General features: G+C 38.5%; 2 protein-coding genes across 4 annotated transcripts; both read right to left on the bottom strand.

Moving 5' to 3' along the window:
* Positions 1–72,093: 72,093 nt before the first annotated feature.
* Positions 72,094–126,183, bottom strand: gapvd1 (GTPase activating protein and VPS9 domains 1). 3 transcript variants are annotated; one of them, XM_038283444.1, is made up of 28 exons: positions 126,034–126,183; positions 113,904–114,123; positions 111,871–112,138; positions 111,223–111,795; positions 111,051–111,134; positions 109,662–109,796; positions 108,318–108,510; positions 107,732–107,812; positions 102,770–102,924; positions 102,295–102,424; positions 101,975–102,100; positions 101,664–101,837; positions 98,266–98,403; positions 96,786–96,920; positions 96,041–96,160; positions 94,561–94,638; positions 93,270–93,616; positions 88,793–88,880; positions 80,663–80,734; positions 80,431–80,559; positions 80,219–80,345; positions 80,003–80,115; positions 77,091–77,250; positions 75,959–76,146; positions 75,446–75,659; positions 75,274–75,346; positions 74,486–74,683; positions 72,094–74,206 (listed from the first exon to the last, which is right to left on the bottom strand). In XM_038283444.1, the coding sequence occupies exons 2-28, from the start codon at positions 114,086–114,088 to the stop codon at positions 74,066–74,068; spliced, it is 4,425 nt and encodes a 1,474-aa protein (XP_038139372.1). In that variant the 5' UTR covers positions 114,089–114,123; positions 126,034–126,183; the 3' UTR covers positions 72,094–74,065. The 3 variants fall into 3 exon arrangements, with proteins under 3 accessions (XP_038139372.1, XP_038139380.1, XP_038139390.1); XM_038283452.1 differs by lacking the exon at positions 107,732–107,812 and having other exon boundaries at positions 102,770–102,927; XM_038283462.1 differs by lacking the exons at positions 107,732–107,812; positions 126,034–126,183 and having other exon boundaries at positions 74,066–74,206; positions 113,904–114,088.
* A 4,055-nt stretch (positions 126,184–130,238) lies between these two features.
* Positions 130,239–137,983, bottom strand: unm_hu7912 (un-named hu7912). Its single transcript, XM_038283474.1, has 2 exons — positions 137,766–137,983; positions 130,239–133,641 (listed from the first exon to the last, which is right to left on the bottom strand). Exon 2 carries the CDS (start codon positions 133,587–133,589, stop codon positions 130,386–130,388), a length of 3,204 nt encoding a protein of 1,067 aa, XP_038139402.1. The 5' UTR covers positions 133,590–133,641; positions 137,766–137,983; the 3' UTR covers positions 130,239–130,385.
* Between the last annotated feature and the right edge of the window lie 2,354 nt (positions 137,984–140,337).

The following is a 140,337-nucleotide window of genomic DNA, read 5'->3' as shown; positions in this document are numbered from 1 at the left end:
ATGTATGGTTTGGCTGTGCAGCTTTTAAGATGAGTTTCTTTCTGCCATTTTAGTGCCAAATAATTCTACCCTACAAAAATCTTCAGATGATTCAATTGTTTTCTGCAGTTTGAAGTTTCTGATGACTTCCTATCACATTTTCACGTTCTGCAGTTAATTTCAGCTTTTTTCATTCAGCAAAAGCATTCCCACTTGCTGTTTCTCCGAAACAGCTTTTTCTAGTTATTATTATTATACTTTCCGTACGTTTTTCCGTCTCTAACTCGTTCCCCATACTTCATCCGATTTCAACAAATTTGGTATCAAAACGTTCAGCTTATTCTGGTCCATCCTGCTATGACTTTTGGTAACTTCAGCTATTATACTTTTTTAAATATTTAGCTTTTTATGACTTTTTTTAGCCCATTGAAATACATGTAAAACTTCAAAAATTCCACTAAATCTTCAGCTACTTTGCCCTTTAACTACTTCAGCATACTTTCAGCTAGAAACACCATTCAACTTTTAAAATGTTTCCGTATCTTTCTGCTATTACTGTTTAACTTGGCTTTCAGCTAACTTTTACGGTTTTGCTTCAGTGAAGCTTCAAACTTTTAAAGAATTTTTAAAGATTTTCAGATTTGTAATGGAAGTCTATGGACGGAATGTTCAGCTGCTAGAGTGTGCCACTCTAGCGTTTTCAAACATTTCACTCATGCCGAACAGCTTCAACTCACTCGCTCATTTTTTACTCTATCTGGATAAATTTTACATCAAAACGTGGGGATTTTTGTCAGGATTCAGGAAATGTAACCCTCATTTGTGTGGCATTTACGGTTTTCTGACAGTTTGGCCCAGACCACGAAGAAGTCCACACTTCCCCAATAGAAATCCAATGAGAGCTCTCTGAAAATCCGAAGTGAAAATAAAAAAAAACAGATTTTTTCGTATCGCTCCCATTCGGGAACCGTTTGACGTAGCAACATGAGCCTTGGTGAAGTTGTTCCTCAGACCTTCCTAGCACTCACATTGAAGGAAGTGTGTCGATATCTTTTATCGTTTAGCTAGGAACAAGGTTTGTTCGGGGGTAACAAATCTGTCCGAACCCCAAAATCAAGATTTTGACAATTATACACTTTTTTACATCGTCACCACGCCTAGACGAAATATTGTAGAAATATGAAAGTTACACCAGTTGTAGTCCAAAGATGGCTGACGCTCACGGTGAAATAATCTTTTGAATACCTAATACGGTTTTGGCTCACCGCTCGTTTGTTCGGAGGGAAAGTTTTGCTTTTGAGAGTTCTGCTCTACCATTGTGCTGCATGTTAATCAATGAGACCAGCAGGATTTCTCAAACCTTTTTATTCCTCCTTCCCATTAAGGTTGTGAATGAGCTACAGCCATGAAAGTTACCCCAATTGGAGACAAAGGATAGCTCTCGCTTAGACTGAAAGAATTTTTTAGATACCATTTACGGTTTGTCTTCAGCACTCGTTTGTTCGGAGCTGCTATTCCCATTCAAAAAAGCCTGAGAGGAAAGGAACGAAAGTGAAGCGCATGTCTCTCTGTCACTGACAGGCTCGTTAAGCGTTGTCAAGGTAACCGTGCTTCAAAGGATTTTACCTCCACCACTTTATACAGCACATTTTAATCTAATGGAGGGAGACAACACTGATTTAACATTAGGAATTGGATACAATATGACTACTGGCCATGACCCTTCCCTTCACACGCAACCCTGATAGACTTTCAAAATAAGACTCCGGGGACCCTTCAAAATAAAAGCCCCTAAATTAAACTCATATTTTTTTCCCAGCATATGGCTCAACATTATGACCCAAACTCAACCACTTTTTTAAAAATGAGACTCTAGGGGGTTTTCAAAACACACCCCATGGAAAATTTCAAAATAAAAGCCTCCCATTGCCACTTTATCTACTGCCCTAATAACAAGGGAAAAGAGTAATTTAATGATTGGAAAGTCATCAAGTATTACTTCTGGGTTTGACCCTTTTCTCAACACACAACCCTGCTAGACTTTCAAAATAAGACTCCAGTGACCCTACAAAATAAAAGCCTCTATATAATAATAATAATAATGAATTTTATTTATCATGCACTTTACATTTGATTTCAAATCTCAAAGTGCTACAAAACAAGTTTAAAAGACCATAACATTAAAAACAGAGTAAAAAGACAGTCATTAAAATCAATACATTAAAAGGCATACGTAGCCTATTAAAAAAAATCTAAAATCAACAATTGTAGGAATTTCTAAAAAGGAAAGTTTTTAGTCCTTTCTTAAAACAATCCACCATCTGTGGGGCCCTAAGGTGGTCTGGGAGGGCATTCCACAGACGGGGAGCTGCAGCTTCGAAGGCCCTGTCGCCCATTGTTTTTAGCCGTGTCCTGGGTGGGGCCAGACGGTGCTGTTGGCCTGACCGGGTCCGGGAAGAGGTGTGTGGTGTGAGCAGTTCAGTGAGATACATGGGGGCCGCACCGTGCACACAGTGATGGGTGTGCAGAAGAATCTTGTACTCTATACGGGCGTGAATGGGCAGCCAGTGTAAAGTGTGAAGGATGGGAGTGATGTGCTGGTGTTTCCTCACCCTCATCAGGACCCTGGCAGCGCTGTTCTGTACATACTGGAGCTTCTGAAGGCTCCTGCCAGAGATCCCGACGAGGAGAGCGTTGCAGTAATCCAGCCTGGAGGAGACGAAGGCGTGGACGAGCTTCTCTGCAGCAGGGAGGGATAGGGAGGGACGGAGTTTAGAGATATTACGGAGGTGAAAGAAGGACATTTTGCAGATGGAGGTGACATGATTGTCAAAGGAGAGGTGGGGGTCAAGCTTGACCCCAAGGCTTGTAACAGAGGGAGAGAGGGGAATGGTATGACCACAGAATGAAACAGAGGTGAGAGGAGAGGAACGGAGTTGATGAGGAGTACCAGTTTGGATGGCCTCTGTTTTTGAGGCATTAAGCTGCAGGAAGTTTTGATTCATCCACGCCTTTATATCCTCCAGGCAGGAGCTGAGGCGGGTGACAGAGTTGGCGGGGGAGCTGGGAGGAGTCATTTTAATGTAAAGTTGTGTGTCGTCAGCATAGCAATGGAAGTTGACCCCATGCCTGCCGACGACACAACTAAGGGGGAGCATGTAGATGGTGAACAGGGTAGGGCCGAGCACGGAGCCCTGGGGGACCCCACGGGTTACAGTGTGAGGTCTGGATTTTGCCTCCCCCAGGGCCACGTACTCGGTCCTGTCAGTGAGGTAGGAGTGAAACCAGTGGAGGGCAGTGCCAGAGAGACCAATGAAATGCTGGAGGCGGTGGAGGAGGATGTGGTGATCTACTGTGTCAAACGCAGCAGACAGGTCAAGAAGAATGAGGAGGGACGTGAAACCGGAATCAGAGGCCATCAGCAGATCGCTGGTGACTCTGATGAGAGCTGTTTCTGTGCTGTGGGAGGGGCGAAAACCAGATTGGAATTTTTCATACAGATTATTGCATTTAAGGTGGTTGTGGAGCTGGGTGGAAACAACTTTTTCTAGGAGTTTGGAGATGAATGGGAGGTTTGAAATGGGTCTGTAGTTTGACACTGAGGTTCAGGGTCCAAGGTGGGTTTTTTTAGGAGGGGTTTAATGACGGCAGTTTTAAGGGTAGATGGGACGGTACCCGTTTCCAGGGAACTGGCTATTATTTTGGTTATGAGATGACTAATGGATTGATGGTGAGTTTTGAGCAGAGGGGATGGGAGGGGATCTAAAGAGCAGGTGGATGATTTAGATTTGCGGATGATGTTCTCGACCTCCTGCTGCGTTGGCAGAGAGAAGTGTGATAGGAGTTGTGTGGGAGATGTCTCAGGGGTATCAATAGTGGTGCTGTTTGAAGGTGAAAGTGAAGAGCGGATGCTGTCTATTTTTGATATGAAGAAGTCCAGAAACCGGTTGCAGTTTATATCTGTGTGGTTGTAGAATGAGGAGACCTGTGGTTTGAGAATATGGCTGATTGTGGAAAAGAGTTTTCTGGAATTACCTGGGTTATTGTTGATGAGCGAGGAGTAGTAATTGGACCTGGCCTTGGAGAGGGCTGTTGCATAATTTCTGCGATGTTCCCGGTAGGCCAATTTATGCACCGTCAGGCCAGATGTTTTATATGCCCGCTCCAGGACACGGCCAGACCTCTTCATTTGCCTTAGCTCTTTGGTGAACCAAGGAGCGGAACGTGTGAATGTGACAGTCCGGGTTATTACAGGAGCATGAGTATCCAGGATGGAGTTGAGGCTTGTGTTGTAGAAGTCCATTAAGTCACTGGCTGATGAGAGTGGAGAGGGGGAAAGATGCTGAAGATGTGAGCTGAGGGATGAGGAATCAATGTTTTTGATGTTTCTGAAAGTGATATGGCGTTTTGGTTTGGTGAAAAAGGTTATTGGGAGTCTAAATGTTACTGCCAGGTGATCTGAGACACCAACATCGTATATGTTGATGCTGGTGAGTGGAAGGGAGTCAGTTATAACAAGGTCCAGAGTATGCCCTTTGCTGTGGGTGGGGCCATCTGTCAGCTGTTGAAGATTTAGACAGTCCAAAACCTGTTTGAATTCGGCAGCTAGACGGGAAGTGTGTGAGTCCATGTGTATATTGAGATCACCAATTACAAAAATATTTGAGTGTGCTGTGCAGAGAGAGATTAGGAACTGATGAATGTCAGAAATGAAAGTTGGTTGTGGTTTAGGGGGGCGATATATGACAGCTACTGTAGCAGAGAAAGGATTATTGCATTTAAAAACAAGGCTTTCAAAGGAGGAAGCACCAGGTACAGACAGGAGGGACACTGCAAAGTAGCTGCGAAATAAAACAGCAAGGCCCCCACCCCGCCCAGTTGTGCGGGCTTTGTCCAGGTATGAGTACCCTTGTGGGCAGGCCTCATTCAGGGTGCTGTAGACACCGGGCTGTTGCCAAGTCTCTGTGAGGCAGAGAATGTCTATTTCTTTGTCCAGAATGTGATCGTGGATGAATCCGGATTTCTTTGACAGTGACTGCACATTAAGCTGTTCCATTGTGATGTGGGAATTTGAGTCCAGTTTATGCAGAGAGCGGAGAACGCTGAAATCCACTCCAGGTCTTCCAGTTCGCCGGTCCAACTCAGCCATATCTGAGGTAGGCATAGCGGCGCTCAGATGACGCAGATGGTGACGTACCTGTTGCGCGACAGGACGTGATGCCGACCAGAAGGATGCGATGGAGCTGTGGTCACCGCGTTTGGACATTACAAGGCGGCGCCCGGATCCCCGGTGGATGTAACGGGGTCGACGTGGAAGATCCAATGGAGCTCTGTTGATGTTGAGAATCCGAAGTGGTTGTATCGTGGTGTCGATGGGCAACAAGTGGCGTGATGGTGTGCCGGTGCTAACAGTTAGCCAGGATCCAGGTGAGCAGCGGTGGAAAAAAGCCATACCCAGAAGGATGATCCACAGCTTCAACAGAGGTGGTGTTCCATTCACAGACCTCCGCTGGAAGGCGGAGGCACTGGAAGATTTATGAAGACTGATGGTGCTGATAGGACTCTGTAAACAGAAGAGTTGCTCCGGCTAACTCTGTTAGCGTAGCCAACCCAAACAAGTTGCCACGGGCTAACAGGCCGACGTGCAGAGATAATCCAGGCAGGGCATGAAGCACTTAGACATCTCCGTAGGAATAATCCAGTTTGATGGAAACAAAAGGAAGCAGCAGGATTGGGGGATTTGAAGCCCAGTATATTATACTCGCCTATTAATTGATGCAAATGGCTCAGCATTATGACCCAAACTCTACCAGCTTGTTTCTATTAGACTCTATGGACCTTTTCAAAACATACCCAGGAGCAAATTTCACAATAAAAGTCTCCCATTTACGCTCTAATACAGCATCTATTCACCCAATAACATGGAAAACCAGTGATTTCATATTTGGAAATGGATTCTATATCACTGCTGGGCATGACCCTTCCCTTGACACACATCCATGATAGACTTTCAAAATAAGACTAAAGGGAACCTACAAAATAAAAGCCTCTTCCTTACATACACTCATTCATTGTGCCAAATGGCTTGTACCTATGACCCAAACTCAACCAATTTCTTCAAATTACACCACCAAGGCCTGATGACCACACACCTCAGTGCATATTTCTTATCAGGTTCTAAGAACTAAATTAAATAAAGCATCTGCTAACCTTGTAACATGCAGCCTAAGCCTGCCAACGATGCTTTCATCACCACAGTGGCTCGTAACATGCAGGTTAGTTTTTTTGATAAATTCGGCTCCTTAAGTGGTATTAGCTCTCTTTCTATAAGCTTCTCTCTCTGTCCTTCCTCTGCTTCTAATGGCCAGTCTTGCACATAGGTTTGTAGATTTTCAATCCTCCAAGGATGACGCTGTTTTCTTTAAGCTGATCAACCAACACATTTTAAATCATTTCAAATTGTTTTGCAAAGTCTTGACATTTCCACAATTTCTAAATTTGGATACTTATTCAATACCATCTTCCTCAACATTTTACTTCCCATCCTTGAGCTACTCATTTTTTCTTCAACCAGATAAGATTCAAGTTTTTCTTTGTAATTTATTTTCTTATTCAGCTAATTTAATACTTTTCAGCCTATGCTGAGAACTTTGGCTTCATTCTGCTCTCTTTCTGGACAGGAATTAAGCTTTTCTGTTTGCTGCTAATTCATAACAAGCCTAACATGTTTCTGGAAAGTAGGTAAACCCCCCTTCAAAATTTCTTTATTCGTTTTTCTAGAAACTTGGGAGACATTATATTAAGACCCTTCTAGTGCCCACATTCAAGACATTTTTTGATATCATGTAAGGTTTGGCTGTGCAGCTTTTAAGATGAGTTTGTTTCTGCCATTTTACTGCCAAATAATTCTACCCTACAAAATCTTCAGATGATTCAATTGTTTTCTGCAGTTTGAACTTTCTGATGACTTCCTATCACATTTTCTTATGTTCTGCAGTTAATTTCAACTTTTTTCATTCAGCAAGAGCATTCCCACTTGCTGTTTCTCCGAAACAGCTTTTTCTAGTTTAATTTTTATATATATATATATATATATATATATATATATATATATATATATATATATATATATATATATATATATATATATATAATATATATATATATATATATATAATATCTTAAAAAACAAACAAAAAAATATAAAAAAATATAAAAACAAAAACAAACAGTTATATAAGGATAGAGAGAGAGAGAGATAAAGACAGACAGACAGACAGATTAACAGACAGACAGGTAGATGGGTTTCCTGATGTTCGTTTTCTTCTTCAGTAGTAACCTAATTTCTTAATGATTTTATTAGTATATTGTTCTGCGCTTTCAGGATTGTAAGTTTCTTTCAGGGGTAGCTTTGACTCCAACACTAAACTCATCATCCCCTTTGTTGTATTTCTCATAGATGTGGATAAACCCATTGTGCCAAATATCCTTTTCACATTCTTTACTTGCAATTGTTACATTTTCATCTTCAGCCCTAAATACCAACTGTCCACACATCAGGTATGTGTAATAGTGGAAAGTCTGAGAGCTTGGGCGTTGCCGGCAAATGACAGAAGACAGACGGTACAACTGGGTTCCATTTACTAGAGGAATGTAAATTTTTCTGCTGGGAATTACAGTTGAGTGTCCCTGACTGGTTGACCGTGGTACATAAAAGGCTATCACATCAGTGTGGTTAAGGAATTTTTTTTTTCTACAGACAGAATGGCACATTTCACATTCCCACTGGGCAGACTCATAAAGCCAATGGTAAAACATATTGATGATAGTGTCATTATCTTTTGCAACTGGTAGGTAGACTAGTGGACCGAGAAACTCGGGCAAACTTGCAGTCAGCCGACATCTTTCACATGCCACAGCTGTGTGCAACACACAGCAAGTGTTAAAACCCTCTGAATCATTCAAAAAGGTAAAAAAACTCCTAAAAAAGCATTCTATAAGACTGGTCTCATCAGGAGATACATAGAGATACATGTTGATAAAGACGACATTGTGTGTAAGTGACTTGTTTTAATGTTTTCTCCTTCCTTGTTACTGTAAGGTGACCAGATTTCTGAAATCAAATCTGGGGACATTTCTTGCTCGTGGATAAAAATCAATACATCTTATCGAGATGAAATTAGGAAACGGGGACAGTAATGGTTTCATATATTTTTACATATTTATTAATATTTAAACAACAAAAATAAAGTGTAAAAGCCAGGAATGTGCCTTTCCAAACGTTTAGTGTATCCTAAGATTAATAACATGAATAGTGTTATTAGTAGAAAACTAGAACTGTGTCTCTGGGTTGGGTCAAAGTGGTGGGGGTGGGAGCGGAGGGGTCAAGGGTCATTAGCAGGGCTTTCCAATTTTGTTGGGCTCAAAGAGCTCTGCCGCCTCCTAAGGGGAGAGTGACATGAGGAAAAGAAATTTAGAAAAGTAAATACAAATATTTATTCTATGCCTGTGGCTGTCTGTTGAGACAGAGTTCCCCCACCTCTTCAAAAAAGTGCAACAAATACTTATTCTGTTTACATCTACTGTACATACCTATAAGAAATATTTTTTTTTCTTCATTAACATAAAAAAAAACAAGTAGTAGTCAAGCCTGCAGGTAAAGGTTCATATATGTTTCTTACTGTCACCTAGCCACATCAGGGGCCTGTGTGTCTCAAAGTAGCAGGTTCATTTTTCCTACTAACCTGAGTATACAGCCACTCTGTGTTCCACAGCATACTTTGCACACTACATCACTCAATATGTTAGTTTATCACTCAAATCATGTCAACGCTTTATCACTTGAACTTTATTAATACATATTATACATTTTAAATGTTTGAAACAGAAATATTAACTGAACAGGGTCTGAGGCAGTGGCCCTGGTAATTTGGGTAAAATAATATAAGAGAAGACATAGCAAGTAAAAAGCAAAATAACCTTTTTAAATGTCTTAAACAAGTTTAACCATTGAACAGCAGAATAGGCTTAACATCAACACAATGTATATAATCCAAGAATAGTCCATATTTATAAACTGCAATAACATATACATATATAATTTCCCAATGGAAATTCTGATTATAATTTCTCCGTAAAATGACACTTCCTCTTCTTTGAAAGAGCCATCTGGTCATTCAGTCTTGTCTGTTTTCTTCCCTCTCCACCTTCACTTTTGTTTCTAGCCCTCTTCTGACTTCTGCCTGCTCTCTGCTTTACTCCTCAAAGTAAATTTTTCTCCCTTCTTGTCAACCGTTTTTTCTATCAGAGTTCCTAGTTTCCTCCTCTCTCATTCAATCTCCTTTCTGTCTTTCTATCTTCTTCCTCACTCCTCCAGCATCAATCTTACATTATTCTAAAACAGAGACATTATATAATCAAAATCACCTCCAAAAAAAATTAGGATGTGCAACATGAAAACTTATTATTATTAATATCTCATCTAAATACTAAAAATGCTAATTACCACAATATTAGGAGCTACAAGCAAAAACCACATAATAAATGAACATTAAACAGGTGGTTATCTCTTCCTCCATCATTCTCAGATCATGTAGATCTTGTCTTATTCAGTTCTCCTGTTACTGACTCCTATTTTTTCTCAAGGAACTTTCATATATATCCAAACTGAGCAGTAAAAAAGCACACCAAAAACTGGAAGTCTATGCTCATAAATCACAACCATAAATCATCAAAACAAATTGAAATAACTCTACTTATAATAACTATCTGAAATATAAACTAAAGGTCACCTATCCATTCTAAAACATCTTTATACAAACCAAGGGCGTAGGTTTGATTTTAACTTTGGTAGGGACACGATTGGTCGGGTGTCATTGGTGCTATGCAATATGCACGCCCTTTTTTATGCTCGATGTGAGCATCCGTACTGATAAGAGGAATTCAATGTTAAAAGAGAAAAGCATAATTTTGCTACATTAATAAAAATTAAATAAAAAAAACACTACACTCATTAGATGCTGTTTATCAATGTTTGAAGCATTAATTGATTATTTCAATAATCGTCAACTAATTTAATAATTGATTCATCATTAACTGGAGTATAAAGACTCTAAAACATAATATAAATGTAAAATGTGTCTTTTTCCAACAGAGCAACCCACTTAGATCAGTAATTATACCAAAATTGTAAAACTACAATACATATATATAATCAAAATTCTCCATCCAGAACTCCTCATGTGGAAATATTTTAGTTTCACCTGGTTTATTTAGACGTCACCTGAAGCACTGAATGGCAGCTGCTTCACCTACAAGCTGCCCTGCACCATTATTACTGGATATCTGTGTTTCCTATAATCATATAATGTATAAGTGCATTTTTAATAGTAAAGGATTAAATGTAACACAACCTTTTATCATTGTCCTATATTGCTACTGTCTGACTGTATAAATAGCTCCTTATGTATATTTTCTTTTTAGTGGCATCATCTACAAACACAACACTGAGAATGAGCCTAAGTTTATTAAAATATAAAATCACATTTAACAATTATAAAAGACAATATAACACTATCTTATCTGTAATTTAATAATATCCAAAATAAACAGTCAGATTCCAGCATTTTTACCAGACATTAATGTTTGTACTAATTTACTTATAGACTGTGTGGAAATCTATGTAAGATAAAATCAATGTTAATATTCTTCATCTGTTTGTTCTTCTCTTTATCCTATTTCTAGAAGTATAAATAGTCAATTAAATTATTATTATTATTTGGAACCCTAATTATGCTTTTTAAACGATAAACAGCAGATGTTTAGCCGCCATTTCTTGTTGTTTTCCTCTATAAGAGAAATAACACCTGCTAATAATTATACCTGAACTTCCTCAGAGTCATCAAAAAATGAAACCAGTAACAGCAACTAAATATTGGTAAAAAGGAAACCGTCACATTTTCTTTTTTAGGTGGCTGTGGCTAAGAATCAGAAATGTTGATGGCTTACAGCCTTTATTTGCCCATTTTGTGTCTTCAGAACTCCTGGCTGACTCAGAATATTTCGTTTTATAAAAGAAAAAAAAAGGTTTTTGTTTTTTAGTGTACATGATATTCATTTTTTTTATTGGGACTAGTTTCATAGTCTAATATTAATTGTAGTAACCGCTGCATTCTAGTGTGAATAAATTTTCAATGTTGTGCTCCAAGCACAGCGGACTAGAAAACAGCCAATCAGAAAGAGAGAAGGCGGGACCTAAGGCAGAACAGCCAATGAGAGTGGAGTTAAACAGCGCAGCACAGTTCAATGCGCTGCTAGGTGAAAGGGACAGGAGAGACCAGGCAGAGGAGCTGCGAGAGGAAAAGAGCCACTGCTGTAAATTATAAACATGTTGCTCACATCCAATTATTGGTCGGGACAATTAGGACGGTTCAAAACTTTGGTAGGGACATGTCCCTATGGTCCCTATGCAAACCTACGCCCATTGTTGATCCCTGGAGAACCAGCGTACCAGATTAGCGCCTTACAAGGAGTTTTCAATCATTTTGCTACATTTTAACCCAGCGTCTTTTACTCATGCTCAACTCGTGGTCTTGTCTTACTTTTTATTATTGTTTTAACCTGGACACAAACCAAACATTTATCACAAGATCAGCCCGATCAGAATAAAATAAATTGATTAACACACTTACCATCACTCAGCGTAGCTCCCCATCAGTTGCCACAGGTTGTAAAAAACGAACTTCCACTTCTTCTTCTTCTTCTGTTTTAAAAGTGATGCGCTCTTCTTCTTTTTTGTGTTTTAATGGCAGCTAACATCCAAAAGGATAATTTACCGCCCTTCTAGTGGTGCGCTCTGTTCCTTATCTTTATGTTATCAGCAGCGCAACCAGCTACCGTAATACCTATTTTTGCGCGCAACAGCTCTACCGTAATAACAGTCTACACGCAACATTTTTCGCCTCGGTAAAATCGGGGACATTTCCGGGGACAGCTTTAGCCGGGGACAGGTGGTCCAAAACGGGGACAGTCCCCGGAAATCGGGGACGTCTGGTCACCCTATGTTACTGTGACTTGCGTTTGATTTTTTATTCATACCACTCTCATTTAATTGTTTTCCAGCTGCCTGTAAGACGTATTTTCAGACGGTATGCAGGAGCTTCAGATATACGCAGCCAGCCAACACGTTGCCTGCCAAGCAATCTGCTCGGAGTCGGGCCAGAAGAAAGAGGGTAAGACTTTATTTGGTGACTATTTTTCAGGTGCATTGATAGATGTGTTGTGTCCATACGCAGTGCGCTGATTCATTGTTTTTTTTTTTCAGCTGCTGAAAGCGAGGCAGAGTGTGCTAGCAGATGAGGAAGTGGAACTCTGGAAGTCCGCCACCGTCGGCCTCATGTCCGACGGCGGTGTCTCTGGATGGATTGTACGGTCGCCGCCATTTCGTAGGCCGGATCTCACTGAACTCTGTGTTAAGCTGCAGTCCCGGTTAGAAGCGATGCCGAAGTACAGGGCCACGCACAGTAGGCGTCTGCACATCGGACCTGCCTCGGAGGGAATGCTGCCAGTTACCTCCAACCCTGAGGAAGCAAACGGACCGTTCACGGAGTTGTAATTTTTAGATAAGCATGTGTTTGGATACGCGTTGTATATAGTTGTGTGTGTTTTAATAAAGCTCTTTCTTTGCATAAACAGCTTCCTGGCAAATGTTCATTTCCTGTATAAATTCATTCATGTCCTTGATGGTAGCCTAATAATTGTGTAGTAGTGTAGGATAACATAAATACACAGCATATGAATGAATAAATATATGAATGAATAAATATATGAATGAATAAATATATATATGTAAATGTATATGTAAATATATATATATATATATATATATATATATATATATATATATATATATATATGCCAACCAATCATGAGCGACTTTACTTGTTTAAAAAGAAGCGGTTCCGTCCAATACTCAGTAAGAAAATTAAAGCCTGGCGTGGCCACGTGTGGTTTTGCTGCCAATCACAAGCGATTTTACTTGTTTGAGAATAGTGGTTTCAGCCAATACTGAGTAGGTTATTCAAGCCAGACCTGCCCAGCCGCGCGGGTTTGCTGCATTAATATGCTAATTAGGGCCATTAGTACAGCTGATCGCTCTCCACATACGTCAGAGTCCGTTTCCGACAATTTGTGGCACGACAAACGCGGACAAGCACGGGTTGCAAATTGTCGGAAACTGACGAAAATCAGGGAGATCTGCGGGAGTTTACGGGAGTTTACGGGGACGAAAATCTCACTTTTCATGCAGTGGTAGGAATCCCTTCATCAGCAGCCTCTGGCCGGGTCGCTTCCTTGCGGTTCACCGCGGTAGCTGGTAGGTGTTTTTCATCTAAATAATTCAAACTGCAGGCAGCAGGATAATAAAAGCCAACATATTCTGCCGGCAGATTTCTGCATTTTAAGTTAATTTAGGCGTCAATAAACTGTTTAAGAGGAGTGATCATAGCGCTCTGATCATCAGTGCTGTGTCTCTCTCCCTGCCAGCTCCCAGATCAGCTTCTCTGATTGGTTGACGCGGCGCGTCGAGCAGCAAAAATTCAATTTTTCCATCTCGAGCAGCAGCGCGTTTGCGGCGCGTCACGCGCGCCAGATGCTTAAACGCGCCCGACGCGCTGCTTCAGCTGCTCAGACGCACTGCGCCTGCTGCTCAAAATGCCGCGGGACCTTTTGCTGCGCCTTAACGCGCGTCAACCATTGACTTTGAATGTAAACTCGCTGCTTCTGTCGCGCCAGCTGCGTCCGGTGTGAACGTAGCATTAGATAGAAAACTTTTAATCAATTTGGCTGAATGATCTGGTTGAATTGTGAAGTGTCTTGAGATGACATGTATTGTGATTTTGTGCTAAATAAAGTAAATAAACTTAGTTGAATTGAATTAATGTTCACTGAGCCTGCCTGAAAAAAATCTGTGATGTGCTGTTCTATGTTTAATTTTTCCTTTGTCCGAAGAGTCAGGGTGCCTTCGTTGAATTGACTAGCATTGTCAGCACCAAGCTGTCTCTTTATGGTTTGTGAATATGGAGGCAGCTATTTTGTGAGTTTTACGACCGTTTGTTCTTAGCTCGAGTCTGCATCATAGCCTGGCTTGCAGGTGCCCTCTGAGCTCCACTGCTGCTATATTTGAATGCATTTCTGAGTCATTGTTCATTTTTCACTAAAACCGAATGAAGCTTCACTGTTTAGTTTGCATTTCAGATCTCTGCATCAGTTATTATTTACATTTATCTGCTGCTATTTTAAAGGACACCCTTGGAAATATTAACCCACAAAACCTTAAAACTTAAAACATTCCTAATGATTTTTTTTCATACAGTTTCAGCCTTATCGTGCATCCTGTGTCGTGTAGTATACAGGGGGTAACAAGGGGTGATCAGCCTCTCACAACCACCTCCTGATCAGGAATCGTAAGGTTGTGAGAATATCAAACATGTATGACATTCAGTCAGTTGATGAACAAATTCTGCTTTTAAAGCGGAGCTAGGAGCGTCTACGAGCCAATTTACCAGGACCTTGCGCACTGCGCATGAGTTCTTCTTCCTGATTATTGAGCCCGACTAGCGCCATCTCTCTGCGGTCATTCCAACGTGTGGTTTTTAGGTGCAGTGTGAGCAGATAGATCGCATTAGGGCTTTGGGCAGCACAGTATGAGAACATGCATCATGAGCTGTGAACATTTAATCCCTGCGGTTTCGTCGTACAGTTTGAGTTGTAGCTGCGTGCAACAATTAAAAATATTGCACAGTGTATGTCCGGCTTTAGAGAGTCTTTGAAGGGACTGTTACACCCCCTATTTTCCCCTTTTATTAGCTTTTTATTTATCATGTGTTTCAGTCGTGTGTGGTATTTGCATAGTTCTTAGATGTGATAGGGATTATTTGCCAATAAAGGTAGCAATTAAATGTTTTAATCTGTGGTAGTCTTTTTGGCTAACGCTTGAAGAAACACAGACATTTTCCTTTGGTTGGTGGTTAAAAACTCTGCTGACCATTGTCTAAATTACTAAATTGATGAAAGAAAACTGGATTTTAAACAGCTGTTCAAGAAGTCCAACCCTAAGTAAAAGAATAAAGAACTTGGTGAGTAAGCATAAATCAAATATAATCATTTAACTAATACAATTTTTTTTATTTTACCCTTGATTTGAATGACCTATTGATTAACTTTAACTTCCAGTTCTAGTTATTTAATATATTTATTATCTAAAATTGCAAAACAATGTAGGAAATTGAAACCTTAGTTTCTCATGTGAAAATTAAATCCTGTAATAGCTTGCATGTATATAGACAGAGCATACAAAAAAGTGTTTATTCCATAAGACATATTTTATAAAGAATCTCAGCCATGAATAATCACACAATTTCTCAGTTTAAGACCTGCCATTCTAGAACATCTTTATATAAATTTGACATTGATTGGATTGATTAGAGCCACAAAATAAAAGTTTTGATTTATTGTGCTTCAGTTCAGCTGTGAAAAAAACACAAATTATGTTGAAAGACACTAGATTCTCAGATGGGTCATAACCAACAAAATAAGCGTTTTTGTACGTTTGCTTCTTGATATATTTCACAACAAACATATCAGTTAAATGTTTGGAGGGTTTTACGCTGATCATGACACAACAGTTGGACTACAGTGGTATTTCTATAGATAACTGTATGAATCTGATATTGACAGAGATTAGACAATATTGACGAATAATTTTGCAATGTATAATGTGCAATTACAAATTGATACCCTGTGCAATAACATGTTTCTCTATATTTGACACCCAATGCAATAACTATATATATAGTATAAAATATATATATAAATATCCATCTATATAAATATCCATGAAAACACCCTGTGTAATAACACAGGGTATAATAATCGTATGACAATCTTACATTTATTTTTTAAAATAAAAATTTTAAAATGTGGACTGTAATGTATATACTGTCTATATCCCATACACATTTTTCTTCTTTTGGCACCTTCTTCTCCTTTGACTTTTTCAGCTGATGTAACAAGTACGTTTCTCCACTGTGAGATCAATAAATTAAATAAATCAATCAGACCTAAATGCTCCTTTCATTTCATCAAACATCTTGCATTTTAATTTTGAGATGTAAGGCAGGTTACTATTAAGTTATGGTGACTGTTTTGCTGACATGAGTCTCTTTAGTTTGTTTCCAGAATTTAAAAATATAACAAAAATAAAAAGAGGATCTTCGTTAACAAGACACAGACCAGATGATGCAAAATTTACGAGCCATGGGCGAATGGACATCAAGAAATGTAAGTGTTTATAATTAATTTCTAATTTGTAATTATTAATATACGTATTTCTTGAACTTCATAGAAGATTATGCGTTGTTGCCCTGTTTGTCCCGACCTAGCGTCTGTCCCACAGTGCCTCACGCCGCTCAATCTGCAGTAGCACATGGCTTATACCCCTAGATCAATTTCGCAATCATTGCTTGGGCACGAATACCTGTGTACGGTTTGTTGGAGGAGCTGCGCGAAAAGAACGCCTGGATGTATGAAGCCATTTCGTTTATAACGCGAAGGACAACACCGGAGGTAGGACACCACTAAAGAATCTGCAGCTTCAAAATGGAAGGGAGGAATACAGCGACATCTGAGGTGCCAACATGCTGCCATATGGAAAAACGTAAGGAACGAGTGTGCCTGTAGTAGTAGGAACGGATGTGTGTGTGTGTGTGTGTGTGTGTGTGTGTGTGTGTGTGTGTGTGTGTGTGTGTGTGTGTGTGTGTGTGTGTGTGTGTGTGTGTGTGTTTGGTGCCTTACAGGTCAAACACACAGCTCGAGAGCCGCTCTTCCTCCTCTGTTATTAACAGATGATTGACAGCTGTCATGTCTTTCTCAGTGCAAAGTGATATTTGTCAGAAGCCATTCCTCTGACAGAGGATCTGAGGGCCTCCTCGGCCCCTGAGATGGCTCTTTGCTTCAGTGCTCTGCAATGCTGCACCTACTGGAGAGAGAGAGAGAGAGAGAGAGAGATGCCTGTAATAAGCACGAACAGAGGAAATTATATCTGTGTTAATTTATATTGTGTTAAGTCATAACAAAGAGCAATACACCTTGGGTTTATTGTTTTTATTACTGAGTATTGTTCTTTATGATATCATTTGAGAGAGTTTTATTACAGCAAAAGCAGTGCAGCATGAAGACACCTGGATTTACAGTAATGATTATTAAGTTCAACTTTATTATTCACAAGAAAGACAATATACATACCTGCAATCTGTTCATGCGTCAAGCTGCTGTCTGGTTTTCATCGTTGCATACTTTATAATTTATTTAAAAGTCTATCCTTCACCGCTCGGGTGCGTTGAGTGTTTATCATCATTTATCATCTGCATCAATCTGCTCTCGGCTATAAAGAACTACACTGAGAGAATGAGTCTCCGCTGTAAACTGTTGCTTTGTAACCGCCGCCTTAACAACCCAATCAGCTGGCCTCACTCTCACTCCCCTCATCAATGCGGGCTCCGTAATGTATGATACAAGCTGTGATTTATAATCTGCGCTCAAAATTAAACAGCATAAATTACTCTTATTTACTCTGCAGGTGATAAAGATCCCGTCAAATAATGTCACTTGAGCATAATTTTTATAGAACAAATGAAATTTGTTATCAGGGAAAAGCGGGTCAAGTTCATCAATTAAAAGTCGGCTCCTTTTTTTTCTCCTCTTCCCTCCCTTCCTTTGCTGTAAATGGTTCAGAGCTATTTAAAATGATTGATTTTATTATTTCTTCATTTATTAAAGTACTATGTGAGGCTGTGGCATGAGCAATCAGGAAACAGAAACTGACTCAGCACCAAAGGCTTAAATTCCCGTTTCAGCAGTTCTGTGTTCCGATTGGATCCTGAAGGAGCCAACAAACAGAGTTTTGTAGATAGAATTTTAGAAAAAAAGGTTGATATTGTGTTTGGGAGTGCTTTATTTAAAGAAACCTTTTAAGCAAAGCACAGACGTTAAGTGCTTTTCTGCGTGTGTTAGCCCTGTGGGAAATGACTTTGTGAATAATATATACAGCCGAGGGAAGCGGAAGGATTTTAACAAATGTCTTGTCACCGAGTCCAGCCGTCCTGTAATTGAGAGGAATCCATTTTTATTGAACTCGTTTTAGACTTTCCTTCTGTCGTACCTCCATATAGAAGAGTGCGACCTAAAACCTGGTATAGGGTTAAAACCTGTGCTACTCGGAGCGTGTCCCTCCCGCCACCCCCACATCTCCAACATAAAGGAATGAGGTCCCCGGGAATGTTTTACAGATAAAATAAAAAGAATCAGGAGGAGAATGAGGAGAAAGAAGCGAAGTTGAATATATATTTTATGTGATAAGAGAAAGATGAAGCGAGAGAAAAAAGATTCCATTACAGCTGCGACAGTTACAAAACTGCTGCTGTGTAGAGTAGCCTCTGCTGAAAAGATTGATGCAATAAGGACTGACCTTGGCTTGGAGCAGGAGTCGGTGATGTATGTATGAGCATCTCCCTGCTAAATGGACCCAGATTTGTAGCACTAATATACATGGAAGCCCAGTACCAAACTTGCCGTGGCTATAAATCAACAGCCACTTTGGATGTCATTTCTGGTTTATATTCTACTATTGTTCTGTGCTTTTAATTCGTGTCACTGCCATCTGTTCATTTGATGCAGTTTCATACTGTATGATTTGGCTGCAGATATCCTGAGCAGAAAATGCCTGTTAGAGCATCAGAGTCGATTAACTACACTGATAAATTCCACTCACAGCAGAACCCATATGAAATCTAGATGAAATCTTTGGCTGTAAAATGTGAAACTCCACGTAAAAACTTTTATGAGTTGTCAAGTTTTTTGTATTGGTTTATTTGCTCTCCACATTTTATTTTTAGATATTTTGAGAAATTAGAAATGTTTTCAGCCCAGAAGACAAAAGCAATGAAGGTAGCTTGCCCTGATGGCTTCAGCACCAGAAGTGCAAACCAGCTCTATGATGTAGTGCTGAACATCCTCAACCTGAGCATGAGCCAGAAGAAGGTACCGGTCCATGGAAAATCTTCAAAGGCCTCACACTGGAGACAGAATAACCACTTTAGGCCAGTTTCCTGGACCTCCAGAGAGGTGAAGTCCCAAAAGATGCTTGTGCCAACCCATCTTAGGATCTTTGCACCAGCAGCCTGTATGTTCAAAGGTTACAGACAAGAAATGTTGTTTGTTGTGCTTTTATCAGTATTCAACCATTAAAAGGGAAGCTGTGCTGCTGTTGACATCAGCTGTCAACATGACCATTGACTACTTTACCAGCAGACCATAATCTGTGTGAACTCAGTCATATGTCTAATGTGATATTATGCAAGCACTGTGTGCCTCCTGGGAATAACTCTCCTTTTTTTACACTTCTGACTTAATAAACAAGCCGATTTTTGCCTTGCATTGGAGGAGAGTTAACTTGTTACCTGGTAAAGTTAAAAAGCTTCACATCAAGAGCATCAAGAAAAGCAATGGTAAGTCACTTCTGCGAAAAGTTCACATCCAAGGCGTCGATATAAAGAGTCTGCAGGAGTCCAAGTACTTGTTTTTTTGGTTTTTTATTTCAATTCAGTTATTTTTTTATAGTGCCAAATCACAACACATGTCATCTCAAGGCACTTTGCAAAGATGATAAAGTCACATGGCTTAAACGTTTTTATCAAGGTAAACCAGCTGATTGCATCGAGTCGTTGACTTGTAAGACACGCTCCTTCTAAATGAACTTCTGACAACAATATTTGATGGCATTTCGTCATTGACCTTCCAGCAATCCCTTACACCAAGCATGCATGTAGTGACAGTGGAAAGGAAAACTCCCTTTTAGAACCATGATCAGTGTGAGCAGCCATATGCAGAACCCAACTGCGGTTCAAAGAGTCAGAAGCATACCTACAGAAAGAAGCAGAGATACAAAAGGCAATTAATTATCAATCAGCTTCACAGACGGCCCCGTCCAGGAAAGATGCACTCATGCAGAAGAGCTCTGAGCCAGGTTCCATGTCAAAGGATGAAAGAGTTAATCACAGTCAGAGAAACAGGACCACACTGAAAAAAAGGTCATGCTCCAACATCTATAAACAAAGGTGTTGATGGCAGCAACACAGCTGATATTTCTCTCCAGGAATGAACATTCAAACAGGCACAGACCACATGAAGCTACTAGGACCAGCAAAAACAGAGAGAACATAAAATTATGGATGGATCTAATAAATACTGCAGAATGGGAGAATAGAGATATTTAATTTTAACAACAAACTGGAAAGTTCCATGAAAACCAACAACCTGCATAAGAAGCTCCAAAGTGGCCTCAGTCTACTGAACATGCAGGACAACCTTTCTATGACACCATGAAGGCATCTGCAGTGGTCTAATGGGCGTGTGAAAGCCAGCTCTGTGTGGGAGCTTTAGACTTCATTGACGAGTTAAGGATGAGATCTATGACAAACCAAACCTCTTCTTCTCTGTGCCGCTCTTCAGCAGCAGGTTACAGCTGCCTCTATAAGCAGGACTGAGCATTTCCAAATCCCCTCTGCCATCAATAAGACAAACATTAATTTAATGAAACATTATCTCCCTATTATAGTCTTATTTTTTTCTGGGAAAACTATCTTTGTGATTTATTTTTACTCTGGTAAATCCAAAGGACATGGAACACAGGTAACAGCCAAAAACTACTGTGGTTCTTGTAAAACATTCTTTTATCTGAAATGTGCCAAAAATCTGCAACAATCACATTTTACAGACCTATATGAGATTAAAAAAGAAACTAAAAACTTTACTTTTAAACACTAAACATTCCTTTAGATATTATAGAGTAGGCTACAGTACTTTACAAAGTTTATTATTTTTCACAACTTGGTTTCCTTCTCTTATCAGGTGATGACACCTTGTCCTCCCATTTCTGCCCAGTGGAATTCAATTGATGGGGACCTTAAAGGCCGTGTTTGTTTCCTCTCTTAGCGGTGTTGCAGGACATTTTGTCTTAAACAGCATACATCACCCTACACCTAAAAATCATTCCCCTCTGCCTTTAATAACCACCTCCCACCCGATAAGTCCCCTTTCATCATGCGGCCGCCTGGATTTTAGCGAGGCCCTGAAGTTATTTAATCAGCGTAGCAGTGTCCCATTCACAGTGTATTACCAATTCTGTCTGCGATCTTTATCAGTGCAGTGATGTATGTATGAGGCAGATGTTCGAGAAGGCAGAGGAAACACAGGCCATGAATGAATGAATTATTGGACTCATGAAAAGGAGCTATAGATATAGAATTTTGAGCCCTGTAATATGTTTGCTTTCTTTCTCTTATCTCGCCAGACAAAAACATAGCTTATCTCAGCCTGCCGGGGTCTGCGTGAACGTGGAGCCTCTCCAGATCGTCTTCCTGTTTGGTTTCTTTGTGTTGCATCCAGATCGGCTGGTGTTTGTTGGGTCTCTTATTTTACTTTGCCGTTGTGTCACTGCTCTCCTCGTCAAGGATTGTGTGGATTCGCTTCGTGTCTTAGTGAGGGCCAGGAGAAGGGGCGGGGAAGCTTCTTTTGATTCTGAATGTTCTTGAGTTTAGACAAGAGGAACATGATCACCGATACAAACATCACACCACCTACAATACCACACCATTCCCATACATAACGTGTCCTCCTCTGTCCCGATGTAAGGATAACAAACAGTAGAGGTGCCAACTGTTTTTCCCCATGTTTTACTGTTTTGAAATTTTGCAGTAAGCATCAGAGAGAATGGAAGGCATGCACTCACTCACTCACGCACACACACACCCACTCACACACTCGCCGGCATGCACAGAGCTGCGAGCCAGAAATACACTTGGCTGCAAGATAATGAGGGTGGACAGGGCGGAATTATCACTTCACATCACAATAATATTATCCTTCTCACAACTCCCGCAGCATCTTCCATGACGGTGTGACATTTCCATTTTACTTGAGTTTAATCTTGGTCCTCTAAATAAAACCATAGCCTACAGGCTCTTCCCAAACTGACCCAGTCCTATTTTAATCACATGGAATTAAATAACTGCAGTTTAACACTGCACTTGTTCTGACAGCAGTCATGACAAGTGGTTTTGCACAGCGAACCTCCCCTCTGGTCAAATACAGAATAAAAACAAAAGTAAATGGGGCCTAGACTGATAAGAGTGACACTTCTGGGAAATGTGGTGGAAAGGAGCTGTTTTTTATTCATTCGTGGGTTTTAATTAGCTTTTTAGTTGGTTTCTTTATCAAATATGCTTCATAAAGTATCTTTCATTTTTTCAAATTATGGATTTGACCCCATAATACATGCTAAGATTAATTAAGAGAAGAGTTGAATGTGTTAATGTGAAACTTTCTCCAAATACATTTACAAGAGAGAATTTCTTTTGCGCAGTTTTAACACTGCTATGTTACCTCACTACTTTCTATGTATTTATATATGAAGTCATGATTTTAACGCACCAATTCATCAAAGTTATGTTAAAAAATTATAACATGCTAAATTATGCTTTAATTATGATTATTCCTTTTTCTAAACAAGGGTTTCAGTTGTAAATGCTAACTGGTTTTACCCTGTAAAAAAAATGTTGGTGGTGTATTAGAATTGGATTGTTTTGTCTTAACATCAGTTACAAGTTTTGCATATTTTACCTAAAATCTAGGCTGCAACAAATCAGATGCCCTGTGTTCATCTTTGCGTGGTTTTTCTCTATTATGTCCACACCTGATATAGATATTAGTTATCAGACGCTAAGGCTCAGGGAAATTAGAAGAAACCCTCTCATGAGAGATCAAAGTAGAAGTCAGAGAAAAATTATGGTTAATGAAAAATCAATATGCTCATTATAATGTTCACTAGCAATATTGTAAATTGTTGTTGTTGTTTTTTATGTCATGACTCTCCAAAAGGAATTCATTCTGAATTATGTTATCTCATTTTTTCACCATTATGTTTGTCTAGCTGATAAGACCTTGTTTATTTGTATAAACAGTTAAAATCCTAAAAAGTATATACCATTTTAGATTTCTTAATGTAATGCTATATCCAAAAAAAAAAAACTGTCTGAGAATTAGAAAAAGTGAAGCAGCTTGCTTTATTTAACTGTTTTATGGTCAGATTATTACTGAGAATTATGTTTTCATGTTGAACGTAAGCAGGTTAGATCATATTTAAACAAGAAGAAATGACTAAAGATAAGGAATTTATTTTAAAAGGAATTCTGTCACGTAATTTAATAGGTGTAAATGCTAATAACTATTGTCCACAGTTGATCCACCATAAAGAAATAAAATAAGGACATTGCTTGTTTTAATTTTACTGTTTTACTGTCACATTAATAATCACAATTACTTTGGCAGACATAGTTTCCTTCTGTTTAAACAGCAAAAAGAAATTTTATTTCAATTAAAGATAACCAAACTAATTCAACATAATCCTTCCATTTAATCATAATTCAGGGAAATTAATATTCCTTATAGTATTTAATGGGAGTGGACTCACTGATACTTCCCAGAATGCTTAGCTGTACATTTTTTGTATTTTCTGTGGCATCATGAGTAAAATAGGAGGGTTTTAAACTGTTTTCAAACTTTAGCATTATAATTGGATAGACTGTACTGTTCTTACATTTTACCTTTTAATAAAACTGAACTGGTTATATTTGCTTAATTTTATATGAGGCTTAAAAAAAATAAAAATATTGCAGTTCATTAACTCTGTTATGTATGACTGGTGCGGGAGCACCATTAGGGACATTTCTTTAAATATTGTAATAAATACTTTATATAGTTGAAGTATTGAAAAGGTCTACACCAGCTGTATGTTAACTATCACTCATTTTAGACCAAAATTTACAATGATTAGATTTCTAGAGTTTGTACAATCAGCAGTGCTACCATTGTCATTTAAAGCTAGAGGGAGGGTTAAGGCTTTTATTGTAAAGGTTAAGGCTTTTATTGTGAAGGTTAAAGCTTTTGTTTTGAATGTCTGCCGTGAAATGAATCTCAGCTCAATTAATGGATTTAGCCTTTTAAGAAATAAGGCTTGCATATTCTTTACTTCCTTTCAGTGCTAAAAGTCCAAGATATTTTACAAGCTGGCAAAAACTTAAACAAACTAATAAGGTCATTCTAAAGGCTGCATGCATCATAAAAGCTAGCTTTCTTGGCATCAGCTGTTCAGCTTTTGTTTCATACAGTTTGGAGGTAGTACAAAAACATCCTCAAAAAAATCATTTGCTTAAACATAATAGCCAAATTCATCAATGTTATTGTTGGTTGTGAAATATTATGCTTATTTCAAACTAACGTTAGGTTTCAGGAATGTGTCATTGTACCCTCTAAAACCACTAATCACCTCATTCCTTGAAATTGCAGGTTTATTTGGCAGAGCGAGATTTTTTTCTTCATAATCTTCTTTTTCTTCCATCTCCATCTAAAATGTGAAAGTCAGACTACCCTGTTGGCTGTAATGTTTCCTGAGAAGGAAGGACATAAATATACACTTGCACAATATTTTTATTGGCCCCTCTGAGTTTTTCTCCAGCCCAAGTGGCATAGCAGGAACTTCCATTCTGCATCACTTGTCAATTCAAATGCTGTGCATCTCTCCTTGTGAGCCAGCTCTCTTTCTCCATCTCATTCCTTTGTTGCACTGGGGCTGAACACTATGTTAACCTAGTAATTGGCACTGGGCCTTCCCCATTATACGGCTTTCTATTGAGCCGTTCTACATGACTAGTTAAAGAAGATGGCATGAAGATTAATGAAGTCCAGCTAATACAGGGGGTGGGGGGGGGGTTACCTCTCCAATGCTTCCACCGAGGAGATAGCACAGACCAAGAACAGTCTGCCCTCAGTTCTGCCGTTTCACTGCACCTTTTTTTTATATTGCCTGTTTTAACTTGTGATCCCTGGACCTTCCGCTTGTAAAGCAAAGCCACCGCTGCGTCCTGGTGAGATTGATGTCACTACAGCAGTCACTTTTCCCTTTGAATTTAAAGTCACAGCTCTCTGAAATAGATTTTCCAGCAGAATTCACGCTGGCTGCCACCAGATGGACTAGCAGGGATGCCATTTATGCAGTTTCATTTCAAACCAAAAAGTAGCTCACATGGTGATACAGTTTCACAAATGTGCTCTTTGGATACAGTTTCTGGTCCTCAGCCTCGTTTGGTCTAAGAAGATTTATTCTGATATTGTTGACAATGCTTGATTTATTGGTTTTATCCATGGTTCAATGATGAAAAAAACGTGTTATATTAAATGAGAACTGATTGCCTTTGTTAGAGTTTTCTTTGCCAATTTCATCAGAGACATTTTATAGCTGTTAGCAAACTGCTCACATAATTCTGGATGAATAGTTGCTCACTTTTTTTTTCAGGATTAGGTTAGGGTTTCATGCCACTCACAGCTTTTAGGAACAGTCCATAAATGTTCAATCAAGTCGAGGTTGTGATCGTTTTGATTTTCATTCATTATAAGACCAGTTTGCAGGTGTGTTTAAGATCAGACTCCTGATTTAACATCCTTTGGACTAAAAAGGTGGGGGAAAAAACATGCCAAACCAACAGCTTGTGGAGGATTTTAAAAGTCTTGATGGAAGAATTCAGTCTATAGGATATTTTTGTATATCGTTTCATTCTCCTATTGGAAGCATTCAAGATATGTTTTTTTTCTAGTTAGGGAGGTGTCTGACTAAAAGCATTTGTTTAGGTTTAACAATAAAGTTAAAGAAACACCTAAAAGACAGCCTCCAACCTCCAAATTACACAAAGATGTTTATTTTTTTCACTTTAATAGGTACATTTCTGCCACAGACTTTTTTTTTCGTCCAAGAGGAGAAAGAGTTGAATACTTGTCAGTAATGATCAGAAGCATCTTTAAATTAATTGACTGGATTTTTAAAATCTATTAACATTGTATCTGTTGGAAGCATCATACTGATGGTCTTTTTTGCAGCCTGCAGTATTAACAAATAAAATAATGTAAACAGATGAACATCTTTTAGGTTATTTAACTTAATCTCAAGTCAAAAGTGAGGCACAATTGAATCTTCCAGGAAGATGATCCCAAACTCATATCTAAACACACGTGCCACCCCACTCATTTGGGAAATGAAAGCTTCTAGTTCCCCTGCAGTTTACTACTGCAGATTTATCAAGATAATAGGAGTTACATTTTTCTTTGTCCCTATGATTTTAGAATATATTTTTAATAACTTAAAGCTGTGCAATAGTTCTAGTTTTAAACAAACATTAAAGGTGAACTTTGGGCCTGAAGATGTATAAGAGTCTAACAACTGACTGGTTGGCTGCAGTGACTGTCTAATTTTTGTGAAATGGGAGATGCTTAAATCTTTATCACAGCACCAGATTTATTGGTTATGCAAGGTAGGCATTTAGAGAAATGTTTCAGTGTATTTGCAAAAAAAACTTGCAACTTCCAACTAAAACATGGAAGAAATGTTGACTCCAGTTTGTTCTTTGGATGCACTTGTAATCAGATAGATTAACCAAGGCTATCAAAAGATTGCAATAACACTCAGCACGGCTATAAAGCTAAGAGCTGCTACTGTGGCGGGAGCTTTATGACACACGTCACTACAGTATGCTGATTTATTCGCTCGACCCTGTCCTATCGATCTTTCGTTCTGATGCCTAACTCTGCCTCTCACGAGGGACCTTTCAGGCCAGGTTCTCTCCAGGAACCATCAACAATTAACTCCAAAGCACCAGCATATCGAGTGAGGGTGTGGTTGCTACTTTATGACCCCTAACGTGTGACAGTTGCCATTTTTTCTTTCTGTTTGCATGCATGCGTTCCTTCTGCTGTTTGTGTAACATTAGAACATTGGAAAGAACGCTGCTAATGAAATTAAATAGAAAGCATGTGTGGGTAGCAAAGTGACCCGTATCCCGTTTGTGCATGTAATCAATATTATAGCTTGGCCTCTCTCAGTTGTTACTTTAATCAAGAACAAGCTCTACCTCTCCTAATCGCTCGCTCCCAAGATGAATGTTCTACAAATGCTGCACAACATATGCTTTGATATATATGCACCTGATTGGTGCGAGTAATATATGGAACCCTCTTTTTTTTCCAATTGGTTCCAAGAAACTGTATAACCTGGATGGAGAATTTCATTAATTGTTTCTTATCCACAGCCAGCTTTTAGAAATTCACCCATTTTTACCATCGATGCACCATTTTTTTTCTCTTTTAATCATAAATGAAAAGTACGAAACAAAAGGGCACCCAATCATATAGCGCGTCTTGCCTCATCCTTTTAACAAATATGTTTCACAGCCCTATTAAAAGGGGTCTTCATCTGTCCTGTCAAAAGGCAGTCTAGCAAGGTTTTTTAGTTTAATTACACTATCCAATTAAAAAGAAAAAAAAAAACACTGAGCCGCATTCTGATCCGCCTCTCCTTGGGTTTGAGTGGATATGACATTTACAAGGCTCGCCTTTCAAGCAGACAATGGCATGATTGATGAGGTGCAGACGCTATGAAGGAGGCGATCGCCATGTGGAAGCAGTGCTTAGCGCGCTTTGATTTATTTATCATCTGTTTCTAAAGCCGGGCTGCAGGAAAACTGCTAGGTGCTCTCATAGGTGGACTGCAGCCATAATGTGTGTTCTGAGTGCAACTCAACCCAAGAGGTAATCCTGTTAGACCCAAAGTTGCAGCATCTTTAAGCCCAGCAGAGCCCTGAATTGTTTTCCTTGTTGTTTGTTGGGTTTGAGTCCACTAAACATTGCTGCTATTGACACTGACACGCTGCGGTCAGCCAGCAGGGGCCTCTTGTTAGCTGACTCTTGCTGTTTTGTGTGTTTAGATAATGATTAATTCATTCAGTTGAGGAATTGCTGGGATAAGTCCACAGACGGATGCTGACGGGTAAAAAATATAAGCTCAGGGCGCATGTGTTTGCATAGCCCTTCGTGTCAAAAGCCTTTGATGTAAGGCTATAAAAGAGATCCTGCTTTTTGTTTGTTGTGAATGGATTGCTTTGGAATTTTATAATTACACCCAAGAGGACAGCTAGACTAAAAAAAAACAGATCTCATTAAGTTGAAAGGAATTTTTATGGAACCAAATCATTCTGAAAGCTTTTGTCCCAAACCCCATTATTGCACTTTTTTTTTTCTTTTCTTTTTTTTTCTTTTTTTTAGCACAAAGTCAAAGTGCTTTATCAAGTTTCAAAACTCACTTTTCCATAGGAGACGGTAACGTCTTGATTGGAGCGTCTTGAAAAGGCGTAGCTGCATTGAAACTCAGTGAGGCGTGCTGGCTTTCTGCGGCGGCGAGCACCAACCTCATCAGAATCCACTGATGAACTTAGCCTCTGACATCTCTCTTGTCTGCTCACTTGTACAGCGATGGGAGTCAGAATAATTCAAAGCAGTTTTTTCAAGTTAGGCACATATACCGCCACTCGGGTTAACGGATACTTAAACCACTGATCCTGGAGAGTAATTAGAAAAAGTCACACTACTCGAGAAATTGTAATGTCCTTGACCCAGAAAATACATTTTGTTTGTTATCCAAGCTTCCATGAAATCAATAAAAAAGAATAAATGAGACTTTATTTGGGTAGTGCCCGAACTGAGGGAAGAATGATTTCAGAGAGAAACCTTCTATATCCTCAGCTAATCTCTTCCATCCAACCAAGCAGAAATAGGTGACACTGTTAACTCAGCATGATGATGGTCAGTCCCTTTGGGAGGCAGCGAGGGTGAGCCACCTTTGTTGTTTATGTTCTGCCTGCACCCCCCACTCCCCCCACAATGCAGAGACTGAAAGGAGAGGAGTCAGGAGACAGATGCTTAACGACTCCCTCAAGGCCAAGGCTCTGGCCCTTATCTCATCCCCAGTTTGTGCAGGTTGCCATAGTAACTGACCTGAACGCTTGAAAGGATGAGTAACATTATGGTGTATATTTGCCCACAAGCCAATGGAAAAATTTATTGAACATGTATGCAGCACCAATAAAAGCCTGACGTAATGTTGAGTTAATTTGTTCATGGTGTTCACTGTGCTGGAATGCTGTTAGAATAATTATGAATTGACTTTTTCTTTCTTTTTCCTGAAACTTCCTTTACATTTATATTAATTTCTGTGAAAGAAAATTTACCCCTTGTAGACTTTTTTGTTCATGCTTTTTGTTGACTGTAAAAGGGAAGGGATCATAATTTTAAGTGAATAGCAAATAACTGCCATGTAAAATGCAGTATTTCATCTCTTATTTCAAGCGCTATCTATGTGACCTCTAGCAAGCTTAAAGGTAAAGGAAGATGTTCTTTTTCTGGGTGGGTCATTAAAATAAGTGGTCCTATGATTATAGTCAATCATTCTAGTAATATGTTTACATAAGGCCATCCTTATGCTTGTCCACATTTTGACTTACTGGGGGTGAGTCTCGCTTAGTGGAATAATTGTAAATCTTCTTTTGGAAAGTAAGCTTGTATGAGTGATGCAAACAGCAACTTTTAAACAGAGTATGCACAAGGAGAAATGCTCTCGTGCAAGCTCTCGCACGCGTTTAATAGGTGTTCCCTCTTGGGAGCAGGTACAGGATAGAGCATGTGCAGTTTTTCATTTTTTTTTTCTAAAATTTGCGAAAATCCATCACTATACCTTTAAAGCAGGGGTCTCAAACTAGTTCCAGAAAGGGCCGTGTGGCTGCAGGTTTTCTTTCCAACGAAGCAATAGCACACCTGACTCCAGTCATCTCATCAGTCATCATGTAAAGACTGGACTCACTTGATGAGATGAGTGTGCTTTGTTGGAAAGAAAACCTGCATCCACACAGTTCTTTCTGGAATTAGTTAGAGATCCCTGCTTTAAAGCTTGGTTTATGCTTGGCGTATCTGCAGGGATTCCATACAGACAGAATTCCGACATGGAGCACCTAGGAAAATTTGTAACTACCCAGAAGGATCCGCTTGAAAAACATTGGCGACCAAGCAGCAGCTCCTGCTGGCAGGGGTTTACAAATGTAAACATCTAGAGACATTCTGTGATTTAGCTCAGAAATATCACAGTGCAAGCCAGAACAGGGGTAAAGCCACACAGAGTAAAAATGCTGCAGACACCGTGATGAGCGGCACATTTTCCGTGCAGAATGTCCGTCAGTAAAGAGGGAACAAAAATTAGGGATCCATAAATAACGGCAAGTTATCAAGGTTCTAGAGCAGCAACGGAAATGGGGCCTGTTTACACAGTTGTAGTCTTTTCGCTTCACTCTGTGTACTCCGACGTTGAGAATCAAGAATCCACCTTTCGTATTCCATTTTCAGAGTTTTTTAAAGTGTTTAACAGAGACGTTAGCACCTTGACGTCGGAGTACACAGAGTGAAGCGAAAAGACTACAACTGTGTAAACAGGCCCCATTTCCATTTCCGGTGGCAGCGGAATATTGACTATTCCTACAGAACTCAATGGGATTTACAAAATGCTAAATAAAACACTACAGGAACGTTTTTTCTTTACGAAACTTTTTTTGGAACGTCATTGAACAGCGCTGACGACCCGGTGAGTAGCATATTTTAAAAAAAGAACGTTTAAGGTTGTTTTAAGGACATTATCGGACATGCACTAGGGAAGCCATTCTGAAGCAGCCAGGGGTGGATTCTAAATGAGCCAAAAAGCAGAGACAGGACCAATTGTCAAAATTTTGGTGTCGATCATTCGATTTCATCCTGGACACTACAGAAAATGGGCTAAAAGTGTTAAAAACCGGAATTCTCCTTTAAAGGTGCTGTAGGAGATCTTGGAAAAATTTTTCCAGCAAGATATATTTTTGAACAGACACAAGCATGCCTCTCCCTTCAGACCACCCCTCGAAAACCATCCCTTCAAAACACATGAACGCACATGCGCGTCATTGATCTCAGAGCTGGCAGGGAGACGGGCAGCACTGATGATGCAGAGCACTATGATCACTTCTCTGAAAGAGTTTTTTAACGCCTAAAATAACTTAAAATGCCGAAATCTGCCAGCAAAAGATGTTCGCTTTTATTATCCTGGTGCCTGCAGTTTGGATTCCAGCCATGGCGTCCTGCACGAGCATTGGGTGGTCGATTCATTCATGTGTCAGGGTACGCACACAGGGGGGAGGGACAAGTAAACAACCATGATTGACGTGTCAGGAACCAATCGTGTACAGCGGACCGTCTTTTGTGATTGGTTGGGGTTATTCATTGATTTCTCACTGTTGCGGGGACCATTTATTTTAGTTTCACTTCAAGTGAAAAAAGCAATCATACTACTGCACCTTTAAGGTTGTGGTCAAATTCTTTAATTTGCTTTAATACTTGCTTTTATCGTGTTTTTATGTTTTTTTGCTATACAAAAACACTTGCCTTGCCTTGTGGAGTATGTAATTTCTATTGTCACAGTGACACATACCCCACCTAAAGTAAACAACCACTTTTTATGTACTGGTAAAATTTATTGCACTACATTTCTGTGTTGTATTTTGATAGCACGTGCTAATTTAACACCTTTTAGTCTAAATAAACTATGCCAGAGTTAGTTCTTTCATAGAGTCAGTGTTAATCCACAGAGTAAAAATCAATCCCCCCTTTATGTGGCAGCCTGGTTTCTGTTAGTTTGCAGAGGGCAGTTGTTGCTACAATAAATGGGTTAATGTTAAACACTAGTGTTTGGTGTTAACGTTTTGTTAGTATACGCTTACGTTAGACAAATTCAAGTTCTAACTTTGTCACAATGTTAACTACTCAACGCTTTCAATAGTATTATTTCAACTCAATTTGTTTAGACCTACATAGACTTTTAGCCGAATTAAATTTGAATTTAATGACAGTTCCATTTTTTGTGTGTACTTAGAGGAGAGTTACCAAATAAAACTCAAAAGTAAACACATGAGTTAATGAATTGAATGTCTATTCATTTCCTCATGATCAATGCGTGAATGGGTGAATGTAGTGTAAAACCTTTGGAGTCCTCTGACCTGAAAAGGCACTCTATAATTACATCTAATTAACCATTTACCATCAGACTTACCTAACATAAACATTTTCAATCCATTCATCCATTTTCCACAACGCTTATCTCCAGTCCATTGCAGGGTACACATTTTCAATATGCCGACATATTCCACAGTACATAGAAATATAACATATAGTGATGAAAATTTAATAAAAAAGGCAAGAAATACATGTAAAAGTGCAAGCTCTGCAATACAAGCAAACATAGTTTCTGTGAAAATAGTAGAAAATAGTAAAATAGTTCATAAAATAGTAAAAATAGTAAAAGTAGTAAAAAAAAAAATAGTAGAAAATAGTAAAATAGTTCAGAAAATAGTAAAAATAGTAATAGTAGTAAAAAAAAAAAGAAAATATCTTTATTTATTTTAATCTGTAATATTTAATATTTATTTTATTGTCATTTTTATAGCTAGTATTCACAACTGTATATCTGTACTGTATATACTGGCTATAAGAACAGATCAGCACTAGATGAGCATATGGCTGCCTTTGTATTTGCGAACAGCAATGCTGGAAAAATTCTCCACAGGGTCTTTGTCAGCAGAGGTGTCCATTGTGTACTGTAGTCGCACACTGGTCCTTGAAGAGCAAGCTAAACTAACAAGGACTGTTTGCACAGGTACTAGTTGCACCAGCATGTGCACCATGGTGATCAGACAGGTGTTTTGACATCTCCCTCTCTCCTCTCACAGAAACATCTGGCATGGCTGCCAGGCTTAATTGTAACAATATTTTGCAGGCTGTCAGTAACCTGGACACTAACAAGCAAAACAAAATTAGAATAATGATGCAAGTAAAGCCTTTTACTGTTGGTTTGCACAGAATGTTTCTGGGAGCTATAAAATGCACTTCACTTGTAATTATTTATTGCTTGTTTGGACTTCTCAAAGCATCTTGAATTATCTATGTAAAAGGTGATTATTGCAGGTACTCCTGAACCACAGGTATCTTGAATTTTGTTTGTTTTTCTTTTCACTTCTACATTAAATCAGCAGCATCTCTGGTGGTCTGTGATAACATCTAACATGCTCTGTTCCTCAGAGACACTGAGAGAGAAATAACTTATTTTATCTCTTATACAACTTTTGCACTTTAGTACATTGGAGCCAGTCATTGCTGGATTGGTTTGAAAGTGATGCTGATGGGGGGTTTAAATGCTCTTTGTAGAAATAGGTACGGTAAATAATTGAGAATGGGCGGAATAAACATCTACGGTCTCATCAGTATCTCAAGAACCAACGGTCATAAACCTTTATACAGTGATTTCCTAAAGTAATTATATCATTTCAAATGTTCCATATTTTGTCATGCTGTAATCCTAACTTTATGATATTTCATTAAGTTTTTCTGTATCATACCACAAAGCTGTGTATACTCGTGAAGTACAAAGATAGGATTTGTTTTTTACTTTTCTTCCATACTGTACATCTGAAAACTGGTCATTTTTATTCAGACAGGATTATCAGATTATTAGTTTGGGCCACTACTACACATTTTGAGTTGATCATTTCTTTGCAGCTCTGCTGGAATATTTAAGGTCCTTTAAATGCTTTTTAAGCCTTTTAAAGTGAACTTTAGGCATATGTAAGTCGAAATAATTCCCTTTTCACTATTAATTCCTTCTGAAATATTTGTTATTTTCTTCCATCTCCAAACAAAACCACTTTTTTTTCAGAAGCAAACTTTCGTTGTCTGGTTGCCCAAAAAAAGTGATATTCATCTCTTAGACGTTATCCAAAAAAGAAAGTGGCTGCTTTTTATGTACTAGAGGGACACCACATAAAATAGCTTTAGTTTTTCATGTTGGCTAAAAAAGTTCAGTTTTGGTCCAATTTCATGTTGTTCATTTGTTTCGGTTTGTCCCTTAATATCTTACGGTCGACGGCAATGAAGAAATGTTATCAATGCAAACTTGGGTGACAAGTTTTAAGGTTTTTGAAGGTTTTCATTTGCAGCACATTCTTTTTTTTTTTTAATCATGGATCGAACTCCCAAGAATTTTACTTTAGCCCTGATCTGTCTGCTATTATCCTTTGTCAGTGGATCAACCTCGTAGACCACTCAGGTCTTTTAGTTCCAGCCTACTCTGTTCACCCAGAACTAGAACCAAACACGGAGGAGCAGCAATTAGTTCCTATGCTCCATGTATCTGCAACAAACTCCCAGAAGACTGGAAAAGTGATGAAATCCTGAATTCTTTTTAACCAAAGTTAAACACCCTTTTGTTTAGAACTGCCTTTGACTGTTGAAGTTAAACAGTTAACTGAGGTATTATTAGTTTAAGTTTCTGTTCCAGCTGTTCTCCATTTACTTTTATCGTGTTTTTATCTTGACTTGCTTTTCTTTTCTTCTTTTATTTTGCTTCTATTGGTTTCATTTATGTAAAGGAGTTGTAATTGTACCGAATTTTAGGGTGCAAATAAACTTGCCTTGCTAATAAGGGATTGCCTTCTAATCAATGAGTCGATGCAATGAATTGGTTTCCCTTAGATGGAAAACTTCTGATCTGCTTAAATTGTGGTGCCTTGAGATGACATGTGTTGTAAATTGGCACTATATAAGTAAATAAACTGAAGTGAAAACTGAATTAATGTTCTCCAAAAAGAGAAAAATAAAATGTAATTAAATTTACTGAAAGTTCCTGGTTCGATCCCTACATACTGTTACTCTGGGTCCTTGGGCAAGATCATTTTTCCCTAGCTGGGTTCCCTGGGTTCCCTAGGGATGGGTTCAATGCAGAAAACAACTTTTGTTGTAATGTACGTTTGTAATAATAAATAATTATCCTGATAAAATATCTTTTGAATTATGTAACAGTTTTAAGTTTTGTCTGAAGAATAAGTGGAAACATTTTTTTTAAATACAACAAATTTGTACTTTATTATTCAGAGATTAATGTTGAAATCATGTCTCAGCAAAAAAATTTTTTTTTTTTTTAAGATTACCTTTGTGTCTTCGAGGATCCTTGAGGGCATAAAAGAAAAGCTGGTATGTAACACTCATTTACATGTTTCTATTGATTATTAAAAAAGCCTAAATACACACAGGAGTTTCTACATTTTAATATGGTAATAATAATAAAAATGTATGACTGAAAGCAAATTATGATCTTCAATTGAATCTGATTTCTTTAACAATAACTACACAGTTTGAGTGTTCTGTGAGCAAAGCAGCTAAAATTCCACTGCTATGCCTTTTTGATTAACCAGCACTGCAAATGATGGTTTATGTGTGTGTATGTGTGTGACAAGTAAAGAATGAACGGTGTTATAAATGTAGACAAAAGCGTCCTAAGTAGAGGTGGGGTAGGGAAATTAAATGAGCACAATAAAAATGGTATAAAACGCTTTACGAGTGACAAAGATGCTCACTTTTACAACGTCCAGAGGACAAATTCCTGTGGCAGTTGTGAGGAACAATTACTTAAATAATTGGGCTTTCAAAGAAAAGATTGATTGTCTAAAAGCTGTGTTCTGTGGCAAATCCATTAAGGGAAACCATTTTTTCTGGCGCCCTGACGTAGTGTTTTTATTAATTTTTACTCACAAAAGATGCATGACTCTTGGTTTTTTTTTTGCTGCTCTGTCTGTGGTGTCTATGATGAACGATACCAAAGGAGAAGAAGTCATCAGATGAGCAATTTGGATTTCAACTCTGAATTTCTTTAGCTTTTAATATCTATAAATCCCCCCGAACTTTTTCCTCATTCCATTTAAGAGAAGTTGTGGGCTGGCTGGATCATCTGAGGGAACCATAAAGTCAGGATGACAGAGGAAGCAGGAGGCGTCGGTAGCTTAGATTCATTTCTTTGTAACATTTGCAAAGCTTAATTAGTAGCTATGCAGTAGATGCTATTCAGAGAGCAAGCAGAGGTGAATGTTGGGAAGCAACCCAAAGGTTATCTCCCAGACAAGCTGCTGGGAGACGCCACCGCGTCATTCATGTCCGTCCACCAACAGCATCAGTCAGGTCGTAACCCCTCCTTAAAACCTGATTATTATTATTATTTTTCTCTTTTACTTATTTTGGGGGGCGAAAAATTCTTATCTCCATTTCATTTTTAGGCTACATGCATCAGGGCCTACTGTCGGATTTAATTCAATGGTATAAGTACCCTGATGATTGATTCAACATCTCTGGCAGAGTGGTGAGGAGTTCTGAAGGGTGTTGGAGGGGGAGGTATTGCTATTGTTAAAAACGTATCATGCCGGCGGGATGATAAGGTGTCTCCATGAATGCTGTTAATGTGAGCGGGGGCCTGTGGCCATCTTGAGTCCTCCTTCTGTTGTGCTGATGGGACAGAGCCACCGCCATCTGCTTCCCATCCTCCCTGTTCTCCCACCCATGGATGCAGGCGCTCTCTGATGCCCTTTCATCCAGCTTGCTTGCATTGTCTTCCATCTCTCCTGGAGGTCATGAGATGAACAAGCACAATTCTTAAAGCATATAAAGTAAGCACACACTACAAAAAGGAAATTTGGAGGGTATCGATTTATAGCTAATCGTATTTTATTCTATCATATTAGATGGTAATATTAAATAATGATCTAATTTCAACAACAAAATAATTATTTATGGTAAAACAGCCTAATTTAACACTAAAATACTGTGGTTTTGGTGGAATACAGTCAGGTTAAAGCGTTCAAGATTATTTTATTCTGAATAAATGGGTGGAGCTTTAGTAATTACATCTACTCATAGATATTTCTTATGACACAAATGAATCAAACCATTTCGACTTAATCTGCTTCAAACAATTATCCTTGAGTGATATTTTTTAGGGAATTATTGATCATATAACTATAGTAAAAAGAGGTCAAATTTGAAAATACATGTTTTGGAATTGTTTGACCAGCTTTTGGGGGGATTTAATAACATCCTTATTTCTCCGTATGACTCTTGCTCCCTTTGCTCTGTCTTCTTCCCACCTCTTTTTCTTAATAAGTCATTTCCCTGTTCTTATCATCATGTTTTTGTTTTCCTTTAAACATGAATTGCAAATCCAATGACTTTACTAAATGAAAATCCACTTGCGGGGAAACAAAACCTAACAGAGGTGTTAGTGAGGAGGTGTTTGTCGTGCACTAAGGCCAGCAGCAGGGACATTATTCAGGTATATGTACAGGTAGGGGTGTAATGAGATCTTGGGATAATAAAACAGCAAGGCGTTTCTCCTCCAAACAAAGTGTGCTGACCCCTGTCTGTGTCATCTAGCATTCTGTGTTTCAGGTGAGTAGGTCAGGTGCAGACTCGGAACACCTGGGCCCGTCGCTCCTAGTCCTAACCCTGCCCTGTCTGATATCCTCAGCTGCTCTCAGTCCCCAGGCATTAGGCAGGGATTTTGGCTCTGGTTTGGCTTTATTTTACTTTACTTTATGCTTGGCTGGGTTGAATATGTTATTTTGCACCAGTCAAGTCTTTCACATTCATGCTCTTACAAACACTGATTTACACTGATTTACTGATGTCTACATTATATACCTTCATTATGTATTTGGTTTATATTTTGTGGTTTATTTAAGCCAATTCAGTAAAATTATTTTGTGCTTTTGACATTTTCTTTTGCAGCCTTCCTTTTATGCAGGTGTAACAACAGGGGTATATTTGATTGGCCTGTTGCTAACTGTCAGCATGTAACTTTGTCTGCTGGGATAAGTTTAAGCTACTGCTATGATCCATGGATGTAAAGGTGATTTTTGCTAATCCGATAATAAATGTTAGTCGTTCCTTAATGGGTTGCATTGGCAGGGTGATTGTGTCTTTAAAGAAGCCATCCGACCGGCTGGCAATAAACAGGAAAGGACAGACAGAGCCTCTGGCTGTTTTAAATTGCCAGTTTTTGTTAATTTAACCATTAAAAAGACAAAAAAAACCTACTTTTTTATTCAATAGGAATTTACAAATGACTAGGACTGAAAAAGCTGCACTAGGTGTCATTGATTAGATGAGGAAACTTGAGACTTTACTTGCACATTAACTGGGACTCACTGTTGATCATCTCTGATATCAAAAAGGAGGACTTTGGATTGTTACATAACTATTATAAAAGCTTTTCTAAAAGGATAACTATAATGTTTCATGTCTCAGTTCGGTAATAATAATCAAAAATAGTTTGCAATAATACAAAAAACTTTAAACTATTTTTATGTGAGGGAAAAGATAAAAAAAATTATACTAAAGATTTAAATGTTTCTTATTTTGTCTTTTGAAAGTTCGGGTAGAAATTTGACAGATTAATTTAGGTGTCTTTCGGTTATAAATAAAAAAAATGTAGTTCCATTTTGTTTTATGCTAAACTTGTTGGTTATGTAAAAACTTTTTCATCAGTTTAAAACCTAATATTTTGGATGCTGATATACAACAAGCAGCTGCTTCCTTCGTCCTCACATGACTCCATAAACCCGAGGCTGATAAAAGTCCTGGGCTGCATGGTCGGGGCGTACGTATGTAAATGAGAGGAGAGAGCAGTTCATACCAAGAGAATAAAATAGTAAACTAAATAAAAAAAAAAATCTTTATTTATCTCATCTCAACTTCTATTTCAATCATCTCTCCCACCTTCCTTCCTCTGAAAAGGGGACCGGCAGCTTTGCTCCGGGGCAGTCTGGTCGCCTTGTGACTGACACCCTCAGCTGCTACCCCCTCCCCCCTCACCCCATCCCTCACCAGGATGCTTCACACACAACCTGGGGGGCCCATGTAGAATTAGCTTCGAAAGTAGGCCACGGATAATTGTCTGGACACGAAAGTGTATCAGTGCTCTGTCATGTTCAAGCTCCTGCCATTCAACCTTGTAAGGCTAATCCGGAGGAACTACACGGCTCTGCTTTTTGACTTATTTCTCCACGCTGGTACATAGATGTTAATGCTCCCTCAGCCCAAGGCAGCAGAGTCTAATTAATATGTATGAAAAGGTGGAAAAGGGAAGAAAATAGGTGGTTTTGATTAATTGTTCATCTGTGTTGGCTTTACAGTATTAATAACCAGGAGGATTAAGAAGGTCAGGACTGACCTGGTAAACATTAAAATTTCATGGAACAGCTAGACAAAGCTGACAGTAAAAAGACAGTAAGCATACGCACAAAGACTCTCATACTGGCATGAATATAAATTACTCACAGAGTAACACCAACCAAATCTGAAAAGTGCGCTGGGATGTCATTAATAATAAACAGGCAGGCGCTCCCATTTATTAGAATAGTGAAAAGTCATGTTTTCTCCAATGTGGCCTATTTTAAATGTGTGTCTGTGGGAATCGAGGAAGTAGTATGTGTTTGTGTGGAGTGCAGGCTTTCCAGGTCCCCGCTGGGAGGAGTGTGGTTCAGACGTAGCTCAACACACTCCACATCCTGCAGGGACAAATAGCAGAGGGAGTAATGTGCACAGGCTTTGGGTTTTCCTTTCCACTGTATCTCCATTCTGCTTATCATGTAAAGATCTGGAGTTTTATTAGCCATGAAAATGTTCCGTAAATTTTTATGTCTCAAGCTATAAAATGTAATGAAAAGGGAACACCCCACAGTGCATAAAAATTTTCTCACTTTTAGGCACAGAGCTGAAGGATCCAGCTGACATGGGGCCATGGGGTCCATTTTTATCTTTTGATTCCTGCATTAACCTTGCATTAAAATTATCTGTGTTATCATCGCCCCAGATTTCGCCTAATAAATTCCACTTTTATGAGCCATCTTGGAGGAGAATTATCATGATGTTATGCTTTAAGTAACATATGTTCCAATTTACTGACATCTACTGGATTTGACGAGGCATCAGCCATCCATTCACATTATCATCATCATCATCATCATCATCATCATCATCTTTTCGTGGCATGAAATCCCCTGCAATGAGATGCTTTTGGTTTTTGATGATCAAGCAGCACATGGAGCCAGAAATGAAAAGATTGGTGCAGAACAGGGACTGGCACCGGAATGAATGGATTTTTATTCTTATTATGATCATATAACCTAATGTAGTGCTCTCTTTAAAAACAGAAAAGATATAATCTCTGCTCTGAAATATTCTTCCAATTTACACCGTGAGAATCTAATGTATCAGCTTTTATTGAACTGGTTCGTTACGATTAATTCAAAGAGATCATTGTCAGGGTAGAAAAAAAGTAAATCCTTTATAGCTGAATTGTTGAGGATAGATTATGGCCAAGAAATACTATTAGCCTTCATTTTCCATGAGCGATAATTGATGCTTGATAATTGGAGTAAAGCATTCTTTGAAGTATTGGGAGATGTTTGGCGTCTCTAAGGTGTTTACTGCCAGATTTACTGGGTGCAGCCTGACAAATGCGGATGCAAATCTAATTTGTAAAGGTTAATGGTTTAGATTATTCTGAACCATAAATAAGGATTTGTACTCCTTAGTTATATTTTTCCATCAAGAAAACAACTAAACTTTTCCTGTATTCCTGTTCAACCTTTTGCTTTTGCTGCTGGGAAAAGCTGTTTACATCATATTTGTTACTTTCTGCTACTGTAAATGTGGAGATAAATAAGCGCATCACAGATTTAGATAGAAGGTACCTGCAAATAAGGGCCATTACCAGGCATGCAAACTTGTCATCTGTTTTTCTTTTAACACTTAATTAGCGAGAGTAATGTATTGTTGCACTATAAAAAAGGATAAATCTTATAACACCGGAGACACCGGAGTGACATCACTGGCTGCCTGACACCTCTGCACCATGCTAGCGGCAGCCTTTCCAGAGGTCACTTGGAGTCAAATGATGGGAGCAAGACTCTGGGGCAAAAAAAATTGAACTTCCTTGGACAGCTGCTGCAATAACGTGAATAGATGTGTTCCCCACTGCAATTAAACCCTCCCTGATTACGCCTCCCTGGCTATCGATTGGAAACTTTCACTTAATAACCACTAACATGGTTTCTTATCTTAACCCCGAGGTCTAGCCTTGGAGGGCTGATTGTGTGAAGATTTATGTCTGCTTCGTTTAGTGTCTCCTTCGGGACATTGTGTCATTTATGTATTCTAAAGTGAGCAGAAGTCTAGAGATCAGATGGTAAAAGCAGATCATTAAACACTGGATCTGTTTTTTGGGGACTGCAGTAAGAATGAGAAAAAGGTGAAAATTTGACTTAGGACAAAACAGATCATTTTTCATGGTGTCACATGGTGTCACATCAATGAGAACCTATGCTGTTGTTCCATCGCTTCTTATCTCAGGTACTAACTTATCTTGACTATGTGGTTAATGCTTCCCGGTTTTGTGAACTTATTTTTGTTATATGTCCCAAATCTTGTTATTTTATTTACCAAAACTCTCCTGAAATTCTTGGGGTGAAAGGCCAACATTCTTAACCAAAACTAGAACTGAGCTTTAAAACTTTTAACAGCAAAAGGTATCAACCAAAAGAATCCACGATGAGCAATATTGATCAGGGACTTTAAACACAGAGGCAGGGCTGAAATAATGACTGGAAAACCCCAAGAGCAATACGAGGGGATGTGGAGCAGCTGCAGCAAAAGGAAAGCAGGAGATATAAAGAGGGAGTCAATTACAAACATGTGGAACTAAGGTAATAGAAAGAATCAGCCAGTAATACTATGGGCCTGATCTCAAAAGGTTTTTTCAAATTAAAAGATGTGCAAACTTATCAGCACATGCAGAGCTGATCAACATACCAGGTGGAAAGAGATTTATGAATGATGTTATTCAAATGTAAATACTAACCCCCTGCAAAGCAAATCATTTAATCTAAAGGGATTTAAATGCTGGTGCAAAATCATGCACAAAAACCCTTCATTCATTGTGCCAAAAAGGAGGGATTGATTTAAAGGAGCAATACACAGGTTTAAAGGCTGTTTCTCTTTTTTGCTCTGATGTGGACAACCGTTTTTTTTAAAACAGATCACAAAAGAGCAGCCAAAAAAAAACTCAAACCCTATCAGAGACTACCCACAAGTGTAACGAAATACAACTTTTGTCTAGTGCGACAAAAAGGGCCAAACTGGTGTCTGATCAATGCTGGAAAAAGAAATTAGTCAAAATTGCCATAGCTTTAAGCAAATCGAGGATCCAGATCTGCCCTGGGAATAAAAAGGGACTACCACTAGGACCTCTATTTGCTAAAAGGTAAGTGGCTATGGTAGAAAAGGATTAATTAGAGATTTTTTTTAGCCCAATAGTTGTATTTCTATTTTTGGAAAAAAAATCTCTGGAACAACATGTCTAAAGTAACAACAGATGGAAGATAAATTTAACAAAATAGAAAAATTTGATATTCTATCAAGGTACAAAGAAACATACTGATTCAGTATAATGCTGTATCACTAAACCTTTGAGAGAACAGGTAAACTAGTAATTGAAAAATTTTGTTTATTTCAAGATGTGACATGTTGATTTTAAACTGTAAATAAAAAATAAAAAAAACAGAAAATAAATTACATTTAATTACAGCATCTAAAATAGTATTAATATTGTAGAAACACTTGATATTAAGAGAAATGGGCATTCTGATTGAAATGAAAATTAAAATAAATTCTGTTTATTAAACATTAAAACCAAACAGCCATCCACCAACATTTCCGTTCCAGAAAAAAATGCTCAGAAGTTGGATTGTTATAATCACATGGTGACCCTTATGTAAAAGCCTGCCTGGTATGTCCTCAAAAAGCCATGCAACAAAAATTTCAATATAGTATTTTAGAATAATTAAAGCAATATCTTTTGACCCAAATATTTGTTTAAAGTCGTAGGGAAATCATATTTAAATGTCAAATCATTCTAGCTCTTTATCAGACGATATTGTCCCAAAAGTAAAAAATTTCTATAAAAAAAAAAATCCTGTTTTAAAATATTTGTTTTATCTTTGTTATCTTATGCAGACCAGTTAGTTGTACGTCAGCTTGTACACCTAAATTCAGCCAATCATATATCAACGGTCATCTGTCAATCAAATTTTTCCGGTCATAGTATCTTGATTTATGTCGCAGCTAATATACGCAATGGTTGGAATAAGAAATAAGAATCATTTATTTTTGATACCATTAAGTTCCGTCCCAGTGTTCACGGGGATGGACATCTGTGTCTTCAGCAGGCATAGAGCTAACAGAACTGGCAGAGTTGCGAGGCAAGGGCTCAAACATGTACGGCTGTAAGCCTTCTAAACCAAACGAAGCTTCTGCCGCCCTGGCATCCTCTTCCACAACATCTTCATCCCCGCTTTCCTCCTCTAAATAAAAAATAGATTGTGGAGGAGACTCATCCACGAACTCTGACACAAAACTCTCCTCCTCTTGCATGTTTCCGCTGTCCATAGCATTCCTTGACAGTGTCGTTTTTAAGTCACCAATTTAGTGCTGCTTTGTCCCAATGTAATTTTCCATTAGGAACCTTCTAGCACTAAGTTGCTGACTGGTTAACAAGAGGCTTCCGACAAACCAAAATGCTTGGCAACCTTCCGCCACAACAATCACGCCCCCTTGATAAACGACCAATCACATTCACTTTATTCACTCGTGGAAAGTCGGGCACCACTCGGGAGAATTTGGAACTGCAACGGTTGGAACAGCCGCTTCCCTACGACTTTAAATTGATCATATCTATATATCTTACCTCTATATATCTTACCTATATAAATTAGTCATGTGATCCAGAGATCTGCGGGTCAAAAGTGGTTGAGGCAATATGTTTCAATTTGCAACAGTATAGTATTGCTAGAATATTAGACCTGTATTGTCCTAAACCTGTAATGTCCAGGTTAAGCCCCTAAACCTGGACATTACAGGTCTACTGTAGCACTTCAAGTGGCTAAAAGTTGCACAGTTTTGCTTTAAAAATATCAACATATAACAAATACAATGTCAATGTTTGATTCCAGTAAAATTCCTTCTCTGATTTTTTTTCTTGATGTTACTATGAAAAGACTTCTAGAGCTGTCTTAAAGTGCATACTTCAAATACAAAAATACAATTAAATTATTTTTGACAAAACAATGGCCATAACATTAACGCAAAAGAAAAGTTATGACTAACAACATTTTACAGCTTTTACAAGATAAGCTTGCCTTAAAACAGCAACGATCTTGTGAGAAAAGTCAGCGTGTGAGAAAATGTTTCCTGGGCCTTTTTCCAAGCTGCTATTTGCTCCAAATGCAACAATGACTTGTATAAGGAATTCACCCTTCACAGCTCACGCTTCTGAATCATACACCTGTTTGGTTTCAGTGTGCCAGTCTTCCTCGCTCGCCTTCTGCTCAGCCATGTGAACACAGCGCAGGTTGTCCACAGTACTGCCCTCAGGCCCCGCAATGTGTTCATAGCCCCTGCTTGGCTGACTGGCTGGGTAACATGCACGCATGGAAAGGAGGTGGGGAATTAAATAAATAATAGTATGGCCTTTCTCTTGGTGAGTAAGCAAGGACAGAGGAAGATTTTTGAAGGAGGCAGACACGGTGCCCTTTTATTTTCTATAGCTTGGAGCCCTTGCTCTTTTTTATAAAAGGGATAGTTCAGGATTTGGGAGGTGGGTCCCATTAAAAGGTTATATGCTGTTAATATCTTACTTGCAATAGATATATTTAATGGTCCTGGATGCTGAAGCTAATATCCTTCCCACAGTATTATGTATCTGCCTTTCTTTTAAATGGTCTGGGAGAAAAACACTTGTAAAACTTTAAAAGTTTTAAAACACCCATAAAAGGTTTTTTGTCAATGCACCAGTGCTTCAAATAAGATAAAGAATGGCACGATGAGGCTGATCCATTTCATTCATTCTAACAATGAATCCATCAGATACAGGAAAAGACTATTAAGACTAACAACTCCTCCCATTTTCTACCAGTAAATTTGTCAATCTTTGTTTTTTAAGAAAATTAGATAAAATTCAGAGAGAAATGCTTTGATGTAGATAACCTTGTATTTATGTTCTGATTTAAGAAGACTACCACTGTCAGAAAAGCTACATTTACACAACTGAAAAGGCATATCAGTAAAAATTAGACGACAGCAGCACCAATAATCATTCTTCTAAGCTAAACTTGAGCAAAATAAGGAATATGTAGTGTTTCTAGTCAGAGTAATGGCAGGTATGACTAACTTGAAACTGATTTAGTTCATTTAAAAATGTCAGAGTTTATTTTGGCCTTTACCTTTTCAGACTGGACGCTAGCTTTAAACTCCAGGACCAGCTAATCAAGGCCTCTATCCGAATACCTAAAATTGTAGCTCCTACCTCCTTTTCCTAGCTCCTATCACATCACCTTTCACAGTAAGAATTCTATCCAGGATGGAAAATGAACACCAAACTGTGGTGCTGAATCCAGACAGCCTTCAGCCTTATGGACAATATTACTTGACTGACATGCACATGAATTACTACCGTCAAATTGGAACTAAAGAATTCCAGAAAATAACTACAAAAACAAAAGTTACATAAATGTAGCAAACAGATGGAGCTCTAAGTTCTAAATCCCCAAATATATAAAGGTTTGAACATCAGCATTTGTCACATAGAGTACACCAGAAGAGATAAGGTATTTCTTTTCAACTCTCTGAGGTGGGCTGTGCTTACTGTATATGTCTTGTCAAGCAAAGGATTATCCTCTAACTTTTAGTGGCAGCTGAAGGACAGAGGTTCCTTTGCTAGATGAACTGGCATCCCAGTTCCTTCCTTACTTCCAGTACTTTTTGGATAACACTTATTATGGCAACTTCCACCATGGCTTGAGATCCTCACTGATTTCAGGTCCAAATTGGGCCTGGATTCATACAAATTAAGGAAATAGGAAATAACTGCTTATGATAACCTTTTAACTTAACTTTATTTTGAAATTTTTGAACTAACACATAGCCTTAATAGTAGTATATTTGTCTAGAATAAAAGCAAACAATCTCTATCTCTCCTCTGCTTGTGCAAAGCTGTGTTTTAGCAATGAAAAGCTGTCCAAGTCACTCATGTTGAACCTAGGAGAGCACTGTCTGGAGAGTCTTATGTGTAGAAGGCTAGTTTCTGTTCTCTGTCTGGTGTCTGATCTTGGGCTAACTACTGCATTCATCAAAGGCCGAGTCAGACACACAGAGACAATAGCTAATGAGTAGGAGCTCCCTGTTGGGCTGATCGGGGCTTTGGTGCTTCAGACAATGCAACAACATCTGTGCTGCTGAGTGCTGGCGTGTGCTGACAGAGGCATCCCCAGAGAGGAGGAAGAGGGGGGAGGTTGTAGATTGCTGGGTGGTGTCTTCACATGTCCTGGACATACAACCCTCTCTGCTGCAGCCAGCCCCAAACACCCCCATCACCCATCTGCACTTAATGAAGGAATGAATGCAGTTAAACCATGATATATTTCTTATCCAGAAACACCTCTTTCACAGAAGCCAAAGCGGCTGCTAAAAAAACATTTGAGATGCCAAGAGTTTTAAGCTACAGCTGAAAACAAGGGAAGACATGGTTTTTCCAGTATGAGGAGGGATTGTGTGTACAGGTGTGGACCTCTTCGTGGAAAGTTTTTCTCAATATGAGGGTTATAGATGACTGGGGCTGGATGGATACCTCACCCGTAGGAATAGAGGTGAGCATAATTCAGAAGATTCCTGTCTCTCTCTCTCTCTCTCTCTCTCTCTCTCTCTCTCTAATGTAAGGAATTAGGTATGCTGAGCGGCAACAGGCCAAGCATGAACAATAAAACTCCTGTTCTGGATCAGGCACCACACTGCAACATTTTCAGGAGTATCTTATTGTTAAACAAGCAGGCGGAGATAAAGAGGGCAGGTTAGCATGTGCACTCCCACCAAAGCAGTGACCCATCAGAAGGACTAGGTGTACCTGGTAATTAAAATGCAATCTCTGCTGCTGTGCCCCCCGGAGTGGCAGCGGCAGCAGACTCGCCCAGGAGCCTGGGGGCGAGAGGTGCCACCTGCACTGCTGCGCCACCAATGCCTCCCTTCATTAAGCCTGGTATTTACACTAGCGTCAACAACCCCCAACCTGCCACACGCCACCTCCTGCAGCCATGGTCTGCATGGGCCCTGGTAAGGCTGCGCTTTATTAGAATTAATGTGGCACTTCAGAGGAGAGTGTCAGCGTGGCGAGTACCGGGGTGCCAGGAGAAAGAGTCCCCAGCTCTCCTCTGTCACTTTGAATAAAGGCGCCGCGGCCAGCCTGGAGCTAGGATGAGCGTGGACAGCACATGACAGAAGTCTTTTCTAAAGCCAAGGGAAAGGAAAGGTACTTTTTTATTCAATCTGCTTTCGTGTTTACAGGATGAACTATTATATTTTGCACGCAGAACATGAAAGTCGAGAGAAGAACAAGATGGAAAAACGTGTCAGGCATTTAACAGAAAAGTGGACGTTGGCGGTGACTCGCCCAAAAGCACTTGGGCCCTGACAGGAAAAGAAGGAGAGAGTTACTGGGGGCCCTGGATGTGTTGTGTTTTGAATGATGTAATTGTCAAATTTATTAGGACAGAACACGTCACACAGGCAACACCCGGCTTTCTCACTTTCACTGCTGCCACATGCATTAGAGGGGAGCCAGGATTAAGCTTCCTCGAACTGATGATGTAAGTATCACATTAGGAACACCTAACACCTCGATGTGGTAACCAGAAATAATCTGAAATCAACATGACCTAATAGCTTCTCACTTTAGTCATATTGTTGAGTCTTTTTCTGTATTGTAATGCAACAATTTTTCAAACGCTGACACTCCAGGAAATAAAGCAAAACCTTGTTATTCATACACGTTTACTGTAGCATCTAATATCTTCCTGTAGTGCTGCCACATAAAAAGGAGGGGAGTTTCTACGCCTGTGTTTCGACGGGTTCGGCCATTTCTGCCAGGATAAATGGGGAAGGAGGGGTGGCAACACTGATGCTACTTGTAGTCAGGCAGCAGGGGAGGGCATTAAAACCTAGTTTGCATCACTCAGCGCCTCCAATTAAACACGAATAACCAGATACAAGTTCCTGTCTCCGAATATGTTTTATGAGCTCCTGGGCAACGGGGGAATTCTCCAGAATATACTGTACGTCTCCCTGCAGTTTGGCCATCTCTGCTGCGTGCCTCAGTTCATTAGCGTTAAAAATGGTAAGCGTTTTACTGCCACATGTACTTTTTAAGTCTTATTAGCTTCAGAGGATGTTGTTTAAGGGGCATGTGAGGTTTCCAATTAATGTTGTTGAAGACTAAAACAGAAGTTTATCCATTTCTTTTTTCCCTAGAGTTAGATGCAACTTTTGATGAGACTGCTGTAGATAATGGTCACACAGCTATCTTCTAATCCTCAGGACAAAGTCTTGAAAAATTAAGAAATTAACATGCATTAATGTCAGATTTTGGTAAAACATTGTACAGCAGTTTATCCCTGAAATTAATAAATACTACTGTGATTGAATTGAAACTTTCTTAATGCTGTGAGCAAGAATTTTCTGCAACATTAAATAGTCACACTTCATATGTAGATTACGTAAAGAACACTTTTGTAAATCATTACTATAGGAACATTAAACCTACCCTCTGATAAACAAAACAGTTCTCATGCACATCCCTGCTGACATCACACAAGGCAACTGGTTACAGTTCTTCTGATACGATTTTCTCAAGGACATTTAATGCATCGAATGACTCAACTGCAAAGCTCCAGGGACATACTTCTAGGGCTTTCCAAACACAAGATTCACCACACACCCTTTTGGTAATAGAGCCCATTATACTTCTTACCAATCATTTCAAACAGGATAAAGATAAACATTAACATCTGGAAGATGTGTCAAATTAAAATGTTTTGCAGTTAATCCTATCAGGCATGTACTTGCATTATCATTGTCATCCTTACATTCAACAGCAGAGGGGAAAAGTAAGAGAAAAACTCTTATTGTCTGGATAAATGAAACTAGTATATGTTCAGGCTATATGCTGTGCTACTGTGGTGACAAATCATGTAAGTTTTAAAGGGGATTTAAGCAAACTATAGCTTTTATTTTGGGGGGGTCAGATATAACATATTAAAACAGGAATATGAACCCATTTGGAAAAAGTTTACAGCTGACTATGTTTTTTGAAATCTCCACCAAGGTCAACATGGTTATAGCTGGTTTAAACTACATGTTGATCTACAGTAACACAACAGCACAAAAAACAAAACAAAAAACACTGGTTCTCCAGCATAAACACTATGCAATTTACAGTTCTATCTAATACACATAATAGATTTTAATAATAAACTATTGTTCTTTTACTATAAATAATCAAATTACATTTCAAGTGACTATTTTTTTTCTAAACTGTTGCACCCAGGTTTTGATTGCACCACCTACTTCCTTACAAGGAAGTTCAATACCACTGATAATAGCAATTGTTTAACAAAGTTAAAATTAGTTCCTAAAATATAAAAGACAACTAAAATGTTTAAGCATTTGCATAATAATCTCACAGTGCTTTCAATTGAAACAGATTATTTTCTTCTCAAGATGTCACCAACACATTCAACACTCAAGAAGCATTAAGTTGTTTTAGTTTTTTTGTTTTGTTAAATCAGGTGGATTTTATTTATTTATTTATTTATTTATTTATTTATTTATTTATTTATTTATTTATTTATTTATTTTCAGTGTAAATTTGTCATTGAAAACAAACCCTCATCATATTATAATAACTGTAAAATCCCCATTCTGGGTTGAAAAAATATCATGCATCTTTTTCCCAAATGTGTCTTTTTTCTACTCTGAGACAAATGTATGTCTGTGTAATTCCTGCACTCCTGTTTTACTCCCAGCCAGTCCTTCTGAGTGCCTCTTGAACAGAGGAAGACACAACAACAAAGCACCTTTTTTGCATCTTCCAGCAGCAGGGAGGTGCCTGGAAGCCAGGCTGGGCTGCACTGCTGGTCCCTTTACAGTGCTGTCACTATTCATTCACGGGCTGCCCTTCCTCCTCGTGCCACAACCTCAACAGGGGCATCGCTCATGATAGAAAACAATGAGCATGATTTGTGAACTCTCGCCGTCTTTGTAATTTCATCAGTGTAATGGGATTATATTTCAAATCACCACTCCTTTGTTCATTACACATTTAAACTCCTCTGACAGACAAAAACTTAAATAAAATGTGCATGTCAACCCTGGTTGACTTTGCCTGCGCCCGCACTTGATTAGACAAACAGTGCACCAGGGCTGTGGAAGAGGGGGAATAATGTGCTCATTTATTCATTTTTCAGACAAGTCACAATAGATTTTTAACGACCAGCGTCTGACCTCCCTTAGGTAGTTCTTGCTTAGGGGGGTTAATAAAGCCTAACGCTGCAGTGCTCAGGAGCCACTGCATGGAGCGCACTGAGAAGATGTCTGTGATGAAATAAAGACAGGACCAAATCAAGAGTCTCCAAACACCGGGCTCTGGCTCCAGCGGGAGGGGAGGGGGCGGAGTGGGGGTGGCAGTGGTGGGGTGAGGCTGCAGAGAAAGAGACTGGTATTCCACTTAGATTCCAATTCCACAGGTCTCTGAGGGACAATTAAACCAAGTGAGGAAGAAGTGCTCTCTTTTTTCAATGCACTGGGGCGTGCATATTAGCTGTTGCAACCATGGCGATACACTCACACAAAGAAGGGTCTGCCAAGATTTAAAAGTAGGAAAGCTTGCAAAAGGCCCCCTGGAAAAACTTTATGTTGACACTTTAAAACACTGTGTTCTAAGCTGTGAGCTTCTGCAAGCCTCTGTAACATCAAAAGGAGAAACTGGCTCATCCTTAAAGCTTTAATTTACCCACATTCACAAGATTAAGTGGAGAGCCTTGAAGAAGTATTCACAGCTTAAGAATTCTTTCCACATTTTGTCACATAGCAACAGAATCATAAATGTATGTCATTGGGATTCTTTGTCTATCAAATTGTTTGTAGCACTCTAAATAAATATGGTATGCAATACTTTAAAATATCATCCAGTGTAGCTACCTTAATAAAAAAAAAAAAGCATTTTAATAAAGTCTAAGTAGTACAAGAAAAAACAAGAAATAACTTTTTTTTTGGAGGTATTTCAAGTAGGAGGAATAGGTATAATAATGTATTAAGCTTTGATAATGTCGGAGAAGACTGATGGAGATGGTAATATTACAATAAAAAGAGCACGGCACAACTCCAAATCTACCAAGATACTGCAGACAAACCTAACTGTCTAATCTGGGCAGGAAGTTGTTCGAGGAGCAGCTAAGAGGTCCATGGTAACTTTCACAGGAGGAGCAAAGATCTACAGCTCAGGTAGGAAAATCCTTTGGTCTGGTACGAAGAGAGGCAAGAAGGTCTAACATTTAAAATCCCAATAACCCCCCCACAGGACTATGTCCCTAAACATATAATCATAGCTACGCTGGTTTATATCAAAGCATAGTAAAGCTGCTTCGTTTAGTATACAGGGGATAAGAAGCAGTGATTAGCCTCTCATGACCAACTCCCGATCAGGAATCGTAAGGTTAGGAGAAAATGAAAAATGTTTGAAATTCAGTCATCCGTTCGTTTGAGGTGTTTGTGAGGAAATCCTACCATTAAAGCAGAGCTACGAGCATCTATGATCCGGGTTCACGCATTGTGTATGTGCAAAGAAGGTAATTCTTCTTCCAGAATTATGACTCTGACCAGCACCATCTCTTGCTGACATGTGGTTTTTGGGATGTACAGCATGAGCAGTTAGATCACATCACAGTTTCGGGCCATGCAGTGTAGTAACATGCATCCTAGGCTTTAAACTTTTAAACCCTGCAGTATCATCGTTTAGTTTGAGCTGTAGCGGAGTAGCTGAGTACAACGATTGAAAATATCGTACCGTGCATGCCTGCCTTTACAAGACCTTACAATTTATTTTAACGGACTTTAAGAGGAACCTTTAAGAAAGTCTGCTCCATTCTAGGAACTTCTCTGGAACCTCTGGAGATGATTTAACAGAGAACAATTCTTCCAAAAGTGAAGAACATTATGGAAAACAATGAGCTTTCTCTTCAATGGTGACTTCAGTAAGAGGCTTCTACAGATTCGGTGCAAGACAGACCTCTACAGAGAATCCTTACTGCCTAGACTTATTAACACAATATAAACAATATAATACAATATGACACAATATAGCAGAAAAAAAACAATATATATATATATATATATATATATATATATATATATATATATATATATATATATATATATATATTTCTATATTAATTTCCCTTTGGTATTAATTTAGTATTTTTGAATAGAATTAAATTATTCACTCAGCTGAACAAGTTTTTCCCTGAATTTGGTTTCATTAACTCAGGTGGGCTTAATGCAGTTCTAGATTCGTATTTACAATATAATATTGATAAAACCATACATCAAATCTCCTTTATTTTAAAGCTCAGTAAAAGGTTGTGGAGTTCATAGTTATGGAGCAACAGACGTTCTTAGGGTATGAAAACTTTTGCAAGGGACTACATATTCAGATGTGGTGTTTCTGGTGAAAGAGTCCAAGATTAAGGTCTGAGCAGTAAAGCAAAACAGAAGGAGCATGTGCAGATGTGCTGCCATTAGACATCCATCTTGTTTTCCCGCTCCGCTCAGAGCTCTATTTGTCTGAATCTATGTCATTTTCGCTCACTCAGGTCAACGGCAATTCAACCTCCTCTTTCGTCTGAGCCACTTCAGAATCATAATGTGATGCATGTGGGTTAGGAACCTGCTAAACACAGTCCCTGTCACTGCTCAGACATTGCTGGATATAAATGATACACAAGGCCTGCGCTCCCCTGCCCCATTCTGAGCCATCCTGTTTTCATCTGTCCATGATCACAGCTTCGTAGACAGCCGAGCCTTAGATACAATCAGTTGCTGTTGTTGTTGTTTTCTGCTCGCCATCATACCTTTACTAATAGCATTGGGGGAAAAAATCAGTAAGAAAGAAATAACAAAAGGATAATTTGTTCAGGAAAGTCAATAATTTATACTTTTTCTGGGCTCAGGCGTGTCTTTCTCTCCCTTTTAGTTGGCGAAGCTCACTACTGGTGGCCCCATGGGAATGAAGAAAATTACATCCTACCTGATAATTAGCAAAGTTCACAGCAAACTAAAATTCTGCCCTGCTCTCTTAGCTCCCAACCACTGGCAGCGTCCTCTTAGCAACTAATTAAGTCCGCCTCTGAGGTTTTCAGACAGAAACGGTGCTGGATGCTGCAGCAGCAGAATTAAAAAACAAAAGAGAGGAAGGATGAAAATGAAGAGTGCTAGTTCGTTCTTCATTATGTTTTTTTTTTTCTTTTCTCCGTTTCATCATTTCACACTGACGAATAAAATATGACAATTGTATTCCTGGAGGGAGTATTATTATTTCACACATGGATGCCTTCTTCAAATAGAAATAACAGCGTTGGCCGCCATTATGCATGGTAGCAAAGAGCGAGGCGCCCTCTGTCCATAATGTTCTTTAATTATTATAATGTCATCATCCATATCCGGCAATGTTGCACGGAAAAGAAGGGGAAAGAAAAGAACAGCGGGGCACACCGCGTATTAAATGCAAATCACTAATCTTCTCACAGTTGAAGGAAATCACACTACAAAGACAGCATTATTAGTGATTCTATCATCACGGCTATAAATCAGGACTGAGACTGTTTTTTCAGACATATGTGGATATTCCATCAAGTTTCAAAACCTTTATCAACATTAGATAAAAAAAAAAAAAAATTAAAAGGTACCAAAACATACCTTAAGCCTCACATGGATGGCTAAGGATTTAGAAAGGGAGTTTTCTGTTGAAATGATGACGTTAAATATGTTTGATTTCATAATTCTGAAAATTCCAGATTTTTTTTACCACAGAGACCGAATGTGTTATTTTGTATTGGGACGACCTTAACGTTGGAAACAAAGATGAACGTTACTGTCTCTAAAGACTCAAAATCATTATAGCGGTTTATCACTTGAAGTTATTTTGTATCAATTTGTAATATTTCAACCTTCCTTTTACAGAATTATCCAAACAGAAGAAAACTATCCACTCAGGTAAGGTTCTATTAGTTCTCCTTTTAGTCCAAAATGAACAAATGAACAGTCGGTTCTTGAGTTCTTTTTTTACCTTTCAGTTCCTCGTCCTTCATTTGGCCGTGGGAAATGTGATCTAAGTTTGTTGGCTGTTTTGTTTTACATCTTGTTTAGGTTTTAGTCATTTATTCATCAGGCAGTTGCAATGGGTAGAAATTCTCTTGGTATGATTCAGATGGGGAAATTATTGTTGCCGCTATGGCCGTAGGTTTGCATAGGGACCATAGGGGCATACCAAAATTTTGGACCAACCTACGTGTCCCTACCAACAATTACATGTGAAGAACATGTTTTTAATTTACAATACAGCATTGTTGCAACAGTAGAGGAGTTCTGGATGGAGAATTTTGACAGACGAAAACTTGTTTTATCTAAAATGCAAAATGGCATTTTTTTTGGTATTTTTCCTGCTCTAAGTGGGTCGCTTTGTGAGCTAAAGGCATGTTTTAGGGTCTCTATACTCCAGTTAATGATTAATCGATTACTAAATTTTTTGACATAATTGCAATAAATAATTAATCCAATGAATTGTTTCAGCCATAAATAAAATACATGAAATGGGTTCAACAGAGTAAATACAGCCTAGATGTACAACTTGTAAAGTAAAGTTAATATATTAAATGCTCAGTGTCAGTTCCTCTTCTAGTTCCAGTGCTCATGTAAATACAATACATTTATTTGGCGTCCCTTGAATCTATTATTTCATTTTGTTTCATGATACAAAGAGAAAAATTAAAAGATAAGAGTGGGTTTTACCTCTGTTTACCTCTGCACAATACTATATCTTCAAAATAAAAAAAAGTATAAATCCACATATAGCAGACATATTTTGACTATATTTTATTGAATAGATACAGATTTACCTACTCTTTTAGTTGCTGGTAATTTAAAATGCACTTTGAAAAGTGTTTAATTCCTCATTCATCAGAGCCAGTTAAGCTTCAGTCATTGACAAACAGCATCTAGTGTGTGTAGTGCTTATAAAATGTGTATAAATGTAGCAAGAAATGCTGCTTTTCTCTTTAAACGAAATACACCCTGATTTTCACGTCAAGCATAAAAAAACGACAATGCATATTTTGGCATAGGACCAATGACATCAGACCAATAGTGTCCCTACCGACGTTGAAATCAAACCTTCGCCTTTAGTCGCTGCACAATCTCTTACTTACATTTCCTGCGTTAATACTAATCAGCATCTGTATAGATAACCACAGGTGTTTGAATGATTTGAAATTTGATGTGTGCTTTGGTTTTGTCCGCAATCAGACGAGTTGTTGCTTCATCATGAGGAAATTACTAATTCTGATTTATAGAATGTTCTCTTTTTTTTTTTTTTTTTCCTCTGTAAGCAGCCATGGAGTCTTGTTGGGAATATCCAATATGATTTTTGTGTTGATTCAGTAAAACACTAAATGTTTCAGGTTGGTACTATTTGTATGCAAAATTGAGTTATAAATAAAACCACAAAAAATAAGTAATCAAACAGATTTACAGATATGTAACCTGAAAAATCCTCAACTTGGTTGTGGTTCTAAAGCATCATACAAAGAGAATTGCAGACTGCAGGTAAACAAATTAGGTTCTCGTGATATTCAGAAATAACTTTACTCCAAAAATCCTTACCTATGCTTTAAAAAGCCTTCATAGCACAACATGCACATGAAAAATCAATGAGATTTCCAATGCCTAAGCATTCCAATCTAAGCGTTATCTTTCATAAAAAGGTTCAGCTGAAGACAGTGCAACATGCTCATTAGAGACAGCGGAGCCACTGCACCACTGATGACTTGCTGTGTAAATGGAGTCAGCTTTTAAAAGGCAGCCCAGCCTCCTTGATAGGGCTCTGGGTTGCACTGAGACTGTTTGTGATGTGCAATCCATGAGAGACAAAGCAGACAGGCAAGCAGTCATTATTTTCTCCACAATTACCTGAAGTCCTTGATAACAAGCGAAAAAAAAAAAAAAAAAGCGAAAAAAAAAGGAGCCATATAATTAGAAAAACACCAGCAACACCATTATTGTCAGGAGAACACAACAGTATAATGAAGCAATTATAAATGAGCAGCTTTGTGCTTGTCATTAATTTCTGCTTTTAAGGATGTGGAGATGAAGCGCGGTTAAACATCAGAACGAGCAGAGAGGATGCTTACGTGGGTTAAACTGAAATGAAGCAATCTGGGATGTATATGTGTCTGTGTGTGTGTGTATTGCAGTGAGCGTAGGACCAGAGGCCGGTCAGGCCCGCAGAACCACCAGTGATGAGTTCACAGAGCCTCAGCTCAGGCAGAATGTCCTCTTGGGGACACTTTAAACACGTTATAATAACCCCCCTTTATGTCTCCAACTCTGACGCTTTAAGGTGGAGACATGTGTGTTTATGCACAGATGAGGACGTGTACGATCCACCGAGGCCATACACACAGCTCCATATCAACATGCTGGACTCATATTTGTCTTTTTTTTTTTTTTCTGAGTTAAGCATAAGATACTCAGCTGCTAAATGAAAAGTAATGAGGAACAGTAAAGGCCGGGTTAGGAACTCTCCCTCTTCAAACATCATCACAGAGATTGATCTGTCTCTCACTCGATTCCGGGTCTCACTCCAGAGACTCCACATTTAAAATTCACGCATATTTTCACTTTGAAATTTGCACGTCTTGCAACTAATGCAGCTGCGCAATTAGTTTACATGTTGCATTTCATTTAAAATCGAGCCCTGCTAAAAAACCCTGAGTAGATAAGACAAGTGTCTTCTCTTAATGAGCCTTTTCCTTCTTTGATTCCTTTACATTATGAGATGAACAGAGACAAGCACCCCCCCCCCCCCCCCCCCCCCAAAAAAAAGTCCTGATTTCTCAGGGCTGCATCTAGATCAGCTCTGAGCCACCATTGATGCATCAAAAAGGAATGAGTGAGTGAGTGAGTGAGTGAGTGAGTGAGTGAGTGAGTGAGTGAGTGAGTGAGTGAGTGAGTGAGTGAGTGAGTGAGTGAGTGAGTGAGTGAGTGAGTGAGTGAGTGAGTGAGTGAGTGAGTGAGGTCATCTCACAGTTTCGTCTGATAGTAAAACATCAAAGCATTTTCCTCCTCAGTTAGAAATGCCAGCTTATTAACACATAGCACGGCACACTTCATCATATTGTCTTGAGGAGGCAATTGTATGGAAGGGGCAATTAGGACGGAGAAGCTGTGAGGTTGCCATTATTTTAGAATTTAATGACCACGCAATACGGCGCTAGATGTAGAAATGAGGGCTACAATACTACAATTATGCATAATCTGGCAGATCTTAGCAGCACCCCCCACACTCCTCGTCGTTGTGCCATGAATAAATTTACATGGAAAATGCACCTCTGCCTAATTTATTCAGAAAAATTAGAATATACATTACAAATATTTCCACAGACGACATGAGCAACATGCAGTTAGGAATTTAATGACTTATTTTTTTGTATCCATGCTTATGGATTAGGTCAGGTAGACCCCCCCCTCAGGTTTTTTTGAAGAAACAGGAGACGAAGTAAATAATTAAGAACATACGCAAGCGGAAAAACAAGTTTTGGACACATCAATGTTTGTTCTTTTTTCTGCTGTTATATCTCTAATGGGGCTATTGTGTAGAAATTTGCACCAGATGTCAATAATAAGAGGTAATTTTCATATGTAATTAAATCAAAAGATATTCTTCCATAGATTATGTTAAATGATTTTGTTAATTATCTAAGATAAAACACTCCACACATGAAGAAAAGGGTTGGAAAAGAAAGAGAAAGCCAAGAAAACTGCACTTTTCAAAGCAATCCTACCCCTACACTCTTAAAAAGAAAATAGATTTCCAACATGCATATATACATTACTTCAATGTATAACAATTAATTGAAATATGTTTGCCCAACTTCAGTTATTTAAGGTTTAAATTAATTAATAATTAAGTTGGATAAACTGGACTCAGTTACTTGTCACCAATTGAAGTAATTAATTTATGTTGGAACAGCATTTTCTTTTTATTGTAACGGTGCAATGTAATATCAGCTGTTTAGAGCTAATTGATGGGCTATATAAAAATTTCTCATTAGCTCAGTAGAAAAGGAGGCAGAATGAAAGCAAATACTTTACAAAAACTTACTGGTAAAAACACATGAAGGTGACAGATGGTTACAGGTGTATTTTTTCTTCTGAATGCTTCATAGAGCATCACTGTGACCCTAATCAAAAAATGGGAAGAATATAATTTCAAGAGAAATCCCAATCAGGTGCTTCTCTAAAATCATAGATAAAGAAGAAGCCTCTTCCAAGAGCAAAGTTCTATTTGAAGTTAGCTTGAAAAATACTTAAACAGATATATAACTGAAATTAGACAACAGGGAGTCTTGGCCTCTGTTCAACACCTACTCTGGGAGAATGAAGTCTGGTCCAAAGAGACTAAACTGAGGTAAAATCACCATAAATACAGCGAACCAACAGTGAAAGGATAATAAAGGTGGCTGCATCATGGTGTGGGAGTGTTTGTTGGAATGTAGCAGTGGCTAGCTTGGTATAATCAAAAAAAGATCAATAGAGATCAATAGAGAAATGTAGAATGAATCTAAAGATGAAACAAAATGAAAACAAAAAATGAAACGAAATATTGAAAAGGGAATAATGATCTTTAACACTATGCACAGAAAACTCGGGTTTTGTCTAACCTAACACCAGAATACCTAGAAGACTTCAAAAGGTGTAGGATTATATAATAGTTGGAATTAAATTATACCTGATCAATGCAAAAGTGCAGTTTCTCAATACAAGAAATACAACAAAAAAATGTTGAATAAGCTTTTTAAACATGTCCAACAGCTTTTCTAACTTTAATACTTTAGTACAAAAATTAAAGGCACTCATCTGTTTGCATATATGGATTGTTTTGGTTGTTACCAACATGTGGTGCCAATCTAAGGTCAAACTCCCCACTATAATTATATTTACGAAGAAAAACAATGACAAGTCAATTATATTAAATAAATCATTATACTGCATAAATTGATATTTAAAATGAACTATCTTTTGGTTTGATTTTGTTTTTTGTTTTTTCTAGCTGCTGTTCAATGAAAGAAAAAAAGTGTTCCACCCAATAACTTCAGGGACAATAAGGGGAGAAAGTGAATTCTGAGTAAGTGTGTGTGTCAGTATGTGCTTATAAAACCAAAGTGTGTGTGCCACTTAGTAGCGGCAAGATGCATGACACTGGACACAACCCAAAAGCAGGGATTATTGACATAGATGCTCTACCATTAATAAGCCCGATGTATCCTTTGTGTTCGGGGTCGCCAATGCTGCAGTTAACTATAACTTGTCAAGGCTGCTCCAGCCGCACAATGCGCACCTCATGCATCTCCTGTCAGCAGGCATAATTCCTGCATGCCGGTGAGCCGCTGATTTCTGCATAAGTGATGCGAGCCTTCGAGTAGAGTTAGGAGCACGAGTCTTTTGCCATTGAGAGATGTTCATCATTCTTGATCTAGCTCTGTCAAGACCTGGTGTTTTAGTGCCTCTCACGATTAGGCAGAATTGACAGGCCAAGAAGGCATTGAATAGCAAAAATGTGAGCAACCAAGGGGGTGTGGTGTAGGCTGGAGGGTGAAGTGGAGTGTGGCCGCCATTTAATCTGCAATTTATCAGTTTAGGCTCCACCATGTAACATCAGGGAGATTACATTCCAGAGAGAAGGAGCTCTATCTCTCCATCCCCTCCTCCTCCTCATCCTCCTCCTCCTTTCGCCTGTCTCCTCTCCCATGCCTCCTAATGTTGTCTGACGGCAGAATGCAGAGCACAAAGGGAGGACTGTCTTTATTGTCACCATTATTGTTTCTGAGTCCCCTAATTAATATATAGCATTGTGGGCCACTCCTTGAGTACGCAATGAGGTGCCAGTAAAAGAAAGATGGCACAGAGGAGCCTCACTGCAGTTAGATGAGCTGCATTTTTTTATGGATGCCATAAAGAAAAGTTAGGCCATCTTCAACAAGCACGAAAAATCCCCACAGATACTCTGCCAGTGAAGCACATGACCTCTGACAACACCAATCACTTTGGGCCGATAAATGCTTAATTGCCATTTTTCCATTGGAGTGCTTTATCGATGTCATCTCAGAAGTGATTAATATGAACTGTTAACTAGCTGTTGCGTTTAGCACTGAGTAAAAGTGAGCCAACATGTAGGATATCGATATTTATTTTGTTCTTCTAACAATGGACTTGGACTGGATAGAAATGTACAACTTGTTTTTTAAATTCTCAGAGATTCCGCCTCATTTTTGATGGAGTCACCTGCTTCCTTGTGTTTACGCAAACTGTAAAGCATCTCAATTTATCAGTTATTCAATTCAAACAATATAAAAGTAAATACAAACTTAATAATCTTACAGGACAATAACTTAGTCCAGCACTTATTAGTCAGTTTTCAGCTTGTCTAAGGTTTAAATCTGCTATCCGTTCCCAGTAACTCAAAGTCATTCATCTTTAAACCACTGGCAACAAAGCAGTGAACATCCGTGAGTGAAAATGTCTAAATTGTGCTCGGTTAGCCGTTTCCCCTTCCCAGTGGCCGTGTTACTTGTTAGTGTTACAGCCTCTCTGGTGTAAATGGAGTGCAGGTGTGTTGAGTTTGGAGCTATCTCGCTCACACTTTCTCCTACTTGTCACTGGATCTTTAACATGACAAAGAACTCTCTCAGGATCTGCTCCACATAACGGACAAAGCTCTAAGACCATTTCTAGCTCCGTGAAACTGAGCTGCAGCTTGATGACAAACACCATACAACAGGTTCTACTCAGAACAAGCAAGAAGTTCGTATTTAGAGGCTGTGTTTTGGAAAAAGAGCAGATATAGAGGGGCGGGGATCCAACCTATGAAAACTCAGACCTGGAAGGAAGAGACTCTTAAAGATGAGCCACAAGAAATCCAAACAGTTTGCTGAAGTCAAGCAGACTGGGGATGTGGATAATTGGAAAGCTGCCCCAATGTCTGATGAGACCACGATAAACCTTTTTGGGTCAGATGGTGTCAGGTGTGTGTGAAACCAGAAAAGGAGCAGAAATACAAGTGTGTTGCCTACAGTTAAGCATGATGTTGGGAGTGTCATGGCTTGGGCTGCATGAGTGCTGCTAGCTGAGCTACATTTCATTGAGGGAACCATGAACACCAATGTGAACTGTGGCATACTGAAGCGGGATCCTCTCCCTTTGGAAACTGGGCTGCAGGGCGGTTTGCAACATAGCACAGCCCTAAAAACACTTCCAGGACAAACATTGCCTCAATGAAATGCAACATGGTGGACTGGCCAATCCTGTATCCAGACCTGAACACCTCAAATGCAAATCAGAGGGGCGAGAACAGGGGAAAAATGGTGGCCTCCTAAATACAACCTAATTACTTTATATTTATCTATAAGCATAATTTGATTTAATTATATAAAGTTTTAGATATATTGAATATTTAAATATTTAATTATAAATATCAATATATTTTTAAAGGTTAAAGCTACATTTTTTTTCATTGAATGTCTAACATCCACAGGATATCTAAAGTGGCGCATGATATTTTTTACTGAAAAAATATTAAAGGCAAAGTGGAGGATGGTCTTGGGTGGATCATCGAAATAAATGGTCCTCCTAATTGTCAAACATTCTGGTGATATGTTAACGTGAGGCAGTATTACGTGCTCGTCCCCATTTTCACTTACCGGTGGTGAGTCTGACACAGTGGAAAAATTGCAAATCTTCTTTTGGAAAGTAAGCTTGTATGAGCGATGCAAACAGTAACTTTTAAACAGAGCGTGCACGAGCAGAAATGGGCTTGTGCACGCTCTCGCACTCGTTTAATAAGCATTGCCTCTCGGGAGCGGGTACAAGATTGTGCATGTGCATTTTAAGTGGAGAGGAAGGGTCTTTTCAAAAATTCTTGAAAATCCCCCACCCTACTTTTAAGTACATAATAATTTTATGAACTTTTGATGGGTCCGCACCAGTAGGGATAGTAGGTTTAAGCTGTGTGACACATAGCTCAGGCATCGTAAAGCCAGAGAAAGGGCTTATTCTTAACAATAAATTTTTCAGATTCAAGCCAGAAAAAAAGCAAAACATGGGTGAACACTGGTAAATCTTTTGAGTGTTTGTGCTAACTTAAGGAAGCAAATGAACTCAGAGCCCATGCAGAGTTTGTCGCTTTTCTCAGAGATCACAATGCAATGATTGTGCAAAAAATCTTGTGACTGCCCCACAGTTTGTTGCAACCTCCTGTGGCCCCTCACCCCCACTTTGGGATGCCTATATCTAGTGAACTCTAAGTCTAAGAGAGTTTGGGCAATACTGGACAATTATGGTGGCTTCAATTTATTAATACTTTGGACACAATTTGGATATTTTCACCTAAATGTTGCTGCACTCTTTTTGCTGCCAGTGGTTTAGATAATCATGGCTGCATGTTGAGTTATTCAGAAAGCACAGCTAATGTATGTTGTTAAATTAGCTGAACACTAAAATCAATAATATGAAGGTATTGCATCTTCAGTGCTGGCCAAGGACAAAATAAAACAAGATATTAACATAAATGAAAAGGTATTAATTATATTGACTAATTTCAGGTATAGATCCCTTTGGTCTTTGGCTATTAATACAAATATGTTTTTTTTTTTTTTTCGTATCAGCGATTTAATTTTTAACATAAAGTTGATCAACCTAAAAGTATGTTCATGAACTGTATGGCACATGCCTCCTTTAAAAGATAAACTTCAGCATGTCACTCTTGCAACAATTAGCTTGTTGTTTACCACTGTCTGAAAAAGCGGACATTAGGACTTTGAAAAACAGTCCAACGTATTTTATCCTCTCTTTCCCAGAAGAGATGCTGCCGACATCTCTCTTCAAAAGTGACTTAACACAAGAAATGTAACTGTTGTAACCGGTGACCGCATATGTCTGAATGTGGTGACTGTTGAAACTCCAACTACAGCTAAAGCTGGTAAATCACTGGCTGGAATTATGTATCTCCGTCACATTAGTATCTTCTTTAGAACAGCTTTTCCTTCCACCAAATTCTTAAAAAATTATATATTGATAAATATATATATATATATATATATATATATATATATATATATATATATATATATATATATATATATATATATATATATATACATAAATATAAAGGGCTGCAACTAATGATTATTTTGTAAATCTATTAAGCTGTAGATAATTTTTCGGATAGTCAAAGGTTCCTAAAAGAAGATTTTTTCACGAAATTAAACCAGGCGAAACTAAAACTTTTCCACTTGAAGAGTTCTGGATAGAGTATATGAACAAAGGAAAAAAAATGTTTTTATCTTAAATGCAAAATGTTTATATATTTTTGATAATTTTTATATAATTACTGTTCAAGTTTGGTTGCTCTGTCAACTAAATGCATGTTTTAGGGTTTCTATATTACATTTAATGACTAATCAATTACTCAATTAGTTGACAGTTAATTCAATAATTGATTCATCTGATTGTCTCAGCCCCAATTTATATATATCTTAGTAGTTTTTTTTATTATAATTTTTTTCTATTTACTTTTTTCTATTGGTCTGATTAATCAAACAAAATAGAATCATTAAAATATAAAATGCTGTGCTTTAGCTTTTTAAAATTTATTGCTGAAACAACACACGCTTTCAAACACAGAGCTTGTAATATATGAAAAAAAAAAGTATTTGAACAGGATCACAAGCCCTTTTATTAAACACTGTTGGGACGACACCAGCAGGAGCGCGCAGCACTCCGGGTTTTTATCTCTTGGTCTGGAAGGGCAGAAGCAGAAATATGAAGACGTGGCTTACAGGAAGGAAGCCTGTGGCAGCCTGATATTAAAATGGTTCAGGAGTCAAGTAGAACAAGTCAAGCAGCTTGAGGGCAAACAAAAGAGAAGCGAAAAGAAGGAGGAAAAAGAACAGGTCATTCTTAAAAGCTAATGGACTGTCAATGGTCAAATTATACTATATAATAAAATGTAAAATATGTTTGCTTTATAATCAGAGGGCACTGTCATTCTTAAAGTAACATTTAACTAAAGCTGCTGATGTGGAAGAACAAAAAAGGTTTCACGAAACAGGAATTTTACATATTATTGCAGAGCTAATAACTATATTTTCTGGTATGAATGTGGCAGTAATTTAACAAAAATAGCTTAAGCCTAAATATGTAAGCATGATATACGCATAAAGTTTATTTCTGCAATAAATCAAGAATAATGATTTCTTTCTGGTTGCAAAATACACTTTTGTTGAAATAATACCAATGATATAACATATGAAACATATAAGTAATGATATGCAAAAGTTTAACTTAGGGAAAAATTTAATCTGTTATTATTCAATTATAAGAGGAGGATAGTCGAAAACAAATTCTTTCTGGCAGCAATATTCTAATTTGGGGAGCAACTGAAATTAGTCTGTTAGTTTTAATGAAAATCAAAATAAACAAACAAAAAAAAAAAGCTTAAAATATAAAACAAACCCTATTTCCTTTCATATTCTGCCCAGTTTGTTAATCTAAAGTTTTCAACGATAATAATATATATTTAAGATATTATACAGGGTTCACACTATGGTTTATCTGAAACTCAATAGATAAGTTTAAACAATAAATCTGAGGTTATGAGCCAACAATTGCTTAGTACTTTTATAACCATTTTACTAAATACTTTTTCATTTTTAGTTGGGAAATTTGATGGATTTCTACTCTCTAATTTTATTTTAGTTAAAATATATATAGATGTATATATATATTATGATAGTGATACTCTTATTGCAGTAAAATCTTTGGGTACTCTACCCAGCTCTGAATGTATCTCTTTGAATCGTGTTTTTAAATGCAGTGCAACTCTTATTTAAATATTGATGCTCTAAATCTGTTATAATAATCCAATTTTGAAGTCCTCTATCGCTTATTGAAATACCTCTTGAATAATTTCTGCATTTTGACATGCAGATTATAGCACTAATATGTGTGAATAGAATCTTTACTTTAAGTTGCAGGGTTTTATTTGTATTAGTGCTGCAGATTCTTTTATGATAATTTTCTTTGCACAGCATGTCTGAATTCAATGGAGGATTTTCTCGACGTACCCAGAAGGACGTATGACTGGCTATACCAATCTGCACAGCCTATCTGCTGCGACAGAGAGCTTGATCCACTCTGAAAGGGGAATTGAACTCTCACAAGATGAAGACATGACATCTTCAGCTTACTTGATGTCAATGATAGGACAGCTCACTTGCAGATCGGGCATGTTGCCAGCCATCCAGCCCTCTCAGGGTCCTGAATGCTGTTTCTCAACAGGGGTCAGTGACACAGATGACATCCGGGGGAAACCCCATCACCTGTTGCTTGAGGACAGAATAATCAAAATTGGGTCAAAGAGGGATGCTGGCCTAACAGTCTGCCTGGCTATTTAATGCATGTGCACGCATGTCTCTGTGTGTTTTCTAGAATATGTCGAGGCAACAGTAAAGCCATCCCTGAAATCCACCACGGTGACAGAGATGATCAGCATCAGTAGAACAGTTTCAGCCTGGATCATGCTTACAGTGAGGGCCACGCCATGCAGAAACATCGCTGCAATATGCAGACAGAAAGAAACAAATTCAGAATGCCAGCACATTTCTGACACCTATTTTGAAAATATGCAAATTAATATAACAGTATGGATATGTCTGAAAGTAATAACAAAGGCCATTATGATGCAAACAAATAACAGCTTTATTGATTTACATGCATTTCAACAAAGTGCATGTATTATTGCTCTCTTCCGGATCAACACTTCACACTTGGAAATAACAATATTTCCTAATTGCAACCTCGACAGAACATGCAGACGCAATCAGAGAGGCCGGTAAACGGTGGGATTTATGAAAACGCACAAAAGGGGCTCATGTTAGTCGTAGGGTACACCTGCGCTTGTCAAGGTACTCAAGAACGTCGGGTAATTGGCTGTTGATTGCTGCCATTAACATGTGATGGCTAAGTGCATCTAATTCCTGTTCCATTTCCACGGTTCAGTTTAATGTCACCACCCACTCTTTCCCCTCTGAGGTGATTAGCCGGGTCTGTGAAAATTGTTCTTTTTCTAATGATATAAGCAAAATAAGAGAAAGGAAACGCAGAGCTGTAATTGACACTTTTACCTAATTGATAATCATTTATGAATAGAAATGGAGTATAATAGTATTCATTTCATTATTAGCTTTTTTTCTACTAAATGCAACACATAGCTGTGCTTTAATGCAGTAAACAGTCATTGTTTGCATTGTTTTCTGACTCAATACAGCAACCATATGATAAAGACCAGCCTTTTTTTTATATCCCCTCCTCAAAGCCTTTGTCTCTATAGTTTTAAGCTGAAACTATTAGAGTGAGTAGAGCAGGGCTCTCTTTTACTATTTGCATCTTTCAATATCAGCATCTCTGGGCACAGAGACTTGGTATCCCTTTGAGTTTTAATCTTCTCGTCTGGCCGCATCCTCGCGGCTGTTTCATTTAGGTTTTAATATGTGTATTTGACATTTTGATCATTTAGGCGCGCGCAACCCCTCCCCACAGTTTCCCCACATTTAATTTAATTGACGTGGTGCTGCCTCGTGTTGTTTTGACCAGAGAGAGGAGGTCTAGCTGCGGTGGAAGCTACGTGCGTGCACACGTGCGCTTAGAAACGCGCGTGAAGGGGGTGAAGAGGGGGCGCGCGTGCGTTGCGTAGGCGCTTGACATGTAGTAGAAAATGGCACATGGACTTCTGCATGACCACAAGTTCAATACATAAAGGGGAAAAACCTTAATTACTGAAACTAAAACTAGTATAATAAAATAATTATAATAATGAAAAAACAAAGCATTTTCCATGTTTTAGCCAGACTTTGGATCCAAATGGTTTTAAATGTCAAGTCGTGGAGCTCTTTGGACTTCTTTGTCTGAGGGACCCTCAGAGAAAGGCAGCCCGCCATCATCAGGAATGGTGCGTCTGCCATCTGCAGGCCAAAGAGGATAAAACACATCCTGGTGCGCCTAGAGGCGTACCTAAACAATCTATTAATTGTTTCATTCCTATTATATTTAATGAGTGGAAATCAGAAATTACATACAATCCAACACATATACTAATAACTCAAGTATTTGAATATTTTAAAAATAAATATATGAAAGATGAAACATGATCATGGGCCCCCAAAAGGTGATTGGTAAACAATGTGTTGTATCTGAGCATGTTAATGGTAAGTGATTATTTGGGACGCGGCTGGAGTGAGCGACTCAAGAGCAACACACAAGAACACACCATTTTTCATGGGGATTAAAACTGCTGCTTTCATTGCATTTAGCCGCTCCATCCAAAGTGTCTTACCTGGACTGAGGAGGAAAAATTGCTCAAATGTCAAACTAATTTCAAAAAGATTCAAGAGCCCCAGATTGTGGAGGTTCAGTGAAAGGTTTCTAGAATCAGGAACGACATTCGGAGCCACATCTACTGGTATCAGTTCATTGTATTTGATCCATTTCTCATTTGAGTTTCATTTTCTAAAATTAATGATTAAGATAATTACATTTCTGCTAATATTTTAAATATCAGATTCTGTATGCATGCACTGTGTATTTGAAAATCCTTAAAGTTCTCCATAGGCTGTAGCAGCTTTTTTTGGCAGGATGAGGAGTTGTGCGAGTGATGATGGACTAGTGACCTGAGAATCATATCTAAGGGCAGCCTGAAGAAGAAAATTACGAAAGGTGACCTCAAACAAACAAGATGAGAACGCATAAGACTTAGACAGTCTTACTGTCATTTTGTACACAGTTTATACAAAAAGAAGTTCAGTTCAGTGCAGCTCTCAAGACATTTTCATTTTTTTAAAGTGCAGCTGTGATAAATGTAAACATCCGACTGTATATGAGTTACAGTTTCAAACATTGAGGTTTTTTTTTTAATAACCTGATTTTATACAACATTCAGCAGTCTAATGGCAGTGGGGAAAGAACTGTTCTGGAATCTGCTGGACCTGCATCGGATGCTTCAAAGCCTCTTCCCAGAGGGCAGCAGGGAGAACAGTCCATGGTGGGGGTGTGAGGGGTCATTTATAATGTTACAGGCTCAGGACACTCGGCACTAGGATGAAATGTCTTTAATGGAGGGAGGAGGAGCCCCCATGATCCTCTCTCCACTATTCTCACCTTCTTCCAGTCTGAGGCGCTGCAGCCTCCACACTACACAGTGAGACAGCTGGTCAGAACGCTCTATGGGTGGGGTCAGGTGGGCTCTCCTCCGTAGGATAGGGTTCTTACTGTTGACCCTTTTTGAAGGTGAAGGGATAGGAGCTAGGGAGCTACAATCAGAGGAACTAAGATCAAACCATTAGTCACTAAGGGAGCTATAAGTTTCCTAGCTCATTGGCTCCATCTTATTACCTCAGAATGCATCTCCCACCTCCTGTACTGGTATAAATTCCATGCAGAATTACCCCAGAACTATTTTGTGGCTTAAAAGTTATTAAAAAGCAAAACACGTTCCTGTAATCCTGTTGGAGTCAATATCCACCCATAACGGCTACTATCCTTTTCTCAAAAGACTGTGTTTAAAAATTAATCAAACTCATGAAAATAATCTGCTTCTTCTTGATTTAAAGGTTCTTGATAACATGAAGCCTCAAAGTATCTTTTATTCAAACCTGACTTCAAATTTCTAGTCATACAAAGAAAATACCTCAAAGGTCAAAGTATTTGCTAAATTTGTGGCTTCCATTTTCCATTACAAAACACAATTAGGCTCTCGTGAAAAGTTAGAGGTCATTTTATTGTTTATTTTTTGTTATATTGAAGTAAATGTAGGTGAACACATTGCCTTTCCACATAACAGAGACAGTAAATGTTTCATGGATACCATGAGATCATAGTCTGCCTGTAAGGTGGGAGGCCGTTGTTCCCCTACAGACTGGAAGCACCGCACCAACATGTGAAGTCATGCATGAGCCCCGCTGGACTGATCATCTGTTATCCCACAGCCATCTGGGTGAGACCCCAGGCCTGCATATGTCTTCAAGTAACAGAATGAAATCAATATAAAACAAAGATGGGACCAAAAGTGTCTCTTAAAAAATTCCTGTTATTCATCCATCATCACTGGTAGAAATTAACTTCCATTTTGATCCAAAGGAAGCAGCCACTGGAAACTTTTCAATATTTTCTCATATTTAAACCGCAAACTTTAATGCATTTCACTGAGATTTTTATATTAAAGATGAGCAGAGTGTGCAGTTTGAAAGGAAAACAAGACACAGGTTCCAACATTCCTCTGGTATTTATGCCCCCCCCCCCCTAAAATCTTCAGAGAACCATAAAGGTTAAAGTCTTTAACCCTATAATGCCAAATGTATCGTATTTGATACATACGGTTTCTGAAATGTTTTGCGTCGAACACCTTTTGCAAAATTTAATGGTAAAAACTTTGCTCAAAATTATATTGTACACAATCAGATATACCTGATAACAGAGGGCAGAAGACTACACAAAAAATAATCTTGACTTATCGCATAGTAATAAATTATTAATATAAAAAATGTATTTCTGTTTTTTCTTTTTACATATTTTGTTAAAAGGCCAAATAAGGACTTCAAACAAAAATAAAAGTAATTTTCTGTTTTGTATTATTCTTGGATCGGGCTTTAAAGGGTTAAAAGATAAATTACAATTAAATTAAGTTGGTTATAAAATGAACAGATTATAGGGGTAGAACTCCATAAAATATAAATATCGGTAAAATGGTTCTTGACTCTGACTACAGTAAATATAAGCACATATCAATGGAGATATTTTACAGTTGGAGTGAAACACTTTATGTCCTCCTTTGATATGAATTTGGTTCTTTACATATTTTGTTAAAAGGCCAAATAAGGACTTCAAACAAAAAAAAAGAAGTAATTTTCTGTTTTGTTTTATTCTTGGATCAAGCTTTAAAGGGTTAATGTCACTCACACCTTCTGACATCTAGAAATTTACATTTTCTGCCCATTTCTTCTAATTATCACAAATAGTCTCCACCCATCAAATTTCATACTCTGAGCAGCTTCTAGTCTGCTAAAGAAAAACATCCCAACAGCATTATGTTGCCACCTTTATACTAGTTTTTGCCACATTAGTTGAGTGTGAAAAATGACGATTTGGTTATTTCCAAAGTTTCTGCCCCAAATTTATTCTTGTCTTCCTTTCATAACTTGATAATTTTGTGGCAATAGAATTTCCAACCCGAGCTGTGGATCTTTGCAGCTCATCCAGACCTACCGTGGGCCTTTCTGCATCATCTCTGTAGATGTAGCGTTTCCGTCTTTATTCGCTCTGATATCTGCATGGTGTTAACCCTATTTTAAAGCTCTCCAAACATATCTTGTTCTTCTGATGGTTTTTTTCTCTATCAGACCTCAGAGGCCTTCATTCAACAGCTGGTTTTATACTCCAATGGTACAGTTGAACTCAGTTTTTTAATAATATCAGAACTTTTTCAATTTTTTTAAATCAATGCTGTCCTTTAAGAAATAGAAATTTCATTAGAGCTGCACAAAACAAGATGTCGATTTGTATACACTGTGTATACAAAATAAAAGTTGTCAAAGTCTAAGAACAGAGGATTTTATTGAACAGAGCTTCAGATTCCACAGATTTTTTTAAAAATTTTCAGAATCTTTTTTTTTCCTTTTTACACCACCTCTTATTGATACGTCACAGAAAAAGCCTATGAAAATAAACCAAACTAAATGTTAAGTAGTTATGGACACATTTAAATGAATCTACATAACCTTGTTTGTATGGAGCAACATAAAAAAAAAAAAAAAAACACCTTTGGCACTTTAAATTTTAAACAAACTTCAGTATCTCGCAGCAGCTCAGATATTTTGAGCGTCACAAAGATCCAATCTAGCCACTGGCTTATGCTGCTAATTAACTTTACTCACCAATATTTGAATTTAAATGAACAATTAAGAGATATCATCAAGGGACACTAAGCACTCCACGAACATGTTCATAATGGTAAAAAGATGGGTATTAGAGGAGGCAGCCGGTGATGTAAGGAGAGCTTTTAGATGAGGGGGGGGGTCTGTCCAATTACAATCCACTGAAACTCTAGTCAGCAGTAATGAAATGTTTGCAGAGACGTTGCCATTTGTGGATATTTATCCTCTGTTGCTCCCACTTACAATTATATGCAATGCAAAGGCTTGATAAACTTTTGCAGCCATTGTGTGAATCACTGCATACCGTCTGAAAAAGTCACAGATGTTTAACATTGTGTGAAAAAGTGTTTAATCAGGTAGAAATAAAGGTTAAAAAAAACGGTGTGCATTTTGTATTTGTTTTGAAAGGAGAAATGACATAATGCATTGATCACTGCAAAGACGAACCAACTTTCCCTGCATGGTGGTGCAAGCTTCCAAATGAATAAATCTGAAGCAAAATGTAAAACTTTTACTTTTTTAACTGTACCAAAAGCAGAGGAGCAAAGCTCTGAACTCTTTAGTACATTTGGTCGCTAACACTGAAGGCTCAAATTTCATTTGCAGAGTTGTTTTTCTTTTGTACGATAATTTGTTTTCTTCATGAACACTGTTGCTGTGATTGGCTGTCTGAGGACACGCTGACACACGAGGCCAGGTCCGAGTAATTTGATCCGATTTGTGGAGTATGTATTCCCCAATTAAAGTGACATCACATAAAGCTAAGTAGTATAGATGCAACCTGCAACTTGATTTTCCAGTGTGTGGTTTTCTCATTGGATTCATTACTCTGACTGCAAGGAAGAGCAGTGCACGTACACAAAAACCTGTTCACGAGCTGTTGGTGACGGGTATTAAAGGAAAAAAGAAAAAGGAAAGCTAGTTTGTGAAGGTACCCAATACCAGTTCTTCAGCTCAAAAGAGAAACACAGTGAGATGCTTAACTTTGCAATTCATTTTAATCACATTAGTTGAAGAGTAAAGGCAAAAATGCACCGCTCCCTGTCGAATCGTCCAGGAAAACAAGTTTGCTTTGTGCAAAATATACCAGTTTCTGATATGCATGTATCGCGGACACAAAAAGAATGCTTTGCATCCTCTTGCAGGTTCAGCTGCAAGTCTGTGGCCCATTCTAATCATATTCTACAGTTCATGACGCCTGAGACTGCACAGACCGAACAATGACTTCATGCAAGAGGAGGCAGAGGGTCGACAAGTCGCACAAGCCTCTCGCACACCTACATTCATTCTACACCAATCACTTTAGCATCAACTGCAAGTCAGTAACAAGTCAATAGTGTTTTTTTTTCTTTTCCGTTTTTAGTTTTTGGACCTTTATCCTACTGTGAATTGTGCTGTCATAACTGGGGAAAAAATGGATTATTGGAAACTATAATACAAATGTCACAACTGTGCTGAAAAATGAAGCAGGATTTAAAAGGGGAGGACAAAAGAAAAGAGGGTTTCAGTCATTAAATAGTTAACATGCTAGAACCACAGCTAGAAAAATACAATGATAACGAGCCATCACACCACACCATAGCTGGGGGAGGACAAAAAAAAAAGAAAAGGAAAGAAGCGCACATAAATAAAAGTCCCTTTTGTCGAACTCATAAGGAGGTAGAGATCCAAAATAGTTTACAGATGCAAAAGTGGGAATCTCAGGTATAATATTACAAAACTTACTATAATACCATCGCCAAAGGTCATTTCGATGAAGGATGGCGGCACAAAAAACATCACAGTATTTCAATTAAATATTCATTTCTTCTATTTTATTTTTTATTTTTAACCAGTGTAAAGGTGATCAGCACGTCTTTCAATTAATCCGATTGTAGGCTCATTGGGTATAACTCTGAGGTAGGTTGGGATTTTTTTTTTGTTGTTCCGACTTAGGTGCTTCAAAAAGGACTGAGCCAGGACGGTAAGAAGTGCGGCGATGCCCACGTTCCAGCAGGGGGGGAAATGGTCAGTGACCCAGTGGCGAGCGGACGGGCGGGGAGGGGGGAAAAGAGCATCTATTTTAGTTTAACAACTAAAAACCTGTAGAGCACCCCACATCAAAGGCACTATTTCTATAGTCCATAAATGCCACTGTTGCTCTGTGCATGAGTTAACCCTGTACATCACAATGCTAAAGGTGCCTTCCTGACGCAAGCGGTCCAAATGTTTTCACTATAACCTCAAGACATGATATGCATTGTTATTTTTTTTTCTTCTTAAAGTTAGATAAAGCATTAAATAGAGCAAACTTTATAAATATCTTGTGTGTTAAAATATGTAGGCCCTTATATTCTAATTATTGAAAGTTTGGAAAAGAAGTTGCCGGAAATCATGAAACAAGCTGCCCAAGTGTTGGATGAGCGTGTGGTGAAACGTGTGTTGATCTCAGTGTGAATGTCATTAAATCCCATCAGCAGCTATAACTGTGAATCACTGCAACGAAATGCAGTGATTTAAAAGTTACACTGTAGTTCATCCCTCAACTCGAACCTGCGTGGAAAACAAACAAAAACAAAACAGCGATCATCACCAAGGAGGTCTGGTCCCTTTAGATAAGATTATATTTTACATTGATTTAACCTCATATTATTGTGAATACATAAAATTCCTAACATATCCAACAAAAAAGGGAGGAAACCTCAAAAAAAGAATACAAGGAAAATTTGAAATCAGATTTAACCTTACGGTTGTATGTTTCTCCCCCACCTCAGCTAAGATCTGGATTTGTCCACATACGTACAGTAATATATATTTTGTTATCTCTCAACGTCTCTGGCTATGTACAAGTTATACAAATACGGAGCAGGGCTGAGAGCCAGCTTTTCTGCAGTGGGAGCAGTTGGCTGGGAAGTCTCCCAGTCTCCCAGCTCCTTCCCCCGCAGTCTGCCCGTACAGGTGGCTGTTCTGCTTCACTTGCGATCGTCGATGGTCTTAATGAATTCCACCGCAGCGGTGAACTGCATCCACCAATAGCACTCCTCCCCACTCAGCCGGCTGGCGTAGAAATTATTGATGTACTGAACGGTGGACAGCAGGCAGGGCGGGTTTGCCTGGAGGGGAGGAGACGTTGGGATGAGCCCACATTAAGAGCACGAAAGAGGCTCGTGCAACGGCGTGCAGATTATAATCACAAGCGTGTCAAAAACAAAATATGCAGGCAGGTTTCTGAAGCGGCCAGCAATTACAGTCAAAGAGCGAGAGATTTTCAGATAATCATTCTTAATCTTCACTGACATGAAGTCATCAAATAAATTTGGAAAGAGAAGTTTAAGAATTAACTGCTAACTCGGTCCAATGTCAGCCAGATCAGCGGAGAAATAAAAACTCACTCTTATGAGGACGAAGACGAGGACTGGGACGAAGTCGTCCGCTCCTGGGACAGAGTCTTCGTTGGCGAGACTCAGCAGATTCATGATGGTGGAACACATGCGCAGGATGCACTGGACTTTGTCTCGTGGCGTCTTGTATGCGTTGATGGTCCTGATCTCAGCCTGTGCTGAAGGCCAGGGAGCCTCTTTAAGGTAAACCTGCAACCAGGAAAGGTTCTCTGTCTATAAAGGTCCATCTCAGCAAGTTAGAATATCAACAGAAATATATATATATATATATATATATATATATATGTTTATTTCTGTATTTATGTCACTCAGGGACATACTTTGAGAATTATTTGAATAACTTTAATAAATTAATGCCATTAAAAAAATTTATTCAAGCTGTAATCTAAACATAAAATGAGGTTAATGTTTTCTTAAAATAAAGAAATGTTGCTTTACTTGAAGCATATCTTATAGTGCAAATTTTATCATTCATCCATAGGTTTACCTTCCACGCAACTTTCCAGTTATAAGCCTGGATAAAGCAGTTTGTGGCACCTTGTCAGCTGTATTCTTCATAATAGTGTAGCTCACAATATTTCTCTCTCAAAATTCCTTTTAATTACTTTTACTTAATATCATAAATGAAAAAACAAGTTCTTTGTTTTAATACGTTGGAACCCCTACTTTTTTACATTAATGAAGCTAAAAACTGGAGCTAAATCGTTAATCTTTTAAGTTTGGCTTTTTAAGATGAATAACTTGCAGTGGCCAGACGGGGAAAAATAAGAGTAAAATACCTCTGGGATTTGCAGAGCTCTATGATTTGCTGTCACAACCTTTGAAAGCCGCTGGATGTGTTCATGGAACAGCCTGTGTGCGACAAAACACCGTTTTAGACAGCGCAGCACATCCAGACACATTACACACATTAGCAGTTTACCTGACAGAGCAGGTACAGGAGCTACTCACTGGTCTCTGAGAATATCTCCATCCTGATTGGGGTAGAAGGCCAGTTTGAAGATGCGGTTCATAACGCTGCGCTCGATGGCCATCTGGGCGTCCTGCAGCTGGTCCTCGCTTGCAAACTGCCAAATGGCATCACGGGCCATGGCACCGTACAAGTAGCGCAGGAAATCCTCCACTGCTGCAGTCTTGTCATCAGCTGCTGTGCACCCCTGGAAAGCTTGAGGCAAGCACAGGAACAACAGTCAATGCTTGAGTGCCAAAAACGTGTCTTACAATGATCTAGAGCCACTAAAAAAAATGGAAAATAAAGACAAAATGAAAGATGATTTAGGTTTTATCATTTAATCTGTAAAACTAGTTTTAGTGTAGAGTCTGGCAGAAAAAGGGTGGAAATCATGTATAACGTGTCAGAGATGTGAAGGACTTGGTGAGGTTGTGAGAATCGCTCATCTGAAGGCTGGTAGGTGAACAGCTCACCCAGGTTTGGATACAGGACGATGAAGATGGTAGAAATACCTTTAATGAACTCCAGCATCTTTGTCTCCATATGTTCAAGAAGGAGGCGAACGCAGACTGTGGTGAAGTAGCGGTTTGCCACCTCCTTGTCTCTCAGGACCCTCTGCAGGAGCCTCTCCAGGTGGGCCTGGGATGTCTGCAGACCCTGGCGACACCTGGTTAGATAAGCTATGTACGGAGCCCGCTTTCTAAAGAAACACACAAAAACTAACATTTAGTAACAATGAAAAAAGATGCATCTTTAAATACCATGAAAAACTATGTTGAGTTTCTCATTTAAGTGTTCATCCCTTTTTAAATCATAACTATACTACAATCCATCACATTTGTCCAACTGAGATATATGATTAATTGATGTTAAATGAAAATGATATACTTTTCTAGCTTTCTCTCATTTTATACATGCTAATACCTGAATATGGGTTACCTCCTGGTAGAACATTTTTTTAGTGCCTACAATTTTGTGCCTTTTTTCTTTTAGACTTAGACAACATTTATGTTCATTTTTGTATACACGAAGTATGTATAAAACAAAATTTGGTTTTGTACAGCTCTCCATTTCCATTTTCTTAAAGTGCAGCAGTGATCAAATGTGGGGGGAAAAAACATGACTTTTTTTGTGAAAAGCTCAGACAGATAGGATAAAGGAAATGAGAGAACATAAATGTTCAAGTCTTTGCAAATATTGATATGACTGGATTAATGTCTGGGCTTTGACTAGGCCATAATAACACATGCATGGCTGTGGTCACTGCTTTGGTTGAAGGGGATCGAGTCCAGCTCTAAGCCTCTGACAGGTTTTCTTCTGGAATAGTTCTGCATTTATCTCCATCAACCTTCTAATCTCATCTCAATGTCTAGATAAGATTAAATCTCAGTATAAATTCAGATTTTCTGAGCGGACCTCCAGTTGCTATGCAACTTCTATAGGTAATTCTCAGACTTTTGTTTGATTAAAAATGTAAAAAGTTCCTTTTCCAACCAATGTACCACAATCTGCTGATAATAAAATGCATTGACCCCGTTTTTATTTTATTTTAGTAATTTTAAGAGTTAGAAATACTTTAAGGTTCTGTACCAAATCCATTAAATATTAGAGACCCTTATGGTCTCCTAAGGAGTTCTGAGTTACCTGTAATCCTCTGCGATGGCGGCAAGCAGCTTCCTGCAGGTGCGTGCATCAAAACGGCTGACGCAGCGAGTGGTCTCCTGAATCTGGGCCATCTGGTTCTTATCCTGAAGGTTGATGGCCTCCGCCAGCTGGATCTTCAGGAAGCAAACGATTTCATTGTCTGGGGGAAACAGGACAATGGAGACAGAATTGATTCAGCAGCCTATTAACAACAATCTTAAACCCCCCCACCGCTAATCAGCTAAGCACCAAGGGAAACTTTTAGCGTTTTCTTTAAACTTAACATCACTCAGCTGAAAATGTATTCTTGAACAGGTTGATGATGTTAGCCTATCCTATGGCTAAAAAGGTTGGTGGTTCAAAGGACACTTCAACATTGAAATTTGAAACAATACATACAAGGACTGAGTAATGAATTTTGTTAAAATTCCATTTATAATGGCTGCAGAAATAATCCTTGAAAGGTTGTTATTGTAAAGTTTCATGCTGTTGCATTATATTATATTATATATATATATATATATATATATATATATATACATACACACACATTTATCTACACATGCAGACGATTTAATACACAGAAGGCGATTGTATCGTTAAAGCTCACACGAAGCGTCTAAAGCAGGGGTCTCAAACTAGTTCCAGAAAGGGCCGTGTGGCTGCAAGTTTTCTTTCCAACCAAGCAATAGCACACCAGTATCCAGTCATCTCATAAACTGAGTGCAATCTACACATGATGACTTTCCCTTTCGGGAAACAGTTTGAGGCCCCTGGTCTAAAGTAAGGTTAGAATCTGGAGGTTGTGCAGACTTTTAGTTTTGCCTTCGGACAGTTTGAGGAATATGGATGTTAGCCAACATTTTAGGCCAACACTCAGTTTCCTACTTTATTGTACTCAAAGTAATAGTCAGTCACGTCTATTTTTGGAAGACAAATTGCATCTATAGGTGTTAATGAATCCACTGGTAGCTTTGATAAGAGTCAGAAAAACGGGACCAAACAGTCATCTTTAAAAATAGGGACATAGGAACCCCTATTTCATCATTCTGCTTTATTCTATCTGTATTCTCTCACTGTGCAGAATCTGTTAGTTTAATCTCTAACGTTATGCTCTCGCTGCTTTTTCCTCATAGTAGCTTCGCCTCATCTGTTCCTGTTTGGCTGTGACTCCATCCTGGAGAGAAATATCAGCTGTGCTGCTGCCATCAACACCTTTGTTTAGGATGGTGGAGATTTGCCTGTTTTTCAGTGTAGTCCTGTTTCTCTGGCTGTGTCTGGCTGGATGTGTTCTCTTCATCCTCTGACATGGGGGCTGGCTCAGAGCTCGTCTGCCTGGCTGTGTGTTTCCTAGGTGGGGTTTGCCTTTTACAGCTGCTTTTTGTATCTCTGCTTCTGTCTCCTTGAACCCCAGTCGGCAGATGGCCGCTCACACTGAGCCTGGTTCTGCTGGATGTTTCTTCCTGTTAAAAGGGAGTTTTTCCTCTCCACCATCGCTACAAGCATGCTTGGTGTGAGGGATTGCCTACGAGTCAATGTGTGGATGCAATCAACTGGTTTTCCTGAGATAGAAAACTTTGAATCAATTTGACTGGATGATCTGGTGAACTGTAAAGTACCTTGAGCTGACATGTGTTGTGAATTAGCGCTATAGAAATAAACTGAATTGAAAATAAAGAAGCGTGCTGAGTGAGTGCAGACATCCTTTCTGTTAAACGGCATCTCAACAGGTGGTCGTTCTTCTTTATGGAGAATTCCCCTGGGTTTTCCAGACGTTGTTTAGTAGAGCGTGTTTTAATTTGAATGGTGAATATAGAAGGAAAAACATATGATTAATGCAGAAAACGAATGAGCAGCTCAGTTCAAATGACCTCAAATGCAAAAAAGGGGGAAAATAAAACCAGAAAGCATAAAAGAAAATGATCGGTTTAATGGTAACCTTAGAGTAATCGACAGTTTCATAACAAAATGTTGCCTCTGTGAATTAAAAAGCCAGACTGTCCAAGAAAACACACAGTGGAGTGAAATGATGCAACATTTCATGAATCGGTGAAAGTATGATTGATCTTTTTGGGTGTAGCGGCTCCAGTTTTTCAAACGATGCCCAAAACAGCAAGTTTAAGTTGGAATACATCGTGAAGCATTGTGGGTCAGGCATCCCTCCATACAAAGATGTCAGTCCTTTCACTGTACCACAGGGATCATAATGAGGACCAGTCAGCCTGGACTAGGACACTTACCAGAAAACAGTCTATTCTGGTAAACATTTTAAAAGTAAAATCTGTAGTTTATTTTTTTAAGGTTCATATTTAAATTATGTGTGTTGCTTTTTAACACAAGTAATGTTAGCGTACTTAATCAAGGTTAACGCCCGTGATTATTACATTGACTCCAGATGGATTTGACCACAATGTCCACTTAGGATGATGAAATTAAAAGAAAGAGTAAAATTTTTAAATGATTTTACATTAAAATTTTCTTACATTAAGAAACAAATATACTCTTTGCTTTTTTTTTTTGGAGCATAATCTGTAGGGTTTAGGGCTGCAAGTAACCATTATTTTGCAAATCGATTAATCTGTCGATTATTTTTCCAATAATAATCGGATACCCCAAAGTTCCTCGAATTTTTTTTTTTACAGAGTTAAACCAGGTGAAACTAAAACTTTTCCACTTGAAGAGTTCTGGATTTGTTTTATTTTGTTATTGTAAAGGCATTTTTACAATTTTGGTATAACCATATATAATCCTCCAAGTGGTTCACTCTGTCAGCTAAAGGCATGTTTTAGAGTCTATAATCCAGTTAATTATTAATTTAATCGTTCACTAAATTAGTTGTCAGTACTGAACAAAAATATAACAGAAGGCTATTGGAGTGCTAATGGAAATCACAGATTATGAACCAGTCCTACCTTCAGGGTCCATGTGATCAGGGAGTCCATTACGTGTGCTTGTCGGTGCCATTATAGGGAGAGCCACAGAGTCAGCAGAGCACAAAGCCAACCTTAGCTTCTTCTTTGCATCACTGCAAGAAAGCGTCCAATCCAGAGTGAGGATAGGTAAATCTTCAGGAAAAACTAATTAGAAAAATAAACTTTAGTTTTTCAGGATGATTTCAGGTGTTTTACCTAAAAGAAAATTTGGAATCGTGCTGCTGCGCCGTCTGGCTGGCTGAGTCTGGTAGATCATCTGCAGAAATATTCTGCAGAGCATCCTCTCTGGGAGGCTCATTCACATTGTCTTCATCGCACAGACCTGTGAAGATACAAACAATCAAAGACAATTACTGAGTCTTATATTTTTGGTGCTGTTCACAGACGTGTCCGTTTTGTTCACGAACCTCCTGAACCGTCATAAGAGGCTCCTCCTGTGGCTCCGTCACTCGGACTAGTCCTCTTGATGTTCCTGTACTTGTCCAGAATGTCCTCGGCTGCCTGGGCTTGAGAGTTCTGTCTTGGTACTGGGTCATCTGGCAAAGCGCACGGCAACAAACGGACAGCGTTAAAGCAAACCGACCAATATAAGGAGTGTTTCAGGTAAATAAGGATTTTATAAAACAAGCCGCCGCGGACCTTGTGGAACACGATCCTGAGGCGGATCCTCCTTCTCATGTTTGTCCTTCTTCCTGAACGCTGTGATGGGAGCTGTGCAGGAGAGACGTGATGAGGGACAGCACTGTTATCTGCTTACAGACGGATCTAGAATCCCCACTGGACATTCACTTATAGAAAACATTGGTAATAACTTATAGGTTGATTTGAGATGAAAGTTCTCACTTTGGACACGGTTCCAGGCAGAACTTTACATTCTTATATGACTGGAATGAGTGACATTTTAATTCTGGCCTTTTTGTTTTAGATTTTTTTTTTATTTAGGGTGGGCTAAAAATGCAACAACAAATCTTCAATGACTAAAAAAAAATCTAGAATTATTCATTCAGGCTGAAACGTGCATAAAGCACTTCTATTAAATAATAAAGACATATGTCGACTAAATGGTTTAGGGGCAATATTCTAGCTGTATCAGCCATACATCGAGTGTCTTTGATGAAAAGCTTGATCCACAGGGGCAGATCTATTCAGTCTGTTTCTATAATACATTCAGTGTAGGTTAAAGATAAAGCTTTACCCCTAATGGGCATCTTTCCTTTATATAATAAATCCAGTCAATTAAAATTTGTACAGTTGATAATTTGTTATTAGGATGGAATTAAAGACTGTTTACCATTTTTATGACTTTCTTGTCTGACCTTGTACTAATCTCAAGTTTGGATGTACATGGTTACATTAATACAAATCATAGTTATTTGTAGAGAGGAGTTTATGACAACAAAATGTCAAAAATGTTGAGGTTACAACTTTGGGGAGGCTGAGAACATTTAAAGAATTTCCAGCTTTCCAAGACAGCTTTTGCTTCTTGTTTTCTACTGCCTCTCAAACATACAACTGTATTCCTGTAAGCCTTTGAAACCAAATTTTTCCTCTTCAAATGGAAGAAAAAATATTAAAATAACAGATATTAGAAAGACAAATTGACTAACATCGATTCCAAGGAAATAAACAAAACCTTTTCTTCGTTCAGAAGAGAGGAATATTGACTCATTGGATCACAAGAACAAGAAGTATGTTTGAAGAAAGCTTTCTACTTTAGAAAGATTGCACCTACTGCCAGGCATAGTGGTGGTAGCGGCATGCTGTGGGACTTATTTTGCTGCCAGTTGGCGAACTGCCAAAAGTGAAGATGTTCCAAATGATCTAGCAGGAAAACTACCTCCAGGTTCTTCAGCCTCACCTTAAAAGCTACTTATAAGTTGAAACTAGAGAAAATATATCATGAAATAGATTCAGTGAAAGTCTAAAGTAGTAAGCAGATCAAAAAGTTTTCTACCACAGTAAGCCCCAAACACTTTCTCCATCATCTTTCTCCAAAAATAACAATGCGACAGTCAGGCAACCCCTTAAAAAATATATATATAATGATTTGACAAGCTATTTATCACAATAAAGTGAAGTAAATATGTTCATTTATAAACAAGCAAAAAAAAGAAAAATCATAATTTTGAAATTATTTCTAATTATTTAATTCGACATTTCATATTGTATTGGTACATTTTAAATTGTAGTGGTATATTTAATCTTCCATATATTTAATAAATGAATAAAACAAATGAAACTTAGGGTGACTTATTTTATTTTCCATTCACAGACATCCCAAGTCCCAAAAACTAATTTCATAGTCCATAGTAACTTGCATAGTCCAAAATCCGGGATAATATATGCGAATCACGGGCATCCGTCAACAACTATCTATATCAGGGAGAATCCTGGAACTTCCGGCAGACTTGGGATGTCTGCATTCATTTGACGGAAAATTAACAGTTATGTATTTGATGATCCATTTTTGCCCTCTATACTACTGGGATCTCATCACAATGATTGTGACAAAGGTCTTGTGAACCCTTGGTGTTTGGGAAGCCATGATCTAATACATGATCTAAATTTTATACCATTGAATTGTAAAGCCCACAATTAAATAACTAAATTTCCTATAAAATAATAATAAAAAAAATTATTTTCAAATGATGAATTTAATGAATGTTATTTCCAAAAACGGATCCATTTAAAAATATATGTTGGAACCCTGGTTTAGAGGAACTCTAAAAGGTGAAAAGACCAGTAGAAAAACAGTCTTACTCTTTGACTCCCTCCTAAAAAAAAAAAAAAAAAAACATAAAAAAAAAATACCATTTAAAATAACTAAAAGGCCAAAATTACATCTCATCCATGCCAATCATAGAGGTATGTAAACCCAACTAAAACTGCAGCGATTTTGTTTTTAAAAATGAGTAAAGAATAAGAAGCAAAGCCGAAAAATGTGTGCACTTTAATGTAAACATGAAGAATTAGACCTTTTGGTTGGAGCACAAAGGTCCACTATGACTTCGAAATCATTTCATTAAAGGTAAATATACCTGCCGATGGTCATTTACCGTATTTTCACGACCATAAGGCGCACCGTACTAAAAGGCGCACTCTCAGTTATGTGTCCCATTTCTGTATTTAACACACACATAAGGCGCACCGGACTATAGGGCGCGTTTTTTATATACAGGTACATGTCCTCTACTACCTTTAAATACCTCTACTGCGTATTTAAAAATACAGCGGGGGCAAAACTGAGTATGACTGTGCTTTATTCATGTATTTATTACAAAGTATTAATCAAACCTGGCAGCTGGCCGTGAGACAGACACATCGCAGATGACACAGCGCTGTGGTCACTCCTAAATTAACTTAAAATCCTGAAACCTGCCGACGGAATATGTTCAGTTTTATTACCGGTATCCTGGTGCCTGCAGTTGAAATTATTTAGATGAAAAACACCTGCCAGCCACCGCGTGAACCCGGAGGCTGCCTGGCCTAGAGGCTGCTGATGAAGGGATTTCTACTGTCGGTGCACCGCTGGTATGTGGGGGTCTGAGCGCCTCAGACAGAAATACAGGTGCTGGTCATAAAATTAGAATATCATGAAAAAGTAGATTGATTTCAGTAATTCCATTTAAAAAGTGAAACTTGTATATTATATTCATACATTACATACAAACTCATATATTTCAGATGTTTATTTTGTTTAATTTTGATGATTACAAATGACAACAAATGAAAATCTCAAATTCATCATATCAGAAAATTAGAATATTACTGAAGACCAATAAAAACAAAGGATTTATAGAAATGTTGGCCAACTGAAAAGTATGAACATGAAAAGTATGAGCATGTACAGCACTCAGTATTTAGTTGGGCCTCCTTTGGCCTGTATTACTGCAGCAATGCGGCGTGGCATGGAGTCGATCAGTCTGTGGCACTGCTCAGGTGTTATGATAGCCAAGGTTGCTCTAATAGTGGCTTTTAGCTCTTCTGAATTGTTGGGTCTGGTGTATTGCATCTTCTTCTTCACAATACCCCATAGATTTTCTATGGGGTTAAGGTCAGGAGAGTTTGCTGGCCAATTAAGAACAGGGATACCATGGTCCTTCAACAAGGTACTGGTAGCTTTGGCACTGTGTGCAGGTGCCAAGTCCTGTTGGAAAATGAAATCTGCATCTCCAAAAAGTTGGTCAGCTGCAGGAAGCATGAAGTGCTCTAAAACTTCCTGGTATGTGGCTGCGTTGACCCTGGACCTCAGAAAACACAATGGACCAACACCAGCAGATGACATGGCACCCCAAACCATCACTGACTGTGGAAACTTTACACTGGACTTCAAGCAACGTGGATGAAGTGCCTCTCTTCTTTTCCTCCAGACTCTGGGACCTTGATTTCCAAAGGAAATGCAAAATTTACTTTCATCAGAGAACATGACTTTGGACCACTCACCAGCAGTCCAGTCCTGTTTCTCTTTAGCCCAGGCAAGACGCTTCTGACGCTGTCTGTGGTTCAAGAGTGGCTTGACACAAGGAATGCGACAGCAGAAACCCATGTCTTTCATACGTCTGTGTGTGGTGGTTCTTGAAGCACTCACTCCAGCTGCAGTCCACTCTTTGTGAATCTCCCCCACATTTTTGAATGGGTTTTGTTTCACAATCCTCTCCAGGGTGCGGTTATCTCTCTTGCTTGTACACTTTTTTCGACCACATCTTTTCCTTCCCTTCGCCTCTCTATTAATGTGCTTGGACACTGAGCTCTGTGAACAGCCAGCCTCTTTGGCGATGACCTTTTGTGTCTTGCCCTCCTTGTGCAAGGTGTCGATGGTCGTCTTTTGGACAACTGTCAAGTCAGCAGTCTTCCCCATGATTGTGTAGCCTATAGAACTAGACTGAAAGACCATTTAAAGGCTTTTGCAGGTGGTTTGAGTTAATTAGCTGATTAGAGTGTGGCACCAGGGGCCATCAATTTTGAACCTTTTCACAATATTCTAATTTTCTGATATGATGAATTTGAGATTTTCATTTGTTGTCATTTGTAATCATCAAAATTAAACAAAATAAACATCTGAAATATATGAGTTTGTATGTAATGTATGAATATAATATACAAATTTCACTTTTTAAATGGAATTACTGAAATCAATCTACTTTTTCATGATATTCTAATTTTATGACCAGCACCTGTAATAGTGGCTTTTAGCTCTTCTGAATTGTTGGGTCTGGTGTATTGCATCTTCTTCTTCACAATACCCCATAGATTTTCTATGGGGTTAAGGTCAGGAGAGTTTGCTGGCCAATTAAGAACAGGGATACCATGGTCCTTCAACCAGGTACTTGTAGCTTTGGCACTGTGTGCAGGTGCCAAGTCCTGTTGGAAAATGAAATCTGCATCTCCAAAAAGTTGGTCAGCTGCAGGAAGCATGAAGTGCTCTAAAACTTCCTGGTATGTGGCTGCGTTGACCCTGGACCTCAGAAAACACAATGGACCAACACCAGCAGATGACATGGCACCCCAAACCATCACTGACTGTGGAAACTTTACAATGGACTTCAAGCAACGTGGATGAAGTGCCTCTCTTCTTTTCCTCCAGACTCTGGGACCTTGATTTCCAAAGGAAATGCAAAATTTACTTTCATCAGAGAACATGACTTTGGACCACTCACCAGCAGTCCAGTCCTGTTTCTCTTTAGCCCAGGCAAGACGCTTCTGACGCTGTCTGTGGTTCAAGAGTGGCTTGACACAAGGAATGCGACAGCAGAAACCCATGTCTTTCATACGTCTGTGTGTGGTGGTTCTTGAAGCACTCACTCCAGCTGCAGTCCACTCTTTGTGAATCTCCCCCACATTTTTGAATGGGTTTTGTTTCACAATCCTCTCCAGGGTGCGGTTATCTCTCTTGCTTGTACACTTTTTTCGACCACATCTTTTCCTTCCCTTCGCCTCTCTATTAATGTGCTTGGACACTGAGCTCTGTGAACAGCCAGCCTCTTTAGCGATGACCTTTTGTGTCTTGCCCTCCTTGTGCCAGGTGTCGATGGTCGTCTTTTGGACAACTGTCAAGTCAGCAGTCTTCCCCATGATTGTGTAGCCTATAGAACTAGACTGAAAGACCATTTAAAGGCTTTTGCAGGTGGTTTGAGTTAATTAGCTGATTAGAGTGTGGCACCAGGGGCCATCAATTTTGAACCTTTTCACAATATTCTAATTTTCTGATATGATGAATTTGAGATTTTCATTTGTTGTCATTTGTAATCATCAAAATTAAACAAAATAAACATCTGAAATATATGAGTTTGTATGTAATGTATGAATATAATATACAAATTTCACTTTTTAAATGGAATTACTGAAATCAATCTACTTTTTCATGATATTCTAATTTTATGACCAGCACCTGTAGATAATCTGGATGAACTGACTGCAATTATTAAGTTTTCAGGTGGACTTTCTCACTTAAAAACATATGAAAACTACTTTATTCCCACTGATCACAGCAAATATAGCTGCAAGATTTAGATTATTTAGATGAAAAAACACCTGCCAGCCGCCGCGGTGAAGAGGAGGAGACCCGCCCAGAGGCTGCTGTTGAATTAAGTTTTCAGGTAGAAAAATAGAGCGGGAGCAAAACTGAGTATGATTGTGCTTTATTCATGTATTTATTACAAAGTATTAATCAAACCCATCAAAGTCATCATCCTCTGTTTCTGAATAAAACAGCTGCGCTAAATCAGACATGCCAATTTCCCCTTCTTCGCTGTCAGAGTCACTTTCCGTGCAGCGCGGCTCCTCAGAAATAATGCCGGCTTTTGCAAAAGCTCGAACAACAGAGCCAGCAGACACGTTAGTCCAAGCATCTACAATCCATCCGCAAACGGTGGCGTAACTTGCCCGGCGCTGCCTTCCACTTATCCTGAAACTGTGGTCTCCATCTGTCATCCATCGCTCCCACGCCGCTCGCAGCCTTACTTTGAACGGCCGCTTCACACCGATGTCGAGCGGTTGAAGTTCCTTTGTCAGACCCCCGAGATAACGGTGAGCACAGCATTTATTTGATTCACCATGTTTTTCTCATCAGCTGTGAGATGGGCACGCATGGAGTCACAGATTAACTGCGATGGTGATGCGTGGAAAAAAACACCTGTTCTCCTCACATACACCTGCCTCTGCCATGCTTTCATCATCTCATCCATCCAGCCTTTTTCATTTAATATCATATGTCATCAGAGCGCTGTGTCTGTCTCGCTGTCAGCTCCCAGATCAGCTTCTCTGATTGGTTGATGCGGCGCGTCCAGCAGCAAAACTTCAATTTTTCCATCTCGAGCAGCAGCAGCGCGTTGGCGGTGCGTCAGATGCTTAAACGCTTCCCGACGTGCTGCACCTGCTGCTGCGGGACCTTTTGCTGCACCTATACGCACGTCAACCATTGACTTTGCATGTAAACTCTCGCTGCTTCTGCTGCACCTGCTGGGTCCGGTTCACACCAATGTCGAGCGCTTGAACAGCGAGCACAGCGTTAATTTGTTTCCCCATGTTTTTCACATCAGCTGTGAGATGGGCACGCATGGAGTTACATATTAACAGCGATGGTGATGAGTGGAAAAAAAAACACCTGGTCTCCTTACATTCAGCCACTCTTTCATCATCTCCTCAATGAGGTGGTCTCAAAAGTTGCAGTTTCAACACACATAGGGCGCACCGCACCATAGGGCGCACCGCACATTTTGAGGGGGAAAAAAGACGTTTAAGTGCGCCTTATAGTCGTGAAAATACGGTAGTTAAGAAGGACCTGCATGAAATACAAGAGCTACAGAGCCTCCTCTGAGGCAACAAAAAGAAAACATGCTTTAAGAGTACAATGAATGACACTAGCAAAAACAAGAGGGGGGAGGGAAGGGATGAAACCAGATGCAAAGGAAGGAGCATGACTGCGTGAACTCAGCCTACACCATGTCACATCACAGCTCTACGGCTCTAAAGCGACATCTACAAAGCAGCGTGGCACGCAGCTGCCAGCAGAGCAGCTAGCATGGTGACGTTACCTGGGACATCAATCTCAGCCGTCCAATACAGCACTGTGAGGAACACAACAGACAAGGTTGGCCTTTCAAGCACACGCTGCCACTCTGCGGGACTACAGACTGAGCCTCAACATGCAGAGCGTCTCTGGTGTTACGTTCAACTTATACTTATCCATTCCTTTTTTCTTTAAAGGAAAACATGACCCTACAGAGTATGAAGCAGGTTTTTGCAGGTAGACGTTTGAGAAATGGTTATAGATTAGAACAGCAACAAAAGATGTCTCATCTATCAGCGCTGACAACAGAGAGGTCTATCTAATGACCATTAGCTGCTGGCTGACAGCACAGCTGGGAGGGCTACAACCATACCATCTACACAGCTAAAGCTTCTCTGGAGACTGATCAGCTTTGAAAAGTCAATAAAAATCTGCAGCTGAGAGACCTGCGAGAAAAACAACCCGACATGTCTCTGCGGTAACTTCCAACAACATGAAACATTATTTTCCAAATGGACTTCCATCAGCGATGGAGCAGAGATCACACATAATCATTGTTTCTCCTGTTATAAATTGGCTTTGCTTTGCTCTTTAAAGTGGGATTTTTTTTCCTGTCAGTAGTTATTTGGAGAACTTATTCCCCATATCAAAATATAAAACAAGTGCTGCAATCATAAAACAAGCTTCTATAAAAAAAAAGGAACAAAATGTATTGTTCAATTTTAGCAAATAAGAATGGATTAAGTCAGCTGTTTGCTTACCTTTGGGAATGGCTGAGACGAAACGTTTCTTCCACCACGGTCTGTTGCGATCAGATTTCTCATCGTCGCTGTCTTTTCTGTCCTCCACCTTAAAAAAGAAGTTTGCACATCAAAATGGGGGGTGAGGAGGTAGAGTCTTTAAAGGGATGGCAGGGGTTGACGTTAAGGATTTTTACTTTCACATTTCATTTGCCCAGAAACAATTTTTACTTGCCCAGTATAATGTTTGATAAATATAGTTCCTAATATTCATTTTTGTATAGATATCAATGAAACATGTTTGTTTTTTAAATATTTTTTTGTAATTCAGTAAGTTTCCAGGTTCCTGGTGTGTATATGCATGCATCAGATAATGAACTCAAGCCTACATTACCGTGTTAACATGCTTTTCAATCCTTCCTGCACATTCTTTTCAAACTAAACTTTGCTTTAAACTGTTGTGTGCTTGGGAAAAATATAAATTGTAATGTTAAAAATCTAAAAAAAACTTGACAGGTAAACAACTTACACTACTTCTACTCACCAATTTAACTCTATAACATTTAAATGCACCACTCCAATGTCTAAGAGAAAAAAAATTAATGAACATTTTTTGATGTATGACCACTGTACAGAAGACTGCCATATGATAGAAATATTTACACTGTGTGCATACAATTATTATTATTATTTTCCTAATCCCTGACTGATCATTTTTAATCTAGCGTGTATTATAGTATAGATTAAATTCATCATCCAGCTGCTGCTCTGCAGAAATCTCTCCCCAAGAGCTGAATCACGCCATCTAGCGGAAAATCACTAGCCTCGTGAGACCATCCTGGTCTCGCGAGCTTTCAGGGTTTCACTTGCAGATCAGTCTGGAGACTCTCCGTTAAAGAAAATTTGGAGCTGTTCACCAAACGAACGTCCAATCAGCGTTGGCTTTGAGGCGGGTTGATTTGTGACGCAACGAGAAGCGCGACAGTTCAGTCTAAAGAACATGGCAGCTTCAGCCAATGAAACTAGCGTTAGCGTGGCTATCGAGCAAGTTTTATCGCGATTACAGAGTATTTCTTCACTGAAAGAAGAGCAAAACACTGCTCTGGAGGCTTTTCTCAGAGGAAAAGATGTTTTTGCTCTTCTCCCGACTGGTTTCGGCAAGAGTAGCCTGGCTTGTGGTTGTGTTTTCGTCGTCGCTCTGTTAGTACGTCATATACTTCGTTGATCTGATTGGTTTATTTGGCCCGTCTATCACCAACATAGGCCAATCAGCTAACCAGTATTTTCGCCCCTTCCCAAAATTACTTCAACGGAAGGTTTCCAGATGGATATGCAGAGCGAATCCATCTTGCGGAGTCAGGTTAGAAAATCACGCGTGTACAAAACAACAAAAATGGCGCCGGCAACGCTTGTGCGTCGTTTTCAGCGAATGTCCGTGATTTTTAAGTAATAAATAAATTAAGTAAATAATTTTTTTTTTTTTTTTTTTTTGCGATCATTGCACTTGCCCGGCGGGCAAATGCAATGAAATTTGTACTCTCCCGACAATAAAAAGTACTTGCCCCGGGCGATCGGGCAATGGTTAACATCAAGCCCTGGATGGTTTAAAACATGAGCCCTTCTTATAGATGTAAAGAACTATAACTTTTTAGAAATATCTTACGTTTTTTCAGTTAAAAAAGGTAGCAATGATCGAGGACAAGAGATGACTGTCGCTCAGGTTGAAAAAATGTTTTGGAAATCATTTAGTTTTTGAACAGCGCTAATTTGGAGGGGTTTTGTGGGCTTCAGGTCCTCTCATATTGAGTGCACCTGTGTTTGACTGTGAGACACTTAAAAATCCACATTTTTAAGGCTTCAAACACAGTTTGACTTTCAGCAAGTAAAGAAATCAATCATCCTTGCAAATCTGAAGACTATATAATCATAACTAATTCAGTTTCTCCAAAATCAATGTTTAAGCACTGCAAGGTTTAATGCAAAGAAACAAAAACCTGAGTAGACATGGCAGTGTAAGAGCTTCTTTTTTTTAAGGGCAAAAATATTCTTACATCGCTCTCACGGCCACAGATTTTGCTTTTCAGTGACCATTGTTGATCAGTTTGTAGACCAAAGCCTCTGTTTTCATAAAATGTCTTTGCAATACCTCTTGGTTTTATAGTTTTCTGTCAAATCGATCCCAATCATCTAAAAGGCACAGAACTCTGAGGCTCTTTAACATGGAATATCAGTGAGATTGGAGCAGAAATGTACATCCTACTTTTTAATCATCATCCTAGAGTGAAGAGTGAAGCGCTGATTTGTTTGGAAGGGTTTGTTGGCTATAAAATGTCTCTGAACAGGAAACAATGACTTCACCTTGGACCTTCCATCTTTCTCCATATGAATTTTGTTTTACTTGAACCCTGTTTTAGGATTAGGGTCGGTCTTTGGTCTTCATTAGGCCTTTTGTTCATAAATGTTCTCTGACAAACCTAATTTCTTCACAGAGCAGCTGGATTTATACTGAGGTTGAATTATTTAAACAGTCCCTTAATTATTAACTAATTAATTGACTTCTGAAGATAATTGGTTACAGCAAATTCTATTTAAGGGCATAAAAGAGGTGAGGACACAAAAACCCAACATATCTTTTAAAATTGTATCAGGAAATAATCTTTTTTTTTAACTATATCTTTATTTATGCAAAGCTGTTTTAAGGAATGTTATTATGTAAAATAAGCAACATGATAAAAGTATTTTTGCAGACCTTTTACCAGAGATACGGGTGCATCTGAAATAATTTGAATAATGTGAAAAGTAGAATTCATATTGTTTTGATCCATATAGTTATGTACTTTAAGTCTGATTTTTTTTTGTGTTAGTTTTGATATTAGGAAGAAAACCTAAAATCCAGCGTCTCAGAAAATGTAAATATTGGAAACTTTAAATCAGGTAATTCAGGTGTCCTGAACCTTTGAATAGGTCTCAAGGCTAATTTATACTCAGAAACCAGGTCGTGCGTCACAGTGAACTAGCTAGAAGCTAGAAGAGCGACGTGCAAAAGAACGCTGGGACCCTTTTTCCACCTGGATCCCCGCTCTTTTTCGCCATCATATCCTTCCGTTGTCACACAAACTCGCCCCCCAATTCCTCACCACCTCAACTGTATCTAGACCCAAAGCTAGTTCCTGATTGTCCCTCTTGCGTTGTGGCATGGATTAACATAGCGCAGACCACGCTTTAATATCAGGCATAAATCAAATCAAAATATCTGCGACAAGCTCACTGCAACACACTGCTACGGGAGGATAACCAGCCCTTCAGTCTGGTTCAGTAGGCCGAATATTTATGGTCAAGACTTCAGACATTACAGCTGACAGTTATTGACCCGTCACAAGATAGGTAAACCACAAAAGGTCATTGCTTAAACAGCTGCAGTGCTGTATTCAATCATATTGATAGAAAGCTGAGTGGAAGGAAAAAGTGTGGATCAGCCAAAGGGTGACCACAGCCTTGACAGGATTATCAAAAACATTCTTTGCAGAATGTTAGAGACCTTCACAGGGTGTGTGGGCAGAGGTCAGAATCAGAGCATCAAGAACCGCTACATGCAGACGAATACTCTACATGGGATATATATGTTGCAATTCTCAAGTCAAGCTTCATCAGACAACATCCACATCAAACAACAGCAGATGCTTCTTCTATGAGCTGATGAGAAGAACTGGAAAGTCCATCAGTGCTCCAGAGATGACATTTACATTTGGAGAAAAAGATTCCCAACTCATTGATGATCTATGGTGCCATGTGATCATTCGTGTTGGTCCACTGTGCTTTCGGGCATCTAGCATCTTGAGCTTCCTTCTGCTGAATATGGATATTCTGATTTGATTTTCTTGGCCTCTGCTCCCACTGCTAAAAGTACCAAAGACTGTTTCAATGACCAGGGTGTTACTTGATAGGCCAGCTAACTGCCCTGTCCTTTGGAGATAATTGACAAGAGGAAGATAAGAGTCCAAACCTAATAATAAAGATTACCCAAAGGCAGCTAGCAAAGCAATTTTGGAAGGTGGAACGGGATCATTTGTGCAAAAGGAGGCAAAACCAGCTCCACTGATTTTTATGTTAAAAAATCTTTTTACATTTACTTAAAAAAAAAAAAGGAAAAATTTTTTGGATTACATTTATTGTAAGAACCAAATTCATATCAAAGGAGGACATAAAGTGTTTCACTCCAACTGTAATATATCTCCATTGATATTTGTTTATATTTACTGTAGTCAGAGTCAAAAACCATTTTAAGGATATTTATATTTTATGGAGATCTACCTCTATAATCTGTTCATTTTACAGTCTAAATAACCAACTTAATTTAATTGTAATTTATCTTTTAAGAATGTTAAATAAATGAAGAAAAAAGTTAAGATTTTTAACAAGAAAAACACGTCTGCTTTATCAGCACTAAAATGCAGCTTATATCTCTGACTAGATAGAACACAACCGCTGAAGTTTTTACCTCTCCTTTCAGGGAGTCTTTGCTTGGCGATGACGAGGGTCCTGAGGCGAAAGCCCCGGGAGGGTCACGCTCTTCGACCGCTACCCGCCTGTTGAGGCCGGGGTCGCTCGTGGGCCGTCGACCCGGGCACACGATGTCAGAACTGCGACTGCGGACCAGTCTGTCAGGGAAGGAATGGCGCTGCTTTGACTGCTCCAGCTCAGACTGGGCCAAGTATTGGGCCGTGCAAATGGAGTGCCGCACATCCGGCCCCATGGCACTGGCTTCAGGGATGGGAGGATCTGGGGGAGGGTGAGTGGGCCTGGCGTAGTGCACCTTGGGTCTGACTATTGTCCCTGTGGAAGAGCCTGAATCAATAAGGAAAGGAATTAGGAAATCCGTAAAAATGTAACAAACAGCAATTTTCCAAGTAATCAACTAGCTTCCTTAAGACTTCTGCAGACGCACATTAGGTTTATAAAACATAATATTTCCCACCCAAAAATAGAAACTTATAACGTTTTTGAAAGACAATTGAAAACCTAATCAGCAGAAAAAAATACTCCTTGTGTGCGGGAGAGAGCTAAAGAGAGATGTTGGTGGGAGATGAGCCCTGGGTGGAGGTAGGCCACCTGTTCCAAGGGTAGACTCTCTCCTGAAAAGCTTCCAATGGCAGCCTTGTGCCATAAGCACAGTGGGACGAGGGGACAGTGCCAAACAGCCTGGGGTGAGGTCTCTCAACCTGTCATCCCCTCACTTTGCCATAGAGACACAGAAACCATCATTCCTCTCACACAAAAATAAATAAAATTAAAAAAGCAACAACCAAGCCTGTGAATTTAGGGTGGTGAAAATAAAAGGACTGTAAATTTACAGTCATTTTTACTATGTTTCCAAGGCTGCATTTAAAAAAAGATGAAATTGTCCAGAGAGCTGTTTCCAAACGAAATTTCTTTTTGTTTGTACACTTGTGTAAACAAATGGCAAATAAAATCTGTCTAAGTCTAAGATACAGCGTTATTCAGATTTAGCTCTGCATTCCCAATTATTTGGTTCTTACCAAGATAAGAAAAACATATTTAGGGTCACATTATTTTTCTTTTTTTAAAACTATTTCCAATTTTTAGTCTTCAACATGTTTATTTCTAGATTTAAAAATCTAAAATCAAGAAATCTTGTCAAGTAAAATGATGTTTCTGCACCGATGGATGATTTCGCTTTCTTTGAGTAGCTTTTCCCTGTGATTTTAGTCATTTCTTCTTGATTTTATGCACCCCTTTTTTACAATGCGAGTTCCAACTGAACATGTTACCTTCACCGGAGGAGAGCGGATCGAACATGGCGAGCAACGAATCGGCCTGTGAAGGTGGAGATGTCAGCTGGTGGGCTCCTATAGATGCATGAGAGAATGAAGAAAATATTCAACTGGAATTTTTCAGATAGGTAAAATAGAGAAAGTGTAAAAGTTGAAATCACAGGGATTCCTCAATCAAGACCATGCTGATAAAATCTGCAGGCAATTCGAATAACCCTATATACCATATTAAAGGCATTTAATATATACCGTATATTATACTAAAAATGTATACCAGGTTTAAAGGCATTTCTTTTTAACCTTTAGTCTGAAAAAAAATCAACTGCTATCACACTGGGTTTTACTAATCGTTTAAATCAGAGCAAATTATTACAGATGAAGGAAGCTATCGATTAATAAATTAAACTTAAGTTAACCGATCCTATCAATCCACCAACAATTAATTGATACGCGGCTATTTTCTTACAAGCCTGAATTTTCTCTTGTATCAAGAGGATCTTTATTTCTAGGGCTAAATATTTCTTTAAACACAAATAAAACACAAAGTAAAAATGTGTATATTTTAACTATTTATTGGGCCAGCAGTCAGTGAATCAAATACCGACTAAATAAGCAATGAAATGTTTTCTTATACATCAATAAACTAGACCTATTTAAAAGATATAACAAAACATAAAAATACCTTAATGAAAAAAAAGATATATGTGAAACGATTATGATTTCTACAACATTAAAAAAAATCCCTTCTTAGTTGACTGTATCAAATAATCAGACGGATGTACTTTAATCTAATAAAACATCAATTGACAAGTAATCCTAAATAGATTATTTAAATTCCCAACCAAGACCTGGCATTGGCCTTCTACATTAGCAACCATTATTAACATGACAAAATTGAACAACAGTTTATGTCCCACAGACTTTCCAAAAAGCAGCCCATATTTTTAAAACCAAAATGTTCAACAAAGGTTGAAAAACTGTTGTTAAAGGTTTAGCCTTCCTGTTATTAGCTAAAACTCATATTCTCTATTGAAGCAGCAGCCTGAAAGAACAGCAGATTAATCTCCACAGAAAATGAAAGCCGGGTTTGTGCTTCCTTTTGTGTTTTAAGCATCTATCTGATCCTAAAGGTTGGCAATTTTTGTGACAACTTCAGTGACACCTTTTACACTGAAGAGTGTTGCTGTTAATTTGACCCATTAGTGCGCAGAATAAAAAATTGGATTTAGGGGTTGTTCAGCAGGCATTTTTTATTTTTTATAATCAGATTCTTATTGGATCGCTAATCACCATGAGTCTATCCACTTTGTTTGAAAAAAAATACATTATAAATGTACTGAAATGCAAGTATAAGTTCTGAATAAACAAACACAGAGCAGATAGAAATAATTTAATAGTGTTGTAGTTAAAAAGATCTGCCTAATGTGGATTTGACCACACATTTAACAGAGACAGGTGAGAAGTAAAGTTGTCCTACCATGACCCGACTCCTCGCCATCAGGACTGGTCACAGAGTCCTTCCCGCCGAAATCTGAGCTGCACTCGGACCGCAGGTCCTCGATCTTGTTTGGGATGTCTTCTGAGGTCGCACTGATACCTGTAGCACACGGTGAGGACAAAAGCAAACTCAATATCACCTCTGCAGATAGATGTTTAAACTTGGCAGTAGTCAAATGAAAACTGCATGTGCAGTGGTTTTAAAAACAAAAGAGGAGATTTTTTTTCTCTTTTAGACTTTGCTGTATTGTTTCTCTCTCAGGTGGGAACCCAGTGGGAACTTTAAATTGGTAGCGTAAGCTCCCATGGGTTAAGGGAAAGACACGGATAAGAATGATCATCAGAAGTGGGCTATCCATCGGCGGGATCCTGTGGGAATTTCCTCCTGTGAGCTGAGCCAGGAATGTCACCGCTGGCTTCTTAATCTAGAATACTGCTTCATGTACCTCCAAACTGCATGTCCACCTGAGCCCACGGACAAGACAACCGGCATTAACCTTTGTGTCATTTGGAAAAATTTACACTGATGCAACTACACAGGTTAACTACCCTCCCGGCAACATGACCGCTCTAAACACAAAGAAACAGAGACAGAGTGGCTGTTTTTTTTCTCTCTACACTAACACAAGAAAGTTCGATTAATGGCTATCTAAAGTACAAAAAAAAAGCATGGGCAAAAGGAGAAGCAACTATTTGTTTTGCATTTGTTTCCTCCAGATTTTTACCTGAGACAACACTGAGGCCTGGTGTACTGGGTCTCGAGCTGACTTCTCTGACCTCTGTGTCATCTGAGGTGCTGCCGACCCCAGAGCAGCTCTCCAGCTCCTGCAGGCGTTCCTCCTGCTTCAGGTCTTGAGCTTCTGCAAAAAATAAAAGAAAAAAAACTTCATAAAAACTTTTTTTTTTATACTTTTCCCTCAGCTCCTGAGCCCTGCCAATCAACTGGCTACAAAAAGGCTCATATATTTTCCCTTGTTTGCACTAAAGACAAAAAAGAAGCTTTAAAAACAACTCAACTTTTTCAACATAACCCATATGTCAAGCTAACGACGACAAGCAACTAAAATACAGAAATAAAGAGCTTGATGCATTACTTTGACAGCAACAATTAGCCGATCGACCCCATGAACGCTCCAGCCCCACAATACTCACAAATGAGCATTTATAAAATATACTTCTTTGTTATGACTTCAAGAGTAGCATAAAAACACACATAAAATAACACAGCAAAGCCTACATCATTATTAGCCTTATAAGTACCAATCTAAACAATCAAGTCAGTGCATTCAGTGCCTTGTCTACCCTGCAGTGCTGTTGGGTCCAAGCCAGAGGCTTTATTCTAGCAGCGCTGCTCGTTTGCATGCTCGTTAGTAATAATACGTTGCTGAAGTGCTCTTTAGAGTGTAGTTTTCTGCTGCCTAGCCATGAAACAAGCACTGCGCTCGAACGGAGCGCGATTTCACACCATTATTGAGCAGAACAGGGGCAGCAAATGGAACAAAAAAAGCAATCAAGACACTCTTGCATGTCATTTTTGTTTCAGTGCACATATTGAAATAGTGTAGTGCTTTAATTAACACAGGCCTAAGCTTTTCAATGAAACACTAAAGACTGTTAATAAAACTAAAGACTTTCAGAAAGTATTTGTACTTAAACTTAAAAGATGGGCACTACAACTCTAATTGGTAAAAGATAAGAACAGATGTATGGTTTACAAGGATGCAAGGAAACTGTGTTGAGTGCTGATATTAAAGAAAGAAAATTCACAAAGTGGTCTCAAAGTAGCAGCTTGGCAGGTCTGTCCACTTAAAGAACTGACAGCCTATAGGCTGACTGTAAACCGAGGACAGCTGCTGTCCTTGTGCTTCCCTCCCTGCTGCTGTCACAGGTGCAAGCACACCTGGTGGTCCCTCTAAGGAAACCCTTAGCTGCCTTTTACTGGCACAAGCAGATCTGCCCTGAAAGACAAGCAAGTGCAAAGAAATATGATGACAGATGCACACATACGTTGCTGGTGTGGAATGTAGTGGAAACCACACCTGGTGTTCCTCCTCACCACCCCCACTGCTCTAAAGAAGCATCAATATGCAGACACGCGTGTTCAAATGCACATCTGAGGCTGTCATGTACTCTAAGCACAACAAAAGACACTAAAACCACTTTCAAACATGTCGGCAGAGGGAGAGTCAACCTTCCTTTCCCCACCTGAGTCACTGGGAAGGACCTCCACACTCCAGGCTTCGCTTGTGGTTTCTGAGATGGTGGAGCCGTAGGGGTCCAAGAGAACTGAACTGGAGCCAGGAAGGCACAGCAGGCTGCCGAGCATGTTCTCCGCTGCTGCCCCTGAGAGCACGAGACAAACGGTTAACGTCCTTAAACAGCATGGAGCAGCTCTAATGTCAGAGAAAAGGCTGAGGCAGCAAAAAGCTGCAGCAGTGGCTTGATAATACAGACAAATTTAAACTTAGAGCAATAAGTGCAAACATGTAAATTGTTAAAAGGCACATACAGATGTTAAGAGGGCAGTTAGCACTGAAAAAAGCTTTGAAACTTAGTTTGGTGAAAAATTTGTGCATTTAGGCCAGGGTTTGACTTCGTGTGGACGGGGCCATAATTAACAGGTTAAAACATGTATACAAGGAGGAAAGGAATCCATGTTGATGAAATGATTATTAGAATGGGGACTCTCGACTGTTTCTAAGATTCAAGAGCTGGAAAGAGGGATCTTTGACTACTTCTAATGGCAGAATCCCTGCTTTTTTTCCAGTTTTAGATCATTTATTAGATGAAAGAACCTCTTCAGTTTCCTGGCAGAGCGGACCATCAGGAAGGATTATCCGATATACTTTTTTTTTACCTCTTTTTGCCCTCTCATTGGGGACATTAACTATGGCTCCTTGTCCAGCCTGTTGCTAATGAGAACTGGTTTCTTTGTCAGTTTGTATTTACATCTCCATGAGTGAGAGTGACAAATTAGCAAATAAAGATTAAGAGACAACGATAACCTGAAAACACTTACATGTGAGGTAGGAGGTGTGTCAGTCATATCTGTTTTAAAGGACTGGCAAGGAGGTACCAATTCTGTTCTTAAGGCTTTTTATAGACCCTTTTCAAAAGTTATGTTGCATTTTTGTGGGCGGGGCTTAGCTGGAGGCAGAAAGACTATGATGTAACTGTGAGACAAAGGGTCTTTACTTTACTTTGGCCCCAAAAATTTCTTTGCACATGGTAAACAGTTCCAGGTTCCAGATTTTAGCTATCATGCAATCACTTAAAGAGATACTTTTAAACTCAACAGCATAATTGTTCCAACTTTAGCAAACCAAATTCATAAAACACGAGATACACACACAAACACACTAAAAGGTCATGTGCATTTCATACTGGGACACCACTGGATGCACCACTGTGCCAAGGGTCAGGGGTTAATAGGAACTACTCCTCCCAAGATGGCCTCTGGGGCCACGACTCGGGAGCTGCTGATTAAGTGCAGCATAATTCACAACCAAATTACTGCTTCATTTGTCCTCCTAGAAAGTCCCTCTACCTTAATTCTGTGAGCCATGACTTAACAAGGCAGAAAAAAGCAGAAGAGGGAGGGAGGGACAGGGCAGGTGTGAGTGGAAGTCAGTGTCCACAGCTTGTAACCAAGAAGTCAACGTGTGGTGGGTGGGCGCCCTGGTTAGAGAAGCTTCCCCATCGTGGACCAAGCATACACACTGTGGGCACATCAACATGCCAGCATCCAGGCAACAGTGTGTGCTGCTTTTGGCAGCGGCAGGCCTCTCCCTGACGGTGGGAGCGCTCCAACCCGCTGTCCATGTTTACAGTCTTCAAGGTAGGGTGCAGAGTACTTGTCTTTCAGGTGGATGATTAAATGAGTGGCACAACAAGAAGTGAAACAATTAGAATTTCTGCCTCATTATCATGGTAATCTTATCAGAGGGATAATGAGGTATTAATGGATATTTAATGTGCATCTCATAACCCAATCCCTCGGAGAAAACACATAAGGAAATCGCTGTAAATTCACTTAATGATGGAAAAGTCCCCCAACGCCATATTCCGAAGAATGAAAAATGGTGGATGCAAATGAGAAGGAACCAAGGTCAATAAGACTGTGGGGACTGAGTGAATGTCAGCGAGGAGAGGGGGAGAGAAACAAGCTGGGGAAAGATACAGTGAGGGTCTCTGCCCGTCTCACACAGGCTCAAAGAGCCTTCCTGCTCACTGTACTGTAAATAAACTTATTTTAAGCTCATTTAAAATATTAGTTCCTCACATTTTGGCCTAAAAGAACGAATTAAAAACAAGACACTCAGGAAATACTCTATAAGTGACAATCATTGAATAGAGTTAATATTGAGGTCAGAGGGGTAAATAAGTTGGCATAAAAAGAAATCTAAAAACAAACTACATCGATACATCTTATTTTTTAAAATAGTAGGTTATTTTCCTTAACTTGTTTGAAGAAAGTTAAATCCATTGAAAGCTTTGAAATGAACTGAGGATCATTGTTGTAAAAGATAAAGGCACATAATATATAGGAACAAAAAGCTTTCACGCATCTAAAATTAGAATACTATTGAAAATTAAGGCAAATTCTTCATTTTTCAATACAGACTTGGCCATTAAAGGGTTTAATATTTTTTAAATAGATTATAACAGAACTAACTATTTCTGTTTATTTGTTCATAGTTATGAATTTATGTCAAATAAATAATAGTCGACATAATTTAGAAGATTACAGATGGAAGTAAATATATGCCTTAGATAACTATTATTGTCAATTATATACACAGAGTGTATATAATATGAAATTTAATTTATTACAGCTCTGACATTGCCATTGGTGCAAAAAAAATGCATTGATATAGAAGTTCAGAGCATTAAATATATATGGTGCAATTATGCAGTGTTTTGGTTTGGTGTCGTCAGTTTGATGCAGAGTCTACGGCGATTGTAGTTTTAAAAAATCCAGAGTTCCAGAGAAGCTTAGGTTGCCAGTCTTTTAAGATATTTCCAGCTGTTTTTATTGGGAACATGTCAACAATACCTGGTGTTATGATCTTCGTATAACTAATCAGCCAGGAAGCTCAGGTCTGTTAAGTGGCAACAATGTAGATGAGCTAAAGGCCGTTATTAAAGCAATGTGGGATTGCTTTAGACCCCATCAGGGCTTCAGGCTGCTTTGATGCTGTGCACTGATACAGTAATTCAGCCAGAGTCCGTACAAAGTACTGATTTGGTATATCATGCTCTGTAGACAAGATTCTGTAAATTTGCCGTCATCATCCCACTTGACAGAAGTCAAATACTTGAATTAGATAGCTAATAAAGATCAATAAAATCCAAGGTTACTATTTTTTTATGAAATGAATATATTTATCTTCTACCTGTGTTTGCACGGGGCTACGATACATAAAAAAGTACTCTTGGATGCTCTTTCACCCAAATACCACAAGGTGATGACATTTCTCTCATGTCCTTAAACAAAGATGGTCTGTTCTGCAAACAAATGACTAGTGGATGTTCATTAATTACCTTTTTTCCCCGACTACAGAGTGCAAGTCTAAATGAGAAACACAAAAAAGCTTCTGCACCTGCTATTTCCTGCAGTCGATCTTCATCCGTATTTGGGTCAAAGTCGCTTCCAAGGACGTCGGTGCTCCAGGTCTCACTGACCGTCTCAGAGATGTCCCGGTCATCCGTCAGACCCATCATATCTCTGAGCTCAAACTTGCGCAGTTTGTCATCCAGGTTGTCCTGAGTGGTAGCTGAAGGAGACAAACCGTCAGTGAACCAGACTGAGCCATCTTATTTTATCTTCTTTGTTTAGGGTATTTGTATCCTGAATATAAAGATACATGTATTATATAAATAATAAACGACATTCAGAGATACAGGTAAATACCCTGTTCGTGCTCCAACAGCTGCAGTGCTTCTACCCCGTTGCTCCCTGATGGTCCAGCTCCCGACTCAGAGACAGACTCTCCCTCCAGGTCCAGAGAGGACACGGAGTTGGAGCGATTGGACGGTCCTTAGATTTAAACGGATGAATAAATATCAGGGAGTCAGCAGGAGGATAATACACAGACCTTTTTTAACAAACTGGATGCTGCTTTATAGTTTTTTTTTTTGTTTTTTTTTATTGATACTTAAATATTTTAAGTTACTTTACAAAGTTGCTAAGTAGACATGCTTTAACTGTTTGCCATCAGGCTGCAGACTGACCCTCTGAGATTCCCTCCAAGTTGTCGCTGCACAGTGAGAAGCGAAGGGTTTTGTCTGGTTTGCCGTGCAGCTTGGTATCATCAGCAAGGCCGTCCCCCTGGGGCCCATCAGCCATCTGCAAGTTCAAAACCTGCAGAGCAGTGGAGAGATAAACAGACAGCTTATAGAAACCAGCACTGAGCTCTTGCCTAGGCATGAGTCATTCTGATTAGGGGGGTTACTCAATTCAACACTCTTCAAATTTCATTTAAAGGACAAAATTAGTTTTCCACAAGACATAGCTTTTCTTTTCCCTTTCTGCCTGCCTTGTTTTCATAGCGTATAACATCGCCAGACACACATGGAGGAATGTAGAATGCCTAGTGGAGACTGTAAGAGGTCTCACTCCCCTTTAGTGACAGGAAATAATATTGGGCTGAATTTATCACATCATCATCTCCTCTGCAAATGAGTGCATTAATTCAAGTCCCATTACCTCATTCTCTGACATCATCCCAGGGACAGTTTGAGGACCAGTTCCGAGTGAAATTACTAGCACCTCCTCTGGCATCAGCTCTTGCAGGGACTCCTGGGAGCCGGCCTCTGCCTCCCCCTCCTGGGCGATGTTAGTACGGCTACGGCTGCGAGCAGCTGCTGGGTTAAAGTTTGCAAAGGAAAGAACCTTGATTTCTTTATTTCAGAAATATCAAACTAAAAGGTTAGAAAATTAGAAGAAGCAAACTATGCTCTGGTAGTAATGGTATTTCTATAAATGGATATGGTTTTCACTTTTAATAAAGAAGTTAGTAATAAAAATAATAAGTAACTGAACACTGTTAGGCATGGGTCGGTTAACAGTATAAAGCTAAGCTAAGATTCGAAAAAATAAGGGTGTCAAATGCTTCGACCAATCACAAGTCTAGAAAAATTTTGGAGTTTTCTCCAAGTAAAGTGAAATGCACTGCTGCCAATGGCACAGCAGCTGCTGCACACTGCCTGTCAGCTTCCAAATATTTTAAGCCACAGGTAGTCATGGTTTGTAAACTAAAGAGCCCCCACCCATTAGTCTTAATGGATTTATGTTTATGCCAAAGCAACACCTGGCAAGTCATGACCTGCATCCTTATTAAAAGCCCACAGCAGACTGGCTACCCAAGCAGACAGATCAACTAATCAGTCAGCAAATCTCAGCTAGTTAACAATAGAGCTGAAAATAGGTAGAACATATGATCTAACAATAAAATCTCAATAGAAATCTCTAGTTCAAACTGCTTTGTAGATTTCTAACTAAAAACTAAAACAAGAAAATATGTCAAATTTAACATAACTGTACAGTAATAACTGTGCAGCATTGAGTTTGAAGCATCTATATATTAAGATTTTATATATTGTTGAGAACATAAGTGCCATCAGAAAGGAAATTTGAATTGCCCAGAGTAAATCTAAATATGCAAAATTCAAAACTAAATGTATTTGATCAATTAACAAATCCACTAAATTGAAACGGTATTTAATTACCTTAAACTGAACAAAAAATATATCTGATCATTTGAAACCCAAACTAATTGTCTTGGAAAATGTATTATGTCTGATTAAAGATGGAGTTTGACTATTTTCACTTTCATTTGTGGAATTTAACCTAAATTCTAAAATACAGTTTTTATTTTGTGCCACATAACTTGGAAAAACTAGACTAATTCAACACAGATTCACATCACATCTGTTGTGGCATCACCCATCTTCTATAAAGCTGTCTATTGGAGCAGTGGCTTATCTGTAGCCGAGGGAAAGCGGCTGCATAAGCTGATCAGGAAGGCCAGCTTTGTGCGTTATCACAGATCCTTCTTCCCAGCAGCTGTAGAACTCTGTAATCGTCACTGTTCCTAACAACCTCAGTAAGTTGTTACATTCATGCTGATTTTTGCACAGTTTCTGTCCTAGTCAGTTAAATAAAATACTGCTGTCATTGTTGCACATCTCTGGTGTTGCTATTTTTTCCACATATTTTCCTAATTCTGTCACTTATTGTGTTCTCTTTATACACTTTTAGGTTCCAAATGTGTGTGACCACATTTGCTATTACCGTTTGCTGCTGCAGTAACACCACAATTTCCCCACTGTTGGGATATAATAATAAAGGGATTTTCTATTCTATTCTACTCTATCACATCATATGCCTTGCAGCAAAACTCTCAGGTTTGTATTAAATGTATTATCTAAATAGGAAGCGTCAAATAAACAAATTTGCATGTCTCCGTCTACACAGACTGATACGGATGATCTTATCCGGTGATATATATTAAATGGTTCCTACTTTAGCATGGCGCGCGAGTTTGTCATAGGCTCCTGCAGTATGGAAACTTAAAATCTTAAGCTAACAGCAACAAGTAGCATAGCTGTAACATTTAGCAAATTATTTGTTTACCTGACACTTTAATACAAACCTGAGCAATTAGCTTCTGGTCACTAGACACAATGCGGGGGCATCACTAGCTCCTGCGCTCTTAACTTTTTCAGATTAAATGCAGCTGCATATCTTCATTAAATGCACAAAATCAGTTTGTGTCTGATTACTCTGGTTTTTCACAAGAAACAGTATTTGTGGATAAAAAAAAATAAAAAATTTAGAATTTGAAACTGAAAGTGAAATTGGTCAAACTGAATTTTCAATGCAATAAAACACATTTGAAAGAAAATTGGCTCCTTTTCAAATGATTTAATACAGTATAAACTCAGTGAACTTTAAATCAATGCATTTAATTTTCAAATTTTGCATTTATAGATTTAGTCTGGCATCTGATGGCACAAGTTTCTGTCCATAATTATATGACACCATGAAACTGATCATTTTCACCTTAGGTTAACATACCAGGAGAGTGACCCACCGCCCCATGCCTAGCGTGTATTGTGTCAAAGAAGCAGGTCATTTGCTTGGCTGCTTTAATGCAATGTGAACAAAAGCTTATGCTTTGCTTGTTATGTGCTCCCAGGATATAAAGGAAAAGCTAACAAATCTGTTTTTATGCCTCACTGTGTTCCAGTGCAAGTTATTCCTAAATTGTACTAAAGTTAATAAAACTCCAGGAATTCAAATTTGTTTTCCAAGAAATAAGTCATTTCAGCAGCTTCTTGTTAGTACCTGAAATATACAGAAAAAATGTATTATGCTTAATTATAATTAAGAAACCAATAAAGCTAAACTGAAAATATTTTTAATTCAATGCCCCCAGGTTTTCTTTATCTCACTGATGTTCTTTTAACTGTTCTTGGGGGCAAGACCAACAGGAATCCACTTCCAGCATCAGTTACCACAGATTTAGTGATGATTAATATTTTATTTGTGCTCCGACTGCAGACAACCACACTGAAGTTAGTAGTAACATCCGGACTTAGAAAGATCCACAAACATCTGCTATAAGACTAACAAATTTGCAATCTGATGTGACATTATATACATCTCCCTAGGAGAGGATTACTAATTCAAATTTTCAAGAACTACTGTGAATATCAAAACACAATTAGAACAATGCATTGATATAAAGGCATTTATTTATCTGTATATCCACTGTTGGTCATTTTTAAAGTCCTCAGTATCGGCCAGATAAGTAAAACTGAACCGATATTATTAACAGATAGTATTTATTGTGTATATGGGTTTTTTATTTTATTTTATTTGTTATTGTGGTATTTGCAGCTCAGGTTAATTGGGGTTTAACTGAAGCAGAGAAGCAATGTCAGCACTGTGGTTGGTCTTTCATGGTTTCCAGAGTGTAGGGAAGGATATCAGCAAATATCAGTTATCGGCTATAATGGCAATATCGATACAAGATATCAGCCTGGATGTTAATATCCATGCATCTGTAAACATTACGCTTCAGTAAGGTTTATTTTATAGGGATTCTTAGTAGTGATACTTTTGTCAAATAAATTTTTTCTCCACCATGCCTGCATTTTTTCACCTCTGAACAACTTTGGTCAAACTAAAGCATATATTATTCAAAAACATTCAGTGTTATATTATAGTCATGAAAAATGTACTTTAAACGTACACTATGCAACCGGTGTTGATTTTCCAGCGAAGCTCCCCCCAGAGGGCGAAAGTAAAAGTGCACTGTCGTAAATATGCTCAACTGTTCTCCTGGTTTCTCCGTCAAGCCAGGCGCGGTTGTTTTGAGCTTAGCAGACAGACGAACGCAACGAATCACCATGTCTACTGCGGTAAGTGACTATTTTGTTCCAATTTTCGAGTTTGAAAATTTAGCATGTTTTCATACATTATTTGTTATGCATGTGTCTAAATAGCAACGAGCATGCCTTTCACTGGGGGCGTGTAGCAGTTCTCGCCGTAAAGCAAGACCAACTCTCGCGATACACGAGACTTCTGAGCCTGTGGGTGGGGGCCGAGGGCTCCTGCAATTGCAAGTACGGTATTTCTGCTACAGACCACCAGGGCGGCCGAGAAAACCTTTGTTCGACATGAAATGACTCATTTAATCATCCAAAACGTTATGGAACACATTAATTAAGTGAAAAATGTTGCATAGTATGCCTTTAAGACTTTTTACACACATTAGCCAGCATTCTTGTTTATTATGGAGGCTTCTGTATCATTACCTTAATTTTGCGAAATGAAACAATAATGTTAAAGTCTAATCTTTCTACACTATTTACGATAAGTGTAGGTTTTGTAAATTAACTTATTTTACACTAAACATAAAAATCGGAGATGCATGGATGAGATTTTGCCTCTATTGGAGCTTGACTTGCTATTTCTTTAGGAATATGAAATAAAACAGCACAAAAGAATACTGCATGTTATTTGATAGGGAACGTTGGATTGACTTAGATTATAAAGTGGCAAGTCTATTACAACAGAAGTATAATGGCGTATTTATCTTTATGTACAAAAAAGTGAACGTTAGTGTATGTATTGTGCCTTAAGTTCATGGAAATTTAGAGGAACTTGTAGTTTTGATGAATTATGAGGCCTGTCATCAAGGATTAGAGCAGATCCAGAAAGAAAAGCGGCTGACTCTGATCACTAAATAGCTATCTCTATTTTCTTTTTTCAAACAACTAAAACATAAATGTAATTCTATCCTACAGAACAGAAGTGGGTCCATTATTTTTTGTCTCTACCTGGTAATGAATAGCCAAAATCTGATGAATGACGTAGCAAAAAAAAAAGAAAAAAAAAAAAAAAGAGAAGTGGGACAAGGTCAGTGAAGAATATTAAAAATGAACTTTATAATGATAAAAGCTCTGTGGAAGGCGAAGCAGGCACCATGTGAGCACATGGACAACAGCAGTTCTACGCAATAGAAAGCATGGTGGTTACTGTGCAGCTTGGAGAGCACACTAGTGCTTTGTGAGAAGATGAACACGTAGGCTGGGTGAGACAACACATACGGCTAGCTGGATGCTCTGCAGCTCTAAGTTAACCCGACGGGCTACCCACCAAAAGGGGTTACTAATGGAATGTGAGCAGAGAGAGTGGTGGATGAGGGGTCCCAGGATGTTATAGCAGCTAAATGTTGTCCTGGTCATTCGTGGCAGCACAAGAGGGGAAGAAAAGGACAAAGTAGGGAGTTGGAGAAAGAAGAAACAGAATATCTTCAGAATCCAGTGCTCTTCAAAAACCAACTTATATCCAACATACCAATAATAGAACCAAAACAAAGTACTTTACTTCTATCTATGAGTGCCTTTAAGGGAGTTAATGTTTTTTTTCTATCCAGTCTAATTAAAATAGTTCATTTATATTTGGTAATTTAATTGGTTGTCATTTCTGTAATTGAACCTCAATCCAGGGCGAGCTAATTATCCCTGTAACAAGCTGAGAAGTAGCTCATTAGCTACAATAAAACACAGGTTTTCACCACCAAACAGCTTCTTTGTTATGCTCGGTGTGCATTTCTAGACATATTTTTGCACAGGATATCCAAAAATTACAAGATGCCACATATTATAAAGCAGGTCAGATAATGAAACCTAAAAATCTGCAAAGAAAGCAGACATGGGTGGAGAATGCAGTATAGCGGTACCTATGGGTAATCTGTTCTTCTTATTGGCAGGGGTTGTAGCTGGGGAAAGCTGAGGGGTGTTGGAGGGGGTCAGCTCCAAACTGTTGCTCTTCACGGGTCGGGAGTGTGGAACGTTAGCTAGCAGGGTCTCCAGGGCCATGTGCTCCTCCTCTCGAAGATGGTCTCCTGCCATCACGCTCCGAACAAAGTCCACCTACGATACAAACAGAAGACATTTCTCTCTTTTTAGACTAAAATAATGAGGAAAACAGAACAAAGTCATTATATAAATATGCATTTTTAACAAGTATTTATCATTATTTTTTAAAATTATTATTTACAATACATCATAATAATATGTTGCTATATTTCCGGTTTACCTTATCATGTTAATGTTTTACATCTTAACTAATATTTAATAAATTATAAAAACATGTCACAATGAGGCTCACTGAATTTAAACAGAAAAATTAAAATGTTTGAAACGTCTGTATTTTTTATAGTCTATATTATGTTTCACTTAATTGAATTATTGAAGTAAATAAACTTTTCTGTAGTATATTAACTTAATAAAGACTTTAGGTTTACTTCTTTAAGGTTCAAGCCTAATTGTTGAGAACTTTTCAGACTGTAGCAAGTTTTATTTCTTTACAATTTGGATTTAATAATAGCTGAACTGATACTACCGGTAAATTTATTTCATAACCTTTGACAAAAATACAATTCAATTCATTTTTTTTGTTCTATTAGCTTTAGAAGAATGATAAATGGAAAAAAAAAGTTCAATATGTGACTGGAAGATAAAGTAAACTGTAAACACGAACGGTTTTCTCACCCCTGTTCTTTTTAAATTCCACAATTTAATGATTTTTTATTTTTTATTTATTCTAAATCTAAAATGTGTGGATTTGACTACATCGGAGTCCCAAATATTTGCTTTATTTTACAAAAAAGGATAATTCTGAGAGGCAGAATTAATAAAAATAAATTGTAAAAAAAAGAAATGTCGACAAGAATGATTAAAAGATCACAGGATATTATGAAATTAAAACTATCAACACTTTGGAAAACCTAAATGAAAGATAAAAATTCAAAGATTAAGGACAGAAATAAAATAGATTTATATGCAAAAAGCAGCTTAATATTTGAAATATAAATATTTTGCAATTCAGACAATATAATAAGCAATGCATTTATTTTTCCATGTTTCCTTTTTTTTTTTTTCTTTTTAAAACCTGGAAAAAGATTGGAGAAAAGGTACACAACCTGCCTCGGGCCAATAAGTCACTTTGCCATTTTAAAGAAATCCCATCAAATAGTTACCAATAAAAATGTTGTTTTTAAAAAAGCTTAAATCAAACCTACCAGTGCAAGCAGCTGACTATGAGTAATATAGACCGCTGTTCTGCTGAGACCTTCGAGAGGGTTCATGGAGGACATGGGTGGCGTCTCAACGGCTCGTCCTCCAATCACCACATCCAGAAAAGCAGCAACACAACTCTGGAAAGAGAGAAAAAGGCGGAAAAAAAACAAGTTAGACTGAAGGCTGGTAAACATTGGCCCTAAAATATATGTTAAATATTTAGGGTTTCTTTCCTTCACCTGACAAGAGTTTCAATCAAACACAACAAAAAATAAATAAATAAATAATATAATTTGCAGGAACAAAAACCACTGAATGAAAATCATGATAAACATCAAAGTATCCTGGTAGAGGTTAAGACTTACAGCAATTTCACCTGATTGGTGGAACTTAATGGACACACCTTCCGCCTTAATCATTAAAGTGTGAGTTTGGTTTTCAGAAAGCGGCTTAGAACCATGAAAAAAGGTTATAAGCGTATTATTCGATATTAATCGGAATGGCAAAAATAAGATGTTTATTAAATGGCACAATATATTAATGTTAATGACTACGTATTAAAAAAAAGATATATACTAATGTACAGCTATGGTGCGTAGAGACAAGTCAGCCGAGACACAGTAGTCTAATATATTTATGGAGATATGATTATGTTCAATGTTTAGAATAATAAAGTAAACTAAATGTTTAAGAACTTGATTTTTATGCACATTAAGAGACTTCAACTGGGTATAAAACAGCAATACTGTTAAAAAATATATATTTCTAAGAAACTTATCATAAAGGAAATACAATTTCTGAAAAAAGGAGTCATGGTTCACGACAAACCAAAAAAAAAAAAAACATCTTTCAATATGTAGATGAAAAAGAAAAAACATGAATTAGAGTTGCTTATCGGAAGTGGATCAAGTCTTTGTTTTCAGACATAATAAACAAATCCCAGAAACATTTAGCCTTGGCCTTCAGAAAAAAAAGGCTCCCAGTTTAGGAATGCTGTCACTAAATCTGTAGATTTCTCCACCATCGCCTCACGTCTCCTCACCGTCTAAGCAGCTACTCCATGCTGAACACACCCACCCACATCACGTCCCCTTAGCCAATGAGAGACAGGTAAGCAACCATCTAATTTCTGCACTGAAGGCGCCTTCTGAAAAGTCCCTTCGACTTGAAGTAACACTGCAAGTTAGACTGCAAATAACAAAGGTGTTACTGCTATATAAGAAATGAGTCAGATGACTGTTGGTAACGCTGTTATAAAGTAACAGTGATCAAGATGGCTCTTAAAGCAGTCCCAATGTATGGTCGTACGACCATAGCAAAGCAGAATTCAAATGTCAATCTTACTGGACACATTCAAGTTGATTAGTTGAAAACAAGTTGTTAATAACCACCTTATCAAACTTTGACAAACTGCTCTTCCGTCTGGGGTCTGAATCGTCATCGGCCATGGCCAGCTGCTGTAGAAGCTGCCCCACCTGCACAGGAACAAAAATAGAGCATGAGATTGTTGATCAGTGGGCTGAATGTGTGAAAATGTGCAGCTGGAATCCGTTGGTTCATTACCTGCATCAGGTTGAAACGAGCCACTTCATTGATGGGTGCATCGGAGATGATGCCATACTGCTCTGGGTTAACGATAGCCGGGCAAATGAAACAGGTCAGCAGGAGGTCGGTGCACATGGTGCGCACCTCGCCCACTTCAAGACGCTCCACACACGACAGAGTTTTGTACATTTGGGACACGATCCAGCGCAGGCTGTGAGGAAAGCAGTAGGTGTTCTGCTTAAGGTAACCGATGAACTTGTTGACCAGAGCTACCAGCTTGGCTTCGTTAGCCTCCACAGCTGCCTGAACTCTTTGCTTGTATTCCTCGGAGCCTTTCTCCCCGAAGCGTTCCTGCTGAGCTGGAGTGAGGCGCTCCGTCACCTTAGCCGGGTCGGTTTCCAAGTGATCTTCATCCTCCACCAACAGCTGCATTATGGCTTCATGAAGTGTAGCCGTGAGGAAGAGCTTGGCCGAGTACAGGCCCTCGGAGAAGAGTTTGAAAAGGATGCTGAAGGCACAGGTTCCACGTCGGAGAAGACGGCGAGGGTTGTCGCTCTCCTTCAGCTCAAATTCTACTAAATATCTTAACACCTACGGAGAAAAAAAACATTAGACACCCTCTTGTTTTCAATGCCTTTCAAGCTGTTTTTATTTCTAACTTCTGACCTGCAGCAGGTAGCTCTCGTCCTCCTGCATGATACAGTTGCCGTAAAGTGAGGTGAAGACGTTATAGATGACGCCCTGGGTGTGTTCCTGGTTAAGTTTTTCTCCAGCCACCAGGCAGGAAGCAACAAGTCTGGGATTTTCCCGAAATCTGGCCAAGAACTCGCCGTAGATCGTTTCCTGGAAACCCAGAGTCTTGTATCCATCGATGAACTGTGTATCTTCCAGCATTTTGGCATGTTGGCAGCACTCAGCCGGGGAGGCCTCCACACTAGAGAGCATTTTTCAGAAACAATCTGCATCTTAAAAAACTGTATTTTGTTCCAAAAGCCATTTTACTTTCAGCTTTCCTCTATTACAGTGAGTAGACCAACATTGTTGACTTTTTTTTATCATAAATGCGATTAATTTGTGGCTTTTAAAAGTCAACTTAGATGATTTCTAAACACAAAAACCTTGTTTTTAAAACCCTGTTGAAAAGGTTTGGATTTATTGATCTTCATAGAATCAAATAAGAGATAACATTTTGTTTGATTTGGTTACTGATTCTCCAGCAGTTGAAAGAACACTCACAAACCTTTTCATAAACATTCTTCTGACATATTTTTGGTGCTGGATATTTGATCACTCTTGGCTTTTGATAAAGTTACGACTGCAATAACTATCATTGCTACCTTAATACATCTACTTCTAAGTCCCTGTTATGGTATTTTAAGTGTTTATGGGACGACTGAGGGGTCACTCAACTCCCCCTACCATTGGCTTTCTATGCCACTGACTCGGTGCCAGACTCACAACTCTGTTATCGTTCTTAGTAAGAGCAATCTTTATGGCAGCCCAATGTAAGGCCATCCCCATCAACATCCCCATGTCCCAGGTGATCAACCGTGAATTCGATTGGACAGAAATTAGTAAATTTGGGCAAGACCTAAAATAAACATGGATATAAAATGGATTTAGACCTGGCACTGTTATTGGACTTGTAAGTAACATATATAGTAAACTATGTTAGAGTCTCTATAGTGATTTTAAAGTAATTAATTTTTAGTGTGCTGTTAAAAAAACATGTAGAGGCTTACAGCACCTTACACTTACACTTTACTGACTCTTACAAAAGTAATATTTTACAAAAAAACACTATTATATACTAGTATTAAATCTATAGATATATTTGATACTGTACAATGCTCCCCTCTTAAGAGATTGTGCTGTGATGTGTCTATCAGCTGCTCTAAGAGGGACCTTATGCTGTAACTGTGTGCTGAGGGGAGGACAGTCAGTGTTTACAACGTTGCCATTTCAAAAGGTCCCTCAGGGGGAGTATCGCACAAATAAGGACTTTGTGCTGCATTTAAGAATTGAGAGGTTATCTTCCTTTATTAGTACGACCGCCTTTGCACAATGCGCCTGTAACATCTGCAACGATATAGACCCTAATCAGTTATGCCGGCATTTTGAGATTGTCTTTTTGTCTGTTTTGTTAAGGGTCTACCTCAGGGACACAGATTGACAATGTCCTAAGATCTATTTTACATTTGTTTTCTCGCCACTGTCTTCTCGAACCGGCCGTCAGTCTCAGCAGATAGCCGCTCACATCGAGCCTGGTTCGGCTGAAGTTTTTTTATTTCTGTTAAAAAGGGAGTTTTTCCCTCTCCACTGTCGCCACATGCATGCTCGGTGTTAGGGACTGGAGCATCATCAACAACATAAGAGAACAAAAGACTATCTACTATCACTGCATGCTCATCCAAGAGGAGAAAATTATGCAAAGTCAGCAACCTGATATAGTCTGCTGAGATTTCTTATATAGGAAACTTTTTACTAATCTGTCTGCATGGTTCAGTTGAATTATCTTTGACATGTAAAATTGGGGCTATATAAATAAAATATGACCCCAAATGACCTTTTCATTGGCTATGATTAAAAAACCAATGAGTTTAAATAAACCCCGCCATCTCCTTTAAGAAGGCTAGTTAATGAAAAAGTGCAGTTTACAAAACAACCTCAGTCAGAATAAAAAGTCCCAACGGTCAAACCTGGTGAGGATGAGCCGATCGAGGTTGATCCTCTGCTGCTTGGCAATCCATGCGGCACGGTAGAGCCTCTCAGCAGTCTTCAGTACATCGCTGTTGAGCCTCTGGATCAGATGTTTCTCCGACGCCACATATAGCCGCTCCTGCTTCAGGTGGTGGGCCAGAGTGTGGATGTCTGGCTTCACCATCTTCACGGGCCCCAGGCAGACGGAGAACTAAAGGGCTGCAGAACCAAGGGAGGCTAAATTAAAACGTGAATGGGTCATTGTGAGCAAATAACGGATGTGAGACAAACTCAGACCAAGAACAACCTTTCAAGCGACAGCTCATCGACGGAGAAGGGAAATAAAAGCGTGATAACCAGGTGGCATAAACAGTTGCATAACGCTTAATGTGGCTTGGAAGAGGTTCTGTGAAGTCTGGGAAAACTGACCACAGTGATATCATCAGGTTGATCGTTGTTTGGGTTTCACTTCCATTATTCTGTAACAAGGAAGCCAGCGCTTAGGGTTGAAGGGAACGCACCATTAACTGAGAGCTGTCAGAGTCATGGCGTTTAATTATTTAACATACAATACAACATATCACATTTTGAAGTTCTTTAAGGAACCTTTTGGTATCAGATTATCAATCGATTAATGGAAAAAATAATCAACAGATTAATCGATTTGTAAAATAAATAGGGATGGGGATCGTTAATATTTATTGATATCGATACCTTTATCGATACTCCTTATCGATCCGAGTCTTTATCGATACCACTATCGATACTTTTCTGTTATTTGGTGGAAAGACGATGCGACAATATGTTTTTAACAGACAGAAAGGAAGTGGGGAAAAAAATTATTTGTAGAAATGTCCTATATTTTGAAGAAAGGTCTTCTTTTGGTATAAAAAAAAATATATACATTTTCACAATTGTTGGTTAATGTATTGTCTACTGTCACTTTTCATCATGTTTTTAGTGATTAGGAAAATATTTAGCAAATAAATAATCATATTCTAAATTAAATGTAATTTTTAATAAATGTTGGCATCAGTAGTTTAATTATATATTCTAAACTAATTAGAGCAATATACAACTTTGTTACTCATGTTTCTCGGCAAAAACTTTTCTTTACGTTGCACTTGAACGCATCATGATAACCTAATTGTCGTTTTACTGAGCCAATCTGAACACATCATCACGCAGCACGTCTGAAACTTTGTTTACTTTTCAAGCTAACTAGCTTGTATGCTGCCGATTACAACACGGATTTCACAATTACTATTTTTAACTGACCGGACAAGCTACAAAGTCTGTGTGCGCGCTTACCAGTGGTACTCTGAGTGGATGATGAAGACGGGCCCGACAATGGTGCAGCAGCAGGAGGAGGAGGAGGAGGAGGAGGAGGAGGAGGAGGAGGAGGAGGAGTCTTTTCAACCCGGAGACAGTCGAAGGTACTGCATTTGGCCTTTATTTGATGCACAATATTAATGTGCTTGGCCATTGAGGTTGTGTTCCCCCCTTTAAAAGAGATGATTTTGCAACATAAGTTGCATTTTGCTTCTTCTTTATCTTTGAGCTTGGTAAAATGAAGCCAAACTTTAGACCTTTTCGTCCGTTCAGCCATCCTCGAGTCGCGAGCGAAGTTAACTGCCAGACTTCACTTGTTTTACTTTTAATATCTGTTTGCTTACAATTTCATTCCAAAACATTGGTGAACATGCTGCAGTGATCGGATTGATTAGATTTAAATGCTGTGACGCAACTCGAGACACACACAATTATGTTACAGGACCTCCGGGAGAAAAAAAAAAAAACGACCAGACTCGATAGCGGTATCGATAAGCCCAAACGTTATTGATTTTCGGGTTTTGAAAAAAGTGGAACCGGGTCCTTGATGGAACCGGGTTTCGATCCCCATCCCTAAAAATAAACAGTTGCAACCCTAGCTAAAAAAAAGATAATAAATAGTTTTAACATTTGAAGGAGCTCAGAATTTAAAAAAAATATTAATTGATCACCTGTACTCAGCTGGACTTCTACAAAAAAGAAGGATGACTGCATTTTCTGTAAAGTACACGGTAAGCAACAGCCAAAGGAAGTGATCATTTGCATTCTGTGTTATTTTCAAAAGGGGGCCAATCACAACAAAAGAAAGCTGCTTGCTCAACATTCCCAGCAGACATTACACACGCAAAAATAAAAACAAAATGCAATTCACTCTATTCAGTAAACACACAACCATAACATGCAATCCAAACTGAGTTTATGAAATCAGAATGAATTCTCAGTGAGTATTTCCCTTAAAAGCCTTTTGTCGTCAGTTGCTTCCAGTGAAAACACAGATTAAAGTGTGGAATTGGGGCTTTGGTTGGAGAATGAGGCCGGGACCAAAAGAAGCCGCCTGTGAGTGGGAATAACTGTGAGGCTGTGTCAACCCACACAAGCTAACAGACAACCACAGTGTCTGCATTGATGTGCCTGACAAATTTCATTGGTTACGCATATTCAAACAGAAGATAAGCTCTACACTGAATTACTGTAGCAAATCAAAAAGAAAACATCATTTAAATAGCATTTAATATGCAGGAAAGAAAAGCTACGGACAACTTATGCTCAAAGGAACAAAGTACAAAAATTATAATTGCATTAAAAACGAGGACTGCACCTACCAATTAATTTAGTAATCAGTTGCTCTATCCAAACATTTTGTTTATTTTTATTGACCTAAAAATGTGTTTGTTTTTTGTGTGTGTTGTCCATGAAGATGTATTTTATTTGGCAGTTAGAAATAAAAAAAATAAAAAATAAAAAACTAAAAAAAATCAATATAAAAAGACAAATATAATGAAATGAAAAACAAACACTTTTAGTAAATTAACATTTATAAATAAAATAATCATTTGAATTATAAACGACCATAATTGAATTGCAAATTGAAAAAAAGCATATACGTACATATACATGGAATAGTTTTTATTATAAAGAATACATTTGATCTTTATTGGAAAAAAATGTATTTATGTATTAATGATGTAGTTTGGTTTTTCTTTCAGCATATATAATCTTAACAGCATGTCATATCTTTACTTAAGGTATCAATTTGTTTACCTAATTAGTTGGCTATCATATCAGTAATCAATTAATCATGATTTATCAAATTAATGATTTCAGCCCCAATAAAAAATATATACTAAGTCCCTGAAATGGTTAAAAAATTTGAGTCCAACATGCCAAAAAGCTTTCCTTAAATAACTATTAGGACTGATCAGTAAACCTAGTTAGTAAACCTACAACATAAGTGAGATTAAAATGTTAAAGTGAGGTTTTTGTATAATAACTATAATAACTGCAACCCGTTTTTATTATTATAATTCTTTGTCCTACACAGATATAGTCTTCTTTTTTTGTTTGCTAACTAAGCCCAGTCTTTCTTTGACTCTTTTAGTCATGTTCAACTTAATACCAAACTGTCTGATTGACCCTCTAAAAGGTTGTTGATCCACCTGCAGCCATGGCTATGCATTAATGTTGACTTTCAACAGGTAGGGGTGAAAAAAAAGACAAAAAAAAAAGAAAAAACTGAAAATAGGCCGGTTGGTGTTGACAGACCAGTAGTTTGGGATTCCTTCTGAACCTGAACACTCCACCCCGCCTAAGAAATTGGTCTGTGGGCCAGCGCATGTGTTCATCTGCCATCAAGGACTAAGAGTGAGTCTTCTGAAATTCACAGGACTTTTTTCCTGTCTGGCGCCAAGTAGCTAGGACATTTGGAAGCTTGATGCAGAGGCCGCTGCAGCATCCAGCCAAACTCCCTTCTTGTGGAAGTACTGTTGATCCATAAGACCTCAGTAATCCATGCAGGTAGGGGAAAAAAAAAAAAAAAGGAGCACACGTGCAAGTACAAATTTCCCCCCTTTCATTCGCATTTTGCTCCTAAAATAAGATCTCCGTTCATCTTTTGTTAAAAAATGAGAGAAAAGGATTTTCCTAGAAGTAGGGTTGTCACGATGCTAAACTTTTCAACTCGATAGTGATACTAAGGAAAATATTCAATACTCGATACCATTTTCGATACCACAAGGATAAAAACAAAGACTCCAAAATTCAACAGAAATACTTTCATTAATAAATAAAATACAATAAATAAATACAATAAACAATAAGAACAATATTTTGAGGTTGTATGCTGTGCACAATATTACGCAAGCTTGATAAAAAACTTAAAATTAAAATTAAGTGTTCCTTCCTTGGCTATGCTTTGCACACATAACAATGACGCTAGCCAAACCGGCTAAGAAACAAAAATTATTCTCAGCAGCTGCACCTGTTACGAAAAAGTCTGAAACTGAAAAGTGCACAGAATTATTCAATCACACAGTGTTCTGAAAGTGCCTTGTCCTCTATTCTGCACTTTAGGTGCACGTTAGGTGCCACAGGTGGTAGCACTGTCGATACTTTGAAAATGAGCATTGTATCCGGATACAACTTTTCAGTATCGATACTTTTTTGAGTATCAATACTTTTGACAACCCTACCTAGAAGTCAAAAGGTACCTTTGTAAGGGGAAAATACTTGGGAAACCAGTTACGAGACATCACTGTTGCCTTACAAATTTGGGCAGCAACAGTGATGCGGCACGATAGTGTGAACACATTGGCTGTGTCCTAACATTCACCCTAACCCCTAAAACCCTCGATCCCTATATAGAGCTGGATTCAACTCCCCTTTAGTCATGTAACTCCGCTTCCCAGCGCAGTTACTGTGCCATCTTTATTTGTCGCCGCTGTCGGGTAGTGACAGCCGTAGGCGAAAGCGGGCCACTGTGACAAGAAATCCCATGATGCTTTGGGAGGAGAGCGCTCCTCCCAAAGCATCCTCAAACAACAAAATGGTGCAATTTAGGAAAGTTTGTAGTGACCCTACATTTTCTTATGCACTCCTAATTTAATTTTGTTTTCATTTGGGTGCTCCAGGTAAAAAAAAGGCAAGCATACAGCACTGTTAAAGATAATTCTTCTTGAAGCCGAAAACTGGTTTGAGAAATGATTCTGACTCCATCTTCAACCCAAGAAGCATTACAGCACCTCAACCACAGAGTGGAAACTGGTCCAGCTACCGGCACAGTCATCAGGCAATAAAACCATTACAAACAATGTATTTTTAGATATTTCTTGGCCAAGTCTTGAGGTTTCAACTTCTGTGTCTTGCTCAGTGGTGGTTGGTTTTCTGCCTTCCTTATCTTGGCCATGCTTCAGAGGACAGAGCCTCTGGGACCTCCATTCAGGTTGCAGTTCTACAGCACAGGATAAAAGCACTGGAGGTCAACGAGTCCTTGCAGTGTCACAATGTATTCTTTTTAAGACGTTGGTATTTTTCACAAATTTTAATTTCTAAAAGTCAGTTAAACCTTTTTTTACTACTTTGCTATGGTCTGTTCAGTAAAACAGTAAATGGTCTACGCTGTCAGTTTTATTGAAACGGACATCTCTGATAGCCCAAAGGATTTTACAGGAATTGCTGAATCTTACAGAAGTAGAGAGAGAGAGAGAGAGAGAGAGAGAGAGAGAGAGAGAGAGAGAGAGAGAGAGAGAGAGAGAGAGAGAGAGAGAGAGAGAGAGAGAGAGAGAGAGAGCAAGCAAGCAAGCTTTGGGCTGCTTCAGGGAAAATGTATGTTTTTATTTCACCACAAAAATTTTACTGTTTGGACAGTTTAATACCTTTATGGATTGTTTTATCAATCAAAAGAAATCCATCACTTCTACAGTAGAGCAATATTACATACCTTCTTATTCTTTAAAAGTTATTACGTATGCATTTATTTAACTCCAGGCTGATCTTTTGCCATACTAAAGGAGATTTAGCTAAAAACTTGTGAGCTGAATTTCCATTTAGTGATGGAGCACACAATGCTTTCCATAATAAAATACAGGTGCTGGTCATAAAATTAGAATATCATGAAAAAGTAGATTGATTTCAGTAATTCCATTTAAAAAGTGAAACTTGTATATTATATTCATACATTACATACAAACTCATATATTTCAGATGTTTATTTTGTTTAATTTTGATGATTACAAATGACAACAAATGAAAATCTCAAATTCATCATATCAGAAAATTAGAATATTGTGAAAAGGTTCAAAATTGATGGCCCCTGGTGCCACACTCTAATCAGCTAATTAACTCAAACCACCTGCAAAAGCCTTTAAATGGTTTTTCAGTCTAGTTCTATAGGCTACACAATCATGGGGAAGACTGCTGACTTGACAGTTGTCCAAAAGACGACCATCGACACCTTGCACAAGGAGGGCAAGACACAAAAGGTCATCGCTAAAGAGGCTGGCTGTTCACAGAGCTCAGTGTCCAAGCACATTAATAGAGAGGCGAAGGGAAGGAAAAGATGTGGTCGAAAAAAGTGTACAAGCAAGAGAGATAACCGCACCCTGGAGAGGATTGTGAAACAAAACCCATTCAAAAATGTGGGGGAGATTCGCAAAGAGTGGACTGCAGCTGGAGTGAGTGCTTCAAGAACCACCACACACAGACGTATGAAAGACATGGGTTTCTGCTGTCGCATTCCTTGTGTCAAGCCACTCTTGAACCACAGACAGCGTCAGAAGCGTCTTGCCTGGGCTAAAGAGAAACAGGACTGGACTGCTGGTGAGTGGTCCAAAGTCATGTTCTCTGATGAAAGTAAATTTTGCATTTCCTTTGGAAATCAAGGTCCCAGAGTCTGGAGGAAAAGAAGAGAGGCACTTCATCCACGTTGCTTGAAGTCCAGTGTAAAGTTTCCACAGTCAGTGATGGTTTGGGGTGCCATGTCATCTGCTGGTGTTGGTCCATTGTGTTTTCTGAGGTCCAGGGTCAACGCAGCCACATACCAGGAAGTTTTAGAGCACTTCATGCTTCCTGCAGCTGACCAACTTTTTGGAGATGCAGATTTCATTTTCCAACAGGACTTGGCACCTGCACACAGTGCCAAAGCTACCAGTACCTGGTTGAAGGACCATGGTATCCCTGTTCTTAATTGGCCAGCAAACTCTCCTGACCATAACCCCATAGAAAATCTATGGGGTATTGTGAAGAAGAAGATGCAATACACCAGACCCAACAATTCAGAAGAGCTAAAAGCCACTATTAGAGCAACCTGGGCTATCATAACACCTGAGCAGTGCCACAGACTGATCGACTCCATGCCACGCCGCATTGCTGCAGTAATACAGGCCAAAGGAGGCCCAACTAAATACTGAGTGCTGTACATGCTCATACTTTTCATGTTCATACTTTTCAGTTGGCCAACATTTCTATAAATCCTTTGTTTTTATTGGTCTTCAGTAATATTCTAATTTTCTGATATGATGAATTTGAGATTTTCATTTGTCGTCATTTGTAATCATCAAAATTAAACAAAATAAACATCTGAAATATATGAGTTTGTATGTAATGTATGAATATAATATACAAGTTTCACTTTTTAAATGGAATTACTGAAATCAATCTACTTTTTCATGATATTCTAATTTTATGACCAGCACCTGTAAATGCAATGTTTTTGCATAAACAGCTTAAAAAAATACTATTTAAATCAGTAACCAGATTAATGTTGCATGAAAACAAACAATTGCTGAACTCTTCCCCTCTAAAACCCATCATGCTTACGCTCCTGACTCACTTTCACATGCATAATCATATTGTTAAGTGGGATCATTCTTCAAACAGAAGTGAAAAAGCAGCCAGGATACTAAGTTGGTAGCAGGAAGGAGGACCGCCTTTTGTCACTGAGCTGCTCGCCTGTCAGCAAAGATAACATCCACAGTTTAGAGTCGACATGTGAGTCAGTCAAGGAGAGTATTGGAGGAACTCGGAAGCAGAAGAGAAACCAAGTAATGCACTATGAGAGGGATAGGATAATCCGGAAGGCTAAGTGTCCTGAGTTAGGTTGGGACAGAAGCCAGTGACTCATAAGACCAGTATTTCTACAGGATCACATACATGAACAGACCAGGTAGAGAGAAGTAACAGGGAAGGCAATGAAAGGCGAATATAAAGGTTTTTTTTGTTTTTTGAATGTACGCTAAAACCACAGGTTTGGACCACTGCCCAATCCTCTAGGTAACATAATCCCACACATTCAGGCAGCCCAACCAAAAGTACAGAGCATTTCTAAAAGCTATCAAAAGGATTTTACTTTCTACTGAAGCCATGTGTGACTGAGCCAACATCCTCTTCACACTTCCTTTTCTGAACTTTCTTCCACTGCTCAGCAGGCAAATAGTACAACTGCAGTCCATGTAGTTTGTCAATTTATGGACCTTTTTTTCCCTCAAGGAAAAGAGCATGCAAGCTTCTGAAAAATATTTTTTTTAAACTGAAAAACAATAAATTAAAAATTCCTGCATTAAGTGCTTGGACACATTTTCACATCACTTTATATAGCTTGATTGCTCTTTCACATCCGAGTAACGTTAGCATCATTGCTCACATTCCAAACTGTCCCTCATGCGTTGTAATATGTTTAGGGAAACAATAACCCAAACAAAGATCTTTACATTGTACATCTATGGAGCAGTAACAACACACATATAATGAGAGTATCTTCCTACATGCCAGGATCATGACTATCAAGAAAACACAGGGCTTCTCCAAATGACTGAGCAGCTCGGGAATGTTATATAAAGACTCTAGATTATAAAAAGAAAAAATGGGACAGAGGAGGCTAAACAATACCTAAATATTCATTTAGGTGGATGACTGAACATGAATGGATAATCAATAGTTTATCTCAATATATGGGGCAAAATAATGATTTGAGCGAGTAGGAATGTCTTTGCAAAAATATCATTGACTATTAACAATAGTGAGCACAACACTAAACATCATGTTAGCCATTTTCATTGCAATCAAAAACCTGTTAATTTAAAATCAGGAAAAGCTCTGCATTCTACAACTTTTCAAACATGTATTACAAACTGTATGTTAGAGGTAATTTTATATTTATATAATTTTATATTATATCGATTGTTTGGATTGTTTCATCAATCAAAAAGAAATGCATGACTTTAACTGTAGGGCAATATTACATACCTTCTTATTCTTCAAAAGTTATTACGTATGCAGCTATTTAACTACAGGCTTATTCTTGGCCATACTAAAGGAGATTTAGCTAAAAACTCGTGAGCTGAATTACCATTTAGTGATGGAGCACATGTTTTCCATAATAAAATCAGTGCAATGTTTTTGTATAACCAACTTAAAAAATATACTATTCACTTTTTAAAGCTCTGCATTCTACAACTTTTCAAACATATTAAAAACTGAATGTTAGAGGTAATTTTATATCAGAATTTAAAATATATATAAAAATATGATGACAGAGAAAGCAAAAAGGTTTCTCAGCAACGTTCATTTCCGCACATCGGATCAGCAGTGTTCACAACAACAGGATCGCGTTTCATCTCTCTTGCAAAGCATTAAGTGTTTCCCGTTTTAAAACAGCCCTTTAACCACCAGAGTACTGATGTTTCTGTTCACTAGAGCCACAAAAGTCAGGCCGTCTCATCACATCCCTGATCCTAACATCATTTATCTTAGAGAATGAAGTTGGCTGGTATTCCTACTGGAGAGCTGCAGCCAAGAACGCAACAACCTACGCAGTTTTAAACAGCAGAACTTTAACTATGAAATAGAAACACGCTGAACTGTTAAGTGTGATATTCAATTAGAATTACATCTTTTAGTAAGCATAAGAAAAGCACTTTTATCTCATTAGATGAATATTAATAAATGTCCCTAAAAACTGTCAGTTTTCATCAACATAATGTTACCTCAGTGGTTTTTCATTTTAGGTTGTGAGATGGGTAGGAGCTCCAATATTTAGGGGTGTCCTAACAACATTTTCATTTCCGATACGATACCGACATTGCAGCTTTGAGTACTGACCAATAATGATATTGATCCAATACAGTATCACTAGTAGTCCTGCATATCTTTATTACTAACAGTATAGTTTGGAATGATAGAAAATGGCTTGATTTGGTGAAAATTCTCAGAATAATACTTAACATCAGCAAAAAGCTACAAAAACTTAAAGAAAAGCGGACAGAAGCAGCAGTGTTTCTACGAGCTTTCTAATATCAGGGATATTAGAGGCAGACCAATATAGACCAATATTTATTTTTTGGTTGATACTAGACTAATTTCCAATATCAATATCAGATCAGGGCAGCTCTACTTATATTTTCCATGTAGCTTAGCAGGTTATGTTTCTTTTTATGTGAATAAACAGCAAAATGGAAACTTTTAAATTAAAAAAGACAACCTCAAAGTGAGTATGAGTGAGAGAGTGTCAGGGTTAAAACAAGGTTTTGCTCATATTTTTAGCAGAGATGCCAATAAAGGTGTTTTTTTTTTTTTTTATTCAATCAAATGTTGAATGACATATCTTGCCCTGTGAGGGAAGCTTTAGCCTCGACATGATCATTGTTTAAAAAATGTAACAAATGAACACAGAAATGAATGTACTTTATATTATTTGTTAACAAATACACAGAAAAAAAGAGCTCATGTAAAATGCACCAGCTTGGATCACCGATATCTGATTGCAAACCATCGATATCTAATTTGTCAATATCAGAGCCAATCTCTGATCCAGGTATCCGAACGCTGCATCTCTATTTATTAGAACATAAACAAAAGGAGGTGGTCTTTTTAACTCTCTTCAACATAAGTTTATTCACACCACATTATCAAAGTAAAGAGAATAAGTGAACTTAAACATCAATGCTTGCCCCTTTAGAACGACATGCGTTACAAAGAGCACAACGCCAAAGATCACACTTGTCTCAGCAATGATGATTCCCAATTCGTCAGAGAAGCACTTTATTCCAGAATCATAACCCAAACATATCCAGGAATACAGACTGAAAATGTTTTCCATTCAATATCCACACTACCAACTGATATTTGCATTGTTACACATAGGGTACCACAAACCAAAATCAACAACAGGAAAACTCAACTTAGAGAGCTGAGACATACATTTTACCATTCCAAATTAAGATATCTCATGCATTTTATGTTGGGTAATAATACAGACATATCATACCAGATTGTCATCAGTGAAAAATCATGACATAGCAGAAGGAAAGTATGACCAAACAAAAATCAGTAGTTTGCAGGGAAATCTTTCATCCTGATAAACTTGTCATCACATGAACATTAATCAACTTAAAAATCATATTTGTCACAAACCGTAAAGACGAACAAACCTTCCAAATAATGTGATTAAATCAGCACTACAGAGGAAGTAAAGCCTGATGACTAAGCAACATGTTTGGAACTTAAACATGACCTAGACACTAAAGTTTATAGCAAACACGTGATTCGAGTAACAGAGTACAGACACTTTAGAAGATACTCATGATTATTGCTGAGAGGTTTTTACCTTTTTTGGGGGGGAGGGGGGGATAAATAAAATGCAAATACATCCGTTCGATTCCAGGACAAACAGGAAAACAATATCCCATTAACCCCTGGTGTACTTACAATAAGGGTCAAACTGAGGACATGGTTGTGTTATTCCCCTCTTTAATCTACAGCTGCCACAGACAGCTGCTGTTCTAATGTGTTTCTGTTCCACTATCCCTCCAGGCCTGCCTTTAGCCATCATCTATTGTGGATTTTAGCTCGGACACTCCTCTAATGAAATGGCAGATTTGCCTGTCAACTGCTTTAAATAACAAACACCAAAGTACGATTATTAAAAGAAGTAGAGGAGATGTAAACCCTGGCTTAGAAAGGTATCCTACAAATACCGATAGCTGTTTTTCAACGTCAACTAAGCTTAATATCGTCAGGTTTATCCTAAAGCTCTTCTCCATTCAAGTATCATTGAATGTACAGGTTAACCCCCACCAAAATATGAAGGAAATATAAGCGGTATAATAAACCCAATATGAAGAAACAGATTAGTAAAACGGCAAAGTGTTTGCAGTGATTTGAAAGAGGGGGCGCAGAAAGCAGCGGGCTAACGTTAGCAAGCAGCTAGCCACAGGCTAACTGACTTAGCTTAGCTTTCGGCTGTGATGTTCTCAGAAATCGAACATGGTTCAAAATAAATGGTGCGACGTTAGTACTGCTACTCACCAAATGTACCTGGCTTCTGCAAGTTAGTCCCAGAGTCTCTAAGCGCGGTTATTCATTAGGTTTGTAGGCCAGAAAGAGAGTTTGTTGGCGGTTAGCGTTGTAGCACACTGGCTGCAGCTAAACAAGGCTGTCATTCGCTGTCATCAAAGGGAGACATGCGCACACCGGGTATTGCTGCTGTCAGAGGGAGCGCCCGCTTTAAAATATTATGCAGGTATATCCTGCATATCTTATTTAAAATGGAACCAAATACTCTTACATTTGTTTTAATGCTTTTGGTATTTTTTATTTTTTTATCCATTCAAAATTCTGAGATCTTAAAGTTTCTGGCACATCTTCAAAGTCCGAAGTTAAAGAACTTCTGCTTAACATATTCAGAACAGGACTGTCAACTCTCAACCATTGGCCCAGGGCAAATCATCGGCCACCCCTGTGGCCATCCCTACCATTTATTTCCCTCTAATACAGATACTGGCAAAACATTTTAATTTTTCATATATTAACAATTACTTGACAACCAAAACACTGGTTAATTCTGCACATCAACATACTAACATTAAAGATGATAAGTACAGAATTCGTGCTCTTTTCAGAACTAGATTTTGTGTATTAAGGGGTAAAGAGAAAACTATGCATCTCTGCAAGTCATCTAGGAGTCTTCAGTGAAATCATAGATAAATAACTATTTTTCATAAAAACTTATTAAATGATCAATTTATGTAGATATTAGTATTTGTAAATATCATTTTATGCATGATAATTATTGATAAAAGTAGGTAAGTAATGACAATGGAAAACTCAAACGTGAGAGAATTAAATTTTTTTTATTATTACCTTATTTATTATTATTACTTTATTGTATCATTTTATTTTATTATTACTTTTATGTAGAAAGCACGGATGTTTAAATATATGCGTCTATTTGTTAGCAAAGGCTGTGGGAAAGTATAGTTTGTCTTTATTTAGAAAATATGGATGTTTTGCTTGTTGATTTTCCTCATGGAACAGTGTAGATTGACCATGAGGTTTTAGTGCCTATCTACTTTTGGCCACCCCTCAGTGTACATTGGTTACTACCTGGCCACCCTTATTAACATTTTCTGGCTACCCCTGTGACTCACACACCTCAGTGTTTTCAGACGCACACACTCCAGATCCCCAATTTTTCGCGCTAAAAAATGACGGACATGAAAAATACACTTATTCCACTTATTTATATATAAAAATACCATGGTGATAAAAAAAAAATCCAGTCCGCGTTTTCAACAATAATGCATAAAACATGCCAGGTTCAGATCCAGTCTGTAGTTTTGCACAAGTTCATCTATTCACTGAGCTGAGAGCATTTTCTTTTTTTGTTTTTTTTTTACTGAGCTTTACTACCTGTTTGCTCTACTTTATCCTCATGATTTAGTCCCAGTTTTAGTCCATGTTTTTTTTTTTTCATTATTGCTAAGTTTAGTTTAATATTCTCCTGTTGGATTTTAGGACTGATTAAACCAACACTAAATTAAACTAAATTCTTAAAGCTTTAAGGTTTGAAACCTGAAAGCTTTTAATACCCATGGCATTTTATTTTCCAAAATATCAGCCACCCAAGAAAAGACCAAGCACATTCAAAGAGGATGTGCAGAACAACTCAGTTATCCAGGATTGATATAAGAGGAACCAGAGGGATGTTCTTCTTTTATTATTACTTATCTTATTCATTTATTCTTATTTTGGTCCATTTAATATGTTCAAAAACTTAATTTACATCATATCTACTAAAATCAAACATCCACAAAAGTGCTGTGTTGTGTCATGGTAAGTTTTTGTAAAATCTGTTTTGTAAAAGCTGTTTTGTCAATTGTAAAAAGAATAAGATAATAACTTAAAATTTTTATTCCTTAGCCTATTACCAAATATTCATACACACTGTAGTTTATCACAGGATTCGATTTCAGTGGTTCCTGTATTAGTGTCAGTAATCCGATAACACTTATTAGTTCCCATTGGTTATGTTACTTGAACTGCATAGAATAATTAATAAACACAGTTGGGAAATTCTTAGTTTGTAGTATCTTTAAGATGCAAGTATTTCATTAGGGTCCATACTTCTTTACTTCAGTTCTCTGAAAATCACCAGAATATAGAAAATAACGGATATTGTGTGTTAAAAATATTCCACATAACAACAGATCACTTATTGTTACTCAGTAACATTTACTGTGGTATAAAATAATCAACATTTTACAACTTTGTTTCAGTTAAATCCTCTGAAAACCTACAACCTGTAGCTGCACCTATCCTCATCTAACCCTGACAAGGTTTGCATTGTCCACATTCTTTAAAAATCTCACTCCAAGGTGAAAAGTTGGCAGCCCTGTATTTAAGATTTGCTCTGATAAATGACTTTTAATTGCTAGTTGCAATATAGTTTCTTTGATCTCATTCTAAAATAGAGTAAGAAATAAAGTAGATTTATTTCTTTAATTTTTCTCATGGTAACAGTGGTGTAATTTTGAACTATTCACAACAGAAATGTTGGGGTGCTGTAAAATGTTGCATTTGTATAATATGCAGCAATAAAGTGCTTTTAATTATAATAACAGGTTGCCTAGAATACTAGTGGCAGCAATAGGCGCTTTCTTCCACTAGGTGGTGCTGTAACAGAAGAAATGTTGCTGATTCCCTGAACAGGCAACACCATAAAGCAGCAGAAATAGGATTGTTTAAAACACATTGTGAAAAAAATTTTCTCCACATGTTGCATTGTTAATATCTGGAACTAGGTACTTTAACAAAAAAAAAAAAAAAGAAAAGAAAAACATGATGTACCTAAAATGTTGACCATCATAAAGCTTACGCCATACGCCTTAATTTTTATGATTTCGATTTTTTTTTTTAAATAACACTTTAAAATTACAGCCTGAAATTTGCTACTACGCACAAAAAAATACATTTCACTTTCTGTGAAAAAAATTTTTTGAAGTATGACACTTTTTGTAATGAAAAAAAAATCTCAGTTTAACATCTAAAAAGGTGTTTCTAGCCCCAAAATCCTGATAAGACTCAGCCACAATAAAAAACTATTTTACAAATTCTAATTCTGAAAAACAGGTCACACTTGGCCACTCGTTAAAGTCCATTTATTATATATTTATACAGTAGTTAGAAACATCACAAAATATAAACTTGAGGGCTCTTGCACAAAGATATATAATCAAGTAAAAGAGCAACCTTAGCTTAGGGATCAAGGACAATAAAGCAGGCTAAGATCAGTGCTGGGGCATTGTTAGGAACATTTTTTAGGACTTATCTCGTAGTGCAAACAACTTTTAATTTAAAGGAATCGGGGTTTTATATATTAAAATAGGATTTTACATTACAAGGTTGCTCTTTTATTGCATATGCTTGAATTCAGAAAATGTGGTGGTAATAGTTACAATAAGGTCTCTAGGTCCATATGTTAAAATAATGCAAAATTCTTTGCAGACTGTGCAATATACCTTTCACATTTCTAAGCAGCAACTGCTATCAACATAATAAATTCACTTATAAGCAAAAACATAAAATACTTAAATAGAAATGACATGCTTTGAGCAAAATAGTAATCTATTTACAGTTCTGGTTAAACAGCTCTTAATACTTTAGAAATACCTACCCCATACATTGCTCTGTGTCAGATGCTTTTGTACTTAACTAAAGGCCACTTTCATACTAAGCAATTTGTACAAGAATGACATCAAGCATTAGTATTACATGAGACAAGCTCCAAATAAAATGCTTAGTCGGATGGGCAGAAAATTAGATGGCTGGATTGTACTTTTTTGACTATGTAACATTATTAAATAATCTGTTAAATGATATCCACGCAACCATAGTAAGGAAATATTTGAACACAAAAATTTGTTGTATCACAACCTCTGCAACATGGTATTTAAAGTTCTAATATAACATTTTGTAGAGAAAATAAAGTTACCATTGTATTATGGTATCGGTTGTCTTAAATGTTACTCGAGTGAATGTGCACTCCCTGAATAATATGTGCTTGATATATTGTCTTTTTAAGCTTCAAAAACACCTGAATAACTTGGTTTAAGCCTAGTCTACATGCAGGCTATCAGTTCCTCTTAGTGTACGATAATCAAAACAAGCCAACACGGGTAAACTTTTAAAAGTGCATTTGCTTTGTCTGAGTTCGGGAAGGGCTTGGTGACGGACAAACATAAGAGAAGGAGAGACAATGAGCAAATGAAGCTGCATATTTACACATATACAAATATCCAATTTTCTAAACCACCACATGTATTCACAGTATCTACATTAAGAGCTGCTGACATAATTTATTTGCTGTATTTAGTGCTATGCTATATAATATCGTCTAAAAGATGAGGAGTCCCCAGCCAGTCCAGTGTTCTTGGCTCAGATGCCGCCATGATCATGCACATGAACTGCTTCCCTGTTCGTTTATCTATCGGGTAAATTGTTGTGGGAGTAAACCTTTTGTTACTCTCTACAAACTCACACAGCTGATTATAGATTTTGGGATACTCGTGACGGAGGAAGACTCCCCTGGTCCTGAGTTCACGCTGGATGTTGACGAAGCACACCTCCCTCGCTTTCCGTCCCTCCTCCCCTTCTTTGTCGATGTCGGGTGTTCCTGGAGGGGGCGTGAGAATAAGAGTTTCCATTTCATTATCCATCTTGAGCACTTTTTTGTCTGGACTGGAGGAGGCCAAAGACACCTTTGCATATTTTCGAACTGTCGGTGTTTGGACCCTCGGTGAAGGTCTGTTAGGCACTAGTTCACCGACAGCTACTGATACATTCAGAAGGAAACATTCATCAGGGTCATACTCATTGCCTGCCAGCTGCAGTTCCTTGCAATATTCACCTAGGTTATCCTTAAAGCCATCCAGCTCTCTAAGGGACAAGTATGTAGGAGACATGAGGAGGCTTTCCAGCCCAACTTGCAGGAAGTTCTCAGCAGTCTCTGGATTTGCAAAACCCAAAAAGAGAACACCTCTTCCTCTGGAGAGGTAGCCAGCTTTAGCAATGCGAGAAAAGGCCTTATGGATCTCTGAATTCTCTCTGCAGAACTTAAGAGTATGCCGACACACACTGCTGACCCGACCATAGAGACATGTTTCTTTGTGGGTCTCCCAGTCATCCCTGCGGCAATTTCTTGAACAGTAAAAGGTGTAACAGCTGTGGCAGGATTTGAAGTACAAGCAAGCATTGAACATGTTCTCAATTCTGTTGCACTTCTTATTAGCGCACACCATTGTGTCATCTTCATCTGTGCTGTGGTCTGGAGAACATTCTTCTGCACTTCTTTGAAAAGCATCACACCCACTGTCTGGGTCTTTCAATGTATCTGGGCTAGATTTAGAGGATGGAAGGTGAGTGCTGAGGCTTTCTAAGTTTTCCAATGCAGGGGATTCTATGTTTTTGTCATTGTCCTCAGTGATCAGTTGTTTTAACTGGTCTATAAGGTTTTCACTTGATTTTTTGCTCATTGGGGGTTTGTAGTCAACAACCAAATCAGCTAAGAGTTCATCCAGTTGTTCCAGACTCTGCTGAAGGGAGAAGTTGTTATGTTTCTTTTCTTTGGTTATCTCTGTAGTGTTGGGTGACTTCTTTTGATTTACTAGCCTCTGGGTTGATGCCTTCTCACCATCCGAAGTATCCCAACGAACAGAATGGACATCATGACGCCTGGCATTGCCTGAACATAGGTCATTGTCTGTTATAGTGATCTCTGGAGTAACAAACCAGTGTCCACTCTTAGAATTTCTCCATGATTTGTTTGAGTTCCTCTCCAAAGAATTCTCCGACAGAGAGAGAGCAGCATAGCGCCTTGGTGAACTTGAAAGGTTAAGTATGACCGGTTTAGCTGTAATATCAGAGGAAGTCCCTTGTCTTGCTTGGTGAAACAGGTTCTCATAGCTTTGTCCACGTGGTACAGCTTGCTCTCGTTCATGTCGTGGATATATGATATTGTCCCAAGACTTGGAGTGGTTTTTGATGTCTGCTCCGAGTCGACTTGCTTCTGTGTAGCTGTTAGTAAACCACGGGGGAATGTTAAGGTCTTGTCTTACCCTTGGTGGTGTGTTCTGTGAGGAGTGGCTTGAGAAACCAGAAATACTAGAGCGATACCAATCATCTGAAAAGGCCTGAGACAATCGAGGCCGTCGATAACTCTCTGTGTTATATAGCCTGTGTGAAAGGTACTGCTCTTCAGGAGAGGAAAATGGTTTAGAATAAAAAAGCCTTGAGCCATTCATGTGGTATGGAGTAAACCGTCCATCTTCTCCATAATAAGCTCGAGAAAGTGGAGTTTGAGAAAAATAAGAACCTCTCTCACTTGTGGAGTAAGGCCTGTTATGTACAGAGTGAGCTGCCTCTCGGTTGGTAAGGTGGTCTGTGTAGTATGACCTCACAGGAAGTGTATGCACCCATCGTGTCCTTGGGTCATATTGACTTGTCGCCGTACTACCAAAACTGGTTAGACTGGATCGATCATCGTGAAAATATGTCCTAGCATAGGGGTGGATGGGATGCCGAGCAGCATCCTCAGTATAGAAAAACTTTGTCGGTATGTTAGGATTTGAATACGCTCTGTGTTCTTGGCTCAGGTATGGTGTTGTTGGTGATGGCATCCTGTGTGTGTCTAAATGCTGGTAGGAAATAGGAGATATGCTGGTGGTATAGAGATATCCTTGTCTAAAATCTCCACTGTAGCATTCGCTTGGAGTTGGTGTTGGAGATGAGGCAATGTGCCGTGGGACATAGAGTCCAGACCTGCTACTAGCCTGGGAATACCTTTGCCAAAGATGTTCACCATGTGTATTGGGAATCTGTCTCGATGTGTGCTCTAGTACAGCAGCATCTGGTTTGATGTCTACACGGCACCTGACATGAGGGCTCACGGCTGGTTTTTCTGCTTTATCATGTTCAAAACAGTCTGAGACGTAGAGGGGGGTGTGGGGTTGCAGTTTAATAGGATGCACCTCGTTCAAGAAAGGCCTGCTGGTGGGTTCTCGGTGGGTTTCAGCTGTCCTCATGGAATCTGAAACAGCCTGAGATTCATCCCTTCCACCCCTGGCCTGTGGTGGAGATACAGAGATTGGGACAGGGGTGAGGGTAGTCTTTAATCTCGGGGCACTTTTAGATCTTGATCTCCTTTTGGAGTCTGACCATGTAAGATAGCTGGTTTTGTCTTCAGTAGTTTGCTGCTGGAACTGCTTGGTATTGAAAAGATCTGGAGATGAAAATCGAAGATGGCCCGGCTGATCCAGTGCATTCCAGAGATCTTTATTCAATGTCTGCTGTTCAGGTCTGTTGTAGTGTTGCTCCATCGAGGAGGAGAATGACTGTGGATCATCAAGTGACTCAATGAAGTCAAAACTGCGACAGTGTCTCTTGTTAATTATCTCTGATTTATCAAGCATTTTCAAGTCACATTGCTTTGAGGAATGAAGAGAAACGGAGTGACCAGTAGTGTCGCTCAGTGTGAAATTCCGGTACAGATTTGATGCCAGTATATCAGGGGGATGCGTTCTGGTCATCTTGAAGGAACTTTAAGGCTCTCATGTCATGTTGATTTAGTATCAGGGCATCCTATAGAAGAGACAGAGACATAAAAGGAATACTTTTTTTTACCATTTATGATATAGTTGAGGCCAGAAATAACCGTGTAAAAAAACTCACTGTTTTAATATAACTGATACCAGTAGAAATGCCGCTAAGTGAAAGAGGCAACCAAGCCATGAACCACTTCACAGCACAGTACCTGCACAATATAGCAATTATCGAACTTTGAATGTTATTGATCTCACATTGGAGCAATTTACCTCTGCATTTACCGCCACTGTGCAGCACCCGGGAAGCAGTGTGGGGTTAAGGGTCTTGCTCAGAGACCCAGAGTAGCAGTCTGTGGGAGTGGGGCTCAAACTCAGAACCTCAGGAGTCCAAACTCTATGCCCTAACCACTAGGCCACCACTCTGCCCCACTAGGCTGCCACTACACCTCATGTATGACTTTAACAGCGTGTGTTAACATTAAAGCAATAAAATAAAATATATTTTAGAGATACACTTTTTTTAATTAGTTCAATTGAGCTTTATTTTATATTATTTCTTTTTTATGGTTAATAATAATAATAATAATAATAATTTAACTTTATTGATCTCACATTAGAGAAATTTACCTCTGCATTCAACCCATTCCCTTGAGGAGCAGTGGGCTGCCATAGTGGGCCGCCCGGGAAGCAGTGTGGGGTTAAGGGTCTTGCTCAGGGACCCAGAGTGGTAGTCTGTGGGAGTGGGGCTTGAACTCAGAACTTCAGGATTCCAAGCTCTATACCCTAACCACTAGACCGCCACTCCCCTAAATGCATATTTAATGTATGCATTAAATATGCATTTAGTCTTGTTCCAATCTTCTATGTTTGCCTTACAGTTAAATTTGACTATCAGAATTCACCATCTGAGTTAACTATTAATTTAATCAAATGCTTAACTTATCTAGATGAAAGACAATAGAAAAAAACCCAAACACTGTTATCAATGCTGCTACAATTTGTGAACATATATTCATGTATAAAAATCATCTATATTGTCGTTGTTCAGAATAAGTAAATGTATTTAACTCATTATTTAGCAAACATTACGTGGTTGAGAGTGTTGCTAAGCCAGATAGATGATGCTACAGAGCTGCTAAGTCTGTTTACACATAACAGTAGTTTAAATAATTTTGGTGCTGTATACTTTACTGAGCTATATCTCCTACACCTGGGAACAAAATTCCTCCTTAGGAAGCTTTTCTGCAAAGACTGGTAATTAACTATTCAAGAACACATGTTCCTGAAACAGTTCAGTGAAATAGTATTTACCCATCTTGTGTGATGGACATATGGTTGCACTCTTTTAACAGTTTATAAGTATTTATGATGGCTTAAAGGACATTTCAATAGTTTTAAATATCGTATTTACAATATCAGCTGTGATTAAAGTGTTCCCTTAATTATTTTCAGTGACTACAATCTTATCCTCCCTTTTTCTAACCTTCAAGACTTTTCATCATGATCAACCCTTATATCATAAAAGCTATTGAAAGTGTCTCAAGTTTCCAAGAATATTTTAGTTTTAACAGGCCACACCTAACATATCATGTACCACTATTTGCGTGATATTGCAATCATGTCCTCCGTTGGATATGTTGTTCTGCCCAATTATTCAGCAATTAAAACAGAACTCTATGAATCTCTAACTTTAAGGACTGTCTTAATGTATTATTCTTATATAGTCTTTAGTCATATTCACTAAATTAGAATAAATATTTGAGGCATGTTGTTAGATTGAGTGTACCTTCAGAAAACCTTTAATAAAGTATTAATTAAGTAAATAAATCCCCACATCTCATGATCTATTAACAGTGTATAATAATAAACATAAATAAAGGCTTAGAAATATGGATTATACAGCATTTCAATAATGTGTTTTACTCAGTGAATTGAATTACAGAAATAAATGAACTTTTCAACAAAAGTGTAATTTATATGTTTTGTGGCCGTATTCCTACATTGGGTCAAAGTCTACCGATATACTGCCAACATTTTCAAAATACATGACATGAATCTACTTTACAGTTAACCTTTCTGATTATTGACCCAGCTCTTTTTGAATTCTCACTGTTTTTGCCTGTTTTTTATGTTTATGACAAATTGACATACCTCTCACCATTAAAAAAACTAACTTGTCTTTTCTATTTTAACTAACAAAAAGAAAAACTGATGCTCATGCTCTGCAGCATGGTGACCCTGCGATAGCAGCAGTCTGTCTTCTGAGAGCAAGTTTCCATAATGGTTTGGAACCAAATTTAACCTCTTAATATCCACCTCATTTTGGGAAATTCTTGCCTATTTCGCAAACCCAAATGGAAAAGCAAATAACTGAGGAACTGTAAGCCCAAATGACATGTGTGATACGTTATTTGAAAGCTAACACGTTCTAGTTTCTGAATATATATAAAATTGGGTGAGTAAAACACATAAGCTGCATCAAGCCCAAGCTGCATCTGTTCAAACAAGACTCAAAGTTGTTTGTTTTTTTATTCTTGAAAATAATAGGTCTTTTTTGAACAGCAGTTATAAAGACAAGGTTGCTTGTTGTGGCTGCTTTGTCATGGTACATTATGACATGGTGCTATATCTGTCTTAATTGTACTTCAATCCTCGCTGTGTCCATAAAATGCACTAGGTGGTTGAATTGTGGAGAATCTAAGCTTTCCAACGATGTCTAACATGTCTACATTGTTGAACATTTTAGCAGGGTAATTTTCATGCATTCTGGGTTATTATTTGTCAACGCTTTAAAACTGAGGTTTTAAAATGTCCAATGAAAATATGTTTTATACAGAATTATTTTGATCTTTATGTTTCTGTCTGAGACTTTCAATGCCGAACATTAGTCAACATATAACCGTCAGGATCATCCAGTCTGGATCTGTAGATATTTCAGTGTTAACTGGATAGCTGGAAATCTGAACTAAGAATGAAATTGGGTTAAGATCACTTTTTTCCCATGCAGAGAAAAAAACTGCAATAAAATGTCTCAAATGAATAAAGTTCAACCTGCTATTGACTCTTATCGAAAGGTGTTTGAAGAAATAATTTTGGTTACTTAAGAGAGTAAGAGAGAAAACGTTTAAACAAGGGACGCTTATTTATCTAACACAAACATGGATTTTCTAGTTGGCACTCACCCACCAGCCAACCGTGAGTTACCATCTGTTCATCATTTGCAGAGGAGTGACCAGCAATCTCCCCATCATGTCTCCACAGCTCACCTTAATATCATGTCTAGTGGTTAAACTCAAAAAGGTGAAATCAGATTAATTTGCATTAGATGTCCTATTATATAGCATGTGGATAGGCTATATAATATGTACTAAGGAGGGCTGTCTTACAAAAATACATGTTTTAGATTGCAACGTCTTAATAAATAAACATATAATAGATGATTTGTAATAAGTAGTGTGTTTCTATTTTGACTGAAGCCTTTAACACTCACTTAGAAGCTTATTTTTTTGTCAAAATAATACAGATTCAGAAAAAGTTAGAAGTTGCAACTCATTTCTGAATATTGATAATTCCCTAACTTTTATCTTGACTAGGTAAATATGTGCATTCCTTCCTCCACTCATTCCCATGCTCCAAAGCTCCTTTTCAGTTTGGACACTGCACTTTCAGTTCAAAACCACATGCCACATACTGTCTCCATGGCTACAGCCCACAGCAAGAAAACCATTCAGCCCCCCTGCAGTTGCATAAATCTCAGTCTAAAATTAAAACTGACTAATAATTAGCAGGCATTGATTTAAACTCGTGCCAAGGGCCATCTTTGGCACCAAAAATGTTTCAGGAACCTTTTTTAGTGTTACATTGATTTATTTTTAAATTTTTATCACCATTATTTATCAATAGTGTTTTCTTTCCCTGGGGTGTTGAGGACAGTGATGAAGCCGATGCAGATCTCTCAGGCCCGTGGGGCGCATTCAGCCTTGGAGTTGTTGCTTTCACGCGCTCGTGCGCCCCTTTAATTTTTGTGCTGCGACAATGGCTTCCAGGGCCGTCCATCTTTCCTTCTCGCCTTTAAGCTCGAAATTAGGTTTGGGGAAGAAAAAACGAAGGGAAGCAAAAAGTTTGGAGATTTAGGAAAGGTACCAGGGAGGCCTCTCTTACCGTGTCGGCGGAGAACTGATGGGATGCGGTGGACATGATGGTTTAGTGCAGCCTGTCCTGTCTCCGCGCGGCGCAGAATAAACCTTAACGCACCTGCTGCGATCCTCCAGGAGCCGAGCACCCGTCCTTCATGTTATCTGCATCACCCAGCTCCTCTCCCTCATAGCTCTGTGTTGGTGCGTGATGGAGGAGGAGGTGTGTCACAGCTTGCGCCTGTGCGCGTGCCTCTGTGGGCGTGGTTGTGCGTGTTTTCAGAGGAGAGGAGGGGAGGGAGGGGAGCAATGCGGTCTATGCTGAGATGTTATGGGCATTTCCGGGCTATTTTTGTATTATTTCATGTGCATTTTGTAATAAAAGAATTGGTTTAATTTGCTGTTTATGATGATAAAATAGAATCCGACGCATTGAATTTCAGATTTTGTGCAGTAAACAATTTGTCTGCAGGTTTTTTCACTTGACTGGCAACTGCTGGTGTCCCTCCCACACTCTTGGGCATAAGGTAGAGAAAACTTGTCTTATGCCAAGACTTGTTTTCATAGAGGAAGTAGGCCTACACAGACTAAAAACTGCAAGATGAGTTGGCCTCTAGTCTAGGTGTCATTCAGCTAACCCAGCTCTGAGTCATTTGTTGATATTGATGTTAGACTGCTGATTAACACAAAAAATGATAAAGGAAAATGTAGAGAAATAATTTCTTAGTTGAAACATATTTTTTATTTTGACTTATTCAACCCGTTTGCATCAAGTTGGTGCTTTAAGTGTGTTTAAGCATCAAGAAAGTGCCAGCAATGAGGTGCTGTTGATCCATCAGCTTTGTGAATCTCCAGAAATGTTCTGTGTGGCTGAGAAACTTTGTAATGGCCTTTATTCTGGTCTTTGTGTATCTAATATGTCTTATGCTTAGGACCTCTGATCTTATGGAAGTCCTCTTTTTTGTGTCTCATTTATGACCCAATATTTTGGTTTGAACTACCTACCTAACCTCTACAAATGGCAGGGCTGCTCAGTGGAACAGTGGATAGAACAGTTGGTAGCACTGTGCCACTGCTGCCTTAAAATGAAACAATATGACCGTTTCACTAATCAACATATATAGCACTACTCAGTTAGAAAATTACCATTTATTTATTGCTTTAAGTAAGCAAACTGGTTCTAAGATGTGAACTAAAGTCATTAAGATAACCTACTGGCATGAGTTTCATTATTAATGTTATCATGATTATTCAATTAATTTGATCAGATATCCCTTTCATCCTATAGTTGCTGTTTGGTAAGTATGATCAGTTTGTTGTATGTCTTATGCTGGTAGAATAATCAGACTCCTTTTTCTTGTCTAAACTCACAAACTTGAACCAAAAATCTGACCAGTTTTATAATACATCTTTCCCAGCAGCATAAAGCGTTAGATCCAATGATCAGCTATTGCTCACTGTTCCCTTTGCCCGCACAGAAGTAGGGAAGAAAGCCTTTAGCAACGCAGCTTCTTGTGCGGGGAATTTTTTTTTTCCAAAGAAACTGGAAGTTGACTGAGTTTTTATCTTTAAATGCTGTTAAGTTGAAAGTGAAAGAATTTGAAGCAGCCTCAATGATCCGCAATTGTTTTAATTTATATGTTTTTGTTTATGTACCTGTCATTTCTTTTAATGTATCTCTGCTTTTTATGTAACTTTGCTGTGTCAGGACTCCCTTGAAAAAGAGTTCTTTACATATTTGTTTTTATCTTACTGAGAAACCAAATGGTAGAGCCATTTTTCTGCTCTAAGGATATGTTTTTATCCAAATTTGGATCATTAAGTTGCATTTCTGCAGTACTTTAAAACACCTGTAACTTTTATGCAACATGCTAGTTTGTTATTTTCTTGCTGATCTTGTTGTCTCTACAAGCAGCTCGCCCTCCAAACACCAACCTCTCCTCATCCTTCTGCATTATCTGAATTGATGATGGGGACAGCTGGCTGCGAGCCTCAGCTCCAAGCATGTGACTCCAGCAGAGGAACTGCTTACTGAAGCACTCTTCCTGCGGATGAAAGTCACTACAGACATACTCTGCTGATCAGGCTGATGATTGTAATGATTCTCTGTGACAGAGACATTTTTTTTCCACATAAAACAGAGCTCCTCTGTGCTTTAGCACATCAGAGGATTGAAGATTTTGTTTCTTTTTGTCAGAGTGTTTGGAGATGGCAAGTCCTCCTGCACACTGGTTACAAAACAACCCCCAGCTTACCGAAAACCCATCTGTGACATACCACGTGCACGAGATATGATTCACAAAACATCAGATCCCACTTTGTGTATGGAGGATCTTTATGTTAACATGTGTACTTCACCCGCTCCAGCATGGCGAACTGGCACCAGCGTGTGTCAGCTGTTGGTTAGCAGTGTCTGTCAGCTGGCTGCCAGCAGGTGTCTTGGGTATCTCAAAGAGTGCGTGGAGAGAAAATCAATGGCTCTCTGTTGATTAGAAACGCTACTGAAGGAAATCAATCAGGCTTTTACCACCACAAAGTAAGAGCATTTAAGCATGGCCCTGACGGCTCAAACAAGCTTTCATGCATCTCAGTAAACAACC

The sequence above is a fragment of the Cyprinodon tularosa genome, unplaced genomic scaffold (genome assembly GCF_016077235.1).
Source record: "Cyprinodon tularosa strain WSP-4 unplaced genomic scaffold, ASM1607723v1 ctg1046, whole genome shotgun sequence".
Taxonomy (NCBI): Eukaryota; Metazoa; Chordata; class Actinopteri; order Cyprinodontiformes; family Cyprinodontidae; genus Cyprinodon; species Cyprinodon tularosa.
The sequence above is the reverse complement of the archived record's forward strand: the minus strand, read 5'-3'. Positions and strand labels throughout refer to the sequence as shown.

Coding starts and splice junctions, on each gene's coding strand:
- unm_hu7912 (XM_038283474.1), bottom strand. CDS start 133,589: ATGACCAGAACGCATCCCCCTGATATACTGGCATCAAATCTGTACCGG.
- gapvd1 (XM_038283444.1), bottom strand. CDS start 114,088: ATGGTGAAGCCAGACATCCACACTCTGGCCCACCACCTGAAGCAGGAG. Junction 102,425..102,769: donor GGATGATGTCAGAGAATGAG/GTAATGGGACTT, acceptor ACTGCTCTGCAG/GTTTTGAACTTGCAGATGGC. Junction 75,347..75,445: donor GGAGATATTCTCAGAGACCA/GTGAGTAGCTCC, acceptor TGTCGCACACAG/GCTGTTCCATGAACACATCC.